The sequence below is a fragment of the Eriocheir sinensis genome, unplaced genomic scaffold (assembly GCF_024679095.1).
Source record: "Eriocheir sinensis breed Jianghai 21 unplaced genomic scaffold, ASM2467909v1 Scaffold26, whole genome shotgun sequence".
Classification (NCBI taxonomy): Eukaryota; Metazoa; Arthropoda; class Malacostraca; order Decapoda; family Varunidae; genus Eriocheir; species Eriocheir sinensis.
The window spans coordinates 847,170-953,824 of record NW_026111565.1 but is presented as its reverse complement, the minus strand read 5'-3'; the positions used below and the strand labels follow the sequence as shown (position 1 = coordinate 953,824).

Here is a 106,655-nt window from a genome sequence, read left to right as displayed (position 1 = left end):
GAGATACGACTGATAACCCGGTGGTGACTCCATTTATAAGCAAATTTATTCTCGAGAATATACACGTTTTTACATACGGTGATTGATTATTTACAGAAGTTCATATGCGCTAATATTTACAATAATGGCTCTATGGTGATGCAGTTTCAATATGTTAATGTTTATAATAATAGGATATATATATATATATATATATATATATATATATATATATATATATATATATATATATATATATATATATATATATATATATATATATATATATATATATATATATATAGTGACTCGCAGTCTGATGAATAGGAAGACAAGATATTAGTGTGTTATGAGAGTGGAAGAGGAGAAAGAGGACAAGGTGAGTTACAGGGCAGAATGAAGAAATGAGGGCGAAGGAAACGAGAAAGAAAATGGTGTGTTTAATTGGTGACAACAAGTGTTTCCTCTTTCCAAAGTTCACAAAGGGAGGTTAGTCGGGCTGTGGTGAGTGCTCTTTCACGATCACGATGCATAAGGGTGGTCAGACTATCACTATGCTCATAACACTACCCATGGAAGTGCTTATACAACCTCTACGAAAGTCTTATCTTATGTGTGGTGGTAAGGTTTGGTTCTCAGACACTTTCGGCTCCAAAAACAACAATTTTCAAAGGCCACAAATTAAGTTAGTCGGGTTCTCATTGGTGTTTTTTTCATGTCCACGGTGCAGAGGTCAAACTACTATTAAGCTCGTAAAACTACCCATGGAAATGCCTCAACAACATCTACGATAGCCTTGTCTAATGTGGGTATGTTCTTAACAAACAGTACTATTTCCTAAGGCTTGAACATAAGAACATAAGTACGTAGGGGTCTGCAAGAGGCCGGTAGGCCTATACGAGGCAGCTCCTTTGAACCTAAGCTCCGGTGTATCTAACCCCACCTAATATCGCTGTCCATTAATTTATCTAATCTATTTTTGAATGTGACAATTGTATTGGCACTCACCACGTGACTGCTAAGCCTATTCCACTCATCCACCACTCTGTTAGTAAACCAATTTTTGCCTATGTCCCTGTTGAATCTGAATCTATCCGGTTTAAACCCATTACTTCGTGTCCTACTCGGCTCTCTTACAAACAAAACCTTACGAAGATCCCCCTTATTAAAGGCCTTCATCTATTTATAAACCTCGTTCATGTCTCCACGCACCTTTCGTCTTTCCAGAGAAATCAAGTTTAACTGTTTGAGTCTTTCCTCGTATGGCAAGTTTTTCAACCCCTGAATCATCTTAGTCATCCTTCTCTGCACCGATTCTAACATTTTGATATCCATTCTAGTATAGTAAGGTGACCAGAGCTGAACCGCATAGTCAAGATGAGGTCTAACTAATGCTAAATTGCCTAAATTGCCTTGCCAAACTATCACAAGCTAGGTTGAAAAAAAACTACCCTTGAAAGTACCTGCAACCCCATAACGAGAGAGAGAGAGAGAGAGAGAGAGAGAGAGAGAGAGAGAGAGAGAGAGAGAGAGAGAGAGAGAGATTTTTTACATAGATTTACATAGAAAATCAGACCACACAGACCCCATGGTCCAGACTAGGTGGTCTGTCCTTAAACCTAAGTGAATCTACACTAATCAGATGGCTCCAAAATGTTGCTTTTCTACTTTAGTTAATATTAAGTTCAAGGAAGTGACGGTCGAGCTTGTTTTCAAAGGAGTCAATCGTGTTACACTGGACCACTGACGGTGGGAGCTTATTCCATTTTCGCACTACAACGTTGGTGAAGAAAAATTTGGTGCAGTCTGAATTTACTTGTCTACATTTGAGTTTTATGCCATTGTTCCTCGTTCGCAAAGTGTCATCGATCATAAACAATTCTGTTCTGTCTACATTAGTGAAACCATTAAGTATTTTAAAACATTCGATCAATTTTCCTCGGAGGCGACGTTTCTCAAGTAAGAACATGTTAAGGGTGGAAAGCCTTTCTTCGTAGGATTTGTTGCGCAAGGAAGAGATCATTTTTGTTGTCCGACGCTGAACACTTTCTAATTTAGCAATGTCCTTTGCATGGTGAGGCGACCAAAACTGTACCGCATATTCCAAGTGGAGTCTGACTAAACTATTATTATTGAATCAGCGGTCGATGCAGTTTCAATAAATGCGAAGGAGGACACAGTGTATCTGATCCATGCGGGAACCAACGACCTTCAGTCAACCCAATCTCAGGACCTGTCAGCAAAATACCGTCAAGTCATTCGGAAATACAAGACCAAGAACCATCACATCAACGTCTCTGGGATTCTACCGAGTCAATACGTTCGCCGGATTTAACAGTAAAGCGTACGGCGTCAACACTAGTCTAAAGCAGTTATGTAACGATGAAGGCGTAGCGTTCACGAAGGCGTGGCATCACTTCAATCAGCGCCCAGATTTGTTTTCGGAGGACGGACTCCACCTGAACGAGGTTTGTTCGGCCCGGCTTGGAAGGCTCCTGAACGAGACAGTTGAAAGCTTCTCGAAAAGCTATTAAAAAAACTGCAGGTGAGGGCAAGGCCAAGGCAACCCTTGATCAGCCGAACCTTAGCGTCGATGCGGCTTGCAAGAAACTGCAACCAACGACGCCCCTGACAAGCGAACTCATTCAACACGACGCGGCAAAACCAGGAGCCACATTTCCATTTTGTACACAAATGCACGCAGTAGTAGGAGTAGGTAGGAACACACCTACCGAACGGGCGTGAGCTACTCCCGGTGAGGATATATGGGAAGCGAGGAGGGTGCTGAAGCCCTTCAAAGACCCTTCCCATGTCCTCACTAACCGTTTCCCTTTTGTCTCATCAACACCAGAGAGCAGTTCAGTATGCTCTCTAAAGACAGTTCCTCTCTCTTTCTACACCACACTACATTCACACAACACACACACCTTTTCCCAAAATTCAAAATTCAACATGGCGAAAAAAATAACTGCCTCGGAGTCCCCGCCTGGGGGGGACCACAAATTCCCCCAGGGAGGACTCCCCTTCTGGCTGCCGACTTGAGAGGTGTCCTGATAACTCCTCGAACCTCCTCCTTATCAATTTCTGCAACATTCGCGGTCTCCGTTCTAATTTTCATTCTGTGGAACACCATCTCTCCTCCTCTAAATCTCACCTTCTCTTCCTCACCGAAACACAGGTTCTGAGGCTACTGACAGCAACCTGTACTCTATTCCCTCCTACTATCTCTATCCTAAATTTCAATCCAAAGCTGGATGTTGCGCCTACGTGCGCAACGACATCACTTGCTCTCGTGCCCACGACCTTGACTCTTCTGAATTTTCCAACATCTGGCTAAGACATCACTGTCATTCTATTACCAAATACATCTGTGCTGTTTATCTCTCACCTAACTCTACCAACTATGTAAAACTCTTTGACTATTTGAACTCTAAAGTGGAGCGCATCTTGACCCACTCTCCCCTCGCTGAAATCTCCATCTTGGGAGATTTCAATGTTCACTACCAGCTTTGGCTTCCATCCTCTTTCACTGACCAGCCTGGTGAACAAGCCTACAACTTTACTCTCCTCCACGACCTAGAGCAGTTGGTTCAGCACCCTACTCGTATTCCCGACCGTCTTGGAGACAGGCCCAACATTCTAGACCTCTTCCTTACCTCTATCCTTCTGCTTACTCTGTCAAACTGTTATCTCCGTTGGGCTCCTCCGATCATAACCTTATTTCTGTATCCTGTCCTATCGCTCCTGGACATCCTCTGGACCCGCCGAGGAGGCGATGCTTCTGGCATTTTGCTTCAGTTCGGTGGGACGACCTGAGGATGTACTTTTCCGATTTCCCGTGGAATGATTACTGCTTCCAGGAGAGAGACCCCTCTGTGTGTGCTCTGCGCATCACAAAGGTGATTGTCTCTGGAATGGAGGCATACATTCCACGTACTTTCTCTCCTCATGCTAAAAAGCCTTGGTTTAATCATACTTATTCTCGTGCTATTAAAGATAGAGAGGCAGCTCACAAAAGGTTCCAGAGCCTTCGAACTCCCATTAACTTTGATCTATACATTTCAGCCCGGAATCGTGCCAAATCTATTCTCCGACTTACCAAAACTTCTTTTATAAATAAAAAATGTCAACACTTTGCTTCTTCTAATTCTTCCCGTGACTTCTGGCATCTAGCCAAAAATATCTCCTCCAATTTCACTTCTTCCTCTTTTCCTCCTCTCCTTAACCCTGACGGCAGCACTGGCGTCTCATCTGTCTCTAAGGCTGAACTCTTCGCTCAAACTTTCTGTATGAACTCCACCTTGGACGATTCTGGGCATATTCCTCCTACTCATCCCCCCTCTGACTCCTTTATGCCTGTTATTAAGATGCTTAATAATGATGTTTTCTATGCCCTCTCTGGCCTCAACTCTGAGAAGGCTTATGGACCTGATGGAGTGCCTCCTATTGTCCTTAAAAACTGTGCTTCTGTGCTGACACCCTGCCTGGTCAAACTCTTTCGTCTGTCCCTATCAACATATATCTTTCCTTCCTGCTGGAAGTATGCCTTTGTACAGCCTGTGCCTAAGAAGGGTGACCGCTCCAATCCCTCAAACTACCGCCCAATACCTTAACTTTCATGTCTATCTAAAGCTTTTGAATCAATCCTTAACCAGAAGATTCATAAGCACCTTTATACTTCTAACCTTCTATCTGATCGCCAGTATGGGTTCCGCAATGGGCGTTCTACTAGCGATCTTCTTGCTCTCTTAAGTGACTCTTGGTCATCCTCTCTTAGCCGTTTCGTTGAAACTTTCTCTGTTGCGCTAGACATATCGAAAGCCTTCGATAGAGTCTGGCACAAATCTTTGGATTCTAAACTGCCCTCTTTCGGATTCTATCCCTCTCTCTGTTCCTTTATCTCCAGTTTCCTTTCCGGCCGTTCTATCTCTGCGGTGGTAGACGGTCACTGCTCTTCCCCTAAACCTATCAACAGTGGCGTTCCACAGGGCTCTGTCCTATCACCCACTCTCTTCCTGTTATTCATCAATGATCTTCTTTCCATAACAAACTGTCCTGTCCACTCATACGCCGACGACTCCACTCTGCATTATTCAGCTTCTTTCAATAGAAGACCCTCTCAACAAGAAGTACACAACTCCAGGCTGGAGGCTGCAGAACGCTTAACCTCAGACCTTGCTATCATTTCCGATTGGGGCAGAAGGAACCTTGTGTCCTTCAATGCCTCAAAAACTCAATTTCTCCACCTATCAACTCGACACAATCTTCCAAACACCTATCCCCTACTCTTCAACAACACTCAGCTGTCTCCTTCTTCAACACTAAACATCCTCGGTCTATCCTTAACTCAAAATCTCAACTGGAAACTTCAAATCTCCTCCCTCGCTAAATCAGCTTCTTCGAGGTTGGGCTTTCTGTATCGTCTCCGCCAGTTCTTCTCCCCCGCGCAGTTGCTATCCATATAAAGGGGCCTTGTCCGCCCTCGTATGGAGTATGCAAGTGTGGGGGGGCTCCACCCACACAGCTCTTCTGGACAGAGTGGAGGCTAGGGCTCTCCGTCTCATCAGCTCTCCTCCTCTTACTGATAGTCTTCTACCTCTTAAATTCCGCCGCGATGTTGCCTCTCTTTCTGTCTTCTATCGATATTTCCACGCTGACTGCTCTTCTGAACTTGCTAACTGCATGCCTCCCCCCCTCCCGCGGCCCCGCTGCACACGACTTTCTACTCATGCTCATCCCTATACTGTCTAAACCCCTTATGCAAGAGTTAACCAGCATCTTCACTCTCTCATCCCTCACGCTGGTAAACTCTGGAACAATCTTCCTTCATCTGTATTTCCTCCTGCCTACGACTTGAACTCTTTCAAGAGGAGGGTATCAGGACACCTCTCCTCCCGAGTTTAACCTTGCTTTTTGCCGCCTCTTCTGATTCTTTTATGGGAGCAGCGATTAACGGGCTTTTTTTATTGTTTTTTTTTGTGCCCTTGAGCTGCCTCCTTTGTTGTAAAAAAAAAAAAGAAAAAAAAAGTCTATTACCCAAAAAGGACGAAATTAGGGCGTATATTGCAACAGAGAAACCAGATGTGGTAGCCATCACAGAGACTTGGGCCAATTCTGCACATCTAGTATCTGAACTGTCATTTCCCGGGTACGAAAGCTTCCAAAACAATTGAATGCAAAAGAAAGGAGGAGGAGTAATTTGCTACGTAAAAAGTACGCTCCCTGCCATAAAAATAGACAAACAGGACGCAGAGAGTTACGACTCCGTCTATGTGGGAATAACCGCGAATAATAAGAAACTAACACTTGCGACCGTATACAGGCCTCCAAAACAACAGGCAGCCGACGACACTGCCCTGTAAAAAGAGCTTCACTCCTTAACACAAAGCAAAGAAGCAATAATAATTAGGGACTTTAATTGACCTAACATTGACTGGGGACTGATGACTGGAGATCAAGAGGGTAACAGGCTTATAGAAATGGTGGAGGATTCGTTCCTCACTCAAGTTGTAACTCAACCGACAAGAGAAAACAATCTGCTGGATCTGATATTAGTAAGCGACCCCGACCTCATTCGCGACTGTGAAGTTGGTGAAAAAAATAATGGTTGCGATTACCACTTAATCCGTTTCAATGTCAACATAAGTCACAAACTCGTAGACAATCCGTCAGTGATACCAGACTACAAAAAAGCAAATTTCAACCTAGCCCGGGAGCTGCTTCCTTCTGCAACCTGGGACCAACTTCACCTAACCGACAATACAATTGACAACGTGTGGAACAACTTTAAAGATAAGCTTTTGCAGGTAGAGAAGGCTACAATGCCTACGAAACCCAGGCGAGCAAATGGTACCGTGGATCCACCGTGGATGAACAGAGAAAAAAAAAGGGCGGCAAAATTAAAAAAAAAGGAATTATAACCTAATGAAAGAAAATGACACAGCCGAGGCCCGTACACAGTACCAAAACAGCCTCAGAGCTTGTCGCACCCTTATTCGGAGTAGTAAACGCAACTACGAAAAACAAATATCGCGTGACATCAAGACAAACTCAAAAAAATTCTTCACATACATCAAATCGAAAAAAAAGTAAAATCCAATATTGGTCCCCTGACAGACGAGACTGGATCTGTAACTCAGGACAGTAAACAGATGGCCAGAATCCTCAACAGTAGCTTCGCATTCGTATTCATAGTCGAGGACATCGAAACCATTCCCGAGAGCCCTGACCCGCCGAGTGAGATCACGACCCTGGAAATTGACACAATATGCGACCAAGAAGTGAAAAAGTATTTGGACAAACTCGACACGAACAAGTCAACAGGACCTGACGGTTTGTCACCACGGTTATTAAAAGAGCTTAAACAACAAATACTTCAGCCACTCACTAACATATTCAACCAGTCTGTTCAATTGAACAAGGTTCCGGTAGACTGGAAGATGGAGAACGTGACACCGATTTTCAAAAAATGAGACAAAAGCGTCGCATTAAACTACAGGCCCATAAGGTTGACATCAGTGGCAGGAAAAATACTCGAAAAGATTATTAGAGACAAACTTGTCAAGTTTTTAGAACACAATAATGTAATCTCCGACACCCAGCATGGCTTCAGAAACAAGCGCTCCTGCCTAACAAATTTATTAGACTTCTTCCAAGGTATATATAAGAACTGGGATGCCCACATTCCCAGTGATGTTATATACCTGGACTTTCAGAAACCCTTCGACAAGGTACCGCACGAGCGACTCCTTAAGAAACTGCACTCGACGGACATTGGAGCCAATCTGATCGCGTGGATAAGGGATTGGCTCACCGGCAGAAAACAACGAGTACTACTAAACGGACAGCCTTCCGATTGGCTTCCAGTCACTAGTGGAGTGCCTCAAGGGTCAGTGCTGGGACCCATTATCTTCAGCATATATATTAACGACCTCGAATCAGGACTGAACTCAACAATATCGAAATTTGTTGATGACACCAAGGTGGGTGGAAAGGCCCTCACAAAGACCGACTGCGAAATCATTCAGAAAGACCTCAATCACATTATCGAATGGTCAGAAAAATGGCAAATGTCCTTTAATGTTGACAAATGCAAAGTCATGCACATTGGGTCCAGAAATAGTATCCACACATACATTATGAATGGGAAACCTCTTCAAGCGATGCAGGAGGAAAAGGATCTTGGAGTCACTATCAGCAGTGACCTGAAACACGAGAATCACTGTAAAAAAGCCTACAACAAAGCCAACACTATGCTCGGGTTCAGAGCGAGGAACTTCGAGTGTAAAAAGCCAGACGTGATGCTAGCCTTGTATAATTCCATGGTAAGACCGCACCTCGAGTATGCAGTACAGTTTTGGTCTCCTAATCACAGAAAGGACATTGATTTATTATAAAAGACTCAACGACGCGCCACGAAGATGATACCAACCTTAAGGGCTCAACCGTGCGAGGAACGACTCAAGCGACTCAATCTCTTTACATTGGAGAAAAGACGCCTGCGAGGAGATATGATTCAAGTCTTCAAGTATCTGAAAAAAATCAATAACGTCGATTACTCCAGATTCTTTGAACTGCAAACCAACCTAAGAACTACAAATAACGGTTTACCTATTCAGTCTAGTCGATGTAACACAGACATCGGAAGGAGTTTCTTTTCAAACCGAGTCATCCGTCACTGGAACAATCTTCCTTCAGAAGTAGTAAATGCGAATACCATCAACTCCTTCATATATAGAATCGACCGTCACTTCGCTGCGTCAGGAGTGAACTGAATATTGAGGTGCTTTCATCTGCTCCTCAATATCGAGGTGCTTCTCATCTGCTTCTCAATGTCGAGGTGCTTTTCATCTGCTCCTCAATGTCGAGGTGTTTTTCATCTGCTCCTCAATGTCGAGGTGCTTTCATCTGCTCCCCAGGCCCCAAGTGGCTGTCGAGCAGATTAAATCACCAAAGCGGGCAACCTCGTAATAAGCCAATAGGCTTTCTGTTCCCTGCATTTCCATGTTTCCATGTTTCCTCCTCCTCCTCCTCGTCCTCATACTGAACAACAACAGCAGCAGCAATAACAACAAACTAATTCTTCACTAACGCACAATTTCAGTCTCGGTTCAAAAGAACTATTCAAACTCACTTTCATTCTTCTCTTCTGTTTTCGAACACAATTAAAGCGATGCGATCCTAGGACACGAGCCACTGAATCCCTCCTTTCCTTGAGTCTTTCAGCCAACGTGGTGGTGGCGACACGTGACCTGCCTGTGACCGAGACCTGCCTGTGACCGTGACCTACCTGAGCTGACCAGTTGTGGTGTGTTACTGAGGATGAGCTGAAGTGTCGTGCTGTGTTGCCGCCGTATTTTTAAACATTTCGTCTCCAAAAAACACATGTATTATAATGCCAGAAGGCTAAGTATGGAATGTACACAGGATCTCAAAAGTAGGTATAAGTATTTAAGTATGGAATGTACATTATGACAAGGCTTTGGGCGTTTTGGGTGTTTCCAGAGGTAGTTTTATGACCCTGGTGGCAGATTGACCTTTCCTCTGTACCATGAACCTAAAATACCACTCTTGAGAACCTGACTGATCTACTTTTGGCCTTTGGAGATATATATGTGAGGCGGAAGCGTCTGAGAAAAACAGATAGTGTTGTGTTGTATTGTCTGGCGTTTGTGTCTCAGGGAAAGGAGTATTTGTCAACGTGATATATGGTATGTGACGAAGATGAGCACCGAGGGCACGCGTAGCTATAACCGGTATGCCCTCAACTTTACCTTTCATTAATGTGTGTTCGTCAATTTGTTCAGTTCAGTTAGTAATAAATTATATAACGGCAAAGTATAAAGCTACTACACGTCACCTGAGTTGTTTGTTTTGTTATCAGCGGTTTGTTCCATTTCCCACGTGCGCACTGAATGGGACGGTGTGTGCAAACTGGCGAACATAATTATACTCCCTAGGAACATATGGCACGCTTTGACGGATGTTTAGAAAATTGACCCTATGCTTTCATCCCCTTTCGGCGCCCCGTTGCATAATTTATTGCCCTTCACTCTCGTCCCAGGCTGGTGTAATTTTTAAACCTTTCGGGGTGCAGGCACATACATTTAACAATTCTTTCGTAGAATCGGATTGCTTTTCCATGGGTACCTTTGTGACCCCGGTAGTAGTTTAGCTCTTCTTCTGTACCGTGAATCTAAATAAACACTCATTAGAATCTGACTGATCTACTAGTTAATGTGAGGCTGAAGCGCCCCAAGCACATACATTTGACAAGGTTTTCGTAGGACTGGAGGTCATTTCCATGGGTACTTTTATGACCCTGGTGGTAGTTTGATTATTTTTCTGTACTATGAACCTAAAGAAACACTCATTAGAACCTGACTGATAAACTTTTTGACCTTTGTAAATAGTTGACGTGAGGCTGAAGCATCTGCGAGAGCCTTTCGAAACAGATTTACCGAGGCTTCGAGGAGTTTCATAATGGTTGTTACCGCCATCAGCCCCGCGAGGAATACGAGAGTCACTACGTTTATCAAAGAATCAGGGATACGTAAGTCACTACAATTTACATCAAAGAGCAATAAATCATTAAGTCACTACCGTACATCAAAGAGCAATTTAACCCGCACATCAGAATATGGCAATGGCAAGATATATCATTCAGATCATTCAGAAATATACAGCTATAACTCACGTGTCGGGGTCAATTAATCACTTGTGGGTTCTTTGTTGTGTGACCGTTAACCAAACTCTCCCTACGAGGAGCTCTTCACCTCTCTGCTGCGCCCTCCTCTCTGCCCTCAAATCAACCAACCACCAGACAGAGGGAGGAATTCGGCTGACGCGGAAACCCTGCGTCAGCAGTCTGTATCTACCCCTTCCGAGTGTTGACATCGTGGTGCGGCCATCTGGTCTCACTTATACCCATTGATGGGATTCAGCCTGCTCGCACCGGTTCGCAAGAACCTGTTCTTGGAATTTATTTAATCCCGAGAACCGGTTGTTACTGTTAGTTTAAATCAGGGGTTCTTAATTTTTCCCCCATGAACACATACTTATAACTTATTTTGGTAAACCCCTCATATATTTGTTACTGGCTTTTGATAGTCAAAAACACGACTAAAACCAGATTTGATGTCGGGTAGAGCCGAACACGGGTTCAAGACCAATGTGGCATCACCGATTCGAACGAGAGCGCCGTTACAAAGGCTACACCGACAGCAACCGCTGCCAGCTCAATTTGTTTACTTGAATTACTTCTCCCTCACGGCAACGAGCTGTCATCCGCCTCACCTGTGCCTTCCTGAAGAAGACAGGCCAGCTGTCACGCCTGTGATAACCTCATAGGACTTCCCCAGGACTCATAATGATCTTCAGATCTTCGCGGCCCTGACAACAACAACAACAACAACAACAACAACAGTTCTGCAGACACCACTCTAGCTGGTAGTATTTTTTTTTTGAGGCTGTAGCTATTATTTTCTGTAGTCACGCATCACGACATAAAGAATTGTGATCTTAAATATATCAAAATCACTTTGATAACAGTTTGAATATATAAATATGCCATATAGAGTATAGGCATAGAGCCGAGACACAAAATATTTATTGAAAGTAGAATGTGCGTGGATTTAACCATATCAGTATGGTTTGCTTCTAGAGACTGAGATAGTGAGAGAACGTGTTGTCAGCGAGTACTGGAGTGAGAAAACCTGTTCTTAAAGAATTGAATCCCACCACTGCTTATACCATCTCGCACCACTGCTTTGCAGTAGTCCCCATCTTTACTCTTAGAATCCTCCTATCCACCCTCTACATCGTCCTTTATATGTATGTACCACATTACACATCTTGTAATCAGTCATACTCAGCCTTAGCGCACTAATAACCTTTGTCCGCCTTCGGCAGCAATGAGGATCAACTACTGTAGTGCCGGGACGTAGTATTAAGTATGGGTAAGTAATGTTAAGTTAATGTAAGTAGCATTTAAGTTAATGTAAGAATTATTAGTAACATTGAATTATTATTGCGTGATGCTCACACCCCCGAGACAGACGGACAGACAGACAGACATACATGCTGACGCCTGCAGAAAGTAGGTGATCGGTTCCATACGAGATAATGGGCATAATTTTAACACAAGATAGTAGCTTCTAGTTAGAATTTTTCACCTTGCTATTCAGGGGAACCATTATACCAATATCATGCGACGAGTAAAGTACCGTAGACGGTTGTTGCAAGGTTGAACAAATCAGGGTTCGAATTAAATCTGGGAGGGATGTGAACCGCGGGCAGCGGCTGCGTAGGTAGCCCCACCCAGCAAACACCAACAGTCACGCATTGGCTCTTCCCCCGGACAGGTGCGTCTCTCTGAGGTGAAGTAATTCCTGTTCATATTATAGATATATTTTCTCATTATTGTATTTGTGCGGTGCAAACACTAACAGTCACGCATTGGCTCTTCCCCCGGACAGGGAAGTGAGTGGAGATAAAGGGTCTGTCACGTGCGTGTCTCGGGTGTGTTCGGTATGATACACGTATTGACTACGTAGGGTGTTTAGTCCACGGAGTAGCAGGGCTGTGCAGTATTTCTCTTTAACGAGGATGTAACCACCTGGTTCGTCCCCTTTGTCTGCTGGTTAGGATATATTTTACTAAGGATTTAGGAGATTGTAAGAAGATTGTTTATGCCCATGTGAGCACCAGTGAACTGTTTTTCGTGCCACGTTTGTGAATAATATCACCCTCGCTAGGTGAAGGAGACTGTAAACCCGTGTAACATCCAAACAAGCCTAACGCCCATTATTGTATTCTGGTGAATGAGTTAAGAGGATCAAGGGATTAATTCGGCCATTATTGACTACTGTAATTAAGTCTTCAACGCTACCAAAAGGATATTTTTCTTGCCTGATGTAATCTGAATGAAAATTAGTTCAACGCTACCACAAGTGAAGGAAGAATAAAGGTCTTAAATCAATGATTGTGAATATCTTCTGACCAACTATTTAGGAGGAATAGGGAAAAACAGATCTTCGAGGATTAGGAGCCTTGACCAGGAAAACCCTATATAACCGCATTACACTGGTGGCATATTGCGGTGGGATTTACAGTCGTTGTAATTCACCGAGAGTGTGTATTATTCACGAATCATGTGGAAGATTTATTTTGTGGGACACAGTCAAATTCCTAGATACTTTGAATTCCCAGGCACTGAAATTAGAATTTTTCGTGCCCCTGGAGCCAAACCCAGCAATTTTTTTCAAGATGAGCGTCTGAACACAGTCTTGGAATGGGAACATGATCTAACGATCCTTTGGATCGGCAGTAATGACATAAATGTTGATGCTAACCCAATAGAAATTTTCAATGACATCAAGGAGATTTATCAAGAAATTAAAACAAACTGCCAGTCTGTAGTGTATATCTGCCAAGTTGAACCTAAAGTCCAGGCTAGAGGTATGCCTGCAGAAAGTTACAAGAAAATTCAATGTGGGATAAATAACCGAATCAAGAGATCACTTAAAACACCTAACATTCATTTTAACAATGTGAGTTTTGTGGAAGAGTTAAGTGGTGATGGTGTGCATTGGGATGGGGCTGGAAGAGTGAGAGTTGAGTCTAAGTTTAAGAAGATAATTAAAGGATTCATTGGGGAAGACGAGGTTGATGAGTGAGGAGTAGTGATCGCTAAGTTGTGGGGGCCTGAAGAATACACTTGTGTCGCAGGTTTATGAGGATCGAACCTCTCCTCAAAACTTACGTAATCTACACCTCACCACAACCAGTCGCGGAAAAATGGATGATCGACCCATACACTCAAGGTGGGGGGCCAGTTCTGGGGAACAAATGGAGGAAACTAACTTCAACCCTTTCAAATCTAGTCCAGTAAAATCGGAGGAGAACGAACATAATCTTAGTACATTGGAACAAGAAGTAGACAGCCTTAAACAGATAGTGGCGCAACAAAATCGAGTACTGCAACGTTTAGGTGATAACTTGCCTACGCCCCCGCGTCAAATGGCGACAACTAAACCCCGCGACATTCCTGTGTTAGAACTACATCAACTGCAGGGACTCAACGCAACCACACAACTCCAGATTTTCTTTGAACTAGTTGAACAATGCAGTGAAATTGATGCAAGGAGAGTACAAATAGCCAAAGGGAGAGTTAGTACCGAGATAGCAGCTCTCATTCATAATCATCAAACCTTGCACAACTGTAATACTTGGGACAGCCTCAAAGGGCTCCTTAACAACCAATTCAGTAAGGAAGTTCTCTTTGATAGAGCATGGCAAGACACCGACTCGGGACGTTATGAGTGGTCGGAAGCACCACAGGCTTTTGTTAATAATTTCATCTGTCGCTATGCAATCCTAGAAACACGATTTGCCAAAGAAAAGCTCCCTAATCGGGACAAAACGATCAAAAGAAGATTATGGCAAGGTCTTCCTCAAGAAGCCAGGGTCAGACTAGAAGGATTCCTGGATGAGGATTATCCACTAAATAAATTTGTCGACAGGGTAGAACATGAAAGACAGTGGCTCGAGGCTACTCATACACTTGCCCTAGGTAGAGTTAAACCAGACCAAAAACACTATCCACTCAAACAGGACCCCCAACCCGAAGCTCACACCGTAAGTCCTAAGGATCTGTCACAATCAAATGCTACATCCAGAGAATCCTCAGAAGTCGATGAAATAAAGAAAAAGATCAAGGATTTAACAGAGCAACTTGGGAAATTACAAGCTTCCTCACGCCAACCCCAAAATGAGCGCTACTGCTCACACTGCCGTTCTCATACCCATAATCTGAGAGAGTGTTGGAGGAAACCTGCTAGAGGCTCCTGCTTTGATTGTAGACAATATGGTTGTTGGCGAGGAAACAAATCTTGCCCAGGAAAACCCAAGACAACATGTCTAGCTCAAGCTCATACCTCACCAACTATCAGCCTAGCTGTTAATAACCAAATCATGAGAGCAGTAGTTGATACTGGTAGTTGTTACACCCTCATCAAGGAAACAACAGTCAATAAACTGGGGAGTGAAATAAATAAAAGACGTGCCCTTCCTAACTTACAAGGAGTCACTGGCTCACCATTGAGAATTCTTGGCATGGTTTGGTTAGAAATTGGAGTTGGAAAAGATCATATACATAAACAATGGTCTCCCGTAGTTCCAAACAATTACCTGGATGCAGATCTATTATTAGGTACTGATGTTCTATCCAGAGCAACGTTGACGTGGAACGGAAACAGAAACACCATGGTGTGGGGAAATGCTCCCTATGTTATCAATCACATCAAAAGACAAAGAGGGAAAGTAGAAAGAGTTAGAACAGCCCCACTCACCCTAGATCAAAATGACCAATTAAAGGACATCCGACTTACCAAACCTATAAGGATAGAACCTTACCAAACACAGTTCTTACCTATCCCAGTACCAAAGAAGCCAGGAGAGACTTTGCTAGTTCATTCTCAGCCCAAAATAAATCCTGACAGCTTGCCATTTCTCACTAAAGTAGATGAAAACTGTAATATTTATTTGCCTTTTATGAACGACACAAAAGGGGTCAAGGAAGTTAACCAAGGAACTTTACTTGGAACATTCGAAAGCCTTAATTTTGAAACTGTTAATGCCATCCAAACACCATCTGAAAGTCCTCTACTTGAAATTCACAATGATTTACTACCCAACAATGATCAAGTACCACCTAAAGAAGATAGTAGTAGGACAGATCGTCTCACTGAGTTAATAAGACAACAACAATGGAATCACTTGACTCGAGAGCAAAAAGCAGAAATGAAATCAGCCATCCTAGACAATCATGAATTATTCATCCTAGACAAAAGTGAATTAGGCTTAATGAAAGGACCTCCAGCAAAAATTAACGTAGCCGATCCCCAACCTAGCCGTGGTCCTAGATATCGTTACCCTGAGGAGGCAAAAAGCTTAATAGCGGAGATGCTACAAGACATGGAAGACAGACAAATCATAGAAAAGTCGACATCCGCTTGGCTTTCACCCATAGTGTTGGTCAATAAACCGGACGGGAGTAAAAGAATGCGTTTGGATTACCGTCACGTGAATAAACATCTCGCCACAGATATTCATCCTTTACCGAGGTTAGAGGAGCTAGTAGACCAAGCAGCTGGTCATGATTTCTATGCAACCCTGGACATGCGCGAAGCCTACTTTCAAATCCTCCTGGATGAGGATAGCAGAGACCTTACAGCCTTTAGTGATGGGGTAACCTTATATCGATTCAGGAGACTTCCTTTTGGACTCAGTTGCTCCCCAGCCATCTTCACACGTCATATGGCTGTTCTTCTATCACCATTGTTAAAGGAGGGTTGGATTAAGAATTACTTGGACGACCTCATAATTTGGGCCCCCGATTTTTCTTCACTTACTCAAAGACTGAGAAAGACCTTCACTGTACTTAAGGAAAATGGTATTAAACTAAATCTGAGCAAATGTGAAATAGCTAAAAATGAAGTTACTTTCCTTGGTTATAGGATATCTAAAGAGGGCAGTCAGCCAGACCCAAAGAATGTAGAAGCAGTTCTTGAAATGAAACCACCTACTAAAGTAAAGGAAGTTAGGAGATTCTTGGGTATGACGGGGTTTTACAGGAAACATATCCCTAACTATGCAAAGATTGCCACGCCCCTAACTAATCTCACCAGAAAAACCCAACCTTTTAAATGGACTGAACAGTGTCAAACTGCTTTTGAAACACTAAAGGAATACCTCGCTAAGGCCCCTGTTCTTGTGAGAGCCCAACCTCACCAACCATTCATTGTTACCACCGATGCTAGCAATACCCACGTAGGAGGGGTCCTAAGTCAAGCTCAAAGTGATGGCGAGGCTAAACCTCTTGGTTATTTCTCTAAGAAATTAAACTCAACTGAAAACAGGTATCCCGCAACTGATAAAGAAGCACTAGCAGTAGTATTAGCTTGTCGCCACTTCCATCATTATTTATGGGGTACTAGATTTACCATCCTAACTGACCACCAACCCCTCACTAGTATATTCAAGAGGAAAACAAAATCAGCTAGAATGAATCGCTGGATAATGGAAATGAGGGAATACCACTATGAAATAAAGTATGTTCAGGGAAAGTACAATTACGTGGCAGACCAACTCTCACGACCAGTCAGAATAGTCCAACGTTGTCCAACCACCACTATCCTAGGTCTCACTTCCCAAGAATTTATAAAATGCCAGAGAGAAGAAGTGAAGTGGAGAGAAATGATTGAGTATCTAGAAGGAGGTTCAATCCCAACAAAGAAATATCACAAAACCATCTTGGAGCAATTCACCCTCAAAGATGGGATTCTTTACTATGTAAAGGAAGCAACGGATGGCAGTATACAATATACATTGGTAGTCCCTCATAATCTGAAACCGAAAGCTTTATCCCAAGCACATAACATGTCTGGTCATCTCGGACAAAAGAAAACCATAAAGAAGGCTGAAGAATTGTTCTACTGGTGCAATCTGAAGGTTGAGGTTTCTAACTATGTAAAACAATGTGTAACTTGTCAGAGATTCAAGGGACAAGCAGGGTTACAACAACCGTTCCAAGAATTACCTTCAGTAGGAAAACCATTAGAGAGAGTAGGAATTGACCTGACTGACATGATCGCAGGAAGTCAAGGTTACAGATATGTACTTAGTGTTGTAGATCATTTCAGTAGGTATGTAAAGTTTTACCCATTAAGAACCAAACACACCCAAGGGATTATTGAGGCACTAGCACAGTACGTGACAGACTTTGGAGCGCCACACAGCATTGTCCTTGACAACGGAGGCGAATTCACATCCCAGGCCTTCCAGCAGTTTTGCCAGCAACACCTCATCACGCTCTACTACACGACACCTTACCATCCCCAGGGGAACGCGATCACCGAAAGACTCCATCGCACCCTCAAAACCATCTTGGCCACACTTTGCCAAGGTCACCCTCTTCGATGGCCCAGGTTACTGCAAACGTGTCAAGCCACGATGAACGCTGCTGTTCACACCAGTACCGCGCAACAACCCTACTTTGCGTTCTTTTCGAGACCTGCACCAAGGATGGTGGGTATCAGATTACCTACTATAACCGGTGAAGAGGACGATATTGACATCGCTCGCCGTGTTATTCGGGAAACGCAGGAGAAATTGACCAGAAAATATCGCAGTGTCGCTAATCGAAAACGCAAAGAACAAAAGGTAAACCCGGGGGTATTGGTATGGATAAAACGAGAAGTAAATGAACCGGGAGTGTGTAAGAAACTGTGTGTCAAGTGGAACGGTCCATACCGAGTAGTGGAAGTGTTGAGAGATGGTGGAGGTTACATAGTGAAAGACCCATTCACGGGACAAATGTTACAAAGAGCGGCTGAGAAAGTGAAACCGTTCAGTGGGAGCGAAGAGTATGTGGTGGAACCCCAAGACACGGTGTTTCAAGCCGACTTAGAAATTGAAGCACTACCTCCACGGGTTCGTAACCGTCCAAGACGCTACATAGAGGAGTGTTAGACAATAGTGAAGGGATGTGGGATGAATATAAGTTTGTAAAATGTATAATATCTACCTAAACATTATCACGCCCTGACCTAGATAATAGTAACAAACCCAGGCTCAGAGATAAAATGTCTGAGTGAGGAGAGAGGTTGTTATCACTTTACTTCGCAGACTTTTACTGTAACTAACAGTCAACACGGGTCACACTGTAGTAGTCTACTTCAGGACGTGGTAAGCTCTCGTATATTACTTTAGTAACCACTGACCACAGCGAATGGTTGTGTGAATGAGAGGGTGAATGAAGTATGAAAGGAGTCGGGTTACTGGAAGTGCCGAATCTTGCCATAGAGAGCAGCGGAAGTCTTAAGATTAAGGCTTCATACTGAAGGTGTACCAAGAGGTTGGCTGGGGTGGTTAACTTCCTCAGAATTTATGGGAATTTGGTGGCATGTCTCCAAGGGACATTGTGGAGTTATGGTTATATAAGGCCATTGTCAACTATATTGTCGTGTCATATGAGAAGGGAGCATCGAGTGTGATGTTTCCCAGAGCCATTGGTGAAGTTCGAAATCTGGTCAGAGGTTTCTTGATAAAGTATAGGAGATTATTGTCATTTGGAAAAGGAATATTTCCTTAAAATGAAGGAAGAGATGGATTAAGGAGTGGGTGAAAAATTCTATTTTTGGGAGGAAAATCTCGTGTAGTGCCGGGACGTAGTATTAAGTATGGGTAAGTAATGTTAAGTTAATGTAAGTAGCATTTAAGTTAATGTAAGAATTATTAGTAACATTGAATTATTATTGCGTGATGCTCACACCCCCGAGACAGACGGACAGACAGACAGACATACATGCTGACGCCTGCAGAAAGTAGGTGATCGGTTCCATACGAGATAATGGGCATAATTTTAACACAAGATAGTAGCTTCTAGTTAGAATTTTTCACCTTGCTATTCAGGGGAACCATTATACCAATATCATGCGACGAGTAAAGTACCGTAGACGGTTGTTGCAAGGTTGAACAAATCAGGGTTCGAATTAAATCTGGGGAGGGATGTGAACCGCGGGCAGCGGCTGCGTAGGTAGCCCCACCCAGCAAACACCAACAGTCACGCATTGGCTCTTCCCCCGGACAGGTGCGTCTCTCTGAGGTGAAGTAATTCCTGTTCATATTATAGATATATTTTCTCATTATTGTATTTGTGCGGTGCAAACACTAACAGTCACGCATTGGCTCTTCCCCCGGACAGGGAAGTGAGTGGAGATAAAGGGTCTGTCACGTGCGTGTCTCGGGTGTGTTCGGTATGATACACGTATTGACTACGTAGGGTGTTTAGTCCACGGAGTAGCAGGGCTGTGCAGTATTTCTCTTTAACGAGGATGTAACCACCTGGTTCGTCCCCTTTGTCTGCTGGTTAGGATATATTTTACTAAGGATTTAGGAGATTGTAAGAAGATTGTTTATGCCCATGTGAGCACCAGTGAACTGTTTTTCGTGCCACGTTTGTGAATAATATCACCCTCGCTAGGTGAAGGAGACTGTAAACCCGTGTAACATCCAAACAAGCCTAACGCCCATTATTGTATTCTTGTGAATGAGTTAAGAGGATCAAGGGATTAATTCGGCCATTATTGACTACTGTAATTAAGTCTTCAACGCTACCAAAAGGATATTTTTCTTGCCTGATGTAATCTGAATGAAAATTAGTTCAACGCTACCACAAGTGAAGGAAGAATAAAGGTCTTAAATCAATGATTGTGAATATCTTCTGACCAACTATTTAGGAGAAATAGGGAAAAACAGATCTTCGAGGATTAGGAATCTTGCCCAGGAAAACCCCCTATATAACCGCATTAAACTACTTCACTCCTGCGTGCTCTGCGTCATGGTGACTTGATGATTTACACGTTGCACTTCATGATCGATAGCATATTTGACTTGTTGCGCGTGAGCCCTGGGCCATATTCTTAAAACATTTCGGCGCCCAAGCACACATATTTGACAAGGTTTTCGTAGGAGTTTGTGGCATTATTTGGAGTAGTTTTATGACCCTGGTGGTAGTCTGACCCTTCCTCTGTACCGTGAATCTAAATAAAACAGTCATGAGAACCCGATTTGTCTCCTTTTTGGCCTTTGGAAATAGTTGACGTGAGAGGTGGAAGCGTCTGAGCATACCAGGCGTGGGTGGATGGGCGGGGCAGGGGGGGAGGCCCCATCTTTCGCAACGTATTATCAAATGCTTTCGGCTTCCACAATAATTTCCCAAGGCCACAAGGAGATAAATTCGGTTATCATGAGACTGACTGATTGTTGGTTTATTGTTGCAAAGTCATACAACATTGGAGAAGGGAGTAACCTGGCAATACATAGTGTGATGGTACAACTGTTTTTTTTTTTTCAATTTTATGATGCAGAAGCCTTGTCAAACTTTCACTAATGCTCATACAACTACTTATTGAAATACCACAACGACCTATGCGAAAGCCTTGTTAAATGTGTGTGTGTGTGTGTGTGTGTGTGTGTGTGTGTGTGTGTGTGTGTGTGTGTAGTCGCGAAATGTTTGAGACTTTGACCCTAGTTTCATATCCTTAAGCCCAATCTTCGACTTAATTTTGCATGGGTCAGCTTGGGGTTATATTTTGAAACGCGTCCAAGGATATTTTTGACACTGCTTTCGTAGGAGTTGTTGTGGGCATTTGCATGAGTGGTTTTATGACCCTGGTTGTGGTTGGACCCTTCTTCTGTACCGTGAACCTAATGAAACACTCATTAGAACCCGAATGATCTCAGTTTTGTCCACTGGAAAGAGTTGATGTGAGAGCTGGATACTTTTGGGAATACGGATCTTTTACTTTGAATATCTTTATATTTTACTTTATTTTCTCTACCCCAGGATGAAAATAATAGTGACGGTGATGGTGGTGATGGTGATGGTGGCGTTGACGGAAGCGATGGAAAAGGAAAAGAAAAATGAAGAAGGAAATGGCGGAGGCTCTGGCGATGATGGTTTCCTAATGGCCACGTCAAAAGAGGGTCGACTGCACTACGATTTACTGTTGAGGGGAGCACAAACGCCCAGGTGAGAAGAAAACACACACACACACACACACACACACACACACACACACACACACACACACACACACACACAGCTGTCCTCAGAGTTTTATTAGTTGACTGGTATTCGTGACTCACATTCCACACTTCAACCTCTTTTTTGTTCTCTTCTTTCATGTTTGCGTCGGTCGGCGTTGGTCAGCGACTTGTCTGCGTCCTGTCGGCGTCGTGTCTTCGTTGGTCGGTGTCGGTCGGCGTTATGTCTGCGTCCTCGTCGTCGTCAGCTCCATTCTTTATCGTTCTTTATCGTCTTTTCCTTCTATATTCTGATTTACTTCCTTCCTTTTATCCCTCCCCTTCCTTCCTTGTCTTATCTTCCTTCCCGCTCTATCCTTTCCTTTCCATTTCTTTCTCTTCCTTTTCTTTTCTTTCCTCTCAATTTCTTTACGCTCCTTCTCTTCTTTCCCTCACCATGCTATCCCTTTCCTTTTCTATCCTTCTCCTTTGTATTACCTTACCTTCTCATCCATACTCCTTCCTACCCCCTCCCCTCCCCTCCCTTCCTTTCCATTTCCTTCCCCTCAACTCCATTCCATATATCCTTCTCCCATCCCTTAGCCACGGATCCTGCTACCAGTCGGCGATGAAGGACCTGTGTGAAGGCTTTTTTTTTTTTTTTTTTTTTTTACGTCGCGGCCTGTTGCGCCGGTAGGCTTCTTCCCGGTGGGGCCTGATGGTCGGCCAAGGCTTCTTTCCGGTGGGGCCTGATGGTCGGCCCAGCCCGTTCTGGCGCAGGCGAGTGTTTATAGGTGTTGGCTCATGCCGCATCCCCGGGACTCATCTTTGAGCCTCTCTTTGGAGAGATTATCTAGAGCCCAGGTTGATGGGTGGTCTTTAGGCCAGCATGTTGGTAGTCTTAGGCCACTCGGCGGTGACTGAAAAACCTCAGCTGTGCGGCGGCCAGGATTCAAACCCGTGTCCATCCTAGAGCTCCTGAACGCGGGGCCGTCACGCTAACCCCTCAGCCACCGCCTGTGTGAAGGCTGCTCCACGTTGGACGATAAGGTGAGGCTGCGACCTTTCTTGCACTTTAAGTCGACGCTAGTCTGTGCCAGGAGTTTTTTTCCCATAAGATAAAAATCCCACCTGATGAGGATACGAAACGTTAATGTCACGGCATAAAAGGTAAGAAACACTAAAATCACTGCATCTGACGGAAGTGGTGGGCACGATTCCGCTAATCCGCTGATTAGCGAAGCTAACTTTTTCGTCAGCTGATTAGCGTTTTCGCTAACTTTGGAAACAGTTAGCGGACTAATTACCTTCCCCTAAGTGTAGTTCCTCCTCCACTAACTTAAGTCCACTAAAAAAAAATATAGGTTTGGTCTTGTCCGTTGTGGGCAGATGCAACACCAGTTGAGCCATATGGCGCAACAATTCCAGTTCTTCCACTTTTGGGTAAATCACGCCTTAAAGTAGGGCAATTGGACAATTATTAGGGAGACTTTTTTGGTATTTTAAGGTAGTGCATCTTCCATTTCCAACTCGTCGAACTCTGTTTTCAATAACAAGAACTCGATATCGTAAATTTGCGGGAAATCTTGGGTAAATCATACGGATTTAGGATAAACTGGAGGCTTCTTTATCTTCGTGTTGCTTGTTGGGCTCTTTATTGAGCTCAGCTGCGACGTTGTCAGCGTGTAGTCGCTTTCAATATTGTCGCCTTGTTTATCGTTATTTACGCCATGGAAGGTGAACAGAGTGATGACGTTTTTGTTCCACCTGAGGATGCTGACCCTGTTAGGGAGCCGGCAACAGCTGTGGGTGAGGCGGAGGACACTCAAGCTGACGTCAAGGAGTCCCAGAAGTTCCAGAACCCGTGGCCCCACCTGGAGAAGCACTTTGTCCTTAAATAAAGAGGTATGACGAACGCCAATGTCTTGCACTTCCGGTGCGTCATGTGCCAACACAAGGAGGCCATCATTAATGGACAGACCGAAGCTAAATCCATATATAAAAAAAGTTAGCAGTTAGCGTTAGCTTCCGCTAATTTCTTTATCAGTTTAGCGGCTTAGCGTAAGCGAAGCTAACCTTTTAGTTGGTGTATTACCAGTTAGCGAAGCTAACTTTTCGGTTAGCGGTGCCCACCACTGCTATAGGTACTATACTTCACAGTATTACAGTTTGTTCCTCTTTAACACTCGTGAGAATCAGAAAAATCTCCTTTGTGGCCATGGGTAATAATTGTAATGAGAGCCGAAAGCGACTGAGATACGGCCCGGGGCTTTGAGTCTGAACTAAGCCCCGTATTCTCAGACGATGTCGGCTCCCACAGCGATCATAAACAAAGAATATCAGTCGGGTTCTCATAAGTGTTTTTTTTTCTTCACATTCATGGTACAGAAGCCTTCTCAAACTATCACCAGGCTCATGAAAATACCCATGGAGATACAGATACCACAACCTCTCTCTCTCTCTCTCTCTCTCTCTCTCTCTCTCTCTCTCTCTCTCTCTCTCTCTCTCTCTCTCTCTCGCCGGCTACGTAAACTTTTGGGATCAATTTTATGGCATGAGGAGTCTATTTCAGAAAGATGGACTCCATTTGTCAGCAGTCGGAGCGGCAGGATTTGGGAGACTACTTCACGGCGCTGTTCGAGACTTTAGAGCAAAAAACGAGTCGCGCGTTCACACCCCGCCCACTTAAATATAAATAGTTGTCATGCGGCCAGCACTTCACTAAATCCTAAAACAACTAACAACTCCGTTTCTCGAGTTATAACAAAAGACAACTTAAGGGTTCTTAGCTTTAACGCTCGAGGCTTAAGAAATAAGATCGATGAATTGCAGTGCCTAACTAAAACAGAAGACGTTGATGTAATTGCCGTAACTGAAAAATTTATTGACACCGCTAATAATGACTGAATTTTTTTAATATAATGTAAATAACTTTATATTTTTCAATAAAGACCGAGTTAATCGTAGAGGTGGAGGAGTGGCTCTTTACGTCAAAAGTAGCTTACAGCCCGTTGATAAAACACCAGAGAACAGTACTGTAGAACACTTCAGCGTGAGCTCAAATACCGATCAATTAAAAATCAACATATCCGTCACTTACAGGCCTCCAGGCCAATCACGCGAGAATGATGAAATAATATATAGCGTTTTGCAAAGAACTCTCCGAAACAATGATGCATTGATTTTGAGCGATTTTAATCTACCGCATATAGACTGGCAGACACTCACGGGATCCGAGGGGGAATCGCATAGGATGTTAGACTTCGTTGAAAATAACTGCCTTAGCCAAATGGTTAGTGAAACAACGCACGATAATAATATTCTTGATCTTGTATTAGTAACCCAAGAGAACTTAGTTGACAATGTCAGCGTTGGCGAACACCTCGGATCATGCGAGACTGGTGCGTCTCGACATAAGAGCTCAAACAAGGATTGCATTATTGTATGTCAATTTTAAAAGAGCGAATTTTGAAAGAATAAGACAGTCATTAACGAACTTTCAATTAGTATCCAACAGCGACGTCGAAGAATCTTGGCAAGACTTTAAAGCTTAATTTCTAACTGATCCGTGCAATCTTGTGAAAAGCGTCGAAAAGTTAAAAATCCTCCGTGGTTTAATAATGAAATCAAACTTGCTCTCTAAAAGAGGAACTTCTTATATAGGCAAAAGAAAACCGATAACTCTACCGAAAATAGTACACGGTACTACGAAGCAAGACGACAAGTCAAAAGTTTAATCAAACAGGCGAAACGGAGGTACGAAGTAAACATTGCGGTAAATTGCAAGTCAGAACCTAAAAGTTTTTTTAGGTATATAAACAAACAAAAAAAAAGAGATTCGAAGTGGGATTGGCCCATTAACAGATAATTCGGGCAATATCGTGACAGACACCCAACGCATAGCGAACACGTTAAATTCTTATTTCGCCTCGGTTTTTAATAGTAATTCTACCGATACTGCTGCTGTTCCTACCACTATTGGAAATCCCAGTCGTACTCTCCCTGACTTTGAAATCAGTACAGATGAGGTTCTCAAAGCGCTGCAGTCACTTAAAACTAACAAAAGTCCAGGACTTGATAAAATATATCCAAAATTACAGTACTTAAAGGAATATCAAGAGAGATACTCAGACCTTTAACAATGCTGTTTAATATGTCTTTGCACCATGGTATCGTTCCTAGTGATTGGAAAATGGCTAACGTAGGTAGTAACAAATGTACAGAAGTGGGGGTAGTTGGAAGTGGGGGGTGACGGAAGTGGGGGTTGGGGGGGTCAGCGGGGGGATGACGGAAGAGGGGGTAGCTGGACACCCCCCACCCCCCACATCTTTCACCTTTTCACCAACCACCCTACAGTATTACAAACCCACCCCATCAACCCCCTATCGGGCTAGCGTACGGAACCGGGGGTGACAGAGTGGGGTGCCCAGCGGGGGGGAGGGGTGACGGAAGAGGGGGTAGTTGAAGGGTTAAGATAAGATCGCGGAAAAAAAGAGCTCGAATGACCACAAGATTATAATCACGGAAAAGGGTAAAGACATTAGGTTAATGACCTGGATGGAATATGCCCCGCCCACCTGCTCCCCGGCCTCCATCTTTCCTTAATCTCGTTTCTTTCCCTCTCTCCCATACACACACACACACACACACACACACACACACACACACACACTCGAACACACACACACACACACACACACACACACACACACACACACACACACACTCGAACACACACACACACACACACACACTCGAACACACACACACACACACACACACACACACACACACACACACACACACACATTCACACACACACACACACACACACACACACACACACACACACACACACACACACACACACACACACACACACACACACACACACACACACACACACACACACACACACACACACACACCTTTATGTCTGTTTCTGATCCTGTTATGTCTGTTTGTGATCCTTTTTCGTCCGTATCTGATCATTTTCCATCTGTTTTTTTTTTTATTCCTTTATGTTTGTTTCTAGTTCTTTTCTGTTGTTTCTAATTCTTTTCCGTCCATTTTTTACTCTTTTTCGTCTGTTTCTGATTCCATTATGTTTGTTTCTGATCCTTTTAAGTCTGATTCTGATTCCTTTCCGTCTGTCCGTCTACTGGTGTTTGCGATAAATGAAATACCACTGGCTGATCACACACACACACACACACACACACACACACACACACACACACACACACACACACACACACGAAACATAAAGCCTCTGTTATTTTCGTTTCTTTTCCGTTTCTTCGTCTGTTCGTGCGTCCCTTACGTCAGCGGAGGGCGAGGCAAGATGGAAGTGTACCGAGGCTCACTAGTTAAAACAATAAACAGTCTGGAAATCAAGTTGAAATTTTCCTCCACTCCTTTGTCTGTGTTTGGGCCATCCGTCCCTTCGACCTATAGTAAGATGCATCCGGTGGCTTGGAGGGCACACGAAGGGCATGTTAGTGACTCGTGGTAAGGATTGACTCATGACTTTCCGTTTTTGTGACACTGTGTTGGGTTGTATGTATTTCTGTGTATTGCATAATACGTTTCTTTTCATATTTGTTTGTTTATATATTTTGAGGATTTAGAGGGCACGCGAAGGGCAAGTTAAAAGTGACTCGTGGGAAGGATTGACTCATGACTTTCCGTTTTTGTGACACTGTGTTGGGTTGTATGTATTTCTGTATACGGAACTGTTTGTTTCTTACCCTATCACCTTTGCAATCTGGCGGCTACCAAGGTTGGTAAACCTGCCTTTTCTCCCAGTATTGCAAGAAGAGGTTTGTGGTCTGTGACTAAGGTAAATTTGGCTTTCCCATATTAGTACATGTGAAACTTAGTTACACCATACACTAATGCTAATCCCTCCTTTTCAATCTGTGAATAGTTTTTCTCTGCTTGATTAAGTGAACGAGAAGCAAATGCAATAGGTCTTTCTGACTCGTCCGGCATTACATGGGCAATTACTGCTCCTAAGCCATGAGATGATGCATCACATACAAGTTTTACAGGCAAATTTGGTTGGTAATGGGTGAGAAATCTAGATGAAGTTATCTCGCCCTTTATGTGGTTAACTGCACTGGTGCATTCTTCTGTCCATTTCCATTCTGTGTCTTGTTTCAGAAGGTTATATAGAGGGTGAGCTATGGTTGCTAAGTTTGGAATGGACCTGTTGTAAAAAGTAATTAACCCGAGAAATGATCTTAATTCATCAACATTCTCTGGTGTTTTGGCATCTCTAATAGCTCTTATTTTCCCTGGAGTTTTGTGAATGCCGTGTCCGTCCACTCTAAATCCCAAGTACTCTACCGAGGGTACAGCAAATTGACATTTGTCTTTGCGGATCCGCAATCCAGTTTTCTGCAAAGTTTCAAGGACTACTTGAAGTCGTTCCAAGTGTTGAGCTTCATCTTGCCCAGCTACTAGAATGTCATCGACAAAACAGAGTGTACCAGGCTTGCCTATGAACAACTTATCCATTGTCTGTTGCCAAAGTGCTGGACTGCTAGCTACACCGTATGGTAATCTCCTAGGTCGATACAAACCTAGGTGTGTGCTAAGAGTACATATTTCTTGGGAAGGTTCATCCATTTGGAGCTGTTGGAAGGCCTGTCTTAAGTCAATTTTTGAAAATACTTTGCAGCCTCCTAGAGCGGCAAACATGTTATCAGGTTTAGGAAGAGGGTGTTGAGCTATCTGCAACTGAGGGTTGACTGTAACCTTGTAATCTCCACAAAGTCTAATGCCTCCATCACTTTTCACTACAGGGACAATGGGGGTGCCCCAATCTGAGTAAGTGACTTTCTCCCAAGATCCATTATCTACAAGTCTCTGAATCTCTTGCTCTACCAATGGTTTTAATGGCAAGGGAATCTGTCTAGGGGGATGAAATTTTGGTTTGGCATTAGGTTTTAGTTGTAGACTAGCACATGCATTTATTACAGTTCCTACCCCGTCCTGGAATACTTCTTTGCTCTGTTCAAGTACTTGAGTTAAATCTTCCTTCAGCAACCTTGTTTTTACAGTACATATATTGACCAATCCAATGGAATGTGTTGAAGCCAATTTAAACCAAGAAGACTCCTTTCTTGTCCTTCCACTACTACAACTGGCAGATTTTTGTATTCCTTCTGTCCATAACAAACATTTACATCCATAGAACCAACAACTTTTATATCATTACCACTATAGTCTTGAAGCTGTACTTTAGTGGGTGTAATTCTCACATTTGGAATAGACTTAGCCAGATTCTCTGACACTAGTGTAACATCTGCTGCCGTGTCCAACTGCATGTTCACAGGTTTGCCATTTAGTGTGACGCTAAGCATAATCCTTTTTTGGGAATTTCCTACCGAGTTAATTCTGAAAGCAAATTGTAAATCAGTGTCACCCTTACTATCGTGAGACTCACTAGGTTGCTTTATATTTGACTCAGTGGATTCTCCAGTGGCATATATTCTTTTCTTAGTCTTACATACTAGCAAAGTGCCCTAACTTTTTACAGGCTGAACATTCCTTGGAAGCAGCTGGACATTTATCTTTCTGCCATGGTGTGTGACCTGTGTAACTACACCTGTAGCATTTACTATTTCCTGCAGTATGTTTGTTGCCTTGTTGTGGTTGTGTTGGATGACTAGGTTTATTTTTAAGAGAGGCTGGAACAGAGTTCTTTCCATCAATTCTAGGTTTTGTGTTCTTTTTTATCTGACTTATTACAGGTTTAGCTGGCTGGCTAGCATGGTTGTTACCTTCAATTACTTTTGCTTGTCTGTCTGATGCTTCCATTGCTCTAGCTAACTGTAACATTTTTTCAAGAGTTAAGTCTGTCTCCCGAAGTGCCTTTCTCCTTAACTGACTAGAAGAACATTTATCAATCAGCTGGTCTAAAATGGCATCCTCAGTGTCATGGAATTCACAGGTTTCTGCTAACTTCCTGAGTCTGGTGACAAAGGCATCTGTTGTTTCATGTGTGTCTTGCTTTATCTGTCTAAACAACACACGTTCATACCTTATGTTTGTCTTAGGGGTGAAGTGTTTTTCTAGAGCTGTTTGTACCTCCTTGTAGGTCGTCAGTGGTGCTGGCAGTGTGCTGAATATTTCTTGCACCTCCGGGCCTGCTACATGCAAGAGTAGTGCACGCCTTTGCCCTTCATTGGTGACTCCTGTAGCATCCAGGTAGAACTGGAACCGTGTCTTCCACTTCTTCCATCGGGGAGCCACTGATGCTGGGTCCTCTACCAAAGAGAAGGCTGGGGGCTGGTCCATGTCCAAGGGCATCGTGCTTGTCCTCGTCCAGGGCTGTCCGTAGTGGGACGTCCACTCGTCGCCAGGTTTTGTTGTGTTTGTAGTCTACCAGCACTTAATTACTCTTGACAGCACTATAACGTACCTGTAATATGTGACAACTGGTTATATCCCATCCTCGTCGACGTGTCCGTGGTGTCGGTCTTGAGGGGGATGGATAGGCGTGGAGGCACACAGTATTTATTGAGTAAGCTCTACATTACACCCTGAATCTCAGCGCCTTGTGTCCTCGTGTGTGTGTGTGTGTGTAATCCTCTAGGGGCTATATGTAGCTGAAACTTACATATGGTATACAATCCTAGTATATAAACATACAAAAGTATAAAGGTATCAAAACTTATATAAAGGGATTTGGATTCCTTGTTACTACATAGTTTTGTCTGGGCGCTTACAAAGAAAACTTAACATTAATGCATAACTTATAAATACTTAATACTATGCTTAATCTACGTACATATCACCCTATTTGTTTGTTTATCATATTTCGAGGATTTAGAGGGTACGCGAAGGGCAAGTTAAAGGTGACCCGTGGTAAGGATTGACTCATTGTCATCCGTTTTTATGACATTGTGTTGCGTTGTATGTAATTCTGTGTATAGCATTATTTTGTTTTTATCTTATTTCGAGGATTTAAAGGGTACGCGAAGGGCAAGTTAAAGGTATCTCGTGGTAAGGATCGATTCGTTGTCATCCGTTTTTATGACATTGTGTTTCGTTGTATGTATTTCTGTGTATAGCATTATTTTGTTTTTATCTTATTTCGAGGATTTAAAGGGTACGCGAAGGGCAAGTTAAAGGTGACTCGGAATAAGGATGGACTCATTGTCATCCGTTTTTATGACACTGTGTTGCGTTGTATGAATTTCTAAGTATGGCATTGTTTGTTTCTTCTTCTATTTGTATGTATGGAAACATATAGATAAAACGCTTTTATGTTTCGATCTGGCTCATATATAAAAAAAAAATTACTCGCGAAATGTGCGCGGCGGCGGCAGTTTGTATAACACGCTTAAATCAGTGGTCTGGCTCCACAGGACCTCACTCGTCACCACCACTACCCCAGTGCTTCCGCCCCGCCCCCGTCCAGCCCGGCCCGCCCCGAGCCCGCGCGCAATCCTGTCGCATCCTGTCGTCGAACGATGTCGTCGCAGCGCCCGCTGCTGGCGCCGGTGCGCACATTTCGCTAGTCATTTTTTTTATATATGAGCCAGATCGAAACATAAAAGCGTTTTATCTATACGTTTCCACAAATCGAATAATTTTAAGACAATTATTGTTTTTTTTATCCGTTTTTTGATACAGGACATATAAACAAGTCAAACAAACTCAATGTTTATTGAAATTTGGTCAAATTATGATTACAGATTCATCATGTGCAATTTTATAATATCATAGACTCCAACATTAGTTCAATATACAGAGCATTATGAGAGCATTTGATTTATTTCTTCCTGTTCCGCGGCTAGCATTAGCATGTCATCTTCCATCGCTAGCTGTATTTTCGAGGGGAAAATATCGCTCGGCCAGCACATACCGTTCTCCCCACAACTCATAGGTTTCTTCTTCTTGTTCTCCCATTTCACCGATCTCTTGCCCACCCATTACCCGGCTAGCCTCGCTTCTGTTATGCCTCTTTCATCACCTTCCTCCAATTTTTCTTCGTTTGACAGTGTCATGATCTGGGCTTCCTCCTCCTCCTCCTCCTTCTCTTCCTCCTCCTCCTCTACCCTGTAGAATTATCGGGATGACCGTAAGACCGTGACTCCAAGGTGCTAAAGCAGTATCTTTTGTCCTCAACTACAGATATCCCTCTCTTGGGATATTTTACTGTACTCATTCGTCCATTGCGCACTGTGAATCCCTGATAGCCAAAGGTAAATGTTTGCTTCTGGAATAGGACGTCTTTGTATCGCTGATGAGCATTTTTTTTCTTTATGAACTTTGGAACACCCTTAGCTGAACTCAACCGGCCACCGTCTGCCAAGAGGATGGAGTAGCACTTTGGTCTTACACCTACAAATTCTGAGATGGTTCTTTCCCTCACTTCAGACTTGAGAAATCCGAGCTTGCCTTTGTTGTCTGTGTTGTACAAGGAATGTGAGGAGCTAAAGTTAGTTGTGTTTATATAGCTTTTAAAGGGTTCCTGCGAGTACTCTGTTAATAGATCAGGAGTTTCAGTTTCTGTTATTAAGGAATCAGTGTCACAATACACTAGTTTCTCCCGATCCCCGTAATGAGCCTTCATGATACTGTAAAAGAAATCATATAGTCGCAGCTTGGACAGCTCTAGGATGTAGTAGCCAATGTAGTTTGGATGATTCACCTGTGAATATTTCTTATGGCGAACTACAACTACATGGCCATCATTGAGGGGTACAACACGTTTAAAGTAAGGACTTCGGACCAGCTTCAAAAACTTTTCGCGATTGGTGACAATATCTATGTCTTCACTATATTTGGCCGCGTTCATCAGGAATCGACCAAAAATGCTGTTTGAAATACACTTGATTGCAGTTTTCTTGATAGGGCAAGTAGCACTTTTGCGGGCTTCTATGTTATCCTGAATGAAGTCCGCAAGTAAGTGCTTTTGCTTAAACATATAAATAGCATGCACTTTTTAACAACCCGGCCTAGTTGAATAAGCAGTTTAAGGAGGGGCAGAGCAAACAGCATTTTCTCCTGAGCAGCATGTGTTCCAATCAGTTTTATGTTCTTACACGGTACTGGACGGTTCTCTTCTTCATACCATTCGTGTGTGGCTGACGATATATCTCTATTGATGATATTGTGTCTTCTGATGGTCAGTGGGAGGTCATCCGTTCTCTCAATGACTTCACGTGAGACAGCCTCAGTATCGTACAGAATGAGGTATCCAAAATCGCCATCGGTTGCTTGATTGTCCTAGCCGCCGCTCAAAAAACATTGCATTTCTGTCTCATCTAGTTTTCTCATATCTCCACATGGTAACTTCTCTTTCATTACAGTGGGATAAAGACTGTTGAAGTCAAGATATGAAAGGAGTGTGTTTCTATCATGTTTTGGATTAAACTGAAGGTTCGTATAGATGTTATCGGCGCGTACAAAACGACGCACAACACTTGTGTAGCCCCCACGCACATTTGTTCGAATGCAATGATATATGTGTGGGCTACTAAGCATCTCTAATTCCTGCTGTGTTTTTAACAGAAAGGAGTCACAGGCAAATCCTGGCAGGCTAACATAATTTACAATATCCAACCTCCACTGGGTTTTCAAAATACCTTTGCACTCTAGGAAGACATCACATAGAAGGCCAACATCCACTTTTACATAAAGCAACAAATAGTCCTTCAAGCCCTGACACCCAGCTACTTTCCAAACATTCTGAGCATGTTTATAATCACTTTCGGAAAGTTCTGCTTCTTGAAGCGAATTGAAAAAATCTTCGCGGTATGGAAGATGTGTTTCAGAAAGTCGTTACATCGAATCCATATAGGCATAACAAAAAACCTGCTTTCCCTTGATCAATAATGGTAACGCAGGTGCTGGGACATCTTTCAACATCTGTTGTGTGTATATGGGTTCGTTCCCATTGCTGATGAATTGGTTCGCTAAAGCCGCGAGTGAACCAGACATAAAGACATACGAGTCAATAAATCTCAAGTCATTTATGATGACTTCATGGTATTTGTGAACTGAATGTTTTGGTCTCAGTTTGATTTTCAAGTCAGGTAGCGTTAATTCACGCAGGATTAACGACATGTCGTAATCCGCATTATGTGCAATGAGAGTGAGCTGCAATTTGTGATTTTTCATTTGAAGGTTGCATCTATTACAATAAGCTCCAATGTAATTGTTTCCTGATTTTTCATGGTCATGATGTTTTACTCCTTTACCTTTTAAAAACCCGTATTTACAGAGAAGACAGTGAGTTTGTTCATTGTGATATGCCGTATCTTCATCGGTCATATTGATTTTATTGTAGCCTTTAGAAAATTTTAACTTCTTCCAGAAGTATTGGTTCAGCTAATGTAAGTTCGTTCTATATTCAAAACAGTGTGAGTTCAGCTAATGTAAATTCGTTCTATATTCAAAACAGTGTGAGGTCAGCTAATGTAAGTTCGTTCTTTATACAAAACAGTGTGAGTTCAGCTAATGTAAGTTCGTTCTAAATTCAAAACAGTGTGAGTTCAGCTAATGTAAGTTCGTTCTATATACAAAACAGTGTGGGATTAGCTAATATAAGTTCGTTCTATATTCAAAACAGTGTGAGCTCAGCTAATGTAAGTCCGTTCTATATACAAAACAGTGTGAGTTCAGCTAATGGAAGTTCGTTCTATATACAAAACAGTGTGAGTTCAGCTAATGTAAGTTCGTTCTATATACGAAAAAGTGTGGGTTCAGCTAATGTAAGTTCGTTCTATATTCAAAACAGTGTGAGTTCAGCTAATGTAAGTTCGTTCTATATTCAAAACAGTGTGAGCTCAGCTAATGTAAGCTCGTTCTATATTCAAAACAGTGTGAGTTCAGCTAATGTAAGTTCGTTCTATATACAAAACAGTGTGAGTTCAGCTAATGTAAGTTCGTTCTATATACGAAAAAGTATGGATTCAGCTAATGTAAGTTCGTTCTATATTCAAAACAGTGTGAGTTCAGCTAATGTAAGTTCATTCTATATACAAAAGAGTGTGAGTTCAGCTAATGTAAGTTCGTTCAATATACAAAAGAGTGTGAGTTCAACTAATGTAAGTTCGTTCTATATACAAAAGAGTGTGAGTTCAGCTAATGTAAGTTCGTTCTATATACAAAAGAGTGTGAGTTCAACTAATGTAAGTTCGTTCTATATACAAAAGAGTGTGAGTTCAGCTAATGTAAGTTCGTTCTATATACAAAAGAGTGTGAGTTCAACTAATGTAAGTTCGTTCTATATACAAAACAGTGTGAGTTCAGCTAATGTAAGTTCGTTCTATATACAAAAGAGTGTGAGTTCAACTAATGTAAGTTCGTTCTATATACAAAAGAGTGTGAGTTCAGCTAATGTAAGTTCGTTCTATATAAGAAAAAGTATGGGTTCAGCTAATGTAAGTTCGTTCTATATTCAAAACAGTGTGAGTTCAGCTAATGTAAGTTCGTTCTATATACAAAAGAGTGTGAGTTCAGCTAATGTAAGTTCGTTCTATATACAAAAGAGTGTGAGTTCAGCTAATGTAAGTTCGTTCTATATACAAAAGAGTGTGAGTTCAGCTAATGTAAGCTCGTTCTAAATACAAAAGAGTGTGGGTTCAGCTAATGTAAGCTCGTTCTATATACAAAAGAGTGTGGGTTCAGCTAATGTAAGTTCGTTCTATATACAAAAGAGTGTGAGTTCAGCTAATGTAAGTTCGTTCTATTTTCAAAGCAGTGCGAGTTCTTTCAGTATGACTTCCTTCTATATATAAAACGTGCTCTTGTTGACATCAGGTCCCAGTAGGAGGTGTCGCGTGTGAGGGTACGCGGCGCGGGCTGTAGTATATTACCTGGCGATCCGGAGGCAATGATTGGAGGTATTGCCGGGAGGTGAACGCCTGGGTGGATATAGACGGCCTGTTGATAAGGGTGCTGGTGGTGGTGATTGTGGTGGTGGTAGTGGTAGTAATTTTATATGGAACCGTAGCCTTAGTAGTAGTAGAAGTATATGAAGTATCAGTAGTAGTAGTAGTAGTAGTAGTAGTAGTAATAGCAGTAGTAGTAGCAGCAGCAGTAATAGAAGTAGCAGGAATGGTAGTAGTAGTAGGAGAAGGAGGAATTGCAGTAGTAGTAGTAGTAGTGGTAGTAGTAGTTGTAGTTGGGGCCGTAACAATAATATACATTTAGGAGATAACATAATATATATAATGATAATTCGTGACCCCAAAATAAAAATAAAAATAAAGGTTAAATTATAGTATTACCTCTAGCGTTACATGAGTGTCTTTTAAACTTTCATCTTTAATAACTCTCGCTGGTGACGTAGATAGCAAGCTTGAAGAGACATAGACAAAACAAATAAATAAACACGTAATAAGCTGTGTGTGTGTGTGTGTGTGTGTGTGTGTGTGTGTGTGTGTGTGTGTCTGTGTGTGTGTGTGTGTGTGTATGTGTGTACAAGTTCCTCTTACCATGTTTTCCACGTCGGCGTAAACACCTGACACACAAACACACACACACACACTAACACAAACGCACTGTCTTCTCGGCACCACTTATGAGACGCAGCAGCTATCCGCTTCCTCCTCACGCCACGGCCTCGGGTGCTGCACTGCCACACGTCCAATCTCGCCCTCCCTTAAAAAGCTAAACTGTCAGAACTAATCAGTAATCACATCTAGTATGCCCCGTATTCTGAGACGCATTCGGGTCTCACAACAATATATTCCCTTTTTATTTTATTTTTTTTACAGCAGAGGAGGCAATTCAAGGGCAAAAACACGAACAGCAGCAGCAAAATAAAAAAGCCCTCTATATTTTGCTTCGTACAAAAAATAAAGAAGAGCGAATCAAAGGTAAAACAAGATCAATTTCAGGTGCAGAGGTGTCTCGGTACTCTCCTTTTGAATGAATGTGTAGCGGCAGCTTAGGCCGCTACTGAGAAAGCCAAACATTTATGTTTGTGTGTTTTCTAGACAGCTACGTTATAGCTGGTATAGCGCCGTGTGATTCGTTAAGGCCGTCTGTGTAGGTTCAGAGATACGACTGATAACCCGGTGGTGACTCCATTTATAAGCAAATTTATTCTCGAGAATATACACGTTTTTACATACGGTGATTGATTATTTACAGAAGTTCATATGCGCTAATATTTACAATAATGGCTCTATGGTGATGCAGTTTTAATATGTTAATGTTTATAATAATAGGAGTGATTACTTACATATATATGTATATATATATATATATATATATATATATATATATATATATATATATATATATATATATATATATATATATATATATATATATATATATATATATATATATATATATATATATATATATATATAGTGACTCGCAGTCTGATGAATAGGAAGACAAGATATTAGTGTGTTATGAGAGTGGAAGAGGAGAAAGAGGACAAGGTGAGTTACAGGGCAGAATGAAGAAATGAGGGCGAAGGAAACGAGAAAGAAAATGGTGTGTTTAATTGGTGACAACAAGTGTTTCCTCTTTCCAAATTCACAAAGGGAGGTTAGTCGGGCTGTGGTAAGTGCTCTATCACGATCACGATGCATAAGGGTGGTCAGACTATCACTATGCTCATAACACTACCCATGGAAGTGCTTATACAACCTCTACGAAAGTCTTATCTTATGTGTGGTGGTAAGGTTTGGTTCTCAGACACTTTCGGCTCCAAAAACAACAATTTTCAAAGGCCACAAATTAAGTTAGTCGGGTTCTCATTGGTGTTTTTTTCATGTCCACGGTGCAGAGGTCAGACTACTATTAAGCTCGTAAACCTACCCATGGAAATGCCTCAACAACATCTACGATAGCCTTGTCTAATGTGGGTATGTTCTTAACAAACAGTACTATTTCCTAAGGCTTCAAAGGAGATTAATCGGGTTCTCATTAGTGGTTTTTCATGTTCATGGTGCAGTGGCCTTGCCAAACTACTACTAGGCTCGTAAAACTACCCATGGAAATGTCTATACAACCTCTATGAAAGCCTTGTCTAATGTGGGTATGTTCTTAACTAACTACTATTTCCTAAGGCTTCAAAGGAGATAAATCGGGTTCTCATCAGTTGTGCAGAAGCCTTGAACATAAGAACATAAGTACGTAAGGGTCTGCAAGAGGCCGGTAGGCCTATACGAGGCAGCTCCTTTGAACCTAAGCTCCGGTGTATCTAACCCCACCTAATATCGCTGTCCATTAATTTATCTAATCTATTTTTGAATGTGACAATTGTATTGGCACTCACCACGTGACTGCTAAGCCTATTCCACTCATCCACCACTCTGTTAGTAAACTAATTTTTGCCTATGTCCCTGTTGAATCTGAATCTATCCGGTTTAAACCCATTACTTCGTGTCCTACTCGGCTCTCTTACAAACAAAACCTTATGAAGATCCCCCTTATTAAAGCCCTTCATCTATTTATAAACCTCGTTCATGTCTCCACGCACCTTTCGTCTTTCCAGAGAATTCAAGTTTAACTGTTTGAGTCTTTCCTCGTATGGCAAGTTTCTCAACCCCTGAATCATCTTAGTCATCCTCCTCTGCACCGATTCTAACATTTTGATATCCATTCTAGTATAGTAAGGTGACCAGAGCTGAACCGCATAGTCAAGACGAGGTCTAACTAATGCTAAATTGCCTAAATTGCCTTGCCAAACTATCACAAGCAAGGTTGAAAAAAAACTACCCTTGAAAGTAACTGCAACCCCATAACGAGAGAGAGAGAGAGAGAAAAAAAAATTTTACATAGATTTACATAGAAAATCAGACCACACAGACCCCATGGTCCAGACTAGGTGGTCTGTCCTTAGACCTAAGTGAATCTTCACTAATCAGATGGCTCCAAAATGTTGCTTTTCTACTTTAGTTAATATTAAGTTCAAGGGAGTGACGGTCGAGCTTGTTTTCAAAGGAGTCAATCGTGTTACACTGGACCACTGACGGTGGGAGCTTATTCCATTTTCGCACTACAACGATGGTGAAGAAAAATTTGGTGCACTCTGAATTTACTTGTCTACATTTGAGTTTTATGCCATTGTTCCTCGTTCGCAAAGTGTCATCGATCATAAACAATTTTATTCTGTCTACATTCGTGAAACCATTAAGTATTTTAAAACATTCGATCAATTTTCCTCGGAGGCGACGTTTCTCAAGTAAGAACATGTTAAGGGTGGAAAGCCTTTCTTCGTAGGATTTGTTGCGCAAGGAAGAGATTATTTTTGTTGTCCGACGCTGAACACTTTCTAATTTAGCAATGTCCTTTGCATGGTGAGGCGACCAAAACTGTACCGCATATTCCAAGTGGAGTCTGACTAAACTATTATTATTGAATCAGCGGTCGATGCAGTTTCAATAAATGCGAAGGAGGACACAGTGTATCTGATCCATGCGGGAACCAACGACCTTCAGTCAACCCAATCTCAGGACCTGTTAGCAAAATACCGTCAAGTCATTCGGAAATACAAGACCAAGTCCCCTCACATCATCATCTACCGAGAGTCAATACGTTCACCGGATTTAACAGTAAAGCGTACGGCGTCAACACTAGTCTAAAGCAGTTATGTAACGATGAAGGCGTAGCGTTCACGAATGCGTGGCATCACTTCAATCAGCGCCCAGATTTGTTTTCGGAGGACGGACTCCACCTGAACGAGGTTTGTTCGGCCGGCTTGGAAGGCTCCTGAACGAGACAGTTCAAAGCTTCTCGAAAAGCTATTAAAAAAACTGCAGGTGAGGGCAAGGCCAAGGCAACCCTTGATCAGCCGAACCTTAGCGTCGATGCGGCTTGCAAGAAACTGTGCAACCAACGACGCCCCTGACAAGCGAACTCATTCAACACGACGCGGCAAAACCAGGAGCCACATTTCCATTTTGTACACAAATGCACGCAGTAGTAGGAGAAGGTAGGAAGACACCTACCGAACGGGCGTGAGCTACTCCCGGTGAGGATATATGGGAAGCGAGGAGGGTGCTGAAGCCCTTCAAAGACCCTTCCCATGTCCTCACTAACCGTTTCCCTTTTGTCTCATCAACACCAGAGAGCAGTTCAGTATGCTCTCTAAAGACAGTTCCTCTCTCTTTCTTCACCACACTACATTTTCAAAACACACACCTTTTCCCAAAATTCAAAATTCAACATAGCGAAAAAAATAACTGCCTCGGAGTCCCCGCCTGGGGGGGACCATAAATTCCCCCAGGGAGGACTCCCCTTCTGGCTGCCGACTTGAGAGGTGTTCTGATAACTCCTCGAACCTCCTCCTTATCAATTTCTGCAACATTCGCGGTCTCCGTTCTAATTTTCATTCTGTGGAACACCATCTCTCCCCCTCTAAATCTCACCTTCTCTTCCTCACCGAAACACAGGTTCTGAGGCTACTGACAGCAACCTGTACTCTGTTCCTCCTACTATCTCTATCCTAAATTTCAATCCAAAGCTGGATGTTGCGCCTACGTGCGCAACGACATCACTTGCTCTCGTGCCCACGATCTTGACTCTTCTGAATTTTCCACCATCTGGCTAAGACTTCACTGTCATTCTATTACTAAATACATCTGTGCTGTTTATCTCTCACCTAACTCTACTAACTATGTAAAACTCTTTGACTATTTGAACTCTAAAGTGGAGCGCATCTTGACCCACTCTCCCTTCGCTGAAATCTCCATCTTGGGAGATTTCAATGTTCACCACCAGCTTTGGCTTCCATCCTCTTTCACTGACCAGCCTGGTGAACAAGCCTACAACTTTACTCTCCTCCACGACCTAGAGCAGTTGGTTCAGCACCCTACTCGTATTCCCGACCGTCTTGGAGACAGGCCCAACATTCTAGACCTCTTCCTTACCTCTATCCTTCTGCTTACTCTGTCAAACTGTTATATCCGTTGGGCTCCTCCGATCATAACCTTATTTCTGTATCCTGTCCTATCGCTCCTGGACATCCTCTGGACCCGCCGAGGAGGCGATGCTTCTGGCATTTTGCTTCAGCTCGGTGGGACGACCTGAGGATGTACTTTTCCGATTTCCCGTGGAATGATTACTGCTTCCAGGAGAGAGACCCCTCTGTGTGTGCTCTGCGCATCACAAAGGTGATTGTCTCTGGAATGGAGGCATACATTCCACGTACTTTCTCTACTCCTCATGCTAAAAAGCCTTGGTTTAATCATACTTATTCTCGTGCTATTAAAGATAGAGAGGCAGCTCACAAAAGGTTCCAGAGCCTTCGAACTCCCATTAACTTTGATCTATACATTTCAGCCCGGAATCGTGCCAAATCTATTCTCCGACTTACCAAAACTTCTTTTATAAATAAAAAATGTCAACACTTTGCTTCTTCTAATTCTTCCCGTGACTTCTGGCATCTAGCCAAAAATATCTCCTCCAATTTCATTTCTTCCTCTTTTCCTCCTCTCCTTAACCCTGACGGCAGCACTGCCGTCTCATCTGTCTCTAAGGCTGAACTCTTCGCTCAGACTTTCTGAATGAACTCCACCTTGGACGATTCTGGGCATATTCCTCCTACTCATCCCCCCTCTGATTCCTTTATGCCTGTTATTAAGATGCTTCATAATGATATTTTCTATGCCCTCTCTGGCCTCAACTCTGAGAAGGCTTATGGACCTGATGGAGTGCCTCCTATTGTCCTTAAAAACTGTGCTTCTGTGCTGACACCCTGCCTGGTCAAACTCTTTCGTCTCTCCCTATCAACATAAGAACATAAGAACATAAGAACGCAGGAGTCTGCAAGAGGCCGGTAGGCCTGTACGAGGCAGCTCCTTTGACCCTAAGCTCCCGTGTATCTAACCCCACCTAATATCGCTGTCCATGAATTTATCTAGTCTATTTTTGAATGTGACAATTGTATTGGCACTCACCACATGACTGCTAAGCCTATTCCACTCATCCACCACCCTATTAGTAAACCAATTTTTGCCTATGTCCCTGTTGAATCTGAATTTATCCAGTTTAAACCCGTTACTTCGTGTCCTACCCGGTTCTCTTACCAACAAAACCTTATGAATGTCTCCCTTATTAAAGCCCTTCATCCATTTATAAACCTCGATCATGTCTCCACGCACCCTTCGCCTTTCTAGAGAATGCAAGTTTAACTGTTTGAGTCTTTCCTCGTATGGCAAGTTTCTCAACCCCTGAATCATCTTAGTCATCCTCCTCTGCACCGATTCTAACATTTTGATATCCATTCTATAGTAGGGTGACCAGAACTGAACCGCATAGTCAAGATGAGGTCTAACTAATGCTAAATATAGTTTGAGGAAGACTTCGGGGCTTCTGTTGCTTACGCTCCTTGAAATAAATCCCAGTACCCTATTAGCTCGATTTCTAGCTTGAATGCATTGTGCCCTTGGACGGAGATCAGAGCTCACTAAGACCCTAAATCCTCTCGCACCTAGACCTACTTATGAGAGTGTCATTTAAGCAATAGTTATGTGAGGGTTGTTCCTACCTACACTCAGAATACTGCACTTCCCTACATTGAACTCCATCTGCCATTTATCCGCCCAGTCATATAATCTGTTGAGTTCACCTTGGAGAATACTAGCGTCCTGATCCGACTCAATTACTCTACCGATCTTGGTATCATCTGCAAATTTACTAACATTACTACTAATTCCTGTGTCTAAGTCATTGATATAAATAATAAACAAAAGTGGACCTAATACCGAACCTTGTGGGACCCCACTCGTAACACATCCCCAGTCAGATCTTTTACCATTGATTTGCACTCTTTGCTTCCTATTGCTAAGCCACGCCTTGACCCAGTTCAAAACTTTACCCTCTACTCCGTGAGCCTGTAATTTAAGCAACAGTCGTTGGTGAGGAACTTTGTCAAACGCTTTACTAAAATCAAGATAGATTACATCATAATTTTCATCTCTGTCAGCCGCCTCAAATACTTTATTGTAGAAGGACAAGAGATTGGTGAGGCATGACCTACCTTTTGTGAACCCATGCTGCGAGTCGTGAATTAAGCTATGTTTCTCTAAATGCTCCCGAATGTTCCTGGCTATTATGGACTCCAGCATCTTCCCTATAACCGATGTTAAGCTAATTGGGCGATAGTTTGAAGCAACTGACCTGTCCCCCTTTTTAAAAATCGGCGTCACATTAGCTACTTTCCATAGGCTCGGCACATAGCCAGTATTTACCGACATCTTAAAGATGTCGGTTAGTGGGTCTCTGATTATATCACCTAGCTCCTTTAATACCCTCGGAAATATCCCGTCAGGACCTGGCGACTTGTTCTTCTTAAGCTTATCTATCTCATCCTGAACTACTTGCCTGGTAATGATTATATCCCTCAATTCATCGCCATCCCCGCCCTCGTACACCTGAACTCTTTCCGGTATAGTCGTTCGATCCTCCTGTGTGAATACTGAAAGGAAGTAGTCGTTCAACAATGTGCTCATATTTTCGTAATTTTCTACTAGCTCCCCTGTGTTTGATTTCAGCGGTCCAATTTTCTCCCGTGTTTTTGTTCTATACATCTGAAAGAAGCCCTTAGGATTACTTTTCGCCTCATTTGCTACTTTGATCTCATAGTTCTTTTTTGCTATCCTGGTGTTTTCTTAACTAATCTAGATAGTTCGACGTACCGGCCCCTGAGATGTGTTTCCCCATTCTTTATTTTCTGATAAATTCCCTTCTTTAACCCAATCTCGTGTTTTAGTCCACGAGTCATCCACTTAGGATCATTGTTTTCTTTTCTAAGTGTTCGCTGTGGTATATGCTGTTCTTGCCCCTCTACTATTACTCTAACTAAATTATTGTAAGACATTTCTACCTGGTTCTCCTGGCTCTCCAATCCGCAGTTCTGGCCCTCATGAATCCCTAAATTATCCCAGTTTACCCCTTCAAGATGTCTTCGAAGCCCCTCGTAGTTTGCTCTTCTAAAATCTGGCACTAACACTGGGTTTGGATCGCGGGTTACCGCCCAGTCTAACCTAAAACGAACCGTTCTGTGATCACTATTTCCTAACTCTCCGCCCACCTCCAACTCACGTAGCAAGTTCCCATTATTGGTTAGGACTAAGTCTAATATGTTATCTCCTCTGGTAGGCTCAGTAACTACCTGCTTAAGGAAATTATCTTGTATAACTTCAAGAAAGTCCTCGGCTTCCAGGTCACCCACTAGATCTTCCCAGTCTATATTCCTATAATTAAAGTCCCCCATTACGCAGACATTTCTACTCATACTCGCCCTGCCAATCTCCTGTAGTAATATACTCGTGTCCTGCCTGTTAAGGTTGGGTGGCCTGTATATAACTCCTAGAGTTAGTTTTTCTTTCCCTTTGTAAACGTCCACCCAAACTGATTCTGAATCCATGTTAGTTTTGACTGAGTTGTTAACTAAACATTTAAGTGAGTCTTTAACATATAGCGCAACTCCACCTCCCTTTCTGCCCCTTCTGTCTTTGTGAAACATCTGATAACCCGTTATTTCAAATTCTGACCTAAAATTTCTATTAGCAAAGTCTATCCATGTCTCAGTGATCGCTATTATGTCAAAATTTTCTGAACAAGCTTCACCCCTTAGTAAGTCTATCTTGTTTCTGAGGCTCCTGCTGTTAGTATAGAAGATTCTTAGCCCGTCCTTCCTGCTGGAAGTATGCCTTTGTACAGCCTGTGCCTAAGAAGGGTGACCGCTCCAATCCCTCAAACTACCGCCCAATACCTTTACTTTCATGTCTATCTAAAGCTTTTGAATCAATCCTTAACCAGAAGATTCATAAGCACCTTTATACTTCTAACCTTCTATCTGATCGCCAGTATGGGCTCCGCAATGGGCGTTCTACTGGCGATCTTCTTGCTCTCTTAAGTGACTCTTGGTCATCCTCTCTTAGCCGTTTCGTTGAAACTTTCTCTGTTGCGCTAGACATATCGAAAGCCTTCGATAGAGTCTGGCACAAATCTTTGCATTCTAAACTGCCCTCTTTCGGATTCTATCCCTCTCTCTGTTCCTTTATCTCCAGTTTCCTTTCCGGCCGTTCTATCTCTGCGGTGGTAGACGGTCACTGCTCTTCCCCTAAACCTATCAACAGTGGCGTTCCACAGGGCTCTGTCCTATCACCCACTCTCTTCCTGTTATTCATCAATGATCTTCTTTCCATAACAAACTGTCCTGTCCACTCGTACGCCGACGACTCCACTCTGCATTATTCAGCTTCTTTCAATAGAAGACCCTCTCAACAAGAAGTACACAACTCCAGGCTGGAGGCTGCAGAACTCTTAACCTCAGACCTTGCTATCATTTCCGATTGGGGCAGAAGGAACCTTGTGTCCTTCAATGCCTCAAAAACTCAATTTCTCCACCTATCAACTCGACACAATCTTCCAAACACCTATCCCCTATTCTTCAACAACACTCAGCTGTCTCCTTCTTCAACACTAAACATCCTCGGTCTATCCTTAACTCAAAATCTCAACTGGAAACTTCATATCTCCTCCCTCGCTAAATCAGCTTCTTCGAGGTTGGGCTTTCTGTATCGTCTCCGCCAGTTCTTCTCCCCCGCGCAGTTGCTATCCATATAAAGGGGCCTTGTCCGCCCTCGTATGGAGTATGCAGGTGTGGGGGGGCTCCACCCACACAGCTCTTCTGGACAGAGTGGAGGCTAAGGCTCTCCGTCTCATCAGCTCTCCTCCTCTTACTGATAGTCTTCTACCTCTTAAATTCCGCCGCGATGTTGCCTCTCTTTCTGTCTTCTATCGATATTTCCACGCTGACTGCTCTTCTGAACTTGCTAACTGCATGCCTCCCCCCCTCCCGCGGCCCCGCTGCACACGACTTTCTACTCATGCTCATCCCTATACTGTCTAAACCCCTTATGCAAGAGTTAACCAGCATCTTCACTCTTTCATCCCTCACGCTGGTAAACTCTGGAACAATCTTCCTTCATCTGTATTTCCTCCTGCCTACGACTTGAACTCTTTCAAGAGGAGGGTATCAGGACACCTCTCCTCCCGAGTTTAACCTTGCTTTTGGCCGCCTCTTCTGCTTCTTTTATGGGAGCAGCGATTAACGAGCTTTTTTTATTGTTTTTTTTGTGCCCTTGAGCTGCCTCCTTTGTTGTAAAAAAAATAAAAAAAATAAAAGTCTATTACCCAAAAAGGACGAAGTTAGGGCGTATATTGCAACAGAGAAACCAGATGTGGTAGCCATCACAGAGACTTGGGCCAATTCTGCACATCTAGTATCTGAACTATCATTTCCCGGGTACGAAAGCTTCCAAAACAATCGAATGCAAAAGAAAGGAGGAGGAGTAATTTGCTACGTAAAAAGTACGCTCCCTGCCATAAAAATAGACAAACAGGACGCAGAGAGTTACGACTCCGTCTATGTGGGAATAACCGCGAATAATAAGAAACTAACACTTGCGACCGTATACAGGCCTCCAAAACAACAGGCAGCCGACGACACTGCCCTGTAAAAAGAGCTTCACTCCTTAACACAAAGCAAAGAAGCAATAATAATTAGGGACTTTAATTGCCCTAACATTGACTGGGGACTGATGACTGGAGATCAAGAGCGTAACAGGCTTATAGAAATGGTGGAGGATTCGTTCCTCACTCAAGTTGTAACTCAACCGACAAGAGAAAACAATCTGCTGGATCTGGTATTAGTAAGCGACCCCGACCTCATTCGCGACTGTGAAGTTGGTGAAAAAATAATGGTTGCGATTACCACTTAATCCGTTTCAATGTCAACATAAGTCACAAACTCGTAGACAATCCGTCAGTGATACCAGACTACAAAAAAGCAAATTTCAACCTAGCCCGGGAGCTGCTTCCTTCTGCAACCTGGGACCAACTTCACCTAACCGACAATACAATCGACAACGTGTGGAACAACTTTAAAGATAAGCTTTTGCAGGTAGAGAAGGCTACAGTGCCTACGAAACCCAGGCGAGCAAATGGTACCGTGGATCCACCGTGGATGAACAGAGAAAAAAAAAGGGCGGCAAAATTAAAAAAAAAGGAATTATAACCTAATGAAAGAAAAAGACACAGCCGAAGCCCGTGCATAGTACCAAAACAGCCTCAGAGCTTGTCGCACCCTTATTCGGAGTAGTAAACGCAACTACGAAAAACAAATATCGCGTGACATCAAGACAAACTCAAAAAAATTCTTCACATACATCAAATCGAAAAAAAGTAAGATCAATATTGGTCCCCTGACAGACGAGACTGGATCTGTAACTCAGGACAGTAAACAGATGGCCAGAATCCTCAACAGTAGCTTCGCATTCGTATTCATAGTCGAGGACATCGAAACCATTCCCGAGAGCCCTGACCCGCCGAGTGAGATCACGACCCTGGAAATTGACACAATATGCGACCAAGAAGAGAAAAAGTATTTGGACAAACTCGACACGAACAAGTCAACAAGACCTGACGGTTTGTCACCACGGTTATTAAAAGAGCTTAAACAACAAATACTTCAGCCACTCACTAACATATTCAACCAGTCTGTTCAATTGAACAAGGTTCCGGTAGACTGGAAGATGGAGAACGTGACACCGATTTTCAAAAATGAGACAAAAGCGTCGCATTAAACTACAGGCCCATAAGGTTGACATCAGTGGCAGGAAAATACTCGAAAAGATTATTAGAGACAAACTTGTCAAGTTTTTAGAACACAATAATGTAATCTCCGACACCCAGCATGGCTTCAGAAACAAGCGCTCCTGCCTAACAAATTTATTAGACTTCTTCCAAGGTATATATAAGAACTGGGATGCCCACATCCCCAGTGATGTTATATACCTGGACTTTCAGAAGCCCTTCGACAAGGTACCGCACGAGCGACTCAAAAAACTGCACTCGGCGGACATTGGAGCCAATCTGATCGCGTGGATAAGAGATTGGCTCACCGGCAGAAAACAACGAGTACTACTAAACGGACAGCCTTCCGATTGGCTTCCAGTCACTAGTGGAGTGCCTCAAGGGTCAGTGCTGGGACCCATTATCTTCAGCATATAATATCAACGACCTCGAATCAGGACTGAACTCAACAATATCGAAATTTGTTGATGACACCAAGATGGGTGGAAAGGCCTCACAAAGACCGACTGCGAAATCATTCAGAAAGACCTCAATCACATTATCGAATGGTCAGAAAAATGGCAAATGTCCTTTAATGTTGACAAATGCAAAGTCATGCACATTGGGTCCAGAAATAGTATCCACACATACATTATGAATGGGAAACCTCTTCAAGCGATGCAGGAGGAAAAGGATCTTGGAGTCACTATCAGCAGTGACCTGAAACACGAGAATCACTGTAAAAAAGCCTACAACAAAGCCAACACTATGCTCGGGTTCATAGCGAGGAACTTCGAGTGTAAAAAGCCAGACGTGATGCTAGCCTTGTATAATTCCATGGTAAGACCGCACCTCGAGTATGAAGTACAGTTTTGGTCTCCTAATTACAGAAAGAACATTGATTTATTATAAAAGACTCAACGACGCGCCACGAAGATGATACCAACCTTAAGGGCTCAACCGTGCGCGGAACGACTCAAGCGACTCAATCTCTTTACATTGGAGAAAAGACGCCAGCGAGGAGATATGATTAAGTCTTCAAGTATCTGAAAAAAATCAATAACGTCGATTACTCCAAATTCTTTGAACTGCAAACCAACCTAAGAACTACAAATAACGGTTTACCTATTCAGTCTAGTCGATGTAACACAGACATCGGAAGGAGTTTCTTTTCAAACCGAGTCATCCGTCACTGGAACAATCTTCCTTCAGAAGTAGTAAATGCGAATACCATCAACTCCTTCATATATAGAATCGACCGTCACTTCGCTGCGTCAGGAGTGAGCTGAATATTAAGGTGCTTTCATCTGCTCCTCAATATCGAGGTGCTTTTCATCTGCTTCTCAATGTCGAGGTGCTTTTCATCTGCTCCTCAATGTCGAGGTGTTTTTCATCTGCTCCTCAATGTCGAGGTGCTTTCATCTGCTCCCCAGGCCCCAAGTGGCTGTCGAGCAGATTAAATCACCAAAGCGGGCAACCTCGTAATAAGCCAATAGGCTTTCTGTTCCCTGCATTTCCATGTTTCCATGTTTCCTCCTCCTCCTCCTCGTCCTCATACTGAACAACAACAGCAGCAGCAATAACAAACTAATTCTTTACTAACGCACAATTTCTGTCTCGGTTCAAAGAACTATTCAAACTCACTTTCATTCTTCTCTTCTGTTTTCGAACACAATTAAGGCGATGCGATTCTAGGACACGAGCCACTGAATCCTCCTTTCCTTGAGTCTTTCAGCCAACGTGGTGGTGGCGACACGTGACCTGCCTGTGACCGAGACCTGCCTGTGACCGTGACCTGCCTGAGCTGACCAGTTGTGGTGTGTTACTGAGGATGAGCTGAAGTGTCGTGCTGTGTTGCCGCCGTATTTTTAAACATTTCGTCTCCAAAAACACATGTATTATAATGCCAGAAGGCTAAGTATGGAATGTACACAGGATCTCAAAAGTAGGTATAAGTATTTAAGTATGGAATGTACATTATGACAAGGCTTTGGGCGTTTTGGGTGTTTCAGAGGTAGTTTTATGACCCTGGTGGCAGATTGACCTGTCCTCTGTACCATGAACCTAAAATACCACTCTTGAGAACCTGACTGATCTACTTTTGGCCTTTGGAGATATATATGTGAGGCGGAAGCGTCTGAGAAAAACAGATAGTGTTGTGTTGTATTGTCTGGCGTTTGTGTCTCAGGGAAAGGAGTATTTGTTAAAGTGATATATGGTATGTGACGAAGATGAGCACCGAGGGCACGCGTAGCTATAACCGGTATGCCCTCAACTTTACCTTTCATTAATGTGTGTTCGTCAATTTGTTCAGTTCAGTTAGTAATAAATTATATAACGGCAAAATATATAGCTACTACACGTCACCTGAGTTGTTTGTTTTGTTATCAGCGGTTTGTTCCATTTCCCACGTGCGCACTGAATGGGACGGTGTGTGCAAACTGGCGAACATAATTATACTCCCTAGGAACATATGGCACGCTTTGACGGATGTTTAGAAAATTGACCCTTTGCTTTCATCCCCTTTCGGCGCCCCGTTGCTTAATTTATTGCCCTTCACTCTCGTCCCAAGCTGGTGTAATTTTTAAACCTTTCGGGGTGCAGGCACATACATTTAACAATTCTTTCGTAGAATCGGATTGCTTTTCCATGGGTACCTTTGTGACCCCGGTAGTAGTTTAGCTCTTCTTCTGTACCGTGAATCTAAATAAACACTCATTAGAATCTGACTGATCTACTAGTTAATGTGAGGCTGAAGCGCCCCAAGCACATACATTTGACAAGGTTTTCGTAGGACTGGAGGTCATTTCCATGGGTACTTTTATGACCCTGGTGGTAGTTTGATTATTTTTCTGTACTATGAACCTAAAGAAACACTCATTAGAACCTGACTCATAAACTTTTTGACCTTTGTAAATAGTTGACGTGAGGCTGAAGCATCTGCGAGAGCCTTTCGAAACAGATTTACCGAGGCTTCGAGGAGTTTCATAATGGTTGTTACTGCCATCAGCCCCGCGAGGAATACGAGAGTCACTACGTTTATCAAAGAATCAGGGATACGTAAGTCCCTACAATTTACATCAAACAGCAATAAATCATTAAGTCACTACCGTACATCAAAGAGCAATTTAACCCGCACATCAGAATATGGCAATGGCAAGATATATCATTCAGATCATTCAGAAATATACAGCTATAACTCACGTGTCGGGGTCAATTAATCACTTGTGGGTTCTTTGTTGTGTGACCCTTAACCAAACTCTCCCTACGAGGAGCTCTTCACCTCTCTGCTGCGCCCTCCTCTCTGCCCTCAAATCAACCAACCACCAGACAGAGGGAGGAATTCGGCTGACGCGGAAACCCTGCGTCAGCAGTCTGTATCTACCCCTTCCGAGTGTTGACATCGTGGTGCGGCCATCTGGTCTCACTTATACCCATTAATGGGATTCAGCCTGCTCGCACCGGCTCGCAAGAACCTGTTCTTGGAATTTATTTAATCCCGAGAACCGGTTGTTACTGTTAGTTTAAATCAGGGGTTCTTAATTTTTCCCCCATGAACACCTACTTATAACTTATTTTGGTAAACCCTCATATATTTGTTACTGGCTTTTGATAGTCAAAAACACGACTAAAACCAGATTTGATGTCGGGTAGAGCCGAACACGGGTTCAAGACCAATGTGGCATCACCGATTCGAACGAGAGCGCCGTTACAAAGGCTACACCGACAGCAACCGCTGCCAGCTCAATTTGTTTACTTGAATTACTTCTCCCTCACGGCAACCAGCTGTCATCCGCCTCACCTGTGCCTTCCTGAAGAAGACAGGCCAGCTGTCACGCCTGTGATAACCTCATAGGACTTCCCCAGGACTCATAATGATCTTCAGATATTCGCGTCCCTGACAACAACAACAACAACAGCAACAACAACATATCTGCAGACACCACTGTAGCTGGTAGGATTTTTTATTCTATTTTTGAGAGGCTGTAGCTATTATTTTATGTAGTCACGCATCACGACATCAGGAATTGTGATCTTAAATATATCAAAATCACTTTGATAACAGTTTGAATATATAAATATGCCATATAGAGTATAGGCATAGAGCCGAGACACAAAATATTTATTGAAAGTAGAATGTGCGTGGATTTAACCATATCAGTATGGTTTGCTTCTAGAGACTGAGATAGTGAGAGAACGTGTTGTCAGCGAGTACTGGAGTGAGAAAACTTGTTCTTATAAGAATTGAATCCCACCACTGCTTATACCATCTCGCACCACTGCTTTGCAGTAGTCCCCATCTTTACTCTTAGAATCCTCCCTATCCACCCTCTACATTGTCCTTTATATGTATGTACCACATTACACATCTTGTAATCAGTCATACTCAGCCTTAGCGCACTAATAACCTTTGTCCGCCTTCGGGCGGCAGCAATGAGGATCAACTACTTCACTCCTGCGTGCTCTGCGTCATGGTGACTTGATGATTTACACGTTGCACTTCATGATCGATAGCATATTTGACTTGTTGCGCGTGAGCCCTGGGCCATATTCTTAAAACATTTCGGCGCCCAAGCACACATATTTGACAAGGTTTTCGTAGGAGTTTGTGGCATTATTTGGAGTAGTTTTATGACCCTGGTGGTAGTCTGACCCTTCCTCTGTACCGTGAATCTAAATAAAACAGTCATGAGAACCCGATTTGTCTCCTTTTTGGCCTTTGGAAATAGTTGACGTGAGAGGTGGAAGCGTCTGAGCATACCAGCCGTGGGAGGCGTGGGTGGATGGGCGGGCAGGGGAGGCCCCATCTTTCGTAACGTATTATCAAATGCTTTCGGCTTCCACAATAATTTCCCAAGGCCACAAGGAGATAAATTCGGTTATCATGAGACTGACTGATTGTTGGTTTATTGTTGCAAAGTCACAGGGAGAAGGGAGTAACCTGGCAATACATAGTGTGATGGTACAACTGTTTGTTTTTTTCAATTTTATGATGCAGAAGCCTTGTCAAACTTTCACTAATGCTCATACAACTACTTATTGAAATACCACAACGACCTATGCGAAAGCCTTGTTAAATGTGTGTGTGTGTGTGTGTGTGTGTGTGTGTGTGTGTGTGTGTGTGTGTGTGTGTGTGTGTGTGTGTAAGTCACGAAATGTTTGAGACTTTGACCCTAGTTTCATATCCTTAAGCCCAATCTTCGACTTAATTTTGCATGGGTCAGCTTGGGGTTATATTTTGAAACGCGTCCAAGGATATTTTTGACACGGCTTTCGTAGGAGTTGTTGTGGGCATTTGCATGAGTGGTTTTATGACCCTGGTTGTGGTTTGACCCTTCTTCTGTACCGTGAACCTAATGAAACACTCATTAGAACCCGAATGATCTCCGTTTTGTCCACTGGAAAGAGTTGATGTGAGAGCTGGATACTTTTGGGAATACGGATCTTTTACTTTGAATATCTTTATATTTTACTTTATTTTCTACCCCAGGATGAAAATAATAGTGACAGTGATGGTGGTGATGGTGACGGTGGCGTTGACGGAAGCGATGGAAAAGGAAAAGAAAATGAAGAAGGAAATGGCGGAGGCTCTGGCGATGATGGTTTCCTAATGGCCACGTCAAGAGGGTCGACTGCACTACGATTTACTGTTGAGGGGAGCACAAACGCCCAGGTGAGAAGAAAACACACACACACACACACACACACACACACACACACACACACACACACACACACACACACACACACAGCTGTCCTCAGAGTTTTATTAGTTGACTGGTATTCGTGACTCACATTCCACACTTCAACCTCTTTTTTGTTCTCTTCTTTCATGTTTGCGTCGGTCGGCGTTGGTCAGCGACTTGTCTGCGTCCTGTCGGCGTCGTGTCTTCGTTGGTCGGTGTCGGTCGGCGTTATGTCTGCGTCCTCGTCGTCGTCAGCTCCATTCTTTATCGTCTTTTCCTTCTATATTCTGATTTACTTCCTTCCTTTTATCCCTCCCCTTCCTTCCTTGTCTTATCTTCCTTCCCGCTCTATCCTTTCCTTTCCATTTCTTTCTCTTCCTTTTCTTTCCTCTCAATTTCTTTACGCTCCTTCTCTTCTTTCCCTCACCATGCTATCCCTTTCCTTTTCTATCCTTCTCCTTTGTATTACCTTACCTTCTCATCCATACTCCTTCCTACTCCCTCCCCTCCCCTCCCTTCCTTTCCATTTCCTTCCCCTCAACTCCATTCCATATATCCTTCTCCCATCCTTGAGCCACGGATCCTGCTACCAGTCGGCGCTGAAGGACCTGTGTGAAGGCTTTTTTTTTTTTTTTTTTTTACGTCGCGGCCTGTTGCGCCGGTAGGCTTCTTCCCGGTGGGGCCTGATGGTCGGCCAAGGCTTCTTTCCGGTGGGGCCTGATGGTCGGCCCAGCCCGTTCTGGCGCAGGCGAGTGTTTATAGGGGCGCCATCATGTGTTGGCTCATGCCGCATCCCCGGGACTCATCTTTGAGCCTCTCTTTGGAGAGATTATCTAGAGCCCAGGTTGATGGGTGGTCTTTAGGCCAGCATGTTGGTAGTCTTAGGCCACTCGGCGGTGACTGAAAAACCTCAGCTGTGCGGCGGCCAGGATTCAAACCCGTGTCCATCCTAGAGCTCCTGAACGCGGGGCCGTCACGCTAACCCCTCAGCCACCGCCTGTGTGAAGGCTGCTCCACGTTGGACGATAAGGTGAGGCTGCGACCTTTCTTGCACTTTAAGTCGACGCTAGTCTGTGCCAGGAGTTTGTTTCCCATAAGCGGGTGGTGAAGTCACAGCTGTCAAAGGATAGAAATCCCACCTGATGAGGATACGAAACGTTAATGTCACGGCATAAAGGTAAGAAACACTAAAATCACTGCATCTGACGGAAGTGGTGGGCACGATTCCGCTAATCCGCTAACCGCTGATTAGCGAAGCTAACTTTTTCGTCAGCTGATTAGCGTTTTCGCTAACTTTGGAAACAGTTAGCGGACTAATTACCTTCCCCTAAGTGTAGTTCCTCCTCCACTAACTTAAGTCCACTAAAAAAAATCATATAGGTTTGGTCTTGTCCGTTGTGGGCAGATGCAACACCAGTTGAGCCATATGGCGCAACAATTCCAGTTCTTCCACTTTTGGGTAAATCACGCCTTAAAGTAGGGCAATTGGACAATTATTAGGGAAACTTTTTTGGTATTTTAAGGTAGTGCATCTTCCATTTCCAACTCGTCGAACTCTGTTTTCAATAACAAGAACTCGATATCGTAAATTTGCGGGAAATCTTGGGTAAATCATACGGATTTAGGATAAACTGGAGGCTTCTTTATCTTCGTGTTGCTTGTTGGGCTCTTTATTGAGCTCAGCTGCGACGTTGTCAGCGTGTAGTCGCTTTCAATATTGTCGCCTTGTTTATCGTTATTTACGCCATGGAAGGTGAACAGAGTGATGACGTTTTTGTTCCACCTGAGGATGCTGACCCTGTTAGGGAGCCGGCAACAGCTGTGGGTGAGGCGGAGGACACTCAAGCTGACGTCAAGGAGTCCCAGAAGTTCCAGAACCCGTGGCCCCACCTGGAGAAGCACTTTGTCCTTAAATAAAGAGGTACGACGAACGCCAATGTCTTGCACTTCCGGTGCGTCATGTACCAACACAAGGAGGCCATCATTAATGGACAGACCGACGATAAATCCATATATAAAAAAAGTTAGCAGTTAGCGTTAGCTTCCGCTAATTTCTTTATCAATTTAGCGGTTTAGCGTAAGCGAAGCTAACCTTTTAGTTGGTGTATTACCAGTTAGCGAAGCTAACTTTTCAGTTAGGTGCCCACCACTGCTATAGGTACTATACTTCACAGTATACCAGTTTGTTCCTCTTTAACACTCGTGAGAATCAGAAAAATCTCCTTTGTGGCCATGGGTAATAATTGTAATGAGAGCCGAAAGCGACTGAGATACGGCCCGGGGCTTTGAGTCTGAACTAAGCCCCGTATTCTCAGACGATGTCGGCTCCCACAGCGATCATAAACAAAGAATATCAGTCGGGTTCTCATAAGTGTTTTTTTATCTTCACATTCATGGTACAGAAGCCTTCTCAAACTATCACCAGGCTCATGAAAATACCCATGGAGATACAGATACCACAACCTCTCTCTCTCTCTCTCTCTCTCTCTCCCTCGCCGGCTACGTAAACTTTTGGGATCAATTTTATGGCATGAGGAGTCTATTTCAGAAACATGGACTCCATTTGTCAGCAGTCGGAGCGGCAGGATTTGGGAGACTACTTCACGGCGCTGTTCGAGACTTTAGAGCAAAAAACGAGTCGCGCGTTCACACCCCGCCCACTTAAATATAAATAGTTGTCATGCGGCCAGCACTTCACTAAATCCTAAAACAACTAACAACTCCGTTTCTCGAGTTATAACAAAAGACAACTTAAGGGTTCTTAGCTTTAACGTTCGAGGCTTAAGAAAAAAGATCGATGAATTGCAGTCCCTACCTAAAACAGAAGACGTTGATGTAATTGCCGTAACTGAAACATTTATTGACACCGCTATTAATAACTGAATTTTTTTAATATAATGTAAATAACTTTATATTTTTCAATAAAGACCGAGTTAATCGTAGAGGTGGAGGAGTGGCTCTTTACGTCAAAAGTAGCTTACAGCCCGTTGATAAAACACCAGAGAACAGTACTGTAGAACACTTGAGCGTGAGCTCAAATACCGATGAATTCAAAATCAACATATCCGTCACTTACAGGCCTCCAGGCCAATCACGCGAGAATGATGAAATAATATATAGCGTTTTGCAAAGAACTCTCCGAAACAATGATGCATTGATTTTGAGCGATTTTAATCTACCGCATATAGACTGGCAGACACTCACGGGATCCGAGGGGGAATCGCATAGGATGTTAGACTTCGTTGAAAATAACTGCCTTAGCCAAATGGTTAGTGAAACAACGCGCGATAATAATATTCTTGATCTTGTATTAGTAACCCAAGAGAACTTAGTTGACAATGTCAGCGTTGGCGAACACCTCGGATCATGCGAGACTGGTGCGTCTCGACATAAGAGCTCAAACAAGGATTGCATTATTGTATGTCAATTTTAAAAGAGCGAATTTTGAAAGAATAAGACAGTCATTAACGAGCTTTCAATTAGTATCCAACAGCGACGTCGAAGAATCTTGGCAAGACTTTAAAGCTTAATTTCTAACTGATCCGTGCAATCTTGTGAAAAGCGTCGAAAAGTTAAAAATCCTCCGTGGTTTTATAATGAAATCAAACTTGCTCTCCAAAAGAGGAACTTGTTATATAGGCAAAAGAAAACCGATAACTCTACCGAAAATAGTACACGGTACTACGAAGCAAGACGACAAGTCAAAAGTTTAATCAAACAGGCGAAACGGAGGTACGAAGTAAACATTGCGGTAAATTGCAAGTCAGATCCTAAAAGTTTTTTTAGGTATATAAACAAAAAAAAAAACAAAAAAAAAAAAAGAGAGATTCGAAGTGGGATTGGCACATTAACAGATAATTCGGGCAATATCGTGACAGACACCCAACGCATAGCGAACACGTTAAATTCTTATTTCGCCTCGGTTTTTAATAGTAATTCTACGGATACTGCTGCTGTTCCTACCACTATTGGAAATCCCAGTCGTACTCTCCCTGACTTTGAAATCAGTACAGATGAGGTTCTCAAAGCGCTGCAGTCACTTAAAACTAACAAAAGTCCAGGACTTGATAAAATATATCCAAAATTAGAGTACTTAAAGGAATATCAAGAGAGATACTCAGACCTTTAACAATGCTGTTTAATATGTCTTTGCACCATGGTATCGTTCCTAGTGATTGGAAAATGGCTAACGTAGGTACAGAATTGGGGGTAGTTGGAAGTGGGGGGTGACGGAAGTGGGGGTTGGGGGGGTCAGCGGGTGGATGACGGAAGAGGGGGTAGCTGGACACCCCCCACCCCCCACATCTTTCACCGATTCACCCACCCCCCAACACCCACCCCATCCACCCCTCTCAGGCTAGCGTACGGAACCGGGGGTGACAGAGTGGGGGTGCCCAGTGGGGAGGGGTGACGGAAGAGGGGTAGTTGAAGGGTTAAGATAAGATCATGGAAAAAAGAGCTCGAATGACCACAAGATTATAATCACGGAAAAGGGTAAAGACATTAGGTTAATGACCTGGATGGAATATGCCCCGCCCACCTGCTCCCCGGCCTCCATCTTTCCTTAATCTCGTTTCTTTCCCTCTCTCCCATACACACACACACACACACACACACACACACACACACACACACACACACACACACACACACACACACACACACACACACACACACACACACCTTTATGTCTGTTTCTGATCCTGTTATGTCTGTTTGTGATCCTTTTTCGTCCGTATCTGATCATTTTCCATCTGTTTTTTTTTTATTCCTTTATGTTTGTTTCTAGATCTTTTCTGTTGTTTCTAATTCTTTTCCGTCCATTTTTTACTCTTTTTCGTCTGTTTCTGATTCCATTATGTTTGTTTCTGATCCTTTTAAGTCTGTTTCTGATTCCTTTCCGTCTGTCCGTCTACTGGTGTTTGCGATAAATGAAATACCACTGGCTGATCACACACACACACACACACACACCTTTGCACACCTTTGCAGCGATCAGACGTGCCTTCCAATTCCTCCAACTCTGCCTCAGCCACCAGTCATGGATCTTGAGGCAGTGAAAGTGCTCCTGGACTCTCAAGAACGGGCCTTTCGTTCCGCCATGGACTTGGTGGTGGAACAGCTCAATAAGCGTACAGAGTTGGTTGAAGGTACAGTGACTGATCTGATCAAAGTCTTGATTTCTCACAGGCCGAAATTGTGGACTTAAAGAACAACATCAAAGTGCTTCAGAAAACGCTAAATGAGAAACAAGTGATTATTGAAGGACTTGAATCCAAAGTTTCGGAGACGGTACAGCGACTCAACTACAACGAGGACTATAGTAGACGCAATAATCTACGGATCACTGGCCTCCAAGAACAAGCGGGTGAAACATGGGAGAACACAAGAACCAAAGTGTCAAAGATGATCAACGATAATCTAGAGCTTCCCCCTGTGAGTCTCGAACGTGCTCACAGGGTGGGACCAATCAACCCATCCGCCCCCCGGCCAGTTGTTGTACGGTTTGAGAAGTACAGCGACCGAGAAACAGTCATTAGGAATGCAAAGAAACTCAAAGGAACCGGCATCTACATCAGTGAAGATCTCTGCCCTGCCTCTCAAGAAATCAAGATGAAGCAACTACCTCTACTGAAGAAAGCGAGAGATGAAGGTAAAATCGCGTACTTCCGTCACACGCGATTGATCATCAAAGAAAAAACTGGCCAACAATCATCATTCTCAACCATCGCAGCTGACCCGACACATCGAGTCGCTGGTCCGACTCCTTACAGCTCTGGCGGGGGCGGGGCGGCCCACAGTGCTGGGACTGGGACCACTGGAGGCGTAAGTTCTGCTGCGACTGGAGACTCCCAGACTAGTGCTTCGAAGACTGCTACTTCCCTGACTGGTGCTCTGCCGAAGGTGCCTAGTGGTGGTGCTGGCGGTGCCTCCTCGTTGCTGCCTCATGCTGGTGCTGACGGGATGTCGACTGAGACAGGTGTTCAAATGGGAGGAGGAATGGACATAATGGGTGGACGTACCCAGAAGAATCTGAGAGAACGCAGGAAGAAGTAGATAAGTAAAGTCACTCAACATTCTTCAACTTCGATTTCACTAGCATGATATCAGTACTCTTAAGAGGTTTTCATTCATGTCACCCAAAATACTATTTATTGTTATTGTACAACCAATTGTCACTCCTGTGGCCTTTACTTAACACTTCAGGATTACCATTACCTCTACTTCACTTATATTTCTTCTACCATTAATTTACTACTACCAATACAATTACTACTACCTCTTAATATTACTTATTGCTACTATTGTCGCTTACTACTACTACTACTACTACTACTACTACTACTGTTGGTGCTTCTATTACTGCTACTACTACTACCATTACTGCTATCACTACTACTACTACTACTACTACTACTACTACTACTACTACTACTACTACTACTACTACTACTTTTACTACTACTACTTTTACTACTACTACTACTTTTACTACTACTACTTTTACTACTACTACTACTACTACTATTATTATTACTACTGCTACTGCTATTACTCTTACTACTATCACTGCTACTACTACTACTGCTACTACTACTGCTACTACTACTACTACTGCTGTTACTACTACTACTACTGCTGCTATTACTACTACTACTACTGCTGCTATTACTACTACTGTTACTACTACTACTACTGCTACTACTGCTACTACCACTACTACTACTACTACTACTACTATTACTATTACAACTACTACTACTACTACTATTTCAGCTACTGTTGTTACTTCTACCACTGCTGCTACTACTACCATTACTGCTACTACTACTAAGCTAGATAACTACATGTTTCCTTTTAATAATGTTTCTGATGAAGATTTGATGGATATTTTTAATTTCGATGAAATATTCAGGCAAGAAATTTATGAAAGCTTTGATCCCTTAAGTGTGCAAGACAACAATTATAACAATGATATCGATGTCAATCAGTTTTATATAAGATCTAGAAACATTAACTTTCCTAAATCTGAATATATTTTTCTTGATAATTTATCTTCTCTTTGTAACAATAGTGATTTTAATTTATTAACACTGAATGTAAGATCCATATCCACCAATTTCCAATATTTCAAAGACACTGTACTGTCTGACAATGTAATTTATGACGTGCTTGGTTTCACTGAAACCAGGCTCGACGCAAGCATTTCTACATTGTATTCTTTGACAGCATATGAAATGTTCACAAATAACAGGAACAGGTATGGTGGGGGTGTGGCTGTTTACGTCTCGAACAGGTACACAGGTTATAAAGTAATTGAATTCAGTCGAATGGAAACATTTATTGAGAGTGTGGCAGTGGAAGTAAAATTTAATGGTAAAATATTTTTATTTATATGTATATATAGACCTCCTCAGGGTAATGTGAATAATTTTCTTAATGTTCTCAATGAAATTTTAACTACTGCAAAAGATAAAAATCCTAGTGAAATATTTATTTTGGAGATTTAAATATGAATTTATTACATAATAATGACGATAACATTCAGGACCTTATGAATTTAATGTATAGTTATTCCCTGTTTCCACTTACAACCCTGCCAACACGAGTTACGGCCACATCCGCCACCCTTATAGATCACATTTGGTCCACATGTGTTGAGAACAACGTAGGAAATTATGTAATCAAAACTGATATTACTGATCATTTTCCAGTGATATCTTTATTTAGATATAATAATATTCCATCTCCTCCCACATTCATAACGAAAAGAACGTTCACCCAGGAAGCTTTAGACACATTTAGTGCTGCACTTTCTCACACAGATTGGTCTGATGTCATAAACTGTACATGTCCTAACAACTCCTATAATCTGTTTTACAACAATTTCAAAACAAATTATGATAATTGCTTCCCTAAGAAAACAATTAAAGTTAGTAACAAAAATAATCGCAGTCCACACATTACTCCAGCATTAAAGAAGAGCATTAGAGAAAAACATAGACTTGAAAACTAGCATATAAATGGCCCTTAACTTTTCGAGAGCAATATAGGACTTTCAGAAATAGACTAACGTCACTTTTAAAAGAAGCAAAGAAGAAGTATCACCAAGACCAACTATTAGCTAGCCAAGGCAACCCTAAGTCTCACTGGAAGTCAATAAATAACTTATTAGGTAGATCTACAGATGGTAAAAACAGTGAAATTGAGCTACGATCAATTTGTTATAACATTCAGATAAATTTAATGAACATTTTTTGAAAGCAAGTCAGCAAGCAGCAGAAACTGTAGGTAATGAATTTTTAAATTATTTACACAACTCTCCCAATTTTTCTTTGTATTTATTTCCTGCCACAAACTTAGAAATTGAAAAATATATTACGGCATTTAAAACTTCTTCCTCCGGATTTGATGATATTTCCCCAATTGTTTTGAAACGCACAGCTAATAATATATCCATTCCATTAACACACATAGTGAATCTGATGTTAAAAACTGGAATATTTCCGGATGCACTTAAAAAAGCCAAAGTTGTACCACTACTTAAATCAGGCAGTAGATCCGATATTAAAAACTATAGACCTATTTCAATACTTCCAGCATTTAGCAAGGTTTTTGAAAAAGTTATTACTTCCCGTCTTGTAATTTTTTTTTAAAACAATAATTTACTCACAGACTACCAGCATGGGTTTAGGGCAGGTCGTTCCACAGAAACAGCTATTTTACAGTTCATATCTAATGTATATCAGTATTTAGAAAAGAAACATTATTTAATTGGAATATTTTTAGATTTATCTAAGGCATTCGATACACTGAATCACAAAATTTTATTGAGTAAGCTAAGTCACTATGGCGTTAGAGGTATTCCCTTAAAACTATTTGAAAGCTATTTAACCAATAGGTCACAAGCTGTATATTGCAACGCCACGTATTCTTCTTTTAGGGCAATCAACAAGGGTGTACCGCAGGGGTCAATATTAGGACCGATACTCTTTCTCATCTATATAAACGACTTTGTTAATGTAAGTTCTAAATTCAAATATACGATTTATGCTGACGATACAAATCTTTTATTAAATAATGTAAACATTAACGATCTTCATATAAATTTAGTTACAGAACTAGAAAAAAATAATTATTGGACTAAAATTAATGAATTGAGTCTGAATATTGCAAAAACTAATTACATATTTTTTCAAAATCGTTCATTACAATATAACATTCCTCCTATAACCATAGAGGGAAACACATTAGACAGAGTAAATTTCACAAAATTTTTGGGTGTTTACATAGATGAGAATATGAATTGGAATCAACATATTTCATTTGTCACAAATAAATTAGCAAGGATGTGCGGTATGTTATACAGAGTCCGCAATAATCTCACACCAGAATCCCTCACTAGTATTTATTACACACTTTGTTATCCCCATCTCACCTATTGTGTATCAGTCTGGGCCTGTACTTGGCAGTCCTTCATTAAGAAAATATCAGTAGCTCAAAATAAAAATTTTAGGTGTATATTCTATATGAGTAGGTTTGAGTCCACACGAAATATAATTAATACACAAAATTTTCTTAGTTTTCCAAATATTCATAAATATTTTTTATTGTTAAGCATTTACAAGTGCCTTACACAGTATTGTGGAGGTCAGCCTTTCAGACTGGTGCACACATCATACAACATTCGAGGTAATGATATCAATCTCATAATCCACAGTTCAGAACTTCTCTCTTTAAGCACAGTATATTATACTCAGGTCCCCAAATGTGGAATTCATTGCCTCTACATATTAAGACTCTTCTCAATCATATAAATTTATCCATTTTTAAAAAATCTGTGAAAACTTATTTATATAATTGTCAAAGTAGTATTCAAATGTAGTGTGTGGTATGAACTTAGTTTCACAAGTGTAATGTTCACTATTATTATTATTATTATTATTATTATTATTATTATTATTATTATTATTATTATCATTATTATTATTATTATTATTATTATTATTATTATTATTATAATTGATATTGTTATTGTTATTCTCAGCAACATATTATTATAATTATTCTTATTGTTCTATACGTTAGTTAATAATATATTAGGTACCAATTTTGTGCCAATGTAAACATTAAATAAAATAATATAATTCCATGTCTGTCGGGAAGCTTCGGCTTGACAGGCTGTGCCATTGCCATGATTTATGTTATGTTTGAACAATATTCTTATATTTTAAAGGCAATAAATATTTACTTTACTTACTTACTTACACGAAACATAAAGCCTCTGTTATTTTCGTTTCTTTTCCGTTTCTTCGTCTGTTCGTGCGTCCCTTACGTCAGCGGAGGGCGAGGCAAGATGGAAGTGTACCGAGGCTCACTAGTTAAAACAATAAACAGTCTGGAAATCAAGTTGAAATTTTCCTCCACTCCTTTGTCTGTGTTTGGGCCATCCGTCCCTTCGACCTATAGTAAGATGCATCCGGTGGCTTGGAGGGCACACGAAGGGCATGTTAGTGACTCGTGGTAAGGATTGACTCATGACTTTCCGTTTTTGTGACACTGTGTTGGGTTGTATGTATTTCTGTGTATTGCATTTTCTTTTTTTTTTGTTTTGTTTTTATATATTTGAGAGGCACGCGAATAGGCAGAAGAAGTAAAGAAAGTGACGGTGGGAGGACTGACTCATGACTTTCCGTTTTTGTGACACTGTGTTGGGTTGTATGTATTTCTGTATACGGAACTGTTTGTTTCTTACCCTATTTGTTTGTTTATCATATTTCGAGGATTTAGAGGGTACGCGAAGGGCAAGTTAAAGGTGACCCGTGGTAAGGATTGACTCATTGTCATCCGTTTTTATGACATTGTGTTGCGTTGTATGTAATTCTGTGTATAGCATTATTTTGTTTTTATCTTATTTCGAGGATTTAAAGGGTACGCGAAGGGCAAGTTAAAGGTATCTCGTGGTAAGGATCGATTCGTTGTCATCCGTTTTTATGACATTGTGTTTCGTTGTATGTATTTCTGTGTATAGCATTATTTTGTTTTTATCTTATTTCGAGGATTTAAAGGGTACGCGAAGGGCAAGTTAAAGGTGACTCGGAATAAGGATGGACTCATTGTCATTCGTTTTTATGACATTGTGTTGCGTTGTATGAATTTCTAAGTATGCCATTGTTTGTTTCTTCTTCTATTTGTATGTATGGAAACATATAGATAAAACGCTTTTATGTTTCGATCTGGCTCATATATAAAAAAAAATGACTCGCGAAATGTGCGCGGCGGCGGCAGCAGTTTGTATAACACGATTAAATCAGTGGTCTGGCTCCACACAGGACCTCACTCGTCACCACCACTACCCCAGTGCTTCCGCCCCGCCCCCGCCCTGCCCGGCCCGCCCCGAGCTCGCGCGCAATCCTGTCGCATCCTGTCGTCGAACGATGTCGTCGCAGCGCCCGCTGCTGGCGCCGGCGCGCACATTTCGCTAGTCATTTTTTTTATATATGAGCCAGATCGAAACATAAAAGCGTTTTATCTATACGTTTCCACAAATCGAATAATTTTAAGACAATTATTGTTTTTTTTATCCGTTTTTTGATACAGGACATATAAACAAGTCAAACAAACTCAATGTTTATTGAAATTTGGTCAAATTATGATTACAGATTCATCATGTGCAATTTTATAATATCATAGACTCCAACATTAGTTCAATATACAGAGCATTATGAGAGCATTTGATTTATTTCTTCCTGTTCCGCGGCTAGCATTAGCATGTCATCTTCCATCGCTAGCTGTATTTTCGAGGGGAAAATATCGCTCGGCCAGCACATACCGTTCTCCCCACAACTCATAGGTTTCTTCTTCTTGTTCTCCCATTTCACCGATCTCTTGCCCACCCATTACCCGGCTAGCCTCGCTTCTGTTATGCCTCTTTCATCACCTTCCTCCAATTTTTCTTCGTTTGACAGTGTCATGATCTGGGCTTCCTCCTCCTCCTCCTTCTCTTCCTCCTCCTCCTCTACCCTGTAGAATTATCGGGATGACCGTAAGACCGTGACTCCAAGGTGCTAAAGCAGTATCTTTTGTCCTCAACTACAGATATCCCTCTCTTGGGATATTTTACTGTACTCATTCGTCCATTGCGCACTGTGAATCCCTGATAGCCAAAGGTAAATGTTTGCTTCTGGAATAGGACGTCTTTGTATCGCTGATGAGCATTTTTTTTCTTTATGAACTTTGGAACGCCCTTAGCTGAACTCAACCGGCCACCGTCTGCCAAGAGGATGGAGTAGCACTTTGGTCTTACACCTACAAATTCTGAGATGGTTCTTTCCCTCACTTCAGACTTGAGAAATCCGAGCTTGCCTTTGTTGTCTGTGTTGTACAAGGAATGTGAGGAGCTAAAGTTAGTTGTGTTTATATAGCTTTTAAAGGGTTCCTGCGAGTACTCTGTTAATAGATCAGGAGTTTCAGTTTCTGTTATTAAGGAATCAGTGTCACAATACACTAGTTTCGCCCGATCCCCGTAATGAGCCTTCATGATACTGTAAAATAAATCATATAGTCGCAGCTTGGACAGCTCTAGGATGTAGTAGCCAATGTAGTTTGGATGATTCACCTGTGAATATTTCTTATGGCGAACTACAACTACATGGCCATCATTGAGGGGTACAACACGTTTAAAGTAAGGACTTCGGACCAGCTTCAAAAACTTTTCGCGATTGGTGACAATATCTATGTCTTCACTATATTTGGCCGCGTTCATCAGGAATCGACCAAAAATGCTGTTTGAAATACACTTGATTGCAGTTTTCTTGATAGGGCAAGTAGCACTTTTGCGGGCTTCTATGTTATCCTGAATGAAGTCCGCAAGTAAGTGCTTTTGCTTAAACATATAAATAGCATGCACTTTTTAACAACCCGGCCTAGTTGAATAAGCAGTTTAAGGAGGGGCAGAGCAAACAGCATTTTCTCCTGAGCAGCATGTGTTCCAATCAGTTTTATGTTCTTACACGGTACTGGACGGTTCTCTTCTTCATACCATTCGTGTGTGGCTGACGATATATCTCTATTGATGATATTGTGTCTTCTGATGGTCAGTGGGAGGTCATCCGTTCTCTCAATGACTTCACGTGAGACAGCCTCAGTATCGTACAGAATGAGGTATCCAAAATCGCCATCGGTTGCTTGATTGACCTCGCCCCCCCCCCCCCCCCGCTCAAAAAACATTGCATTTCTGTCTCATCTAGTTTTCTCATATCTCCACATGGTAACTTCTCTTTCATTACAGTGGGATAAAGACTGTTTAAGTCAAGATATGAAAGGAGTGTGTGTGTATCATGTTTTGGATTAAACTGAGGGTTCGTATAGATGTTATCAGGGCGTACAAAACGACACAACAGTTGTGTAGCCCCACGCACATTTGTTCGAATGCAATGATATATGTGGGCTACTAAGCATCTCTAATTCCTGTTGTGTTTTTAACAGAAAGGAGTCATAGGCAAATCCTGGCAGGCTAACATAATTTACAATATCCAACCTCCACTGGGTTTTCAAAATACCTATGCACTCTAGGAAGACATCACATAGAAGGCCAACATCCACTTTTACATAAAGCAACAAATAGTCCTTCAAGCCCTGACACCCAGCTACTTTCCAAACATTCTGAGCATGTTTATAATCACTTTCGAAAAGTTCTGCTTCTTGAAGCGAATTGAAAAATTCTTCGCGGGATGGAAGATGTGTTTCAGAAAGTCGTTACATCGAATCCATATAGGCATAACAAAAAACCTGCTTTCCCTTGATCAATAATGGTAACGCAGGTGCTGGCACATCTTTCAACATCTGTTGTGTGTATATGGGTTCGTTCCCATTGCTGATGAATTGGTTCGCTAAAGCCGCGAGTGAACCAGACATAAAGACATACGAGTCAATAAATCTCAAGTCATTTATGATGACTTCATGGCATTTGTGAACTGAATGTTTTGGTCTTAGTTTGATTTTGAAGTCAGGTAGCGTTAATTCACGCAGGATTAACGACATGTCGTAATCCGCATTATGTGCAATGAGAGTGAGCTGCAATTTGTGATTTTTCATTTGAAGGTTGCATCTATTACAATAAGCTCCAATGTAATTGTTTCCTGATTTTTCATGGTCATGATGTTTTACTCCTTTACCTTTTAAAAACCCGTATTTACAGAGAAGACAATGAGTTTGTTCATTGTGACGTGCCGTATCTTCATCGGTCATATTGATTTTATTGTAGCCTTTAGAAAATTTTAACTTCTTCCAGAAGTATGGGTTCAGCTAATGTAAGTTCGTTCTATATTCAAAATAGTGTGAGTTCAGCTAATGTAAATTCGTTCTATATTCAAAACAGTGTGAGGTCAGCTAATGTAAGTTCGTTCTATATACAAAACAGTGTGAGTTCAGCTAATGTAAGTTCGTTCTATATACAAACAGTGTGAGTTCAGCTAATGTAAGTTCGTTCTATATACGAAAAAGTGTGGGTTCAGCTAATGTAAGTTCGTTCTATATTCAAAACAGTGTGAGTTCAGATAATGTAAGTTCGTTCTATATTCAAAACAGTGTGAGCTCAGCTAATGTAAGTTCGTTCTATATTCAAAACAGTGTGAGTTCAGCTAATGTAAGTTCGTTCTATATACAAAACAGTGTGAGTTCAGCTAATGTAAGTTCGTTCTATATACGAAAAAGTATGGGTTCAGCTAATGTAAGTTCGTTCTATATACAAAAGAATGTGAGTTCAGCTAATGTAAGTTCGTTCTATATTCAAAACAGTGTGAGTTCAGCTAATGTAAGTTCGTTCTATATTCAAAACAGTGTGGGTTCAGCTAATGTAAGTTCGTTCTATATACAAAAGAATGTGAGTTCAGCTAAAGTAAGTTCGTTCTATATACAAAAGAGTGTAAGTTCAGCTAATGTAAGTTCATTCTATATACAAAAGAGTGTGAGTTCAGCTAATGTAAGTTCGTTCTATATACAAAAGAGTGTGAGTTCAGCTAATGTAAGTTCGTTCTATATACAAAAGAGTGTGAGTTCAGCTAATGTAAGTTCGTTCTATATACAAAAGAGTGTGAGTTCAACTAATGTAAGTTCGTTCTATATACAAAAGAGTGTGAGTTCAGCTAATGTAAGTTCGTTCTATATACAAAACAGTGTGAGATCAGCTAATGTAAGTTCGTTCTATATACAAAAGAGTGTGAGTTCAGCTAATGTAAGTTCGTTCTATATACAAAACAGTGTGAGATCAGCTAATGTAAGTTCGTTCTATATACAAAAGAGTGTGAGTTCAACTAATGTAAGTTCGTTCTATATACAAAAGAGTGTGAGTTCAACTAATGTAAGTTCGTTCTATATACAAAAGAGTGTGGGTTCAGCTAATGTAAGTTCGTTCTATATTCAAAACAGTGTGGGTTCAGCTAATGTAAGTTCGTTCTATATACAAAAGAATGTGAGTTCAGCTAAAGTAAGTTCGTTCTATATACAAAAGAGTGTGAGTTCAGCTAATGTAAGTTCATTCTATATACAAAAGAGTGTGAGTTCAGCTAATGTAAGTTCGTTCTATATACAAAAGAGTGTGAGTTCAGCTAATGTAAGTTCGTTCTATATACAAAAGAGTGTGAGTTCAGCTAATGTAAGTTCGTTCTATATACAAAAGAGTGTGAGTTCAACTAATGTAAGTTCGTTCTATATACAAAAGAGTGTGAGTTCAGCTAATGTAAGTTGGTTCTATATACAAAACAGTGTGAGATCAGCTAATGTAAGTTCGTTCTATATACAAAAGAGTGTGAGTTCAGCTAATGTAAGTTCGTTCTATATACAAAACAGTGTGAGATCAGCTAATGTAAGTTCGTTCTATATACAAAAGAGTGTGAGTTCAACTAATGTAAGTTCGTTCTATATACAAAAGAGTGTGAGTTCAACTAATGTAAGTTCGTTCTATATACAAAAGAGTGTGGGTTCAGCTAATGTAAGTTCGTTCTATATACAAAAGAGTGTGAGTTCAGCTAATGTAAGTTCGTTCTATATACAAAAGAGTGTGAGTTCAGCTAATGTAAGCTCGTTCTATATACAAAAGAGTGTGGGTTCAGCTAATGTAAGTTCGTTCTATATACAAAAGAGTGTGAGTTCAGCTAATGTAAGTTCGTTCTATTTTCAAAGCAGTGCGAGTTCTTTCAGCATGACTTCCTTCTATATATAAAACGTGCTCTTGTTGACATCAGGTCCCAGTAGGAGGTGGCGCGTGTGAGGGTACGCGGCGCGGGCTGTAGTATATTACCTGGCGATCCGGAGGCAATGATTGGAGGTATTGCCGGGAGGTGAACGCCTGGGTGGATATAGACGGCCTGTTGATAAGGGTGCTGGTGGAGGTGATGGTGTCGGTGGTAGTGGTAGTAATTTTATATGGAACCGTAGCCTTAGTAGTAGTAGAAGTATATGAAGTATCAGTAGTAATAGTAGTAGTAGTAGTAATAGCAGTAGTAGTAGCAGCAGCAGTAATAGAAGTAGCAGGAATGGTAGTAGTAGTAGGAGGAGGAGGAATTGCAGTAGTAGTAGTAGTAGTAGTAGTAGTAGTTGTAGTTGGGGCCGTAACAATAATATACATTTAGGCGATAACATAATATATATAATGATAATTCGTGACCCCAAAATAAAAATAAAAATAAAGGTTAAATTATAATATTACCTCTAGCGTTACATGAGTGTCTTTTAAACTTTCATCTTTAATACCTCTCGCTGGTGACGTAGATAGCAAGCTTGAAGAGACATAGACAAAACAAATAAATAAACACGTAATAAGCTTAAAAAAGTAGACGAACAGCAAATAAGACAAACAAACAAGTGGAAAAAGAAATTAAAAATGACATATACATAAATAAATACAACGAAACGCACTGTAATAAAAAACGGAAAATTACAATGAATACAACCTTACCATGCTTGACAGACACATAGACATCCGAGAAATAACAAGAAAAAAAACGAATAGGAAAATAATCAAGTAATGTCATATAGCGAAAAACAATACAGTGAAACTCATCACAGCGAAGACTGAAAATTACACTGAAAACAAACTTCCCATGTTTGAAAGAGACAGACAACCGAGAAATAAGAAGAAAAAAATACAAGTAGGAAAATAATGAATGTTATGTATAGAGAAAAAACATACAACGGAGCTCAACATAATAAAAACGGAAAACTACGAGTCAATCCTTACCACGAGTCACCTTTAACTTGCCCTCCGTGTGTGTCCAAGTCCTCGAAATAAGATGAACTTACAAATAGAAGAAGAAACAAACAATGCCATACTTAGAAATTCATACAACGCAACACAATGTCATAAAAACGGAAAGTCATGAGTCAATCCTTCCCACGAGTCACTTTTAACTTGCCCTTCGCGTGCCCTCTAAATCCTCATAATATATAAACAAACAAATATGAAAAGAAACGTACTATGCAATACACAGAAATACATACAACCCAACACAGTGTCACAAAAACGGAAAGTCATGAGTCAAACCTTACCACGAGTAACTCACATGCCCTACGGGTTCCCTCAAAGCCACCGTATGCATCTTACTATAGGTCGAAGGGACGGATGGCCCAAACACAGACAAAGGAGTGGAGGAAAATTTCAACTTGATTTCCAGACTGTTTATTGTTTTAACTAGTGAGCCTCGGTACACTTCCATCTTGCCTCGCCCTCCGCTGACGTAAGGGACGCACGAACAGACGAAGAAACGAAAAAGAAACGAAAATAACAAAGGCTTTATGTTTCGTGTGTGTGTGTGTGTGTGTGTGTGTGTGTGTGTGTGTGTGTGTGTGTGTGATCAGCCAGTGGTATTTCATTTATCGCAAACACCAGTAGACGGACAGACGGAAAGGAATCAGAAACAGACTTAAAAGGATCAGAAACAAACATAATGGAATCAGAAACAGACGAAAAAGAGTAAAAAATGGACGGAAAAGAATTAGAAACAACAGAAAAGAACTAGAAACAAACATAAAGGAATAAAAAAAAAACAGATGGAAAATGATCAGATACGGACGAAAAAGGATCACAAACAGACATAACAGGATCAGAAACAGACATAAAGGTGTGTGTGTGTGTGTGTGTGTGTGTGTGTGTGTGTGTGTGTGTGTGTGTGTGTGTGTGTGTGTGTGTGTGTTCGAGTGTGTGAGAGTGTGTGTGTGTGTGTGTGTGTGTGTGTGTGTGTGTGTGTGTGTGTGTTCGAGTGTGTGCGAGTGTGTGTGTGTGTGTGTGTGTGTGTGTGTGTGTGTGTGTGTGTGTGTGTGTGAGAGAGGGAAAGAAACGAGATTAAGGAAAGATGGAGGCCGGGGAGCAGGTGGGCGGGGCATATTCCATCCAGGTCATTAACCTAATGTCTTTACCCTTTTCCGTGATTATAATCTTGTGGTCATTCGAGCTCTTTTTTTCCGCGATCTTATCTTAACCCTTCAACTACCCCCTCTTCCGTCACCCCTCCCCCCCGCTGGGCACCCCCACTCCCGTCACCCCCCCGGTTCCGTACGCTAGCCCGAGAGGGGGTGGATGGGGTGGGGTGGGGTGGGTGTAGGGGGGTGGGTGAAAAGGTGAAAGATGTGGGGGGTGGGGGGTGTCCAGCTACCCCCTCTTCCGTCATCCCCCCGCTGACCCCCCCAACCCCCACTTCCGTCACCCCCCACTTCCAACTACCCCCACTTCTGTACATTTGTTACTACCTACGTTAGCCATTTTCCAATCACTAGGAACGATACCATGGTGCAAAGACATATTAAACAGCATTGTTAAAGGTCTGAGTATCTCTCTTGATATTCCTTTAAGTACTGTAATTTTGGATATATTTTATCAAGTCCTGGACTTTTGTTAGTTTTAAGTGACTGCAGCGCTTTGAGAACCTCATCTGTACTGATTTCAAAGTCAGGGAGAGTACGACTGGGATTTCCAATAGTGGTAGGAACAGCAGCAGTATCGGTAGAATCACTATTAAAAACCGAGGCGAAATAAGAATTTAACGTGTTCGCTATGCGTTGGGTGTCTGTCACGATATTGCCCGAATTATCTGTTAATGGGCCAATCCCACTTCGAATCTCTTTTTTTTTTTTGTTTATATACCTAAAAAACTTTTAGGATCTGACTTGCAATTTACCGCAATGTTTACTTCGTACCTCCGTTTCGCCTGTTTGATTAAACTTTTGACTTGTCGTCTTGCTTCGTAGTACCGTGTACTATTTTCGGTAGAGTTATCGGTTTTCTTTTGCCTATGTAACAAGTTCCTCTTTTGGAGAGCAAGTTTGATTTCATTATTAAACCACGGAGGATTTTTAACTTTTCGACGCTTTTCACAAGATTGCACGGATCAGTTAGATATTAAGCTTTAAAGTCTTGCCAAGATTCTTCGACGTCGCTGTTGGATACTAATTGAAAGATCGTTAATGACTGTCTTATTCTTTCAAAATTCGCTCTTTTAAAATTGACATACAATAATGCAATCCTTGTTTGAGCTCTTATGTCGAGACGCACCAGTCTATGATCGCATGATCCGAGGTGTTCGCCAACGCTGACATTGTCAACTAAGTTCTCTTGGGTTACTAATACAAGATCAAGAATATTATTATCGCGCGTTGTTTCACTAACCATTTGGCTAAGGCAGTTATTTTCAACGAAGTCTAACATCCTATGCAATTCCCCCTCGGATCCCGTGAGTGTCTGCCAGTCTATATGCGGTAGATTAAAATCCCTCAAAATCAATGCATCATTGTTTCGGAGAGTTCTTTGCAAAACGCTATATATTATTTCATCATTCTCGCGTGATTGGCCTGGAGGCCTGTAAGTGACGGATATGTTGATTTTTAATTGATCGGTATTTGAGCTCACGCTCAAGTGTTCTACAGTACTGTTCTCTGGTGTTTTATCAACGGGCTGTAAGCTACTTTTGACGTAAAGAGCCACTCCTCCACCTCTACGATTAACTCGGTCTTTATTGAAAAATATAAAGTTATTTACATTATATTAAAAAAATTCAGTTATTATTAGCGGTGTCAATAAATGTTTCAGTTACGGCAATTACATCAACGTCTTCTGTTTTAGTTAGGCACTGCAATTCATCGATCATATTTCTTAAGCCTCGAACGTTAAAGCTAAGAACCCTTAAGTTGTCTTTTGTTATAACTCGAGAAACGGAGTTGTTAGTTGTTTTAGGATTTAGTGAAGTGCTGGCCGCATGACAACTATTTATATTTAAGTGGGCGGGGTGTGAACGCGCGACTCGTTTTTTGCTCTAAAGTCTCGAACAGCGCCGTGAAGTAGTCTCCCAAATCTTGCCGCTCCGACTGCTGACAAATGGAGTCCATCTTTCTGAAATAGACTCCTCATGCCATAAAATTGATCCCAAAAGTTTACGTAGCCGGCGAGAGAGAGAGAGAGAGAGAGAGAGAGAGAGAGAGAGAGAGAGAGAGAGAGAGAGAGAGAGAGAGGTTGTCGTATCTGTATCTCCATGGGTAGTTTCATGAGCCTGGTGATAGTTTGAGAAGGCTTCTGTACCATGAATGTGAAGAAAAAAAAAACACGGCAGCACTGCCGTCTCTTTTATCTCTAAGGCTGAATTCTTCGCTCAAACTTTCTGCAACAACTCCACTCTGGACGATTCTTGGCATATTCCTCCTACACATCCCCCCTCCGACTACTTTATGCCTGTTATTAAGTTTCGTCATAATGATGTTTTCTATGCCCTCTCTGGCCTTAATTCGCAGACGGCTTATTTTTTTTTTTTTTTTACAACAAAGGAGGCAGCTCAAGGGCACAAAAAAGACAATAATAAAAAAAAAGCCCGCTAATCGCTGCTCCCATAAAAGAATCAGACGAGTTGGCCAAAAGCAAGGTCAAATTCGGGAGGAGAGGTGTCCTGATACCCTCCTCTTGAAAAAGTTCAAGTCGTAGGCAGGAGGAAATACAGATGAAGGATGATTGTTCCAGAGTTTACCAGCGTGAGGGATGAAAGAGTGAAGATGCTGGTTAACTCTTGCATAAGGGGTCTGGACAGTATAGGGATGAGCATGAGCAGAAAGTCGTGTGCAGCGGGGCCGCATGAGTGGGGGAGGCATGCAGTTAGCAAGTTCAGAAGAGCAGTAAGCGTGGAAATATCGATAGAAGATAGAAAGAGAGGCAACATCGCGGCAGAATTTAAGAGGTAGAAGACTATCAGTAGGAGGAGGAGAGCTAATGAGACGAAGAGAGCCTTAGCCTCCACTCTGTCCAGAAGAGCTATGTGAGTGGAGCCCCCCCACACGTGAGATGCATACTCCATACGAGGGCGGACAAGGCCCCTGTATATGGATAGCAACTGCGCGGGGGAAAAGAACTGGCGGAGACGATACAGAACGCCCAACCTCGAGGAAGCTGATTTAGCAAGAGAGGAGATATGAAGTTTCCAGCTGAGATTTTGAGTTAAGGATAGACCGAGGATGTTTAGTGTTGAAGAAGGTGACAGCTGAGTGTTGTCGAAGAATAGGGGATAGGTGTTTGGAAGATTGTGTCGAGTTGATAGGTGGAGAAATTGAGTTTTTGAGGCATTGAAGGACACAAGGTTCCTTCTGCCTCAGTCGGAAATGATAGCAAGGTCTGAGGTTGAGCGTTCTGCAGCCTCCAGTCTGGAGTCGTATACTTCCTGTTGTGATGGTCTTCTATTGAAAGAAGTTGAATAATGCAGAGTGGAGTCGTCGGCGTACGAGTGGACAGGACAGTTTGTTATGGAAAGAAGATCATTGATGAATAACAGGAAGAGAGTGGGTGATAGGACAGAGCCCTGTGGAACGCCACTGTTGATAGGTTTAGGGGAAGATCTGTGACCGTCTACGACCGCAGAGATAGAACGGCCGGAAAGGAAACTGGAGATAAAGGAACAGAGAGAGGGATATAATCCGAAAGAGGGCAGTTTAGAAAGCAAAGACTGGTGCAAGACTCTATCGAGTGCTTTCGATATGTCTAGCGCAACAGAGAAAGTTTCACCGAAACTGCTAAGAGAGGATAACCAAGAGTCAGTTAAGAGAGCAAGAAGATCGCCAGTAGAACGCCCCTTGCGGAATCCATACTGGCGATCAGATAGAAGATTATAAGTGGAAAGGTGCTTTTAAATCTTCCAGTTAAGGATTGATTCAAAAGCTTTAGATAGACATGAAAGTAAAGCTATTGGGCGGTAGTTTGAGGGATTGGAGCTGTCACTCTTCTTAGGCACAGGCTGTACAAAGGCATAATTCCAGCAGGAAGGAAAGATAGATGTTGATAGGCAGAGACGAAAGAGTTTGACCAGGCAGGGTGTCAGCACAGAACACAGTTTTTGAGGACAATAGGAGGCACTCCATCAGGTCCATAAGCCTTCTGAGAGTTGAGGCCAGAGAAAGCATAGAAAACATCATTAGGAAGAATCTTAGTAACAGGCATAAAGGAATCAGAGGGGGGATATATAGAAGGAATATGCCCAGAATCGTCCAAGGTGGAGTTCTTACAGAAAGTTTGAGCGAAGAGCTCAGCCTTAGAGACAAATGAAACGGCAGTGCTGCCGTCAGGGTTAAGGAGAGGAGGGAACGAGGAAGAAGTGAAATTGGAGGAGATATTTTTGGCTAGATGCCAGAAGTCACGGGAAGAATTAGAAGCAAGGTGTTGACATTTTCTGTTTATGAAAGAAGTTTTGGTAAGTCGGAGAATAGATTTGGCACGATTCCGGGCTGAAATGTATAGATCAAAGTTAGTGGGAGTTCGAAGGCTCTGGAACCTTTTGTGAGCTGCCTATCTCTCTATCTATCTAAATATATATATATATATATATATATATATATATATATATATATATATATATATATATATATATATATATATATATATATATATATATATATATATATATATATATATATATATATATATATATATATATATATATATATATATATATATATATATATATATATATATATATATATATATATATATATATATATATATATATATATATATATATATATATATATATATATATATATATATATATATATATATATATATATATATATATATATATATATATATATATATATATATATATATATATATATATATATATATATATATATATATATATATATATATATATATATATATATATATATATATATATATATATATATATATATATATATATATATATTATATATATATATATATATATATATATATATATATATATATATATATATATATATATATATATATATATATATTGCCAGAAAGTGACGTCACCGAGGGAAGGCCTGTGATTGGCGCGCACGAGGGCCTTGGGGACGCAGGGAGGCAGTTGGATTCGAACCTCGGTCGGGACCTGAGGCTCGTAGCGTGGCGGTGCACGGACCCCCTTGAAGAAAGTGCCTGGAATTGGCGGTGTATGGGTTAGTGGACTTTATTAGAGGTTTTCGACGGTCAACAAGTGGCCGGATCCCGGTGGAACAGTGTGGGAACTGTGACAAAGGAAATAAACCACGTTAAACCGGCGGATTGTGTTTCTCTGAGCCCGCCGAAGTGGAAGGGGTTTGCTTTCTCCACAGTAAAGTGCACTGGTGGCCAGAGGCTGGATTTCACGCACGCTGTCGCTCTCGGAGGGAACACAGGGTGGCACACACGCCTGGGAGTCGCACCTCAGGGGACCAAGGACCCGGAAGTAACGTGAGTAGCCCATCCAGACGTTGGACGCCAGCCACAAGGAGCGGTGAGTCTCCTGGGGACGCTGACGGGGTTTTCGGGCGCCTGGGTGAGGTTACAGGAAGGTTACAGTGGTGTCAGGTGTTCGGGATATTGTTGGTCTGTCTGAGGGTGCCGCTGGAGTTGCGTGTGGTGCTACGGGGAGTGTTGGGACAGTGTGAGAGCGACGGGCAGCGTGTGGGAGGGTTACGCCCTGTGTGCACGCGTCGCCATTTTCTTGTCCGGTCTTGCTGCGTGGACGCCGCGTGAGGGAATCAGCTGACCGGAAAAGCGGGAAGAGGATCAGCTGTTGTTTACCTCCCAGCGGGCGGGCTTAGGACTGTTACGGACTGTCTGTGGTGTGTTCTAAGTCATGGCAGGGAAGGAAGTTACCCTGGAGGACCTGCTGGCCGCCCTCAGTGCCCAGGTGGAGGCTGTGACGGGCATGAGGAAGACATGACTGAAGGTTTTGACGCTCAGCGCCGTGAAGTGACTGAAAGCCTGGCAAGTGTACGGGAGGAGGTGGCGGGGAGTGCCGAGCGGGTATTTAAAGAGCTCAGGGCACACCTAGCGGAGGAGTGTAACCGTGTTAAAAAGGAGGTGAAGGAAGAGGTGCTTGAGGAGGTGTTTACTAAGGCCGAGGTTAAGGCTGAAGTGGAAGGGGTTGCCAGAGAGTTAAGGAAGTATGTTGACGAGGCTATGGGTGCTAGCCAAGGCTTTGTCGCCCCTCAGGGAAACATGCCGCTCAGGGTACACGAGCAGCGCAGTGGGGATGAGGGGGGAAGTGACATTAGTGATGACAGGAGCAGGTTTCGTCCCCTGGTTCCGGCAAGCCTCTCGCCCGCGGCACCCGTGTTTCAACCTCTGGGCACTCCGGCTAACGTGTTATCGCCTCCTCCTTCCCCGGCAGGCTCGGTAAAGTCATGCCACTCGTGCACCAGCTCCACGACACGACGGCTCCGGGACGGGACGAGGCGCCGGCCACAGGAGTTCGATGGGAGTGTCTCTTGGGAGGCATATAAGACATTCGAACTCCTGGCGAGCGCCCGTCAGTGGAGTCGGGAGGAAATGGCCCTGCAGCTGGTGTGCGCGCTCAAGGGAGCGGCGCTCGAGGTTCTGAACCAGCTGCCGGCCGCCCAACGGAGCTCCTACAGCGAGGTGACAGCTGCTCTGGAGCGGAGGTACGGGCATCAGCATCAGTCTGAGGTGTTCAGGACCAGGTTTCGGGCTCGGACAAGGGGCCCGGGGGAAACCCTGACACGCTTGGCGCAAGACTTGGAGGTGCTGGTGCGCCGTGCGTACCCAGGGGCAGGTGAGGAGCTAATCACCATCCTCCTGCGGGATCAGTTTGTTGACGCTATCGATAATCAACAACTGAGGATTTATGTGCAGCAGGCACACCCCAAGGACCTTCAGGAGGCTTTGGCCAGGGGCTTGGAGCTGGAGTCGTTTCTCAGGACAACAAGGGAGAAACCCAGCGGGAACCATAGCCCTTACAAGGTGAAGGCGAAGAAGGGAGCGTGGAAGTCGTCCTCCAGTCCTTCACCACCCCAGGTGAGTTCAAGGGAACTGTTTCTCGTGCGGGCAGCAGGGACACTCCAGGAAGTACTGCCCGGGGAGCAAGAGCAGCAGAAAGGCTGGCGGTACGGGAGCAGGGCCGACTCAGTACAAGCCCTGCTGTTACAACTGTGGCAAGGGTCACCGGACTTCAGAGTGTACCTTGGTCCCCGCCACAGACTGTAAGGAGGCCGCGGGAAACCGGGACGGGCTGGCGGAGGGGCAAGCACCAGTCGGAGGAGAAGAAGCCCCAATCCGCCTAAGTTGCCGCGCTGAGGTTGCCCGGACCGTTCAGGTGGGTGGGCAAGTGGATGGGAATTCTTGCTACCTGACGGTGGACTCGGGCGCCGAGCGCACGTTCGTGCAGGACGGCATGCTGGCAACCGGACAGCCCCGGTGGCCAGGCAGCAGCTGTGGGATTACGGGACACTGCACACAGCTCAGGGGGCCAGTGGATGCCAGGGTAACTGTGGGCGGCACGGAGGAGTGTCTTCCTGTCTTCGTGGCTGACGTCGGGGAGAACTTGCTGGGACTAGACTATCTCCAGCGGAGCAGGGCGGTGCTGGATTTCGGGGATATGACCATGGCGGTCGGAGGCAACGTGGTGCCGCTAAGGGAAGGCGGCGGAGGCGCAGTGGAGTGTGCTGTCTCTGTCGAGACTCACCGAACCCATGCTGCGTCACCCCGAAGCCAGCCACCGCTGCCGACTAGGGAAGGAGAAGGAGAGTCTAGTTCCGGACGGGTGTGAAGGTGTACAGACGAATATGGACCCGGTAGGTCTGGTCGAGGGCACGCAGGAGAGTAGCACTGGGGTTCCACCTCATCTGCAGGATCTATTGCAGAGGAGCTCGGTATGCCTGTCCGGAGAACAGGTGGACGAGGTGGGAAAAGTGCTGACTCAGTATGCGGATGTGTTCTCGAAGGGAGACCATGACCTGGGCCGGACCAGTCTGGTAAAACACCACATCCACACAGGAGACAGTCGTCCTGTCAAGTTGCCGCCCCGGAGGATTGCGCCTGCACGACGGCTGGAGGTGGAAAAAGCCGTGGAGGAGCTGCTCGCACAATGGGTTATTGAAAAGTCGTGCAGCCCATGGAGTGCCGCTGTCGTCCTCGTTAAGAAGAAGGATGGGTCCACCAGGTGTTGCGTGGACTATCGGGGCCTTAACGCGGTGACGACAAAGGACTCTTACCCTCTCCCGAGGGTGGATGACACGCTGGATGCGCTCACGGGGGCACAGTGGTTTTCGACCTTGGATCTGAAGTCCGGCTACCACCAGGTTGAGGTAGCGGAGGAGGACAGAGAGAAGACGGCCTTCTCGTCTGGGCAAGGACTGTACCAGTTCAAGGTAATGAGTTTCGGACTAGTGAATGCCCCGGCAACGTTTGAGCGTTTGATGGAGCGTGTGCTGGAAGGGTTGCTCTGGAAAAGCGCCCTGGTGTACTTGGACGATGTACTAGTGTACGGGGACTCGTTCAAGCTGGCTCTGGAAAGGTTAAAAACAGTGCTGGACAGGCTCAGGGCGGCTAATGTGAAACTGAGTCCTAAGAAGTGCTGTCTTTTAAGGAAGGAAGTGCCGTTCCTGGGGCACATAGTGACTAGTGAGGGGGTGAAAACAGACCCGGGTAAAGTTGAGTCAGTAAAGGAGTGGCCGGTGCCGCGTAGTGTGACTGCAGTTCGTGGGTTTATCGGACTGTGCACGTACTACCGGCGGTTCGTGAAGGGGTTTGCTCAGACCGCAGCGCCACTCCACCACTTGACTCGGAAAGGGGCCTGCTTTCACTGGAGCGAGGACTGTCAACGGGCTTTTGAGGAGTTGAAGGGGGCCCTTGCTAATGCCCCTGTGTTACCGTACCCTGACCCCACAAAGGTGTACATTCTGGACTGCGACGCTAGTGCTGAGGGCGTGGGAGCGGTTCTGTCCCAGGAAAAGGATGGGCAGGAATGGGTTGTCTCCTACTTCAGCCGGAAGTTCTCTGCGCCAGAGAGGAACTATTGCGTCACACGTAAGGAGTTGTTGGCAGTGATTCAGGCTCTGGATCACTTCCATCCGTACTTGTACGGGGCCAAGTTCAAGGTCAGGACGGACCATGCTGCGCTGAGGTGGTTAAAGAACCTCAGGAACCCGGAGGGTCAGCTAGCCAGGTGGATTGGCAAGCTTGAACAGCACGACTACCACATTGAGTACCGGCCGGGGAAACTGCACGGTAATGCGGACAGTTTAAGTCGCCGGCCCTGCGAAAGTGACTGTGCGCATTGCAGCCGCCGGGAGGGGGAGCCTGTGAGCGTGAAGGCTGCCGCGGTTGCCAGTGACACTAGTTGGGGAGAGGACCTCGGACAGGCCCAGCGGGAGGACGCGGACATTGGGCCCATAGTGACACTGCGGGAAGAAGGCGAGGAAAAACCGCCTTGGGAAAGTGTTGCACCGTTGAACCCTGCAGGTAAGGCGTTGTGGCAACAGTGGGCAGTGCTACGCCTGAGTGATGGGGTGCTGCAGAGGCGGTGGGAGACAAGTGGCGGCGGTGTGGCCTTCTGGCAGACAATAGTTCCTGGGAAAATGAGAAAGGAACTGGTGCGCGAGGCTCACGGTGGTAGTGCGAGCGGCCACTTCGGTGTGCGTAAGACCCTCGGGAGGTTAAAGCAGCGTGTGTACTGGGTAGGCATGCGAAAGGACGCGACTGAGTGGTGCAGGAGTTGTGACGTGTGCTGTGCCAAGATGGGCCCCGGGAGAAGGACTGTGGCTCCCTTACAGGTGTACCAGGTAGGGGCACCCATGGAGAGGGTAGCAGTGGACATTGTGGGCCCATTCCCTAAGACAGTTCGGGGGAATCGCTTTGTGTGCGTGGCCATGGACTATTTTACTAAGTGGCCGGAAGCGTTCCTCTCCCGAACCATGAGGCGGGCACAGTGGCGGGGTGTTGGTGGACGAGTTCTTTGCCCGGTTTGGTGTGCCGCACGAGTTGCACTCCGACCAAGGGAGGGAGTTTGAGTCGGCCGTGTTCCGGGAGTGCTGTAGCTTGCTGGGCATTAAAAAGACTCGTACCACACCCCTACGGCCTCAGTCAGATGGCATGGTGGAACGCTACAACCGCACCCTAGGTCAGGAGTTGGCAAAGTATTGCCAGGAGGGACAGGAGGATTGGGACTTGAAAATCCCCCTGGTACTGATGGCTTACCGCTCGGCCGAACACGAGGTGACTGGGTACACGCCCGCGCGGCTGATGTGTGGACGGGAGTTCCGGCTGCCAGTGGATCTGGTGACTGGCAGGCCGTCGGACGAGGAGATGCCACTACAGTCACCCACTACGCTATCGCCCTCCAGGACCGTCTCCAGCAAATACACCATCAGGTGAGGGCTAACCTGAAGGTGTCGGGCGAGACGATGAAAGACCGGTACGATCGGCGGGCCAAGTCACCACCTTTCAAGGAGGGGGACAAAGTGTGGTTGCACAACCCTCGGAGGAAGAAAGGGTTGTCCCCCAAGCTCCAGAGCCCCTGGGAGGGGCCCTACGACGTGGAACGGGTCCTTTCTGACGTCACATTCCGCATACGCCAGGGGCCTCACAGGCGTGCCATGGTGGTGCACGCGGACCGGCTCTGGCGGTACCACGGTCCCGGGGACTTCTCCTGGGAGGAGGACGCTTCGCTGGCGGGCAGCGAGGAGGAGGAGGAAGCGGACCTGGGGCTGGGGGTCGAGGAGCCCCTGGTGACGGAGGATTAGGAGGACCTGGACCCGAGGGAACCGGAGCCCATGGTGTTGGAGGAGGACGCGGGCGAGGAGGTGTGTCCCTTGGACGGGGCATCTGCAGGAGGTAATCTTGGGCCGGAGGTAAGGAGGCCCAGGAGGGCAGCGTCTCCCAGGTTGGATGGATGACTTTGTTTGTGACTGAGCACATGTTTAGTTGAGTTTACTTTATTTGGGCGGGATATGTGTTTTCTTTTTTGGGGGGAGCGAGGACGCTCCATCTTTCACAGGAGGGGGTGATGTTACGGCTGCCTGAGGTTCCCGCCAGGAAGTGACGTCACCGAGGGGGAAGGCCTGTGATTGGGGCACGCACGAGGGCCTTAGGGGACGCCGGGAGGCAGTTGGATTCGAACCTCGGTCGGGTGCTCTTCTGAACTTGCTAACTGCATGCCTCCCCCACTCATGCGGCCCCGCTGCACACGACTTTCTGCTCATGCTCATCCCTATACTGTCCAGACCCCTTATGCAAGAGTTAACCAGCATCTTCACTCTTTCATCCCTCACGCTGGTAAACTCTGGAACAATCATCCTTCATCTGTATTTCCTCCTGCCTACGACTTGAACTTTTTCAAGAGGAGGGTATCAGGACACCTCTCCTCCCGAATTTGACCTTGCTTTTGGCCACCTCGTCTGATTCTTTTATGGGAGCAGCGATTAGCGGGCTTTTTTTTTATTATTGTCTTTTTTGTGCCCTTGAGCTGCCTCCTTTGTTGTAAAAAAAAAAAAAAAAATAAGCCGTCTGCGAATTAAGGCCAGAGAGGGCATAGAAAACATCATTATGACGAAACTTAATAACAGGCATAAAGTAGTCGGAGGGGGGATGTGTAGGAGGAATATGCCCAGAATCGTCCAGAGTGGAGTTGTTGCAGAAAGTTTGAGCGAAGAATTCAGCCTTAGAGATAAAAGAGACGGCAGTGCTGCCGTGTTTTTTTTTCTTCACATTCATGGTACAGAAGCATTCTCAAAATATCACCAGGCTAATTAAAATACCCAGGGAGATACAGATACGACAACCTCTCTCTCTCTCTCTCTCTCTCTCTCTCTCTCTCTCTCTCTCTCTCTCTCTCTCTCGCCGGCTACGTAAACTTTGGGATCAATTTTATGGCATGAGGAGTCTATTTCAGAAAGATGGACTCCATTTGTCAGCAGTCGGAGCAGCAAGATTTGGGAGACTACTTCACGGCGCTGTTCGAGACTTTAGAGCAAAAACGAGTCGCGCGTTCACACCCGCCCACTTAAAATAAATAGTTGTCATGCGGCCAGCACTTCACTAAATCCTAAAACAACTAACAACTCCGTTTCTCGAGTTATAACAAAGACAACTTAAGGGTTCTTAGCTTTAACGTTCGAGGCTTAAGAAATATGATCGATGAATTGCAGTGCCTAACTAAAACAGAAGACGTTGATGTAATTGCCGTAACTGAAACATTTATTGACACCGCTAATAATGACTGAATTTTTTTAATATAATGTAAATAACATTATATATTACAATAAAGACCGAGTTAATCGTAGAGGTGGAGGAGTGGCTCTTTACGTCAAAAGTAGCTTACAGCCCGTTGATAAAACACCAGAGAACAGTACTGTAGAACACTTGAGCGTGAGCTCAAATACCGATCAATTAAAAATCAACATATCCGTCACTTACAGGCCTCCAGGCCAATCACGCGAGAATGATGAAATAATATATAGCGTTTTGCAAAGAACTCTCCGAAACAATGATGCATTGATTTTGAGGATTTTAATCTACCGCATATAGACTGGCAGACACTCACGGGATCCGAGGGGGAATTGCATAGGATGTTAGACTTCGTTGAAAATAACTGCCTTAGCCAAATGGTTAGTGAAACAACGCGCGATAATAATATTCTTGATCTTGTATTAGTAACCCAAGAGAACTTAGTTGACAATGTCAGCGTTGGCGAACACCTCGGATCATGCGATCATAGACTGGTGCGTCTCGACATAAGAGCTCAAACAAGGATTGCATTATTGTATGTCAATTTTAAAAGAGCGAATTTTGAAAGAATAAGACAGTCATTAACGATCTTTCAATTAGTATCCAACAGCGACGTCGAAGAATCTTGGCAAGACTTTAAAGCTTAATATCTAACTGATCCGTGCAATCTTGTGAAAAGCGTCGAAAAGTTAAAAATCCTCCGTGGTTTAATAATGAAATCAAACTTGCTCTCCAAAAGAGGAACTTGTTACATAGGCAAAAGAAAACCGATAACTCTACCGAAAATAGTACACGGTACTACGAAGCAAGACGACAAGTCAAAAGTTTAATCAAACAGGCGAAACGGAGGTACGAAGTAAACATTGCGGTAAATTGCAAGTCAGATCCTAAAAGTTTTTTTTAGATATATAAACATAAAAAAAGAGATTCGAAGTGGGATTGGCCCATTAACAGATAATTCGGGCAATATCGTGACAGACACCCAACGCATAGCGAACACGTTAAATTCTTATTTCGCCTCGGTTTTTAATAGTGATTCTACCGATACTGCTGCTGCTCCTACCACTATTGGAAATCCCAGTCGTACTCTCCCTGACTTTGAAATCAGTACAGATGAGGTTCTCAAAGCGCTGCAGTCACTTAAAACTAACAAAAGTCCAGGACTTGATAAAATATATCCAAAATTACAGTACTTAAAGGAATATCAAGAGAGATACTCAGACCTTTAACAATGCTGTTTAATATGTCTTTGCACCATGGTATCGTTCCTAGTGATTGGAAAATGGCTAACGTAGGTAGTAACAAATGTACAGAAGTGGGGGTTGTTAGAAGTGGGGGGTGACGGAAGTGGGGGTTGGGGGGGTCAGCGGGGGGATGACGGAAGAGGGGGTAGCTGGACACCCCCCACCCCCCACATCTTTCACCTTTTCACCCACCCCCCGACACCCACCCCACCCCACCCCATCCACCCCCTCAGGCTAGCGTACGGAACCGGGGGTGACAGTGGGGTGCCCAGCAGGGAGGGTGACGGAAGAGGGGGTAGTTGAAGGGTTAAGATAAGATCGCGGAAAAAAAGAGCTCGAATGACCACAAGATTATAATCACGGAAAAGGGTAAAGACATTAGGTTAATGACCTGGATGGAATATGCCCCGCCCACCTGCTCCCCGGCCTCCATCTTTCCTTAATCTCGTTTCTTTCCCTCTCTCCCACACACACACACACACACACACACACACACACACACACACACTCGAACACACACACACACACACTCGCACACACTCGAACACACACACACACACACACACACACACACACACACACACACACACACTCGCACACACACACACACACACACACACACACACACACACACACACACACACACACACACACACCTTTATGTCTGTTTCTGATCCTGTTATGTCTGTTTGTGATCCTTTTTCGTCCGTATCTGATCATTTTCCATCTGTTTTTTTTTTTATTCCTTTATGTTTGTTTCTAGTTCTTTTCTGTTGTTTCTAATTCTTTTCCGTCCATTTTTTACTCTTTTTCGTCTGTTTCTGATTCCATTATGTTTGTTTCTGATCCTTTTAAGTCTGTTTCTGATTCCTTTCCGTCTGTCCGTCTACTGGTGTTTGCGATAAATGAAATACCACTGGCTGATCACACACACACACACACACACACACACACACACACACGAAACATAAAGCCTTTGTTATTTTCGTTTCTTTTTCGTTTCTTCGTCTGTTCGTGCGTCCCTTACGTCAGCGGAGGGCGAGGCAAGATGGAAGTGTACCGAGGCTCACTAGTTAAAACAATAAACAGTCTGGAAATCAAGTTGAAATTTTCCTCCACTCCTTTGTCTGTGTTTGGGCCATCCGTCCCTTCGACCTATAGTAAGATGCATCCGGTGGCTTGGAGGGCACACGAAGGGCATGTTAGTGACTCGTGGTAAGGATTGACTCATGACTTTCCGTTTTTGTGACACTGTGTTGGGTTGTATGTATTTCTGTGTATTGCATAGTACGTTTCTTTTCATATTTGTTTGTTTATATATTATGAGGATTTAGAGGGCACGCGAAGGGCAAGTTAAAAGTGACTCGTGGGAAGGATTGACTCATGACTTTCCGTTTTTATGACATTGTGTTGCGTTGTATGAATTTCTAAGTATGGCATTGTTTGTTTCTTCTTCTATTTGTAAGTTCATCTTATTTCGAGGACTTGGACACACACGGAGGGCAAGTTAAAGGTGACTCGTGGTAAGGATTGACTCGTAGTTTTCCGTTTTTATTATGTTGAGCTCCGTTGTATGTTTTTTCTCTATACATAACATTCATTATTTTCCTACTTGTATTTTTTTTCTTCTTATTTCTCGGTTGTCTGTCTCTTTCAAACATGGGAAGTTTGTTTTCAGTGTAATTTTCAGTCTTCGCTGTGATGAGTTTCACTGTATTGTTTTTCGCTATATGACATTACTTGATTATTTTCCTATTCGTTTTTTTTCTTGTTATTTCTCGGATGTCTATGTGTCTGTCAAGCATGGTAAGGTTGTATTCATTGTAATTTTCCGTTTTTTATTACAGTGCGTTTCGTTGTATTTATTTATGTATATGTCATTTTTAATTTCTTTTTCCACTTGTTTGTTTGTCTTATTTGCTGTTCGTCTACTTTTTTAAGCTTATTACGTGTTTATTTATTTGTTTTGTCTATGTCTCTTCAAGCTTGCTATCTACGTCACCAGCGAGAGGTATTAAAGATGAAAGTTTAAAAGACACTCATGTAACGCTAGAGGTAATATTATAATTTAACCTTTATTTTTATTTTTATTTTGGGGTCACGAATTATCATTATATATATTATGTTATCGCCTAAATGTATATTATTGTTACGGCCCCAACTACAACTACTACTACTACTACTGCAATTCCTCCTCCTCCTACTACTACTACCATTCCTGCTACTTCTATTACTGCTGCTGCTACTACTACTGCTATTACTACTACTACTACTATTACTACTGATGAAGTCGTACGGAAGATGTTTCTCCACCCCATATAAGATGCAGTAGGGAGACTTCCCCGTAGAGTCGTTTACCGACGTATTTATGGAAGCGGCTATATGCGATAGCCAATCCTCCCAGTTATCGTGGAGATCGTTCACGATAGGCCTGAGGACCTGTAAGATTTTCCTATTAGCCCTCTCCGCCAACCCATTAGCAGCTGGGTGGTAAGCTGTGATGAAGGATTGCGTGATGTTAAACTGAGCGCTTATTTCGCTCAATACTGAGTTCCTAAACTCGGTGCCATTGTCACTCAAAAGAATTCGAGGAGACGAATGTGGACACAACACGTGAGTCACGAGGGCATGGGCCACGCGTGTGGCTGTCTTGTCCTTGAGAGGCGCTAGAACTAGAAACCTAGAGAACTGGTCGACGCACACCAATAAGTAGCGCGAACCATGTTGGCTCTGGGGGAGCTGTAATAAGTCTATATTAACAACATCCCATGGCGCCTCTGGTACTGGGTATTGCAACATAGGTGCTGGCCCTTTTACGGACCCCTTGTGCTTAGCACAAACGACGCAATGTGCGACATGTTTTTCTACATCAACCCGTAATGTGGGCCAGTAGAATTCTCGTCTGGTGACAGATAGCGTCTTGTAAACTGGGATAATTTAGGGATTCATGAGGGCCAGAACTGCGGATTGGAGAGCCAGGAGAACCAGGTAGAAATGTCTTACAATAATTTAGTTAGAGTAATAGTAGAGGGGCAAGAACAGCATATACCACAGCGAACACTTAGAAAAGAAAACAATGATCCTAAGTGGATGACTCGTGGACTAAAACACGAGATTGAGTTAAAGAAGGGAATTTATCAGAAAATAAAGAATGGGGAAACACATTTCAGGGGCCGGTACGTCGAACTATCTAGATTAGTTAAGAAAAACACCAGGATAGCAAAAAAGAACTATGAGATCAAAGTAGCAAATGAGGCGAAAAGTAATCCTAAGGGCTTCTTTCAGATGTATAGAACAAAAACACGGGAGAAAATTGGACCGCTGAAAACAAACACAGGGGAGCTAGTAGAAAGTTACGAAAATATGAGCACATTGTTGAACGACTACTTCCTTTCAGTATTCACACAGGAGGATCGAACGACTATACCGGAAAGAGTTCAGGTGTACGAGGGCGGGGATGGCGATAAATTGAGGGATATAATCATTACCAGGCAAGTAGTTCAGGATGAGATGGATAAGCTTAAGAAGAACAAGTCGCCAGGTCCTGACGGGATATTTCCGAGGGTATTAAAGGAGTTAGGTGACATAACCAGTGACCCACTAACCGACATCTTTAAGATGTCGGTAAATACTGGCTATGTGCCGAGCCTATGGAAAGTAGCTAATATGACGCCGATTTTTAAAAAGGGGGACAGGTCAGTTGCTTCAAACTATCGCCCAATTAGCTTAACATCGGTTATAGGGAAGATGCTGGAGTCCATAATAGCCAGGAACATTCGGGAGCATTTAGAGAAACATAGCTTAATTCACGACTCGCAGCATGGGTTCACAAAAGGTAGGTCATGCCTCACCAATCTTTTGTCCTTCTACAATAAAGTATTTGAGGCGGTTGACAGAGATGAAAATTATGATGTAATCTATCTTGATTTTAGTAAAGCGTTTGACAAAGTTCCTCACCAACGACTGTTGCTTAAATTACAGGCTCACGGAGTAGAGGGTAAAGTTTTGAACTGGGTCAAGGCGTGGCTTAGCAATAGGAAGCAAAGAGTGCAAATCAATGGTAAAAGATCTGACTGGGGATGTGTTACGAGTGGGGTCCCACAAGGCTCGGTATTAGGTCCACTTTTGTTTATTATTTATATCAATGACTTAGACACAGGAATTAGTAGTGATGTTAGTAAATTTGCAGATGATACCAAGATCGGTAGAGTAATTGAGTCGGATCAGGACGCTAGTATTCTCCAAGGTGAACTCAACAGATTATATGACTGGGCGGATAAATGGCAGATGGAGTTCAATGTAGGAAGTGCAGTATTCTGAGTGTAGGTAGAACAACCCTCACATAACTATTGCTTAAATGACACTCTCATAAGTAGGTCTGGGTGCGAGAGGATTTAGGGGTCTTAGTGAGCTCTGATCTCCGTCCAAGGGCACAATGCATTCAAGCTAGAAATCGAGCTAATAGGGTACTGGGATTTATTTCAAGGAGCGTAAGCAACAGAAGCCCTGAAGTCTTCCTCAAACTATATTTAGCATTAGTTAGACCTCATCTTGACTATGCGGTTCAGTTCTGGTCACCCTACTATAGAATGGATATCAAAATGTTAGAATCGGTGCAGAGGAGGATGACTAAGATGATTCAGGGGTTGAGAAACTTGCCAAACGAGGAAAGACTCAAACAGTTAAACTTGCATTCTCTAGAAAGGCGAAGGGTGCGTGGAGACATGATCGAGGTTTATAAATGGATGAAGGGCTTTAATAAGGGAGACATTCATAAGGTTTTGTTGGTAAGAGAACCGGGTAGGACACGAAGTAACGGGTTTAAACTGGATAAATTCAGATTCAACAGGGACATAGGCAAAAATTGGTTTACTAACAGGGTGGTGGATGAGTGGAATAGGCTTAGCAGTCATGTGGTGAGTGCCAATACAATTGTCACATTCAAAAATAGACTAGATAAATTCATGGACAGCGATATTAGGTGGGGTTAGATACACGGGAGCTTAGGGTCAAAGGAGCTGCCTCGTACAGGCCTACCGACCTCTTGCAGACTCCTGCGTTCTTATGTTCTTATGTTCTTGTCTCTTCCTGGGTGACCCGCAATGGGTGTGTTATGGACCAGCTTAAGCGTCACGGGGACGTATTTGTCTGGGATGACCAGTTGGTCTATAGGTACCGGTTTGGTTGGCCATGACCTACAAAGGAGGTTGTCCTCTGATAGGAAGAATTGTGAAAAGGGAACTGGCAATTCAGGAAGGTTTGTTTCGTCTCCCGACTCGAGGGCGTAAATTACCCTCTTCCACACAGGGTGGTCTCGCTGAGCAGTGTGTAGCTCAGGTGAAGTGAAGCTGTGGATGACCTCTGGGGTGGTAATCGCGCCTATCGGAATATTCCGAGATAAGGCATCTGCGACCACATTTGTTTTCCCGGTGATATATTTTATCTACGGATTGTATGCTTGGATCATTAAGAATCATCTTGCCAGACGACCGTGTAGGTTTTTTCCCTTGAAAATATCAGTTATGGCCGCGTGGTCCGTATACACCACAATTATGTACCCCATCACTATGTCACGAAAATGCTTCAGAGCCCACACAATGGCAAGAGCCTCTAGGTGGGTAGCAGAAAAGTTCTTGTCCGGAGCAGTTAGTACTCGACTGGCGAACGCTATCACATGCTTTTTGCCGTACTTATCTGTTTGCATCAGAGCGGCTCCTAGTCCACTAGTCGAAGCGTCGGTACAAAGCTGAAAGGGGTCCTTGAAATCCGGAAAGACAAGGACCGGAGCCTGTGTAAGCGCTTTCTTTAAATCCTCAAAGCTCGTTTGTTGAGCTGGGAGCCACTGGAATGGTACGTCTTTCTTTAATAGATGGGTTAGGGGACTCGCGCGTGCTGCGAAGTCCTTTATGAAAGGCCTGTAATAACCTGCGACACCCAAGAAAGACCGTACCTTGTCCGCAGACGTTGGCTGAGGGAACTCGGCAACAGCTTTTATTTTGTCGTCCACTGTGTGGATGCCGAATTCGTCCATGACATGCCCCAAGAACTTGATCCGAGGCCTTAAGAATTCACATTTGGTGATTTTGAGCTTTAATCCGACCTCTTGAAGTCTGTGTAGGACTGCTTTTAGTGTTTCCATGTGTGCATGCACGTCTTTACCTGCTATGATGATGTCGTCTAAATACATATAGACAGAGTTGCCCAGCAAGTCACCAAAAATACTGTTCATTGTCCTTTGGAAGGTCAAGGGAGCTCCTTTGAGCCCGAACGGCATCCTCGTCCACTCATAGTGGCCATGAGGCGTGCTAAAAGCCGTTATTTCACGTGACTCGGGGGCCATGGGCAGTTGCCATTAGCCACTGACCAGATCAAGACTCGTAAAGACTTTATTTCCTCTACCGAGACACATCAGAAGATCTCTAAGAACAGGAAGCGGAAAATGATCATCCACGGTCGCAGTGTTCACACGCCGGAAATCAATCACAGGACGATAAGAACCGTCTTTATTTGTAACCAGAAACAAGGGTGAATTCCACGGGAATTCGATTCTTTGATGACAACTTGTTCTAACATTTCAGAGATAAGTTGTTGCACGACCTCCCTCTGACTGTGGGGGAGCTTGTACGCATTGATATATACAGGATTTGTATTTGGTTTTAACTTAATGTGGTGTTCAGCACACTGCGTAACTCCAAGCGGCTCGCCTGGTAGAGCAAGCGCCCCCCTATAATGTTCCAGTAGCTGGACTAAGGTTGGCTTAGTTTCGGAATAGTGTGCAACTTTTAGGAATGCCTCTAAATTAGCTGTGCCTTGTTCGGGAGAAGCCTGACACGCCGAGGTTATGCCTGAGACTTGGGCTGAAGGGTATTCAGCTGGTTCCGGGGCGACATTTCTCCCATACACTAGACACTGGCATAACTAACACCGTGTTTTAAGGATACAGGAGATCCAGACGTGTTTATTACCAATGCCTCTGCAAAACCTCCCTCCTTGACTGTCGCGAGAGTTACCTCCACCGTCACGCGGTGTATGTGAGGAGCTCCGTCGATACACACATAACTGCCCGTTGGAGGGGCGTTAGGCAAACGGATTTTAACAAGTTTTGCAGCATGATCTGGAACTATTTGAGGACTTTCTACGACTGCCGTTACTGTCCGCCACAAGTCTGCAATGTTTTCGTGTGGTTTGACCGTAAGAGGTGACACTTGGGCGGTGGCAGTCCCTGAGTCTGTGGTGGGTTGGTCATTTTCCCCCTCTGAGGGTGGGATTACAGGTGACAGAGGCGATGGATTTACCATCCCCTGTATGCGTCGGCCTTGATACACGATCGCGTTGCTTTCAGGGTTTATGGTTATGTGCAGGTCTTTCATGGCGTTTAATCCTAAGATCCCATCCACAGGTAAGGCAAACCTGCTAGAGACATAAAAGAAATCTCGAAAGGGACATACTTTTTCATGTAAGCTGACTGTTAGTGGTACTCGCCCAAGGATTCCCAAAGTGGTGCCCGTCACGCCTACCACATTCAGGTCGTTCTCTTGGAGCGGCCAATTTTCCCCACTCGCCTGTCGTGTCAGTGACCTGTAAGCGGAGTCTGAGATGACATTGACTGTCACACCTGTGTCTACCGCTAATGTGAGTGAAATTTTGCCCACCTTGCAAGGGAGGGCAATTTTGCTTGTCCGGCCCAAGGCGGCAATGACGGAGTCAAGTTGCTCCCAATTAGTATTGTCCTTAAGGGACACTTGGATGTACATACGCCTTGGGGCTGTCACGAAGTCATGTCTTTTTATTCTGAGAAGAGGAGTGTGGTTTACTGTCCGCCGAGGACTTGTACTTCTGTTCCTCCTTGGCCTTTTGTATTGCAGAACAACTGTCTGAATCATGAAAACAATTCCCGTGGACAAGGCAAAGGGCAGCCTTCCGCTGATGGTTTGGCCTAGGGTTCCTGTGTGATGAATAATGCCCGCCACTGTAACCTCCTGATCTCCTATCTGAGCCCTGTCTTGAATGTGTTGATTCCCTACGTTTCGCGAAGCAAGAATGTTCAGAATGTCCTGATTGTTTGCAAAAACTACAGGTGAGAGATGCCTTACTTTGTGCCTGCAATGCTGCGGCTGTTGCGAGGGGTTGATGGTGAGGGTGTTCTTGAACCTTGACTTCTAACTCTGAGACGAAGTCAACCAACTTCCCGCTCGGTTTGAAGGCCAAAAGAAGGGCAGAACGGCAGTTCGTCTCTGAAATATGAAATAAGTAAAAAAAACTCAGCTGTTTTCACCTTGTTCTTTTGCATAAAACCCCCTGGAAGCCAGAACGTGTCTTCTAGGCTCTTGATACAGTCAACCGCCATCTGATTTGCCTAAATCATGGCGTACAAAATCGGCTTTGTTGAGTAATTTTTTTGGAGGAACTCAACCGTGTGTGCCATCTGTCTAACGATGCTTGGTTTACTCCGCCCCGAAGATTTTATGAAATTCCTTTTGAAAACCTCATAGTTTACTCCAATGTCCCCAGAAGCGAACGCTGAGGACTGCATCAAATTCAGTGCCCGAGCCTGGAAGTAACTGTGACCGAATGAAAGCGATTTTATCATGATCTTCCGTAATGGAGGAATTTACGATGGCAGAGTCACACAGATCTAGGAACGGTCTCGCCGCCGAGAATTGCCGAATACTGGCGTGAGTTGGAATGACCCGAATCGGGGAAGGGGAAGTGGGGTGGGGCCCCTGCAGGAGGGAGGTGGATCGTCAGGCATTTTGATCGGCTGAGTGGGGTTAAGTATTCAGACGAACCCGGCGGTGAAGGGCGCTTTCAGGGCCGGATTTACCTTGTGGGCCCTAGGCCAAATCTCATCAGGGGCCCCCTCGCCAATATATATATATATATATATATATATATATATATATATATATATATATATATATATATATATATATATATATATATATATATATATATATATATGTGTGTTGTTTGTGTGCGTGTGTGTGTGAGAGAGATTTTGACTGTCCTTTTTCAAGAAAACTTAGGACAAACAGGCTCAAAAAAGGACAGACTGTCCTTAAAAGGACAAACATGGCAACCCTGCCACACACAGTACGAGTCTGGTGACTGCGGCAGTTTCAAAAGAGCAACCTGCATTGTGAGTCAGTAAATTTAATTTTTGTGGAATGAATATGACACAAAAGTTGATGAATGTGGATTTTTGGTCAAGGTGCTGAAGGTTAACGAACATTATTCTCTCTCTCTCTCTCTCTCTCTCTCTCTCTCTCTCTCTCTCTCTCTCTCTCTCTCTCTCTCTCTCTCTCTCGACCATTGGGCCACCACAACTTAAGTCCCCAGGACCCCAGTGGGCCCTCAGTTACCAGTGGGCCCTAGGCCAATGGCCTATGTTGCCTATTGGCAAATCCGGCCCTGGGCGCTTTCCCTTGAGAGGGAAGAGTAAGTAGTACCCGATCGCAAGTTTACAACATTTAAATCATCGGTGTCCGCACCGTGCTCCAATTCCTCCTCCCTTGAAGGACGAGCCAACTGTTTAAAGGTGTCGCCGAGTTTAGCGAGAGTGTCTTTGTTCATACTATGGTGTAAATCAGTTACAATATAGGCGCATATTTGATAGCTGTAAATATTAACCAATAAACGGAACGTGTATGAATTAATAGTTTGCGCCGAAAACCTAAAAAAAAAAAACAAGAAAGAATGGCTAGCAGGGTGCCAGGTAGACGTAATATAAGTTAAGGTTATAATGGAATGTCATAATGTTATGGGTATATTAAAAAAAATAGCTCTATAAATACTGCGGTATTTTGGGTAGGAAAATTAAGTGAGTATACCTTTGAAGCTCTCGTTTTCCCTCGAGCGGCGAAGAAAACGGAGGCAGGGAGCACTGAGGAAGATTAACTTTGATCAGGGAACTCACAGTAAACCCGCTAGCAAACAATAATAAGGGATCAATATCGTATGCGAATGAACGTTACTCTCACAATTATGACTGATTAACAGTGTTAGGAACACAAAAATAAAAAGGTCATGCCTCTGCACGAAACAAAACTGAAATAAGCCGAGCCGGCATATTTTGACGAAGGAAAATCCACAAATACCAAGATTAATCAGCTGATGTAGTGGAGAGGGCGAAGGTTGGGGACGCCCTCGGGTACGTGCAGTCGTTGGAGTCGCGTCGTGAAACCTCGGCCGCGGCAGCAGCGGCGGCGAGAGATGAGGGAAGGGCGGACATCGGAGGACTCGTAATGGCTGCTGGAAACTGCTGACCCAGCGATTTGATCAGCCGCGGCTGGGTGCCGGAAAACTGCCGCCAGACGTAGGACGGCTGCTGCGTTCTTGTTATATATAGAGATGGGCCGCGGTGGCAGATAAGACGACTTGGGTGTGTAACCTCTTGAGAAGACGCCTTGCAGGAAACGGTAGTGGTAACTGCTTGCAGTCACTGGGAGATGTCCTCGGGTTCCCTTGTTGACTGTTTGCCGGAAAAAGTTTGGGCCGATGCTCCCGGCAGCGGCGGTGTTGCCGCCCGCTGTGGTGCGAGGGCATCTGGGTTGTTCAAGGTCAGCGGGCGTGCCTCCTCCTGCTGGCGGGCTTCGAGTGAGCTGTGAGTGGCTTGCAGTGCTGGCTTGAGGCGGGGAGCGGCTTGGGTGTGGCCCTCGCTTTCGGCTGCGTAGGCCTGTTGGTGGCTTGAGGCTTGACGCCTGTATAGAGCTTGTAGCCGACGCCTGGTGAGTTGCTTGTAGCTGGCGCCTGGTGAGTTGCCGCGGACGGCTGGCTTGTGACTCCTTCCTTCCTTCTACGCCTGTCCCCAAGTTTGTTGGTGAGTTCTCGTGGCTTGGAGCTTGGAGGAGAACGAGGTAGCGAAGGCACAGGCGCGGTGGTGACCGCTGCCAACCAAATGTAACGGGCTTGCCGGGGGGCGTTTAAAGGGCGTTGATTAAGACTTCAGCTTCCTTAAGGCGAATTATATTCGTAGCCTATATGTACATGAAGCGCCGTAGCGAGAGCGACTCCGTTGTGTGTCAGTCGGACTCTCGTGAAGGAGTGACGATTTACAGGTTGGAAAATAATTGTTACAATTGGTTACGTACGTCAAGGTGACCTACACGCACTATGAAATGCGATGTATACAAAACTGAGACGGTAAACACTGACGGACGACATTCCTATAAGGTGGCGTGATCTATTTGTCGTGGGTTTTTTCCATTGACAATTGTATGCCTAATTCGTGGTGATATTAAATAGTAATAATAATACATTGATATCCTACTATAACATGTTGACAAGTATTATAAAGCAGGGAACAGAATTTTACTCCTTAGAAGTCAACTTTTATAATATATGCGTCATTTGATGACGCTAATTTATTGCAATACGTTCTTTTTAGTATAACAATTACTAATATACAATACAAAAAAGCACATGGGTAATTATAACTAACAGATTGTTTGACTTTTTTGGTAACACGTCAGTTTCTGAAGCTTATGAAAATATTCCGTTGAAATATCATTGCAAAAAATGATCTCTTTTATGATTTTCGTATATCTTGGGCGGGTGCGGGGGTGGGGTGTGTGTGATTTCATGGCTTTACATTCCTGGGAACATTGCATTCATAGCATATTTTGGTTTTAACATATAAAGCTTTAATGTAGAAGGGGAAATATTAGGCTACGTTACGAAACACTTGTCCTCAGTGCCAATTCCATTGTTATAACATTGTATAAATAACATACAGGTGAGAGTTTAGTAGAAGTACGTATTGCCATAGTGCTTAATGGCATTGACATCTGTTCTTTGGTTATCATTTTAAAATTTAATAGAAGTACATATTGTTATAATGGTCAGTGGCAGTGAAGACTGATTTTCCACTACTATTCTCGTATTTCATAGCATAACAATAATAACAGCATTCTTGAAATCAAAATCTTTTTTCAGAAAGGGGTAGTATTAGGCTACGCTACGAAGCGATATTCCTCCGGTTATTCATCAGTGCCAGTTCCATCGTTATATCATTGCGTGACACTTCACACAATACGCATACTGTTTAAATGGATGACCCCAATGAAAACTGCTCTACGATTATTTTTTTTTTTTTCAAGTTATATATTATATACATGTAGCTTGCAAATGTATTTTAAGCTGCTGATGTAAGCTCGTCGCTGATTGGACAGCGGTTTCAGGCAGTCATTTTTGCCTCTTGATGTTCGGATATATAAAGGCCGCGTACCCGATGCACTGCAGTCGGGCGAGCAGCTGTGGGGTCCTTCTGCGGCGGCGTGGTTGACCCGCCTGGTTATCCTCGCTTTGGGCCCCCCCGCAGCAGTCAAGTCGACCGGTCGGCTGCTCGCCCGTGCACCGCTATGGGTGTCTACTGGGCGCCTGCCCTGAGACCCCGTGCCTCCGTCGCTGCTCGCCGGCTGTTACCCGTGGCTGTGGCGGCGGCGGAGGCGTCCCTACACCCACCGGGACTTGAATTGCCCGTCCCCCCTTACAGGGCCGCCTTTTGGCCAAAGGCCCTGTCCCCCTATTATGGGGGTAATCTTAAGAAGATGTACTGCAGTGGAACGCCAACACTCGTCGAGCGAACAACTCTCCTGGCCTTTGAGCCAGCTTTTAAACTGCTGAGTTGCTCGCTCGGCTCCGGTTACGGGTGAAAGATGCACCCGTGCCCCGACCAGCTAGGCAGGGCCTCATGGCCTGAAGCCTAGCTCCTCTGCCGGGCTCTAACCATAGCCCCTTATGCCAACGAGCATGTAAACATTATAAACAAAAACGATGCACTGCCAATGGAACGCCTGCACTCGTCGAACGAGCAATTCTCCTGGCCTTTGAGCCAGCTTATAGACTGCTGAGTTGCTCGTTCGGCTCCGGCTACGGTGCAAAATGCAGCCGTACCCCGACCAGCTAGGCAGGGCCTCATGGCCTGACGCCAAGCTCCTCTGCCGGGCTCTCAACATAGCCCCTCCTGCCAACGTGCAGGTAAACATTAAAAAAAAAAAAAAGATATACTGACATAAGGGACACGCCCGCCCTCTTCGGGCGAGCAGCAGCCCGGCCCTTCCGCCGATTGTAGACTGCCTGGGGCCGTATTCAGAAAGCAGGTTGTAAGCCTTACAACGGTGGAAGGCCGAGGTACAACCTCTGCCGAATTCAGGAAGCATCCGGGAGGTTGTAAAGGAGTTGTAAGGAGGATGTAAGTTACGACCTCTACGGAGTTGGTGTAACTCTTACAACCTTCTTTATATTGACATGAAATATGTCATAATTAGTGTTTCTTGACAAAGAAATAAAAGTAAGAGGTAATATGGGAAATTCCTTCCATAAAAGCGAGATGGTACAGGGATTGCGTTTGTTTACATCCTCAGTCAGACCACTGCCAGCACCCACGATGGAGATTCTTATCGCTGTTCTGCATGACCGTGCTTTAAGGAGAGAAAGGATAATACGTGATCACCTTGACCCTCTCTCCGTGAGTGATGCGGAGCTCATCAGTCAGTACAGACTCCCTCGACAAGAGCTTACTCGGCTGATAGCGGAGCTGGAGCCCTATCTACAGAGGAGGACGAGGAGGGCACACGCCATCCCCCACCTGCACACAGGTGCTGCTGGCACTGATAATGTATGCCAGCGGCTCTTTCCAACAAGTTATTGGAGACATTACCGGTAAGTTTTCTTATTAGCAATAATACCAGCGGTAAGAACCCCTGAATACGACACCCAACTCAGTGTAGCCACTGAGTTTTGTAGTAGCAGTATCCTTTTAACCCTTCATAGTTAAACTAGGCGTTTGTTATCACCAAGCTTCACCTAGATGTATCTGTAATGTAATCGAACCATATCCTTAATGAAAAAAAAAATGAGTGTCCAGGAATTTTCGGAATTTGGGAAGTTTCATGTCACCCACCATTTTTTCATGAAACATATAACCCCCCCCCCCCCTGTTTTTAAAGTGATTCATGCAACTGTGACCTTGAATTCCATCAGAAAAAAACTATTTTCTGAGATACTCCCCCACTTCCACCACAAAAATATACAAATATATACAAATAGTGACCACAGAACAGTTCGTTTTAGCTTAGACTGGGCGGTGACCCGCGAACCAAACCCAGTATTAGTGCCAGATTTTAGAAGAGCAAATTACGAGGGGCTTCGAAGACATCTTGAAGAGATAAACTGGGATAATTTAGGGATACATGAGGGTCAGCACTGCGGATTAGAGAGCCAGGAGAACCAGATAGAAATGTCTTACAATAATTTAGTTAGAGTAATAGTAGAGGGGCAAGGACAGCATATACCACAGCGAACACTTAGAAAAGAAAACAATGACCCCAAGTGGATGACTCGTGGACTAAAACACGAGATAGGGTTAAAGAAGAGAATTTATCAGAAAATATAGAATAGTGAGACATTTCAGGGGCCGGTATGTCGAACTATCTAGATTAGTGAAGAAAAACACCAGGATGGCAAAAAGGAATTATGAGATCAAAGTAGCAAACGAGGCAAAAAGTAATCCTAAGGGCTTCTTTCAGATGTAGAGAACAAAAACACGGGAGAAAATTGGACCGCTGAAAACAAACACAGGGGAGCTAGTAGAAAATTACGATAATATAAGCACATTGTTGAACGACTACCTCCGTTCAGTATTCACACAAGAGGATCGAACGACTATTCCAGAAAGGGTTCAGGTGTACGAGGGCGGGGATGGCGATAAATTGAGAGATATAATCATTACCAGGCAAATAGTTCAGGATGAGATAGATAAGCTTAAGAGGAATAAGTCGCCAGGTCCTGATGGGACTTTTCCGAGGGTATTAAAGGAATTAGGTGATGTAGTCAGTGGTCCACTAATCAACATCTTTAAGATGCCGGTAAATACTGGCTATGTGCCCAGCTTATGGAAAGTAGCTAATGTGACGCCGATTTTCAAAAAGGGGGACAGATCGGCTGCTTCAAACTATCGCCCAATTAGCTTAACATCGGTTATAGGCAAGATGCTGGAGTCCATAATAGCCAGGAACATTCGGAAGCATCTAGAGAAACACAGCTTAATTCATGACTCGCAGCATGGGTTCACGAAAGGTAGGTCATGCCTCACTAATCTCTTGTCCTTCAGTAAAGTATTTGAGGCGGCAGACAGAGATGAAAATTATGATGTAATCTATCTTGATTTTAGTAAAGCGTTTGACAAAGTTCCTCACCAACGACTGTTGCTTAAATTACAGGCTCACGGTGTAGAGGGTAAGGTTTTGAACTGGGTAAAGACATGGCTTAGCAATAGGAAGCAAAGAGTGCAAATCAATGGTAAAAGATCTGACTGGGGATGTGTTACGAGGGGTCCCACAAGGCTCGGTATTAGGTCCACTCTTGTTTATTATTTATATCAATGATTTAGATACAGGAATTAGTAGTGATGTCAGTAAGTTTGCGGATGATACCAAGATCGGTAGAGTAATTGAGTCGGATCAGGACGCTAGTATTCTCCAGGATGAACTAAACAGATTGTATGATTGGGCGGATAAATGGCAGATGGAGTTCAATGTAGGGAAGTGCAGTATTCTGAGTGTAGGTAGGAACAACCCCTCTCACAACTATTGCTTAAATGACACTCTCATAAGCAGGTCTGGGTGCGAGAGAGATTTAGGGGTCTTAGTGAGCTCTGATCTCCGTCCAAGGGCACAATGCATTCAAGCTAGAAATCGAGCAAATAGGGTACTGGGATTTATTTCAAGGAGCGTAAGCAACAGAAGCGCCGAAGTCTTCCTCAAACTATATTTAGCATTAGATAGACCTCATCTTGACTATGCGGTTCAGTTCTGGTCATCTTACTATAGAATGGATATCAAAATGTTAGTATCAGTGCAGAGGAGGATGACTAAGATGATTCAGGGGTTGAGAAACTTGCCATACGAGGAAAGACTCAAACAGTTAAACTTGCATTCTCTAAAAAGGCGAAGGGTGCGTGGAGACATGATCGAGGTTTATAAATGGATGAAGGGCTTTAATAAGAGAGATATTCATAAGGTTTTGTTGTTAAGAGAGCCGGGTAGGACACGAAATAATGGGTTTAAACTGGATAAATTCAGATTCAAGAGGGACATAGGCAAAAATTGGTTTACCAACAGGGTTGTGGATGAGTGGAATAGGCTTAGCAGTCATGTGGTGAGTGCCAATACAATTGTCACATTCAAAAATAGATTAGATAAATTCATGGACAGCGACACTAGGTGGGATTAGATACACGGGAGCTTAGGGTCAAAGGAACTGCCTTGCATAGGCCTACCGGCCTCGTGCAGATTCCAACGTTCTTATATTGGGAGCCAAACCGGTACCTATAGAACAACTGGTCATCCCAGACAAATACGTCCCCGTGACGCCTAAGCTGGTCCATAACACACCCATTGCGGGTCACCCAGGAAGAGACAAGACGCTATCTGTCACCAGACGAGAATTCTACTGGCCCACATTACGGGTTGATGTAGAAAAACATGTCGCACATTGCGTCGTTTGTGCTAAGCACAAGGGGTCCGTAAAAGGGCCAGCACCTATGTTGCAATACCCAGTACCAGAGGCGCCATGGGATGTTGTTAATATAGACTTATTACAGCTCCCCCAGAGCCAACATGGTTCGCGCTACTTATTGGTGTGCGTCGACCAGTTCTCTAGATTTCTAGTTCTAGCGCCTCTCAAGGACAAGACAGCCACACGCGTGGCCCATGCCCTCGTGACTCACGTGTTGTGTCCACATTCGTCTCCTCGAATTCTTTTGAGTGACAATGGCACCGAGTTTAGGAACTCAGTATTGAGCGAAATAAGCGCTCAGTTTAACATCACGCAATCCTTCATCACAGCTTACCACCCAGCTGCTAATGGGTTGGCGGAGAGGGCTAATAGGAAAATCTTACAGGTCCTCAGGCCTATCGTGAACGATCTCCACGATAACTGGGAGGATTGGCTATCGCATATAGCCGCTTCCATAAATACGTCGGTAAACGACTCTACGGGGAAGTCTCCCTACTACATCTTGTATGGGGTGGAGAAACGTCTTCCGTACGACTTCCTAAGAACCCCACAGCAACCTCTCTACAACATTGATAGGTACGCACTGCTAAGCCTATTCCACTCATCCACAACCCTATTGGTAAACCAATTTTTGCCTATGTCCCTCTTGAATCTGAATTTATCCAGTTTAAACCCATTATTTCGTGTCCTACCCGGCTCTCTTAACAACAAAACCTTATGAATATCTCTCTTATTAAAGCCCTTCATCCATTTATAAACCTCGATCATGTCTCCACGCACCCTTCGCCTTTTTAGAGAATGCAAGTTTAACTGTTTGAGTCTTTCCTCGTATGGCAAGTTTCTCAACCCCTGAATCATCTTAGTCATCCTCCTCTGCACTGATACTAACATTTTGATATCCATTCTATAGTAAGATGACCAGAACTGAACCGCATAGTCAAGATGAGGTCTATCTAATGCTAAATATAGTTTGAGGAAGACTTCGGCGCTTCTGTTGCTTACGCTCCTTGAAATAAATCCCAGTACCCTATTTGCTCGATTTCTAGCTTGAATGCATTGTGCCCTTGGACGGAGATCAGAGCTCACTAAGACCCCTAAATCTCTCTCGCACCCAGACCTGCTTATGAGAGTGTCATTTAAGCAATAGTTGTGAGAGGGGTTGTTCCTACCTACACTCAGAATACTGCACTTCCCTACATTGAACTCCATCTGCCATTTATCCGCCCAATCATACAATCTGTTTAGTTCATCCTGGAGAATACTAGCGTCCTGATCCGACTCAATTACTCTACCGATCTTGGTATCATCCGCAAACTTACTGACATCACTACTAATTCCTGTATCTAAATCATTGATATAAATAATAAACAAGAGTGGACCTAATACCGAGCCTTGTGGGACCCCACTCGTAACACATCCCCAGTCAGATCTTTTACCATTGATTTGCACTCTTTGCTTCCTATTGCTAAGCCATGTCTTTACCCAGTTCAAAACCTTACCCTCTACACCGTGAGCCTGTAATTTAAGCAACAGTCGTTGGTGAGGAACTTTGTCAAACGCTTTACTAAAATCAAGATAGACTACATCATAATTTTCATCTCTGTCTGCCGCCTCAAATACTTTACTGAAGGACAAGAGATTAGTGAGGCATGACCTACCTTTCGTGAACCCATGCTGCGAGTCATGAATTAAGCTGTGTTTCTCTAGATGCTTCCGAATGTTCCTGGCTATTATGGACTCCAGCATCTTGCCTATAACCGATGTTAAGCTAATTGGGCGATAGTTTGAAGCAGCCGACCTGTCCCCCTTTTTGAAAATCGGCGTCACATTAGCTACTTTCCATAAGCTGGGCACATAGCCAGTATTTACCGGCATCTTAAAGATGTTGATTAGTGGACCACTGACTACATCACCTAATTCCTTTAATACCCTCGGAAAAGTCCCATCAGGACCTGGCGACTTATTCCTCTTTAGCTTATCTATCTCATCCTGAACTATTTGCCTGGTAATGATTATATCTCTCAATTTATCGCCATCCCCGCCCTCGTACACCTGAACCCTTTCTGGAATAGTCGTTCGATCCTCTTGTGTGAATACTGAACGGAAGTAGTCGTTCAACAATGTGCTTATATTATCGTAATTTTCTACTAGCTCCCCTGTGTTTGTTTTCAGCGGTCCAATTTTCTCCCGTGTTTTGTTCTCTACATCTGAAAGAAGCCCTTAGGATTACTTTTTGCCTCGTTTGCTACTTTGATCTCATAATTCCTTTTTGCCATCCTGGTGTTTTTCTTCACTAATCTAGATAGTTCGACATACCGGCCCCTGAAATGTCTCACTATTCTATATTTTCTGATAAATTCTCTTCTTTAACCCTATCTCGTGTTTTAGTCCACGAGTCATCCACTTGGGGTCATTGTTTTCTTTTCTAAGTGTTCGCTGTGGTATATGCTGTCCTTGCCCCTCTACTATTACTCTAACTAAATTATTGTAAGACATTTCTACCTGGTTCTCCTGGCTCTCTAATCCGCAGTGCTGGCCCTCATGTATCCCTAAATTATCCCAGTTTATCTCTTCAAGATGTCTTCGAAGCCCCTCGTAATTTGCTCTTCTAAAATCTGGCACTAATACTGGGTTTGGTTCGCGGGTCACCGCCCAGTCTAAGCTAAAACGAACTGTTCTGTGGTCACTATTTGTATATATTTGTATATTTTTGTGGTGGAAGTGGGGGAGTATCTCAGAAAATAGTTTTTTTCTGATGGAATTCAAGGTCACAGTTGCATGAATCACTTTAAAAAACAGGGGGGGGTGGGTTATATGTTTCATGAAAAAATGGTGGGTGACATGAAACTTCCCAAATTCCGAAAATTCCTGGACACTCATTTTTTTTTTCATTAAGGATATGGTTCGATTACATTACAGATACATCTAGGTGAAGCTTGGTGATAACAAACGCCTAGTTTAACTATGAAGGGTTAAAAGGATACTGCTACTACAAAACTCAGTGGCTACACTGAGTTAGGTGTCGTATTCAGGGGTTCTTACCGCTGGTATTATTGCTAATAAGAAAACTTACCGGTAATGTCTCCAATAACTTGTTGGAAAGAGCCGCTGGCATACATTATCAGTGCCAGCAGCACCTGTGTGCAGGTGGGGGATGGCGTGTGCCCTCCTCGTCCTCCTCTGTAGATAGGGCTCCAGCTCCGCTATCAGCCGAGTAAGCTCTTGTCGAGGGAGTCTGTACTGACTGATGAGCTCCGCATCACTCACGGAGAGAGGGTCAAGGTGATCACGTATTATCCTTTCTCTCCTTAAAGCACGGTCATGCAGAACAGCGATAAGAATCTCCATCGTGGGTGCTGGCAGTGGTCTGACTGAGGATGTAAACAAACGCAATCCCTGTACCATCTCGCTTTTATGGAAGGAATTTCCCATATTACCTCTTACTTTTATTTCTTTGTCAAGAAACACTAATTATGACATATTTCATGTCAATATAAAGAAGGTTGTAAGAGTTACACCAACTCCGTAGAGGTCGTAACTTACATCCTCCTTACAACTCCTTTACAACCTCCCGGATGCTTCCTGAATTCGGCAGAGGTTGTACCTCGGCCTTCCACCGTTGTAAGGCTTACAACCTGCTTTCTGAATACGGCCCCAGGCAGTCTACAATCGGCGGAAGGGCCGGCCAAGCTGCTCGCCCGACGAGGGCTGGCGTGTCCCTAATGGCAGTATATCTTTTTTTTTTTTTAATGTTTACCTGCACGTTGGCAGGAGGGGCTATGTTGAGAGCCCGGCAGAGGAGCTAGGCGTCAGGCCATGAGGCCCTGCCTAGCTGGTCGGGGGTACGGCTGCATTTTGCACCCGTAGCCGGAGCCGAACGAGCAACTCAGCAGTCTATAAGCTGGCTCAAAGGCCAGGAGAATTGCTCGTTCGACGAGTGCAGGCGTTCCATTGGCAGTGCATCGTTTTTGTTTATAATGTTTACATGCTCGTTGGCATAAGGGGCTATGGTTAGAGCCCGGCAGAGGAGCTAGGCTTCAGGCCATGAGGCCCTGCCTAGCTGGTCGGGGGCACGGGTGCATCTTGCACCTGTTCGGGAGCCGAGCGAGCAACTCAGCAGTCTAAAAGCTGGCTCAAAGGCCAGGAGAGTTGCTCGCTCGACGAGTGTTGGCGTTCCACTGCAGTACATCTTCTTAAGATTACCCCCATAATAGGGGGACAGGGCCTTTGGCCAAAAGGCGGCCCTGTAAGGGGGGACGGGCAATTCAAGTCCCGGTGGGTGTAGGGACGCCTCCGCCGCCGCCACAGCCACGGGTAACAGCCGGCGAGCAGCGACGGAGGCACAGAGTCTCAGGGCAGGCGCCCAGTAGACACCCATAGCGGTGCACGGGCGAGCAGCCGACCGGTCGACTTGACTGCTGCGGGGGGGCCCAAAGCGAGGATAACCAGGCGGGTCAACCACGCCGCCGCAGAAGGACCCCACAGCTGCTCGCCCGACTGCAGTGCATCGGGTACGCGGCCTTTATATATCCGAACATCAAGAGGCAAAAATGACTGCCTGAAACCGCTGTCCAATCAGCGACGAGCTTACATCAGCAGCTTAAAATACATTTGCAAGCTACATGTATATAATATATAACTTGAAAAAAAAAAAAATAATCGTAGAGCAGTTTTCATTGGGGTCATCCATTTAAACAGTATGCGTATTGTGTGAAGTGTCACGCAATGATATAACGATGGAACTGGCACTGATGAATAACCGGAGGAATATCGCTTCGTAGCGTAGCCTAATACTACCCCTTTCTGAAAAAGATTTTGATTTCAAGAATGCTGTTATTATTGTTATGCTATGAAATACGAGAATAGTAGTGGAAAATCAGTCTTCACTGCCACTGACCATTATAACAATATGTACTTCTATTAAATTTTAAAATGATAACCAAAGAACAGATGTCAATGCCATTAAGCACTATGGCAATACGTACTTCTACTAAACTCTCACCTGTATGTTATTTATACAATGTTATAACAATGGAATTGGCACTGAGGACAAGTGTTTCGTAACGTAGCCTAATATTTCCCCTTCTACATTAAAGCTTTATATGTTAAAACCAAAATATGCTATGAATGCAATGTTCCCAGGAATGTAAAGCCATGAAATCACACACACCCCACCCCCCCACCCGCCCAAGATATAAGAAAAAAAAAAAATAGATAAATTTTTTCAATGATATTTCAACGGAATATTTTCATAAGCTTCAGAAACTGACGTGTTACCAAAAAAGTCAAACAATCTGTTAGTTATAATTACCCATGTGCTTTTTTGTATTGTATATTAGTAATTGTTATACTAAAAAGAACGTATTGCAATAAATTAGCGTCATCAAATGACGCATATATTATAAAAGTTGACTTCTAAGGAGTAAAATTCTGTTCCCTGCTTTATAATACTTGTCAACATGTTATAGTAGGATATCAATGTATTATTATTACTATTTAATATCACCACGAATTAGGCATACAATTGTCAATGGAAAAAACCCACGACAA

At 43.5% G+C, this 106,655-nt stretch overlaps 1 protein-coding gene across 5 annotated transcripts; it reads left to right on the top strand.

Annotated features, from left to right (window-relative positions):
• Positions 1-13,465: 13,465 nt before the first annotated feature.
• On the top strand, positions 13,466-85,818 carry LOC126991322 (uncharacterized). Of its 5 annotated transcripts, none has more exons than XM_050850096.1 (3): positions 13,466-19,645; positions 21,389-21,574; positions 85,620-85,818. In XM_050850096.1, exon 1 carries the CDS (start codon positions 13,777-13,779, stop codon positions 18,508-18,510), a length of 4,734 nt encoding a protein of 1,577 aa, XP_050706053.1. In that variant the 5' UTR covers positions 13,466-13,776; the 3' UTR covers positions 18,511-19,645; positions 21,389-21,574; positions 85,620-85,818. The 5 variants fall into 5 exon arrangements, with proteins under 5 accessions (XP_050706053.1, XP_050706054.1, XP_050706056.1 ...); XM_050850097.1 differs by lacking the exon at positions 85,620-85,818 and adding an exon at positions 63,171-63,366; XM_050850099.1 differs by lacking the exon at positions 85,620-85,818 and adding an exon at positions 29,675-30,898.
• The last annotated feature ends 20,837 nt before the right edge of the window (positions 85,819-106,655 follow it).

Bases quoted from the DNA above. Each gene is read 5' to 3' on its own strand.
- LOC126991322 (XM_050850096.1), top strand. From the start codon at position 13,777: ATGGATGATCGACCCATACACTCAAGGTGGGGGGCCAGTTCTGGGGAA.